This window comes from Phyllopteryx taeniolatus, chromosome 5 (genome assembly GCF_024500385.1).
Source record: "Phyllopteryx taeniolatus isolate TA_2022b chromosome 5, UOR_Ptae_1.2, whole genome shotgun sequence".
NCBI classification, from domain to species: Eukaryota; Metazoa; Chordata; class Actinopteri; order Syngnathiformes; family Syngnathidae; genus Phyllopteryx; species Phyllopteryx taeniolatus.
Genome location: NC_084506.1, coordinates 30,627,975 through 30,745,531, shown reverse-complemented (window position 1 = coordinate 30,745,531; position 117,557 = coordinate 30,627,975). Strand labels below are relative to the sequence as shown.

The 117,557-nt window shown below is 41.8% G+C and overlaps 2 protein-coding genes across 7 annotated transcripts; one reads left to right on the top strand and one right to left on the bottom strand.

The window, feature by feature from the left end:
• The first annotated feature begins 35,586 nt into the window (after nucleotides 1-35,586).
• LOC133478596 (tetraspanin-18B-like) lies at nucleotides 35,587-81,328 on the top strand. 6 transcript variants are annotated; one of them, XM_061774823.1, is made up of 11 exons: nucleotides 35,587-35,895; nucleotides 57,882-57,966; nucleotides 68,712-68,798; nucleotides 69,808-69,900; nucleotides 73,983-74,081; nucleotides 75,452-75,646; nucleotides 77,605-77,679; nucleotides 77,789-77,887; nucleotides 78,029-78,205; nucleotides 78,934-79,017; nucleotides 80,521-81,328. In XM_061774823.1, the coding sequence occupies exons 2-11, from the start codon at nucleotides 57,964-57,966 to the stop codon at nucleotides 80,572-80,574; spliced, it is 966 nt and encodes a 321-aa protein (XP_061630807.1). In that variant the 5' UTR covers nucleotides 35,587-35,895; nucleotides 57,882-57,963; the 3' UTR covers nucleotides 80,575-81,328. The 6 variants fall into 6 exon arrangements, with proteins under 6 accessions (XP_061630807.1, XP_061630810.1, XP_061630811.1 ...); XM_061774826.1 differs by lacking the exon at nucleotides 68,712-68,798 and having other exon boundaries at nucleotides 35,594-35,895; nucleotides 69,735-69,900; XM_061774821.1 differs by lacking the exons at nucleotides 35,587-35,895; nucleotides 57,882-57,966 and adding an exon at nucleotides 68,480-68,578.
• A 9,672-nt stretch (nucleotides 81,329-91,000) lies between these two features.
• Nucleotides 91,001-116,534, bottom strand: alx4b (ALX homeobox 4b). The gene is made up of 4 exons (XM_061774819.1): nucleotides 115,995-116,534; nucleotides 99,873-100,183; nucleotides 94,289-94,417; nucleotides 91,001-94,209 (listed from the first exon to the last, which is right to left on the bottom strand). The coding sequence occupies exons 1-4, from the start codon at nucleotides 116,326-116,328 to the stop codon at nucleotides 93,889-93,891; spliced, it is 1,095 nt and encodes a 364-aa protein (XP_061630803.1). The 5' UTR covers nucleotides 116,329-116,534; the 3' UTR covers nucleotides 91,001-93,888.
• Between the last annotated feature and the right edge of the window lie 1,023 nt (nucleotides 116,535-117,557).

The window sequence follows — 117,557 nt, the reverse complement described above, 5'->3', positions numbered from 1 at the left end:
TTGTGTTCTGTTGGTTTAATTTATTTGAAATCCTCCTTAAGGCAACTTGAAAGAGAGCGATGAAAAGCTGAGGAATAAAAAGGATGGTCGTCAAAAACAAATTAATTTTACCTTCATGTGAACTCGGGATCACACCAAGGACACAGTTTTTGTAATTCATCTCCAAAATAAGACAATGGGGATATTTTTGCCTTGAATTTCATGGGGAAAAAAAATAGATAAATAAAATCAGCACTTTGAAGTGACTAACTTCCATTTTCTGCAAGGCACGTCCACCATAGTGGTGGTTAGTTTTTAATCGATCCGATTCCTTATTGATTCTCATTGGGTGAGGGAATGAAATAAATCAATACAAATGAGATCATTGATGTCATGATCATTACATATCGTTTTATGATAATACAAAAGATGTTTCGCATTGCAAAGATTTCAGCACACTTTGCCAAAATGAAAGTTTTGCAAGTAGCCCACTGCCGCGGTATGATCTTTTTGCATGAAATTTAGCCACACTTTGGAGTGCATCTGCCTTGATGTCATGTTGAAGTTCAGAATGAAAATACACTTAATGTTGGTGAAGTCATCATTTGCTTCCTGAGAAGAATCGATAAGTGGAATTGTCAGGCAAACGGTTCCTAGGAATCAAGTGACTCAAAACCAGTTTTTGAAATCCCATCCCACAGGTATTGGCTGACAGAAGTAATGGCACCCTGTCACACTTTCCCCATTTCAATGAATTAAAATGCCATTATTATTATTATTCTAGTCCCCTAAAAAATGCCAACATTTTTTTGGTAATGTTTTAGAACAAAATAGCACTTTACATACAGTATTGTAGTACATAAAAACATAGTCACGTAAAATAAAATTGTAATGGTAAGAGTTTTGTTTTTACACTTCAATTTCATTGAACTTAATTTTCAGTTTTTGGAGTTTTATGCCAAACTGTCTTCTGTTTTTTTTTTTTTTTTGCCACACTTTTCTCCCTTTCTGCAGCAGCAGCTTTTCATGGATAGAAGTCCGCAGTTACAGTATTTCTCAAATAACACAAAACCCTCATGTCGGAATTAAATCCTCAGTGCCCTGAACCCACTTATTGAATTGGTAAGTTTTTGGTAGAACCCTAATGAACTAATAGCGGCGGAGTGGCTAAAGCGTACTTTATAGTTAAATTGCTGCTCGCAACACAAAGCAAAAAATAGACCATGCGATGTCTCTTAGTTTGAAAAACTTGTAATACTGTACGTTTGCATAAGAGTATATGTGGGCTGAGAATAGTAGTTATGGCTGATTAAATCTCACAAACACACAAACTTTGACACACTACGCGAACCAAAAATACCATTGGATTCTGTGTTCCATCATTTTATCGCGTGCAGTCAGCTGTCAACTTGAATTAAAAAGGACTATTTCACTTAACAATGTAAAAAATATATATTTGCAAAATATTGGCCAAGTGAATTATTTTATTTGGTTAATGATTTTGAAATCCTTAATATAGTTCATGTTGTGTTAAACATTCTGTTGTCATCAGAAAGTCATTGAATTCCTCCATACAGTAGCTCTTGGTGACCAAAAAAAAAAAAAAAAAAAGTTTTATTTTATGTTACAAGAGTACTATAATTGTCAAATTTAGAATTACACTTGAAAGATGAACAAACTCATTCAAATGAAATACTTTCTTTTCCAAAGTCACAGAGAGCCACAGCAGAAGGATGAAAGATGCAAGATGTACGGAGATGGCTCTGGAACTCTGGTTTCCGGACCCGTGCGCTGCAAAGTTTCCACTTGATTGTGCATACTGCTGGCTTCCTTCTTTATCCCTCCACCTGCACATTGACCTGGTCTCACTGGCTTCCCTGTTTCACATCTCTTCAGGGATAACATAAACAGGGTACATTTATAATACGGAACAACCAAGGCACATATTGTTAGCCCAATACCCATTTTTCAAGTCATTTTTAATGTTATCGGGGAAAAAAAGGTGGTAATAATAATAATTATTTTTTTTTTTTTTAAATCAATAAACCATCTTGAGTCCAGTTGGCTCGATTAAAACTTTACAGTGGTTGAAAATCAACGCTCTACACCACTAGTCTGCTCCGGGTTTGGATTACTCACCGCAAATGATCTTGTGTGAATACTCTTAAATTACAGTACCTGCAGTTGTGATCGCTTTCTGCCTCTTATGTTGGCCCTGTGATTGACAGGCGATCTGTCCTGCCTTTCACCCTGAGTCAGCCGGGACAAACTCCAGCTCGCCAGTGACCCTGAACAGTATAAACGGTATAGAACGTGGATGGCTGGTTTCTGTCTGGAGAGAGGAGGGTGGGATTGACATGGAAGGAAACTACAGACGGTGGTGGAATGGGCGTGTGGTGAGTGCATATAGCTGAGGACTCCTGGTCCGGTTAATATAAACCCAAAAATGCACTAATCCGTACTTTTAGTAGACCGCAATGTTGGACTTACGTGTCTGGAACACGTTTGAAGCCGGCGAGTCAGGCTTCCAGAGTGTTCGGCCGACCCGGTGCGCACCGTGAGCAGGTGTATTCGACGGAAGGGAGGGAAGGAGGCTGACGAGTTCTCAGGCAGGACGTCTCTCGGGTGATGTTCGGAGCGGGCGCGTTCCCTCAGACTGAGTTCAGGCCCGCAAGCAGCGTGGCTCGGAGCGCTTGCAGGAAGCTGCAGCCGGGGATCGCCCGATGTGTCCTTGCCACCTCGGCTGAGGTGGGCTTCCTGCCTGGCGGTTAGGGTTAGATTGAATGCAGTTGAGATTGTGATTGATTAATATCTAGATGTTTTATAAGTAAGAAGGTGTGAACGTGCTTTTCCGGACCTTTGGCCCAAGTCGGCTCACCCGCGACCTAAATGACGACAAGCACTATAGAAATGGAATGAATGGTGCTTCTTTCCAAAGTGCCATCATCTCCGGTTAGCTCGACTGTATGCAAAACCTCTGAAACATCCAATTACCCCATTTGGACTCCATCGTTGTTGTATAAATGTAGCCTGACGTTTGGCACAAACCTCCATCTATGATGCAAAGGAGAAGGAGGTGGTTCTCTTCCTCTTCTCTAGACATCCTGATCAAACCTGACTCACTAAAGGCAGCAGTTAGGAAAGAGAGAAGACTAATAAAAGACGAGTACAATCTCATTATTGATTGTATCCTATGAATAAATGCATGAAGACAAGCACTCTTCCTGGTGGGCTTTTAGCTACCATTTAACATTCCCCATTTATTCCAATAGGTATTTAATACAATTATGACGTAGCATGAACAGCATTACGTGCCACTAAAATAGATTTACGATATACATCTTGTTTAATATTTACTTGTTGAACTAATGGAGGACGAAGCATGCATGATCGAATAAGATCCAATACAAGAGTACTATCCAAAGAGATGCTCATGCTCACTTTTGATTGACAAGCTCAGTAGATTACCAGATGGTGTTGCGTTTAAATATCTGCTTCTTTTATGAACTGCTTCAAGATGCTATTTGAGCAGATGTGATATAAACTGCCATCATATTCTGGCTTCTGAATCTCTTTCACCGAGATTCAATTTCTTCAGTCTATGGGTGTGAACTGTACAGTTTAAAGCAGCGATTCCCAACCAGTGGGAGAACACGCAAAATTCACTTAATTGATCCTAAAATGATTTCATAATTACATATTACAAACGGGCGGCACGGTGGACGACTGGTTAGAGGTTCTGTCTCGCAGTTCTGCGGACCGGGGCTCAATCCCCGGCCCCGCCTGTGTGGAGTTTGCATGTTCTCCCAGATTCCACACAGTAAGTACATTTGAGACTAAATTGAGACAATATCATCATGAGTACAGTATACAGTGACCCGATTTTCGATTTCAATTTTTTGGTTGTTGTTGTGACTTGTGAGCACAAATTGCAGTCTCTCTCAATTGAACCGAACATACAGTACAAGGTTTTGGAATGAAGGAGGAAGCTGGAGTACCAGGAGAAAACCAATGCAAGCATGGCCAATTTATTATATTTTTCAGATTTGGATTTGTTCGACTTGTGGTCTTGTATTAACTGTCAAATGTTTTGTTTCTTTATTGTATGCCATTCTATAAAGATGTGAAGCACTTTGCGAGTCATCCAGGGTCCGTTTTTGAAATGCCAATCAGCCAAGGGAGCCTCTGGAGTCATCTACAGGTATGCGATAATCGCTATCCAAAGAAAATCTACTTTCTTGCGGGGAGGACTGACTTACTGCTTTACCTTACCTTATTTCATCATATCATCCCAAATTGCGTATTAGTATCTGTGCAAAGGCTGTATTTTTCCCACGCACTTCTTGTGTTGGATCTTATTAGATGGTGCAAGCGATGTGAGTGCTGTGGTCTTGGTGTTGGATGAAGGTGGTCGTGCAGCACCGGGGTCCTCATTAACCTATGGTAATGCACTTGTCACCCCCTTACCCAAAAGGCCTTTGTGCTACATTTCTTGCATGCGGCTCCATCTATCTTCCTCTCTCTCTCTTTTTTTTCACTCCATGTTTCGGAAAAAGAATGCCGAGTGTGCGCCAACGCTGACCGCAGCAGATGGACGTGAGTGAATGCAACTGCCTCCTCTTCCTCCTCCTCATCTTCTTCTAGCGACACTATCTAATAGGATCTGGTGTTCCCAAACCCAGTGGGAGCAGGGCTGACTCAAGTGTTCCAGCTCGAGTGGGGGGAGGGCTGCATTTGGACCGCAAATGCGACAGCCACTTCAAATTGGCAAGAGGTGCAGTCACAGCGTGGTTCATGTAGACGAGGTTGCTCTCGCCAGTTAAGCACCAGTGTACGGTTTGCGTTAACGGCCATTTTCACCTCCCCGAGAATGTCTGCAGCTTCTTCAGCAGATGTCTTCTTTGCCTCCACTCAGTTCTCCTGCTCTCCATCAGGCCTGTGAGTCATTTATTTATCTTTGCACGTTCAGTGCCAGGAACGTACCAGAGAGCTTGCGGGAACTTTAGGAAGTCTGACTGGAACCACGAGGCAGGCTTTGGAGGCATGGTAAATCAGTCTGGGGCTCTTACGTTTGAAGCAGAAGGACACGAGGTATGTGGTCATTTGTAGGGTGTTTAGTTTGGAGCTTTGCAAGTAGCTGCTGTTATTCACTCTGTCAGATGGTTGAGAGATGGGAGACGCCGAGACGCTCCCATCTGACGGAATTTACATTTTCCAGTGTTGGCAGCGCTCGATCATGATTAAAGAATGAGCATGTGTGGTGCCGGGGCCGACTCTTCAGTCACTTTCATCCCGTGCCGTGACATTCTTTCTGGGGACAATCAAATCTGACTGTCTTCATGTCTGTGGAAAATTACCACTGTTTGTTTCGGTTGGATACCAGCTGCTCCCACTCAGGAATCACATAAAAAAAAGAGCAACACCTACACATGAGTGGGACTAGGCCTTCCTGTTTAAAGAGTAGCTGCTTCCTGAGGGGGCCTTATCAGGACATGTGGGTGACTGCTGGAGCGTTGACATGTCTTTGTTCCTGCGTAGGAAAAACCTGCACCGTATTTTGACAACGCACATCCTGACTAAGAGTTACTCAACTTCAGATTAGTTTCAGTGTTAAAGTGATTGTGAAGTCAAGTTGACGTCAACTAGTTGCTAATGACGTCATTGACATTGAGTACTAGCAATGATTAAAATAAAAATGATATGTTCACCAACAATCAAGAGCCCATACATGCTAGAACACATGGGCTGGGTTAAAGCTTACCCGCTGTCGCATGACGCTAGGAAACAGATTAAGTTCCTTCAGCCCACTCATCTGTTGCTGCAAGATGCTCTGCCTCCTCAGCGCAAGAACATGACTGGCGACTAGTCGACATCATGCTCTCAACGTCATTGTGGACTGAGTATTAAAGTCTCGTCGGCTAGTCTGTACAAACCCTGATGCTGACATTTAGGCTATTTAGTTTGCTCAATTTATTCGTGCAATGTGTTTATGCGTCTACACACTGATAATCACATCAGGAGTCCTTCAGGGATCTGTCTTCTACTCACTGCTCTTTCCATGTACTTCAAATGACTGCACCACTGTTCATATTCACTATTGTTCAAAAGTTTGTGCGTCACTTAGAAATGTCCTTGTTTATTTGTTTTTGTTTTTAAAAAAGAAAACCACATTAACGTCAACACTATTTCTGATTAATTTAACATTATCTTCATTGGAAAAAAACATTGCTTTTCTTTTTTTTTTTAAATAACAAATTCTCCAAATGACCCCAAAATCTTGAACTGTTGTGTGTATGTGTACTGGGGTTCCTCAGTTTATGATGGTCCCAAATACGGTGTTTCAAGGTTAGAAGCTAGTTTGCGCTGTGGCATAAGAATTGGTCAACACGCTCCATTAGCGCTGTTAATAGCATAATTTTTTCATTGGATTGTTTTATATTTATGGCCTAAAATTTGTTTTCATACAAATATTGATGAAAAACGATGCATTCCGCTGTGTCTACTGTCACATTTCTAGCAATACTAGGGACCACCAGTTGGAAACAAATCTCTGTGTCTCAGTAGAACCACGAAAATGCCCCAGAATCCGTGCAATTCAATTTGTATCTATAAAGTAGGATAAAGATTCTCCCATTTGAACTGTCATCATACATGATATCATCCATATCATATATATCATAAGAGATCAGAATATCTCGAAATACCTCAGTTCAGCGACCTTCGAAGCATTAACTTTGTACGTCTAGATAGTAGATTCACAGTCATCCAGGTCGTGGAAATTTGCAGAAGTTGAATTTAGTGGGCGGCACGGTGAGCGACTGGTTAGAGCGTCTGCCTCACAGTTCTGAGGTCCGGGGTTCAATCCCCGACCCCGCCTGTGTGGAGTTTGCATGTTCTCGCTGTGCCTGTGTGGGTTTTCTCCAGGCACTCCGGTGTCCTCCCACATCCCAAAAACATGCATGGTAGGTTAATTGAAGACTCTAAATTGCCCGTAGGTGTGAATGTGAGAGCGAATGGTTGATTGTTTGTATGTGCCCTGCGATTGGCTGGCAACCAGTTCAGGGTGTACCCCGCCTCCTGCCCGATGATAGCTGGGATAGGCTCCAGCGCTCCCACGACAGTTGTGAGGATAAGCGGCTCAGATAATGGATGGATGAATTTACTGGACTTTTCCTTGGTTGTTGAAGACGTTTCACCTTTCACCTAATCCTTCAGATGTAAATTTTTGGTGCGGAGTTCTCCATATTGATATTTCTGGTGGGTGTGCCATCTGCCTCACAGTTCTGAGGACCGGGGTTCAAATCCCGGCCCCGCCTGTTTGCATGTTCTCCCCGTGCCTGCGTGGGTTTTCGCCGGGTACTCCAGTTTCCTCCCACATCCCAAAAACATGCAGGGTAGGTTAATTGAAGACTTTGAATTCCCCGAAGGTATGAATGTGAGTGCGAATGGTTGTTTGTTTATATGTGCCCTGCGATTGGCTGGCGACCAGTTGAGGGCGTACCCTGCCTCTCGCCCCGAGATAGCTGGGATAGGCTCCGGTACGCCCGCGACCCTAGACTGAACAGAAGATGAATGAATGAATGAATGAATGAATGGTGGGTGTGCCCCCTGGTGGTAGTCACATGAAGATTGGTGCTGCTGTTGTGTTGTTGCAACTAAGATTTCGAGCTGAAGAGGTTTTTTTTTTTTTTTTTTTTTGCTTTTGTGACTTCCATGCACAGAAAAGTTGAAATGTTGTCAAAGTGAAAGTGTTTTATGGGTTTTATATTTCATAGTTACGAGTTTACAAGTCAGTTGTGTGGATATCAACAGATGCCTGGGAAGCATTTGTGTGACACAAATACCTCAGCATTAATGACGCCTTCAAGTTAAGACTATGTAATTGATTTCTTATTAATATTAAGACCTTTTAATTAATTTGGACGCTGGTATCGCAGAAAAAAATACTCCAGCTGACCAGTTAATAATGATTACGATGGTGACAGTTTGAAACTGGAAGGGATTCCAATTGTTTCAACTTCAGTTGCTCAGGCATCGCTGTAACTTTGTGTGTAAATTGGAACAGACTGAAGTCTATCGCTCACCTATGGTAACACAGTAGTTAAGTCATGACAGTCCAAATTTGTATGAAAAACACTTCTAGGCCACAATTATAAAACAATCAAATGTACAACAGTAAGTATGGTGGTAGCACCACTGCATAAACTTGTTAATTGCGCGATGCAGTCAAATTGTTTCAAATAAAAATTGGATTATTAAACACACAGGCTCCCCTGTACTTGCAAATAAGGATTATGATTAGGCGCAGGGACTAGCATTGCTGCATCTTTTTTAACGCCTCGACGAGTCTGCTCTTGTAATGAGGGCAGAGTGGACATCTTTAACATGGGTTCCTGCTGCGTTTCATGTGTGGCCGTGCAGACAAACGGCAAAAAAAAGAGCAAGACGGAAAAGACTAAATCGGGCCCCTTCGGTTAAGAGGACGTCGAGCTCCTTTATGCAAGAGCATAATCAAAAAGAGCGAAAGGAGGTGAGAGCAGAGCGGATGGCCTTCTGTGCAATATTCTCATGTGCTGATTAGAGGAGCTATGTTAATAAGATTCATCGACAGCATAATACAGAGATCAGTGTGCCCCCCGCTGGGTCTGTCTGCTCTGGACGTCTTTGTCTGCCTCTTCCCCACATAAGTCGGCGGGTTTTACGCTGCAGGAATCTTTTTTTTGGGGCCGAGTGCACACATACCGATTTTTGACATCTGAACCGAGAGACTCCACACAGGACGGAAAAAAAAATCGACGAAACTGCCGGCATACACCGGAGGCGAGAACTGTGGCAAAAAGAGACAAAACGCATGCCAATCATGACAGAACATGACAGAATTTGAAAGGACTGTGAGATGCCGTGTAAATACATACACTTTCCGTGCGTCCCTGTACGGACTGCCACCAAGTTTTGTTACGGCCTATCACATTTTGTTGCGTTCGCCCTATTTAACGACAGCCAATTAGTTTCCTCATCTACACCGTTATAGCCGTTTTGCCCACAGTGGCCTGCAACGTGATTGCTGTGGCTCCCGGGAACATAATGTTAACGTAGCATACCTTTTGACATCGTTTGCACTCATCTAATTTTGGAAAAACTTGGGCACAAATGAACACATCATCAGTTCAAAGATCAGGACAAAACACAGTGAAACATTCATCTGTCCATTATAAACACAAAGAAGGAACATCTGAGGCTTTCAGCTCTGTTGACCCGAGAAGGAAAGTCTTAATCCAGCCTGGTTCAACCGTGTGTGTGTGTGTGTGTGTGTGTGTGTGTGTGTGAGGTACACGCCAGACTGGAAAGCAATTCAGTTGTAATTTGATCTATTGTACACCAGGAAGATGCAAAGAGTAAAAACAACAAGCAGACGAAAATAGTAAGCACATGTAAACAAATGGGTGAAATTGTATGTTGAGAGAGAGAGTGTTTTAGGAACAGAGATTCTAATATGACTTTTTTTTTTTTTTTTTTTTCACCAAACACACCCTGCAATCAGGGTTAAATTAAAAAAATAAACGAATAAACGTTACGCACACATTCTAATACAACAGGGCAATACAAAATACAAGTAAACAACTATTAACATCATTCAAGATTCGTTTGTTTGTGATTTTTGTCAGCAGGCGAACATCACTGGTGCTATTTTTTGTGGGTCCTCCGTAATTTGAAGAATGTTACAATAGTGCAAGCGGAAAAGAGAGAGCGAGGTTGGGGAGCAATAAGTTACGATATTGAGAGTGACACAGTTATTTTAGTCACGGAGCTATCAGTATATTTCGTGTGTTACCAAAGAGTCATCTTCTCCTGGAGTGTGAGTCCATGAAAAGTAAGTCTGTGTTGGGCCTGCCATTTATGGGCTGAGTTAGCTTGCTATGCTACTGTAAGTTTGGTGTACTACATTAGCTTAGCAACTTCTACGATTTATTTCCATAAGTAGGGCTCATAGTGTGTAATTAACGAGCTACATTTACTCCATTACACTTATTTAAAGGACCTCCCTAATGCTCTGAACATCGGCACTTTTTTCATGGTTCTGGACTTAAAAAACGATATCTACACACAAGATGATCATGAAAAAATACACTCAGTAGTCACGTCAGCCTGTCAAGACCGGACACGTCAAGTGCAGACTGCGAGGACACCACGAACTACTAACCATTCTGCTATGTAACTATCGCCTATATTGAAAGTCCGGATATTTGTTTGTTTTTTTCGACGATAACAAAAGAAAATACTTATAGTAAAACATTTCAGTAGGTTTGTTTTGTTCAACTCGATTGTTGGAATACCTCGTTGAAGAAAGAAGATAGCAAGAAGACTCGGCAGCTGAAGTGTTTTAACACAAGTGTGTGCATGTGTGTCGTGTGGTCATTGGCGACCGGGGGCTAATGCCCCCCTCAGGCCGCACACTTCCCCAGCGGCGTGGTATTGTGACAGAGAGCCGCGGAGGTCACCAGAGATCAAACTGAGGCGAGCTTCCTGTGGTGCTGCCTATGCACTCTGGTCACAACATCCATGTTTTACTGCTAAAACCAAACAAAGCGAGCACACGTGACACATAAGCAGCGCATGTCACTGCACCACTCTGCACTCATGTCATCGCTAATCCATGACGTTCATTGATTTAGATTCATCTGTCTCGAAGACTGCAGTGGTACCTTGATTTACAAGTTGGATTCGTTCCGTGACTCAAGAAAGCTTCTTCCCTTTCTTATTCTAATACGACTCTTTCTTGTAATTAGTTTCTTCCGGCAGTGTGGTTGCCTTGTGGCACCGGGCAGGCTCTCACAGGTCAGTCTTTGTACTACCACAGACATTTGGTTTGGAGGAGGAGCAATAGTCGCTACGCAGCACAATCGTGTGTATTGTGCTGTGTTGGTTATTTCGCATTTTAGAAATCAGTTAATAATTTCAAAATCGGTATGTGTGTACACGTTAAATGAAAAAAAGACAGAAAATGGCGAAAGCGTGGGAGCATTTCATAGTGAAATGCAAGGCGAGCAACCTTCGTCTCTGTTAATTACGAGTACTGTCGAATGTGTGGCTTGTTTATTACGGTGACAAGTATAGCAGTACATAGAGGGGTACTTTTTGCTGAGTGTTGTCACTGTGGGACATATTTGTCAATCTCATGATAGGTAACTTTGAGTCAAGTACGTGACAAATGTGGCCAGAGAGGAATAAGAGTAAAATAGGTCATGTACGCATACAGAGGAGGGTTTTGGGGAAGTCAGATGAAGGAAATATTTCTTTGCTTTCGAGGTTTCCTCATTTTCGATTGAACAAATTGAGCACTTCCAAACCTTGTAGCAGTTCAAAGAATATTTGTCTTATTCCTAGACAGCTGGTCTAAGCTCATAAATAATGTTAAAATGCTAGCTGCTTAAGTGAAGTTGCACAAAGGCTGTTCATGCTTTTTAAACGAATGCCTTATCTTTTATGCACAATAGGAATTTAAACGTAAAAGTCTGACAGTTTGTGGAGAATGGAGTAATTGTGGAATTTTCTAGAGCTGGTAGATTTTGGATGAATAAGCCCGATTATTTGTAGTTTCTATTTTCATAAATTCTGGCTCAAATATCCTTCGAGCCAGAATTGAACCAGCGACCTAAGGATTTTAGCTTTAGATCTCTACAGACCTCCGCTCTACCAACTGAGCTGTCAAAGGCTTAAGAAATACAAACTGTTGATTATATAAAAAAAAAGAACCCCATTGTACATTTTTAGGTTCTTTAACCTAGCAAAAATATAGTTGATCTAAATACTCAGTTGTTAGATGGAATTGTCAGTAGGATACTGGCGTACTAAAGTATTCATTAGCCGTAGTCCTACATTCAACTCCCCCATTACATTGTCATATTTGTATTGTTTAATAAAACCCTTGCTTTGGGTCGCTGTGCGCTTAAACTGCAAAAAAAAAAAAATTGCACCTCAAAATTGCCGAGTTTCCCCTCAAGTGCAGAAAGGAGTAGCAAAACTGCTCCTCAAAGAAAAAAAAAATAAACATTTGAGCCTTGAGTATTGTGCGGCAGTTAAGACATTGAGAGACACCTGTCGTCTGTCTTCTTCGTGCATGTGCACATGTTCAGATGTGGTTCAGCTCAGAAGGCAACACTGTAATCACACACGCACGCACACACAATGATGTGCCTCTTGGTTAAAGGTGAGCGCAACCAAGTGCTTAGAGCCCTGTGTTGTTTCTGCCTCATCTGGCTTAGATTAGAGCTCGCCCGTTGTCTGCGCTCCGATGTCACAGTCTGGCTATGGAGGAGATAGCGGCATTAAGAGATGAAGGAGGGTGTGAGAGGCGGGGGGGCTCAGAGGGTGGGGGGGGGGGGAATATGAAACAATAAGAGCAGCCATAACTGGGGGAAAAAGCTTTTAGGATTTGTGAAGAGATGCTTCTATGTCACTCCAGATGCGTGAAGCCTTTAGATAGGCCTGATGAAACAACGGAGGATGAAAAGCTCTACAGACATGGGAGCACAGGGTCCGCCTTCATGAAAGTCGGCTGCTTGACCCTGGATGACAGAGAGCGCATGTCTGGAACGAGGCAACCACTTTCACTCAAGGACTTTAATTAACATCCTTACCAGCTGCATCACTGTGTGGTACGGAGCCTGCACCGCATCCTGCCGCGAGACTCGCTGTCGCATAGTGAGGGTAGCTGAGAAGATCACTTCAACCTTTCTTCCCTCCCCGAAGGACATTTACAGTATGCGCCTCACCCGCAAAGCCCTCCCGCATAGCGGGGGATGTCACCCATCCATCTCACAGCCTCTTCAGTCTGCTGCCATCAGGGAGGAGACTGCGGAGTCTTCAGGCCGGGACCATGTCGTATCTAGGGAAATTACCACCAAATCACAGTATTATAAATGTATTACAGTACAATTATATATGAGATATAAATTGCATATGGGTGGCATGGTGGACAAATGGTTAGCACATCGGCCTCACAGTTCTGACGACCGGGGTTCAAATCCTAGCCTTGCCTGTATGGAGCTTGCATGTTCTCCCCGTGCTTGTGTGGGTTTCCTCCCACTTCCCGAAAACATGCGTGGTAGGTTGATTGACGACTCCAAATTGCCCATAGGTGTGAATGTGAGTGCAAACGGTTGTTTGTTTCTATGTGCCCTGCGATTGGCTGGCGACCGGTTCAGGGTGTACCCGTCTCTCGCCCGAAGATAGCTGGGAGACGCTCCAGCACGCCCGCGACCACTGTGAGGATAAGCGCTACAGAAAATGGATGGATGGATAAATTAGACAAATAAGAGATAAATAAGACACCAAATCAGCGTGATCTGGTGGGGAATTCACTGCTTTTCGCATTGGCATGTGACAGCAAACTTTGAAAAATCCCTTTGTAAGTGTTATTTTATCTTGGCATGCCTGTCCTCTTCTAAATTCCTCACGTGTGTGACTTAATCCAGGCTTTTAGATGGCAAGCAGAGTGATGGGATTTGGAGTGTTCGGAGTGTTGTTTTGGGGGCTTCTGTGCAGACAGGCTTTCTAGGTCAATCCTAATTGATAACTGGTGTTGATAACAGAATGTGGCATGTGTGTGTATGTATATGGATGCCCTGGATTTCAGTGTCTTGTTGTCCTGAGGCACGGGTAAGCGACACCGCCCGCCCACCATTTGCTTTCATCCAGGCTGCCAAAAGCCTGTTCCTCTGCCCCACCAGCCTTTCTCTGAGGTTTCTGCTATTTTCAGGGACATCAATGGGACCGCAGGCTCTGTATTCGTGTTTGTGTTGGGACGGGTGGGGTGGGGGTCTCGTCTCACAGTGGCGCAAGTGTGGGGGAGGTTGGAACTCTCACAGTTTAAATGAAGTATCAACTTTTAGCCGAGGTCAGCAGTGACAGAAGCGGTGACCGTAATGCACCGGTGATCTCTGTGCAAGGACTATTTTGTATCGCACGTGTCTTCTTTAGGGTAGTGACATTGGTACACCCTGGACTGGTAGCCGGCCAGTCGCAGCAGCAAGGACCAATAGTCAATAATAGAACCAAAAGAACCAAGAACCCCCAAGAAATAATCATTTAAAGAAAAATGTCCGTGTGCTCGTAAGGACTTGAGTGCAAAGGATTTTCGTCCAAAAATTGATGACTACTATTATGCCAACTTTCCAAATACTAATGATCCCCTAAAAATGGATACATTCTACGAACATAAAATGGCCGAATGGCAAATTACATATTTTCGTGAAATCTCGTATAAAGGGGCCGTTATATGGAAAATTGACTTTTGTATGCAAATAGTTCCTCCCCACCAAGAATGAAATAAACAACCAAGTTTTTTTTTTTTTTTTTTTTTTTTTTTGTTCTTGCCTATTTCTGAATGTGTCCTCTGCGCCACTGTCACATCAGAGTTAGTCTCATTTATGGTATATAGTAGCCGTTCCGCTTCACTGCCCATGACTTGAAGAGCATCCAGACGACACTATCTGTAATACCATTATGCAAAAGCCCACCCCCACACGGGTGGAACGCCAGCTATTATGTTCAAACCTAAAAGGCACACAAAAAGTGTTTTTTTCCCCCTCTTCCCTAAAGCAGGCCGGGATTTCACTCATTGTCAATCTTACATGATATAGTAAATGTTAATGTTAAGTGTTATTCAATTCAAAGCTTCAAATAAGGAGACAATCTGATCCTCTTCACCGCTCATTGAGCTGCTGCGGTGTTGAACACGCACGAGCTCTGTTATGTGCTTGATTTGCCTCACCCACGTATAACCACCTGTGCTCTCAGAGGCAATGTCATCATGTCAAAACTCTTGACAGTTTTCTTTCTGTGCCCCAGAAACTATTTTGTTGTTGTCTTTTTTTTTGACAGAGCGATCAGACTTGTGCGGCTGCTTGTTAAAGTTAAGCGACAGACAGAGAAAATGAAATCACGACAGACTGGGTCAGTGAGTGAGTGTGTGTGTGTGTGTGGGGGGGGGGGGGGTTCTGTCTGTCTGTGAAATGGGGGTAAAGTGCTGCCCGGGTCCCCTGTAAAATTCGGTCGCCATGGTGACGGAGACGATGCGGCAGTTGGAGTGCATCTCCTTGGAAAATAAGAGCAGGCAGAGGATTATGCATCCACCTCTTTACTATTAATGAACATCAATATTTATACGGTGTGGAAGATGGTTGTGCTGCTGCTGAAGGGGGAGAAGCGGTGACCCGCAGATACATGAGCTGATGAAGTGCTTTGTAACATTTGTCATTGTGTAGGGGAGGCCATTATTATCACGGCTGCATTTTTTGGCAGAATTCACTATAATACAAGATGACTATACTCCTTTCACTAGTTGGGTAGCTTAACGATTTGTTTAATACTAGATTACGGTGCCCAAATTTTGAGTCAAAGTGAATTTTAATCTTCTGACTGTAAATGAAGTAAAAGACTTTGTTAGACTGTGTTAAAGGCATGAATGGAAATTAAAGAGAATAATAATTCTAAACCTTATTCAAAACGCCAGACTCATGTATGGTATTCTGAAGTTGCCAGAGGTGGGTAGAGTAGCCAAATATTGTACTCAAGTAAGAGTATTGTTACTTTAGAATAATATAACTCAAGTAAAAGTAAAAAGTAGTCATCCAAATATTTACTTGAGTAAGAAAGTACTCAATGAAAAAACTACTCAAGCAAAGAGTAACTTGTGAGTAACTTCTGTTTTTTTTTTTTATTTATTATTATTTTTTTTTAATCAGAGCATGAACATCAAATAAAATAAAAATCTAATAATATATGGGAGTTAACACTCACCTGCCACCATTTCAATTTTAACACATGCATTGGGCCCTACAGAAACATGATTTGCTTTATTCACTGAAATGACTTCATGAAGAAGCTGTTAGCTGACCAGACTTAGTGATTGTGTGTGTATGTGCGACGCCATAAGATAAGGCTAATGTTGCCATATCCACTGCCAAAACAACAATAGAAACATCTGCAACTTACCGCAAGGTGTTTTCTCAAGTTGGAAATGGGCTGAAATATCCAAGTTTGGGCAGTCACAATTTAAGAGCTGCATGACAAAGCTGTTGTTTTTTGGAGTCGGTAAATAAATACACACTCGCACGGCTGTTTTTTTTTCCCCCCAAAAAATGTTAGATTGGCGCAATGGGCGACCTATGCGGAAGTCGAAGATGGAGTCTAAAAATAGAAGCACACACGCAAGAATGGATAAATAAAAGTAGCGAACGGCCTGTCGATCATTGTAACAGAGTCAAAGTATCGATCCTTCTTCACATAAATACTCAAGTAAAAGTAAAAAGTATAGTTCATTTCAACTACTCTGACAAGTACAGTTTATCGAAAACGTTACTTGAAAAAATTTCAACAGTGTAAATGTAGCGCGTTACTACCCACCTCTGGAAGTAGCACTGTAATACCCGTTCATAGAGGTCAATGCTTTTTTTGTTCTACAGCTGCCTGTTGCTATTGTACCTTTTCCTGAATTGACTTTCTTCAGGCCTCTGATTGGCTCCCAAATAATTTCCTACTGAAAATAGATTAACAAAGCGTTTGTCTCGATTATTTGGTTTGACAAGGAGAGTGTGTTGGAGCCTGTAAATGCAAACATTTTTTAAATGTAATTTTCATGTCAGCGCTTTAAACAGTGGTGATGTCCGCGCATGTTAAGTGTAATTGCAGGCATGCTTATTATGCATCTCCGGCTAAGTGTTCATTTACATATTGCATTAATACTCGCATTACATACCATAGTTCTCATTCACATATATCACACTAACCCTAACCTGACAAAAGGTCGTCAAAACACAATTTCTTCCAGGACTGTGATTACCCCCATCCCCCAACCCCTTCCCCCCGATGACTTTTTTGTGTTGCGATAGCGGCAAGGTGGATGACTGCTTAGCACATCTGTCTCGCAGTTCTGAGGACCAAGGTTCAAATCCTGGCCTCGCCTGTGTGGAGTTTGCATGTTCTCCCCGTGCCTGCGTGGGTTTTATCCGGTCACTCCGGTTTCCTCCCATATCCCAAAAACATGCATGGCGGGTTAAGTGAAGTCCCTAATTTACCCGTAGGTGTGATTGTGAGTGCGAATGGTTGTTTGTTTCTATGTTCAGGGTGTACCCCGCCTCTCGCCCAAACATAGGTGGGATGGACTCCAGCACGCCTCCGACCATAGTGAGGATCAGCGCTACAGAAAATGGACGGATGGAGGGACTTTTTGTGTTATCATCACCGCTTGCCAAAACCTAAACGATCACTGTAACAAATTGTAATTTTATAACTGTAGGTTACCCTCAAATAGCTTTATCATGCCAATTTTTGGACTTTATGTATTTGAACTATAACACAAGAGCCAGGAATTGGCAATTATTCTGTGACATCGGACAATTAAACAGAGGTGGGTAGCAAAGAGTTACATTTACTACGTTAAGTGTACTAAAGTAATTTTTGGGATATATTTTACTTGTCAGAGTAATTTTAATGTATCATACTTTTTACAATTACTGGAGTATTTGAAACTCGACTGTGATGTTTAGCCTCTGAATGTGAATGTTTAACCTCCTTTTGTCTGCATTTATCTTTGCCACTTCGTTCTTCCCTCCGCTCGCTACTCACTATCTTGAATGTGTTAACATAATTATTTCTACTAAAAGTGTAAGAAAGAGGCGCCTTCCTTCCCGAGGGCTTCCTACACGAGCAGATTAAATCATAAATGGAATTTGCAAGGAGCGAGAAGAAAAAAAAAAAATCATTCTTTCTATTTCATTTGCATACTTTGTCCATCTTCGGGCTTTTTTTTGGGGAGGGGCTGGTGTGACTCACCTCCTGTGGCTGCCTCACAATCTAACCATAATGGTTCATTTAAAGGGCTTTGCTAATCCGTTAGTACTGTGAATAGACCATTAGACTGATAAAAGTTCTCAGCAAGAGAGATGAATTCAATATGGCCTATATGCCTCATCCTCAGAAATGTAGTTTTCCCTTTCAAGATAAAGGATTTAAAAGGAAAAATTGCCACTCTAAAAGTGAATCATTAGGAGCTGCTTTGAGTATCTTGTGGATGTTCTTCGATTATTTATGATGTGACCTATTTATACTGGGCCTGACATAACCTTGTGAACATCTTGCAGCTGCCTTGTCCTCCCAATGGGCTTCTTCCAGCACAAGAAAAAGCCTGGAATCATACTGAGCGGAGGGGGGAAAAAATCCCATTACGGTAAGTTCAAACACCATCTGAGTCTGCCCCCCACTGCTCTATTCTTCTTGAAAACAAATCCTTGATTTGAAAATTAGAAACATTGGTATTATGTTCATTTTTAAATTTGACTCGTTCATGAGATGTTTTACATTAACTATATATATATTGCTACATTTCTTTGAATGCGGGGATGATTGATGGATCAATTGGTAGATGGAATGATCTATGGGTGAATAAATGGGTAAATGGATGGACGGGTATGTGTGGATGGATATGTGGGATAGCGTGATGGATGGAATGGTTAAATGGGTAGATGACGGGTGGATGGATAGATATATGGAATAATGGAATGGGTGGATAGATAAACAGGTGGATGTGGATGGGTGCATAATTGATCATGGATAGATGGGATAGACTGGTTGATGGAAGGACAGGTGGATTGAGGGAACACATTTCTGTATGGATAGATGGAAGGAAGGGATGGATGGATGGACGTGGATGGATTATGCAAGTATGGACTGACGAATGGTGGATGATAGATGGATCAGTTGGTGGATGGATAATAGATGGATAAATGAATGGATGGATATATGCGTGGATAATTTAGGCGCCATGGATGGATAGATAGATTTTATAGTACTTCAGTACTAGTACTGAGCTGAATCACGCATTTACAAAAAGACAAAGTTGGATTTATTACAATAGGGCTGATTTGATGAATAAACATTCCTGTGATGTGTTGGCCCCAAATGACCAAAACCATCTGTCCTTGGGTCATATACTTCTGCTGTGTCACGGATAGCATTTTGTGTCAAACAATGTTTTCTTATAACGCTGCTGATCATCTGACAAAAAAAAAAGTGGTGACTGGAAGAAGAAGAGCAATGCTGTTCCTGACACAGCAGTGAATGAATGAATGAATGAACAGTGACTAAAAGTGTCCTGGGGTGCCCAAGTTGATTTCTTTGATTTCTTTTTACTGTAATGCCACAGCTTTCTTACTCAGGTCAGTTCCAAATGTCCTGTGGCATCTCATTACTTGAATCAACTTTCTCAGCCAACTCCTGCAAGGATACCACCACTACCTTAGCAACAGAATGATATACATATATATATATACACACACGCACACACACACACACACGGTATATGTTTGTCTGTGTGTATGTGCATTTAATGGTGACAGGCACTGCAGGGTGCAGCTGCTGATGCTACACAGTTATCATTTTTCTCATTACTGTTAGTGTGTGGTGTGAGCTCTATTGGGTCGAAGAGAAACCACCAGGAACTCCCATGCGTGCGTGCACTCTGTGGCCAATAATGAAAGTATGCCTGGTGAGACCCGTCTCATATTCAGACAAGAAAATAGAGCAAATCATCTGAGGAGTTTTGTCTCGAGACACGAATACGAGCAAACATAATTCAAAGGGATTCAAAACTCATTTGACTTTCATGTGCTGCTACAACACGTTTGCACAAGCACAGAAGCGCTGCCAAACTCACGCTGACGACGAGCACACAAGGAAAGGAATACCTCGAAATCGGGAGCCGAGACAAAACACAGCGCAATGTTGGTGTCCGTCCGTTTTTCATGATCTCAAACTCCAGGAACACCTTGATATGTTTGTTGAAATTGACAGACATGAATGCTCCACAAGAGACAAGGAACCTATTCGCAGTCAAATGATAAATGTTAGAGATTGTCTGTAAAGTCAATCTATTTGATCAACAACACCCAGAAACCTCTCTGGGCCCGAGCTCATCTAAGATGGACTGATGCAAAGTGGAAATGTGTTCTGTGGTCCGACGAGTCCACATTTCAAATTGTTTTTGGAAATTGTGGACGTGGTGTCCTCCGGGCCAAAGAGGAAAAGAACCATCCGGAGTGTTATGGACGCAAAGTTCAAAAGCCAGCATCTGTGATGGTATGTTAGTGCCAATGGCATGGGTAACTTACACATCTGTGAAGGCACCATTAATCTTGAAAGGTACATACAAGTTTTGGAGAAACATATGCTGCCATCCAAGCAACGTCTTTTTCATGGACACCACTGCTTATTTCAGCAAGACAAAGGTGAGTTTTAAGCATTACATATTACTCTTATTTTGCCTCGGCGGGGCTCGGCCGTGCCACCGCCCCTCCGCCCTTCCTTTGTCTTTTGTCTACACGTGCGCGAACGCTTGCCTCAACTTAGCCGGCGGCGTTTTCGATCGAGGTAGCTAGCCATGCGGCGTCGATTGTTTTTTTTCCTAGCCGTGATCGGTCGGCGGAGCCTCAGCAAGTGACTAACTGTATCCCGTACTGGTCATACACGCAGCTGGGAACAAGAGCTGGGCTCGCCACAAGGTCAATTGGCAGGAAAGCTACGAGCGCACCCTGAGGGGACAACAATATTTCTTCTTCCGCCTCCTTTGTTTTTGTTTTATTCTTCTCCACGTTTTCCTACAACTAAACCTGCTTCCTTTTCCTCCTGAGAGGGCGCCAGCTCAATGGATAGCCTGGAAACGTTGCCACATTCATCATGGCCGCTACGAAGGCTGGTATCTGTTGGTTGGATCTAGTCATATATTTTATGTCTGTGACCTGGAAAATACATATTATCCAGTCTCTTCCATTCTGGAAGTAACAAACTTTGTCAACGCTGGTTTAAGTGACAACTGGAAACTATTTTTGGACAAATTGTTCGGTCCTGACGGTCTGTTTTTTCCGATATCCGTTATGTTGGGCTCCGTTATATTGAGGTTTCACTGTATGTTTTTGTCCGACACCATCACCTACAAACAGAGAACAAGCTAAAGACGGTTACCTTGGTCACATTATTTCTTAAGTGAGTGACTTTTAATCAATAGCTGATGACCCTTGCTTTAGTGTTGGAGGTCTTGATGGCTAGTCATTGACATTCTGTGATGGATTGGAATGGTCTTTCTTGAGAAGCAGAAGCATTCTTGTGTCATCATGTGGAGCAAAGGACAAGGAGCATGAGGAGGTCAAGGTGAACAATGCGATAGTGGAGTGTTCTGCCTGCAATCAGCCTGTGTTCGTTGCAACGCAAGAGGGCTGCAATTGCCATCGGTGGCGCTAAAAGAACGAAGATAATTTGTATCCTCATGACATTTAGTCTTTGTACACGGGGTGCGATTCTTTGGGTTTGCCTTGTTCATGGGCACCACAGCCCACTTTTGAAGACAAAGTGTGACAATGTGCTTTATGAAAGGGACAATTACTGTCCGGCATTTCCTCTGTCACTGAAACGATGTCATATATCACGCTCTTTTGAAATCAAGGGAGGCCACTGTCTGTTGACAGCAGTCAATCAAAAGGGACATTTGGAGATGATAAGAAGTGTTTATTTAATTCATTACTTTCAATTGATATTTTCTCATCAACCACCAGTTCTACACAATTGTATTGTTATTTAAACACAAAACAAACTGAGTTAAAGGACATATGGAAAATTGACATGTAATGGCTTGTATACAAATATTTGGAGCTCTGAAATACTCTCTCTGAAATTGAAAAAAAACAAGTAAAGGTTTTGCCATCTGCCTGTTTCTAAAAAATGTGTCTTTGAGCAAGCCATTAAGCATTTTTTGTCTGGAATATTGGGGATAATTTGCATTATAACCACCCTCAAACCTAACCAAATTTTTTTCCGTACATGACAAAATCAGCTAGCGGCGTCTGCGTCAGTGCACATCTGTTATGAGGTCATTAGGTTAGCACATGGAGACATATTTTTCCACTTACTAGACACACATGATACAGGTATGCTACGACGGGCATTGTAAGGTAAGTTAAACACGTGGCTTAGCTTTAGAAGAGTTTAGGAGGCAATTTTTGTACAGAGTATGCGACAGTCTCCTTCCAATCGCTTGTGCATTTTCGGGTTACGTTCCTCAAACACCAGCTGAAACAATTGCGCCTTTTACTTTATGCTGTATTGTGCACATCCCGCACGGGGGCGACGCCCGTGCTATTGTGTCAAGCCAAAAGGTAAGCAGAGCTCCAATGAGCAGCATATACTTGTTTGCTTGAGGTGTATATTAACTGCTGCCTCCATGAGCGAAAATGTTGTCATGGTCGTCATGATAACTGAAACTATTGAACCATGATTACATTTTCATTACTTTTCTAAATGATTAACAAATGCATCAACAGGGACCTTGGATGTTTCTTCTTTAAAAAAGTGGATTAGAAATATGCATCGTTCTTTTGGAATTGACCACATATTTGTTCTTTGCACAAAAAATAAACTGATAACAAAACAAAATGTAAAAAATGTGTTTGTTGCATATATATATATATATATATATATATATATATATATGCACACACACATATACATACATGAGTACAACATGCGTAAAACATAATACCATGTTGACCTAATGGGCTAATGTGCGCAATTTAGACAATATTGCTTCATATGACAACCCAGATAAGTGAATGTGTTGTGAGTCATTTTTGCTTCTTTTATTTTGACATCGTTGCTGTCCTGTTTCCTGTGTTGCCCTCTCCTTTTGTTCCAGGGCTGGGCGTGGCCAGGTGTGCTGAGCTCCTGACACAACTGTCCCCCATTCCTCATCACCCTCTGTATTGAACCTCCGCTCTGACGTCCACTCCTCGCTAGAACGTCCTCGTTACTTGCATGATCCTCGTTACTTGCATGGTCAGTTTTGCCTTCGATTTTCCGTTGCTTGAATTGCTTGCTTCAAGTTTTATTACCTCCCTTAGTTGAACTTTTGGTCTGGCTCCAAGTACTAAGTAGTAGTGATTTACAGTGCATTACATTACTTTGGACTTTGGAGAATTCCCCCCCCGGCTTTTTCCCAGTGACTTTTGTTTGGACTGATTGCTTTTCTTGTTCTTTTTCAGCCCCGCCGTGAAGAGAGCTCAGTCGCTGCCACGCCCAGTTTCTCAGTTATTTTGATACTTTAATTAAAGATTTATTTGCTACTTTGAAGTCCGTGTCAGCTTTCGGGTCTAATTGCTGCCTCAATTGTCACACAATGTTCCATTAAAAAAAAAAAAAAGTCTCATTCACTAACCATGCGCATGCACAGGTTTGTGCGTCAAACATGCATACGCACGTTTGACGCACAAATTTATGATTTATCAATCTGTTCGTACTGGTGTTCATATTCTGTACTCTACAAATTTAGTACATCCACAGGCCTCGTGTACACAAAAAATGCAGGATCGGCCATCGTAAATACGTCAAACATCTTTTAACCAAGATGCACAACTTATTGGCGATAACAAATCAAAGCAGAAATTTGCTAATGGGTTGACTGTCCGAAATAACAATTCAAATGACACTTCGCATCACTTTTAGCCTCGTCCCGTTCAAGCGCTGCCTTGTACAGTAGGACAGTGATTTCCAACCTTTATGGAGCCAAGGCACATATTTTACTATTGTAAAATCTCACGGCACATCAACAAACAAAAATGTCCAAAAAAGTGGATACAATAATTACTGTATGTTCTTCCTGCCATCTAATAGAAGAGCATTTGTTTGTTCTGTCTGTCACTATGCCTCACTGGCATAAATAGATGAACAAAGATACATTATTTATAAATGATTAGCGTGACTACAGTATTATGTTGTCAGTTTCTGTGTTTAGCAAGCTTTCCGATAAAACCAACTTTTTGACTGTCGGCTAAAGATCAAGAACGTTGTTCATGTTTTTGCTCAGCCATCTCGTGAAAAACAAGCATTGGCTGAGACTGAGAAGTTAAGCATAACTGTGTATATGCTTAATTTATGCGCAGAATCAGAGCATTTCTATGCATTTAGTGGTGAATAAGGTGTAACTTTGAGTATAATCTTTCCAAAATCTCAGACAAACAAATAGATTACACCAAAAAGTGACACTCCAAGGTCATAATTTTGGAAAATTATGTCATGTTTGAGACTACAGCAAAATGGCACATGCCCAGAGAGCGCCAATAGCAACCGTCAGCTGTAGGAGTGAGTTTTTTAATTAATTTTTTTTTTTTTAGCTTTTGCAGTTATTTTTCAAATGTAACTTAAATGTAATCATGGAAATTTCCAAATGTAAGTCTAAATGAAATGATGCATTCATCACAGTAATGTAATGGATTACAATTACATACATTCTTTAATTAAAATATGTAATCTACTATGTAATGTACTTAGTTACTCCCCAGCACTAGTAAGGGCGTGATTATCTTTGTAAATGCAGAATTGTTCAAGCAGTTCTTGTACCTCAATGGCCCAGAGGAGCTCGGTGTGACAGACAGATGGATTATTCTCTCCTGGTGAATCGGGTTTTAGGAGTTGGTTGAGGATGGAGGGGGAGGCACTTGTTCCATTGGCCTACTTTCCACCATGTGTTTGCCTGTCCATCAGTTCATCCTTGTGGGAACACTGGACGTACAGTACATGTGGGGAAATCAGCCACGCTTGGCCTGTCACCTCCAGACAGATGGGGGGGAGTTGCAGGGAAGAGTTCCATAGACAAAGACAGCGGAAAGACTAAATAGACTCGGTGAAGACAAAATCTTACTGGGGCTTGTTTCCCTTCACGTTGGTCAAAATGAGGTCCAGCAGGTGGTATTGTTGTGAGTAGCAGAAAAGGGACGGTATGAAACCTATGTGAGCTGATTCACCTCCACGCACATCTCTCGCACCCACGCTCCACCGCCTCCTCTCAAGCAGCTGTCGCTGGCCCAGCCGCCCACAGCAGGTAGACAGCCATCATTAACGATAAAGGAGACTGCCTGCAGGTGCTTTGAATGTGCACAGAGAGGGTAAGAATAGGAACAAAAATACATAAAAGCAGTATAAATACTTTGATGTAAAGGGAAAATGAGATGTGTGCAACTGTATATGACAGTAATATGAGGCATAATACCAACTCGAACCATTTTTTCTTGAAATGTTGTCATTTTGGGGGTGGGGTGATTCCACCTGACAATGAGGATATATAAAATCTGAGTAAATACTGCTACTTTATATGATAGTAGATTCCTTTGTCCACACCAGCGATGTAGCGAAATGGTCTCCAGTTCCACCGCTGACGACACACGGAGACATGGGCGCGAATCCATTTTGGAGAAGAAAAAGGCCAATTATTTATCAATTGTTCCAAAACAGATTGATATGATTGGAAATGGCTGGCAGTTTCATTTTATTGAACAAAAAAAATACATAAAGAGAACTTGTTAGTGAAATATAGGCCGTTTGGACGCTATAGGCCCTTTTATTGGTTAGGGTTATACCGAAAAATCAAACAAACGAAAGCGAACACGAGTCGGGCTACTGTCTTTCTACTTCAATCCTAGAACGATTGTGTGATCGATAATGGTCTAATGATAATGATAACGGGCCTCCCACGGAATGTTTCCACTGAAATATTGAGGTGAAAAGAAGAGTTTTTTTTTCATAAAAGGACCAGAGATGTGTCTCAAGACATATTGTACACTCGTTGCAGAAAAGTTAAATTCGGGTTAGACAATGAAGGTGAGGATTTATTTGCGGTGCCTCCTAGTTATGACCCATTTATTATAACGTTAAAATAAAAGTTGAACATAGGTGGTCCTTTAATTTGGGACAGCTGTTGAACCTACAAAACTACCAAAACACCAGGACATACAAATCCACATTCCAATGAAGATCCATCCCTTTTCTGAACCGGGGTCGCGGGTGTGCTGGCGCCTATCTCAGCTGACTTCCGGCGAGTGGAGGGGTAGACCCTGAACTGGTCGCCAGCCAATCGCAGGGCACATATAGACAAACAACCATTCACACTCACGTCACACTTTAGTCTTCAATTAACATACCATGCATGTTTTGGGAACGTGGGAGGAAACCAGAGTACCCGGAGAAAAACCACACAGGCATGTGGAGAACATCAAAAATAAGTTTACATTAACTTTATTGATCTCTCTTTTGATAGACTGTAACTGTTGCAAAAAAGCAACAACAAAAACAAAAAAAGCCAAACGCATATAAACAGTTCATTTTTGGGTGCTCGCTGCAATGAGGCAAACTGAACACATAATCGCAATGTTTTGGTCCAATAATGAATCGCACAAACGCAGGAGCGTTCCACTTTTGACCTTCTTGCACTGTATGCTGAAGAGGAAGTAAGAATCAAGCTATCATAACAAGAAGAACCTGGAGGCTTACAATTCTATATTTTAGTTTTTTTTCACAAATCCTCAGACAATATTGATGTGGCTCTGACAATTATGTCAGCAACATTTCCAGCACACATGCTCACAGCCTCAATCTGTCAACAGAACATCACAGCATATTGCTGGTTGGAAAGTAAATACTCACGTGTCATCTGCAGGACTGTTGAAGGAAGACTTGGTCTCTACTATTTTGTTGGGGAGCGGAGTTTGAATACAAATTTGTCTGTTCATACAATTCCCCAATCCAAATGAAGCTGGGGCGTTGTATCAAAAGATTGATTTGCAAATCATTTTATTGTGTTTTAATTTAGTCTTCCTTCAACAGTCCTGCAGATGACACGTGAGTATTTACTTTCCAACCAGCAATATGCTCTGATGTTCTGTTGACAGATTGAGGTTGTGAGCATGTGTGCTGCAAATGTTGCTGACATAATTGTCAGAGCCACATCAATATTGTCTGAGGATTTGTGAAAAAAAAAAAATATATAGAATTGTAAGCCTCCAGGTTCTTCTTGTTATGATAGCATGATTCTTACTTCCTCTTCAGCATACAGTGCAAGTTCAAAAGTGGAACGCTCCTGAGTTTGTGCGATTCATTATTGGACCAAAACATTGTGATTATGTGTTCAGTTTGCCTCATTGCAGCGAGCACCCAAAAATGAACTGTTTATATGCGTTTGGCGTTTTTTATTTTTGTTGTTGTTGTTGCTTTTTTACAACAGTTACAGTATATCAAAAGAGGGATCAATAAAATGAATGTTAACTTATTTTTTACACACCCAAAATATGTATATATTTTTAAATGAGCGCAAAGGATCTGCAGCAGCTAATAGAGGGGCACTATCTTACCTGGTCATATAGGAAGGTAAGAAAAAATGTTTCCAGGTTATATTGATGACAGAAAAAATACTAAAATTCAAAACCATTGCCCAGTTACCAAAGAGTCTGAGTAAAAATGCAGGGTATTCTAAAAAAGTTCCAAGGAATCGTCCAATCGACTAAATAACCGCTAGACAATTAAAAGCAACACTGTCTAGTTAACCAATTGCTTGAATCCTACAAAGGACAATTGAATGATTTCAAACTTTGTGAGAACAGTTTGGGGAGGCCTGCAAGGCATGCCTTGAACACATTATTAGACATTTCTACACCCTGCTGCAATATGATTGGCTGCTGCATCGCTGTAGGACATGCCCTACTGCTTCCGGATAGGGAAAAGAGTATGTTATTTCAGTGTGGCGACGTTGTTATGAATCCCACTAAATGTAACCCATCCTAACCCACACTAACCTCAACCCTAGCCATAACCCTAACCGTACAAAACTTTATTGTTTTGATTTTGTACAAATCTGATACATATTTGGAATAGTCATCTTGTTACGTCTGCTTAGGCTGCCCTTCACGTGACGCACGAGCCGGTCATATTGCCTAAAACACGAGTGGGATTCATAATAACGTGCTTTGTGGTGTGGAACAACTTGAAAAAGCTGACCTCAACCCCATCAAATGCCATATTTTCTCTCATTAGTGCTACCTGTAAGTCATTTGTTTCACTTATTTTGTTAATTATGTGTATGTAGTGAGTCAACAATTTTGATTTCTAGAATTTCATCAATCTCTTCAGGATCAATGAGTCTCGGCGAGCCAATTGCCTTTGTTTTCTTTTTAGCAACATTTGAAACAAATTCTTCCTGGTTGACATTGACTGCATATATTTCCATATTAAAATACGTACAGATGAAACAATCCATCTCGACGTCACCACAAGATGTTATATTAAAATGTTTTTTATGCTGTTGCCAGAGATTTTCCTTAAGGCTGCATCCCTTGTGTGTGTGTGTGTGTGTGTAATCGCACAAGGCTCACTTTGTGAGAGCTTGTGAAGCAGTGCATGGCCTGTTTAATGAGATGGTAAGATGGTATGCGTGTGAAATTCCGGCGCGGGCTGTGTAAATTTAATTAAATGGGTTTGGGTGTGTGATAAAGAATGTGCATGTGATCAACGCCATGCATACAAGGTCCCCTATCCACAGTATGTGTGTATGCGTATGTGTGTGCGTGTGTGTGTGTGTCCCCAACCAGCTTAGATGGTGCTGGAACAAGTGCTCTAGTTTGAGTACAAAATTACTCGAAAAATGGTTTCCAGTCATTTCTGTATGTAGTGTATTAAGTGTGCAGCCTGAATGCAGGCTGCACACATTGATTCAATGATTGAACAGCCATATAGTGTAGCTGGAAACTGTCACTGGAAACACTCCCATCGAAACATAGAAGATACAAGTGTGGACATGCGGAGAGTTTCCGATGACTGTCCTGTTTTGCTGATTTAGCCTCAGGTGCCTAAATGTCTGATATGCCATGAGTATCATCAGTGGTGCCAAGTGTTTAAAAAAAATAAATATATATAATTTCACTTAATTTGTCCCAAAAAATATAATTGTGTCATTATAAATATGTTTTACATCCATCTGTTGCCATACAACAGAGTAAGTCATGGCTTGCTGTGTTTAGTCAAACAGACTTAGATTCCGCAGTCAATTTGGGAATAAATTAAGACTCCAACATGATTTTAGTACTCCTAGTTTTTGTGACCTTTTTGTTTGGGGGTCTGCTGTGAGCGATTTCTAAACTCAAATATTTCTCTTGGCTCAGAAAGGTTGGGAAACACTGGATCGAGTACGGAAGGAAAACAGAGTTGACGATGAACATAGCATCGTTGGCTCCTCCTCTTTGAAAAGTCTCAACTTTTCAATGGCATTTTGATCTGAAAAAATGCCATTGATCTCGCACCATACTATTATTAATATACCTATTTCAGATACCCAGTTTATCACACATTTCACAACGGTGGTTATTTTTCAGTCAGATGTTGTCCCAGTAGCTCGTAACATATTACAGAAACTGTTTTACCGCCTGACTTTTCCACCGGAAATACTTAATGCATTGCCGTGCATCATGTCCATTGCGAGTAACGAAGTTATCATTTATTCATTCATTCATTCATTTTCTTTACCGCTTATTCTCACTGGGGTCGCTTGGCCCATTTCTACCACTACAGCGTGCAGTTATCGAGCAAACCATACCTACACCCTGAAAAATACATCTTCTCTGGATGCAACAAGTTACAAACAGCTCGGTGTCATCATTTCAATTCCAAAGTGTTATTCCGTAATATGCTGAAAGACAAAGCACGTTGTGTATAGAAGTATGTGCTCAAATGTCTGCCATGCAGTGAGCCACTTACTTAACATGTGCCACCGTGTTTGATAAACATTAACTTTCCCTCTGTGTCTGTTGTGAACCTAGACACAAACAAAGCGTCTCTTCTCTTTCCCACATTTCTTTCTCTTTTTTTTTTTTTTGGTCCTGTTCGGCTGTTAGAGCTCTATCCCTTTTACGCCGGAACAGTTTTACTGTCTCACAGTGGACTTTTTAAGCTCCCACTGTGGTTTCTTTGTATAAGGATGGATATTTATTGAGAATTACAATCGTTCAGTCGAACAGAACAACGTTTTTAAAGGGGAGTGACAGAAGAAACCCGCCTGTACAACTGAAATAGGGTGGGAGTGGAAGGGACACCTCTGAGGGTGGTACCGAGGCGCCCTGAAAACCGTGCCACCCGGAGGAGGCCGCGGGGACCCCCCCCAGGACGATCAGGTGTTTAGTTGGGTTGTTTGGGCAGATGTGGGTGTGCATGTGCCACCCATCGGTGTAATCGATTTTTAGCCCATGCTTTTTTACACTGCTGTGACACCAGGCTTCCATACAGATCTGAATGGTACCAAAAAGAAATGAATAAATCCAAATATGTTGTAGTGGGCCTGCAGTGGATATCATAGTTTTTTTTTCAGTTATTTTTGCAAGCCTATATGTTGGTTGTCTATAGTGTATACAAAAGTTTCAATATTTTTACAAGGTTGTTTTCGTGTAAGCTTAAAATGATTTTGTAAAAAAATTGTCATTCCCCCCCCGACCAGCTATCTAAGAAAGTGTGATTAAAATCTATAATAACTTGGACAAGCTGCACTCTGTGTACTGAAAGAAGAAAAAGGAGCCAGCCTGGGGAAACACCTCAGCCTCTCTTTGCTCTCAGTTTCTTATGAAAATAACAGAGGAACCAACAAGAAAATACCTCACAGCTGTTCTTTGTGCAGCCAAACTATTCATGTGATACTTGTCGTGTGAAGCCATCACCTGACGTTTTGAGTGCTGTCTTTCAACAAACTTTACCCTCATTTCACTCTAAGACGCTGTTTGTTATTTCATCTTTGCATTCATATTAGATCTAGAAAAATCCACAGCCGGGCCTTGCCTGTGCGCCAGTGTGCGAGGGATCTGGAGGAAGCACGATTGGAGACGGGTGGGAGGGATTTGATGATGGTATGCCACTGGGAATGTCAGGGTCGGGACCTTTCGAGGAGAGGCCAAAAGATCAGTCTGTGGAGCACTTATCTTGCTCTCCATCTGTAGTAGATTTTGTGACACGAGTAGCGCAGAGTGAGAGAAAACATTTCCCCCTCTCCCAAAAAAAATAAAATTCAATAATGAGCAGAAACAAAATCGCATCTTGTTTTGTGCCTTGTGAAAGCATGAATAATTAACAGGAGAAAAAACTGTTCTCAGAATCACAAAGTCTGACCCGAGCTAAAGTCATTTTTAGAAGCAAAATTTACTTTGACCATGGTCACTCTTGTGCTACTGCACTTGATGATTGACTGTGCAAACACAATGCTTCTTGTCTCACCTATTCCTCCCCCCAACGCATTCAACCTCAAAATAAAAACCTCAAATGTGTGTCTACTAAAGTCACACACACACGACGATGATCGGGCTGAATTTGAGCCCACTTCGCCCCTCTGCTCTAAATCAGCAAAGGTCCGATTGTCGGATGTCTCTGAAAGATTATACTGATTATCCTGTGGTGTGGGTATGTGTTAAGAGACAACCGATGCCGACAATTGTCACTGTTACATTTTTTTAATATTTAAGATGGGAAATCATTGCGTGTGTGTGGTCAACACATGCTTTGTCCGAGTCGTGGACTCGATGATTGCGATGGAAAACGAAACGATCAGTCAATTAGAAACTATCGTCGGACACAAATAAAGGAGCAACTGGTTGTGTTAAGTGTTTGTATATCGTGTCTCACAAGTCATTCATCGCAATGAAAATAAGAAGTGTTTGCGACCACGATGTAGTTACCAGAGTTTGGGAAAGTTCCCTTTTTATGCCAACTAGTTCAAAGTTCAGTTTGCCATTTCAAAAATGAACTAGTTCAATTCATAATTAAACATTTTGAACTATGTTCACCCTTCTAAAAATGAACTAGTTCATAGTTGTTGTTGTTTTTCCAATATGCTGTTGACTGTCTATTACCATCAAAATACTGGCATTTGTTGCCACCCATTCAGTCCATACCCGTAGCCGGCTGCAGCTTCGCGAACTCAACTGCTCTTTGGCTTTGTCATGGGCCACGGCAGAGTTGATCTGGAGTGCGTCTCATTGCTTTTTCCTCTCGTTTCGCTACTTGGGCGATGTACTTTCCAGCGAGTGCATTGCCCAGGCTGGCACAACATGCCACCTCGCGAAAGCTTCAGACTAAAGTAGCTGTTTATATTACCTCAGTGCTGACAGTTCTGCGCTATAATTGTGAGAGTGATGACAGCTTAGCTAACCGCACAGCTTTCACATAAGCTGCACACCAAGCCACGCGGCTGAATTAGAAGGAACTGGACAATCGCGGACAAATGAATCAGCCACCTATCAACACGCTGCAACAACAAATGCGAACCCCGACATTCTTATGAAGAAAACATTTTGCAGCATGACCGATGTTATTCTCTTGAAGGCAAACAATATGGCGCAAGGAAAAAGCAATCTGTCCTGGCCGTAATAGTTACATCTCTCCGTCGGTATGGACTATAGAGGAGATAGGAGAGACTGGTTAAAGAAACATGTAAGTTTCATGATGAGAAAGGGATATTTCGAAATCGCGTTGCCAGGGCCTATAGTTGTTCAAAAGGTTTAATCCGGATCGCAAGTTTCCGGATTTTGGAATCCCTTTTTTGGCTATCCAGGATCACATAATTCATCTTACTTTTATCCCAGGTAGGTAGGTCGCTTTCTTGAGAGCAGAGCATGTGTGTGTGTGTGTGTGTGAGCATTATTTGTTTAAACCAAACCAGAGATAAGACAAAATGGGGACTTTTATAGATTCTGTAATCAGAGTGTTGCACAACATCGTCAGGGATGTTGTGTAACATTCCAAGTTTCCACCATTCCGCCTTGCAGAGGAGAACAGCGTGATGTAGCTCCTGCCCAGGCAAGATAAAGTTCGCTGTTTTGTACATTTTAACGCAATTTAATTCCAACCTTTATGAAAGAGAAACCTCACACTTTTCGGTGACTAAACCACCAAATGTGATAAAGGTTATTTAACCATTGAGCCACAGCAAATGAGGAATGGATTGGATTTATAAAACAAACAAATATTGTAACCTAATTCTTCTCGGGGGGGGGGGGGGGGGGGGGGTAAGACAACTCATATTGATACAGTAGCACCTCGACATACACATTACCACAAACTACAACCAAAATAAAACATGAATCCACCGTGTTGAATGAATTCTTGATGTAGCTATTTTTGTAGCAAGATGGCGGACCGGGCGTAGCAAGTTTGAAGCCCCTTTTGTCTGTCCCAAAATAACTTGAATAACTTCCACTTAATCTTTCTTGGTCATAACAACGTTTCATTTGCCAATTGTATATGAGTTTGAATCCAGCTAAAAACCTGGCATGGTGACGTAAATGGCAAAAAGGAAGTTGCAGCGTGTCACAACAACAAGAAAATCTGGAGCCTCGCTACATATGCCTGAAAGATATGTATGCAAGTTATGTGACCGACCAAAAAATTAAAAAAAATTAAAAAAAAATATATATATATCAAATAAGGGTACCCATGTCAAAATGTAACTTGACTTCAGTAAATATGACCTTCTAATGCTGCAAAATTCAATAAATGACTATTAGCAGTTCTTTAAAACCTGTCAAATGTCTTGAATATCTGTTGCGTGTAACAATTTGGAACAGTGCATTTTAAGTTTTGTATTAAAAAAAAAAAATGCTGTTCTCATTGGGAGGTCTGTTCAAAAAGATTTGAATTATATTCTGACGATTAATGACTGGAAAATGATATCGGCTGTCATTTGTATCAACGATTTAGGAAAATCTGACAAAATATAATTTGCATAAACATTTAGAATGCCGTGTTCTTAAACCACTGTTATTTATTAGCCGTTCCCAGTCTGTGTTCTTTAGGAATGTGCTTTTCCAGTACTTTTGAGTTGAGAGATGACAGGAAAAGAAAATGTTTATTTTTATTTTGTAAGGGCGAGAAAATGAGAAATTCCGGCGAAAGCAACGGGGAGACATCTTTTTTGATCGCAGTTCCACTAAATCAGCCAGAATGGCTATTATGCTGTATTCTATAATTCACCAGGTAAAATAGTGGCATGCGCTTGTCCATATAATGATGCAAGTGAATGGCTCGTGGGTGCCCCTCGTCTTGATGACCAATATTTTATTCTTATCAATGTTCGTAGCTTTAATAACCGGAATCAGAATAGACAACTGATCCTAGAAGTCTCCACCCACTGCCTTGGACAATATCAAATTCACTTATCCCACCGCTAATGTAATTATGGGAGGTGACTTTCAAATGATTACTGATGAGGGGCTGGATTGATACTGTATCCTCCCAAAGGTCAACACAGCTCTCTTAATCATATCCTTTCAGGTTTGAGTGCGTCACACAATTTGTTGGATCCTTGCCGTGACATTGTGACTTTGAGTAGCATGAAAAGCACTATGTAAGTCCCATCTATGATTATTATTATTATTATTAAAGATCCAGACACTAAGAAATATTCCCGGTTCAAACCTAATAATGCTGCAAAATCCAGAATTGAATTTTGATTCATTTGAATGCGTTTAATGGTCAGTGTTTCTGAATGCTGTATGTCAGCGGTGCTTCTCACTGCTCACACTGTTATTTAGTAGTTTTAGCAGTTTGCTGAAGTCTCCATCCTTCTGACATCGCTGCCTTCATTGCTGAAGTCACGTCTGACGATTCACTTACATTGCAGATTTCGATGAGGGAATTTTGGAAGTTCGAGGCAAAGGAATATGCCTTATATTTCAGCAAAAGGCTTATTAGAGACAATAAATTATCTGAACTCAACCTCATTAAAGAGAGCAGCACCTTTTTTTTTTTTTATTAAGCATGTCCAGGTGAAGGGGATAGATAGAAACTGCAAACTTGATGACATCTTTCTCGGGAAAGCTGAAGGGGCCGACATGAGTCGTAGAGCAAAATGGTTTTATTTCTTCTTTAATAGATCTAGAGACGAATCAAAAATGTTTTTCATATTCCTTTCCTCTGAGATGAAACACTCATCTTGTATTCATACTGTTACAAAGGGTCTGCGCTTCACTGACAATAACCCAGACTTTTATAATGTATTGAATGCATAGAATAATAATAATAATATTATAATTCATATTTAAAAATAATGATGCCATTATATGGCAACCAAATGGTGTCTTAAAGGGCTAAAAATTTCGATCAAATTTTATAAGAGTACTGTCTTTTTCTTTTTTTTTTTTACATTCTGCAAGGCCATGCAGCTGAACAGGACAGGTTTTAATAAAAAAATAAAAAATTAAAATTAAAATAATAAAAAAATCAAATAAAAACAATTCTTTCCAAAATTAGGTCATGGGCTCAGCCCACCCAAAGTACTCGACCTCGACTCACCCCTGGTCTTTGCCCAAAAGTTTTCCAATGAAGAAATGTTTCTCTTACGTGAAACACATATACTGACTATCTGGCAAATACTTTTCTTGTACTCATTTTTTTTTCTACATGAATGTAAAATTTTAAAGGTGAAACCTGAATTCTTCTTTTTTTCACAATGAGTTTGTTTCTTTTTAAGTACTATAACTTTGATATATAAGACGCGAAAAGGACTACGCCAGTCACCCGAGCCGGAAGAAATTGCTTTTTTTGGGGGGGAGGTTCAAATTGATTAGGTTTTAACGTGATTACTTTCAACGTTATTACGTTAGTGTTTTTATGTATCTTGTGCAATTGTTTAAAAAAAAAAAAAAAAAAAAAAAGAGCAACTACTGGATGTGATGAGAGTGCAGAGGTGTACCCAATGAAGTGTCGAGTGGGTGGTGGTCTTCCACTCCCCCTGAGCCGAGGAAGGTGGCCCCAGGGGCGGGGACTCTGTCGGAGAGGCTCGGGCTTGCTGGATGGATCCTCTCAGCCTCTCCACTCGCCGAGACTTGGCTCAACCCTTTTGGCATAGCGACACTTTGCTTCTGCTGCGGCTCCCGTGTCCGCAACGGATCTCGCCGCCTGGATTTTGAATGGTCTCAGCAGTCCCCTTGGACCTTTTAACTCGCTTCGTGTTTTACTTGTATTTCGTCGACGTCCCATCCAGCGAAGAGACTCACGGCTCAACGTTCCTGCTCCGAGGTAAGAAATGTGGTTTGTGATTCTCCACTTTTGCACTTAAATGCCAAATTCTTCCTTGAAATGTGCTTCTTGTGGCACATTGGATGCGAATTGTCTCACAACGTGCGTTCACCTTGTTTACTTTTTCACCACGCGTCACATGATCTCTTATCTCCAAGCCCCGCGAACCTATTGTTTATTTTGGGGGAAATATTTTGGAGTAAATCATTGATTTATTTTTGTTTGTTTGTTTGTTTGTTTGTTTGTTTAGTCCCACGTTTTCCTGTTAGATAGAGTGTTGTTGACTCATTTCTGTCCGAATAAAGCACTCTCCGGATAAATGCAGCGAGCATCCACACAATATGACATCCAATTGAAGAGTTACATTAAATATTCAGCCTTTACCCAAAAAATAAAAAAAATACTGTTTGTTCAATTATGAATTCAACAATACGTTTATTATTGTGGTTGTAGTGCTCGAACTGTTCTGCGAGCGACAAAAATGTTCGAAACAGCTCTCTGAGCAATTCTTACCCCACTGTAAATACACCCAGAATAATAATGACGTCTCTAACATATTGTTCAATTGTGCCTCTTACTGAGCAGCATTACCGTCGTGACGTTAATGTATTGGTCTTGGTATAGTGTGATGTGGAATGATGGGTGTGGGTCCGTCAAGCTGGCATCCTTCCCACGGGCTCCGGCCTGTTGACATCTTCCTATGATTGTGATGCTCAAGCTTCGCTGGAGGGCATTGGCATCATAAGTGTCACTTACCATCCATCAAGGGAGGCAGGCATTATATTCCCCCTAAACCCCCCCCCCTGCCTCCCCCCCCCCCCCCCCAAAAAAAAAAAAAAAAAATCATGACATCTCTCTGCTCTCCACTGCAACGAGACGCTTTTTAAATTTTTTGTATTTTGTCTAAGTCATGTAAAACAAGAAATTCCTTCAGAAATTCCATGTGAAAAGTGACAGATGCCAAAGAAAGAAATGAATAGAAGATGGTTCCTAGTTAACTGGAATGTCACCAATGTATTCAGTGCAGCAGGTTACAGAGGTCGCTAAGGGGAAACAATGATTTTTGGGCAAAAAAAAAAAAAAATAATAATAATAATAATGCTGCTATATGGATTAATTCGCCCAGCCCTACAATGACATCATAATCAACATGTTTCTAAGCATTCACTTTACGTTGTCCCTTTTCCGTTGCACATTACACTACTCAACATGGCTCAACTGGATACTTTTTCCGCTGGCAAATGCAGGTACTACAGGGTACTATTTTAGTCCCTGGTCATCCAGGGACCCAAGCATGCCGAGCTGATGCCTTATGGATGTTGCAAACCACCATTGGTTGCTAATTTGTCAAGCAGATTCATCGTGTGGACAGTTCAGTATTCAGCACTCCACAATCTCCACTTTGCCAGCAGCAAAATGTCAAGAAGTTGTTCGTCAGCATGTCTTGTTCGCAATGATAAAATGCTGCTTTTGCAAAGCCACTTTTGTCCCTTTATGTACTTTTTGTTTGGAGGTGGGGCTAAATGTTTCTTGAAATTGTCGCAACAAAGCAGAGAGCTGAGACCTGGGGGAGTGATAAATGCATCGGAGGAACTTAAAGGCTACAAATCAGTTCACTCGTAGCCGTTATGGTTTATGTCACTGGGACCTATATTTACATTTCTGGAGGCTTTGGCTTAATGCTTGCAGCCGTACGCACCGACTCCTCTGCAATAATGTAATGGCAAATTCTGTCTTTACAAAGATACTGTTAAAATGATAAATTACTTTATCACAGGGGTATTCATTTAACTACGTTTATTATTGTGCTTGTAGTATGCAGTGCTTTGCATCATTCTGAAAGCCTTTTCTAAGATTGAGGTTACTTACAGTCATGTAGACTGAGAGAGCCAAGATTGTAAAAGCGTACCAGTAGAAGTGTTGGATATGCGTAAAAGATCTGCAATGATTGAAATGTTGCAGAATCGTAGTTAAGTTGCAGTAACAGCTGGAAATAAGGTCGCATTTCACCCGAGGAGAATAGCACCATGGGAACCATTAACACAAACCAGTGTCCAGGTGTGTGCGAGCGTGTGTGTGTGTTTTTGCGTCTTTGTGTGTGCATGAATCACCCAACCGATTGGACCAACTGGTTCCTGCCACAATTAACGCTCTCAGCTGCTTTACTGCTGTGACTTTCTATCTGTAGTGGAGCTCGTTTTTTTGTTGTTGTTTTTTTCTCAGTGACGTAGAGACAACTGTGGCGTCAATGTAGAGAAAGAAGCTCAGAGATTGCATACATGTTTTTTTTTTCACGAGAACATTTGCGTTGTCAGAAAGAGAATGGGAATGAGACGGCCATATTGATGCTTAGCTGCCACCGCAGATGAATCAACTCTGCCGGACGCTTTTCTCTCAAGAGTTTGATTCACATGAGTTGTGCCGTCCAAATGCAAAGAATTGTGTTTATAAAGCTACATTGTCGGAATCACTGCGTGCAAGGACAGAAATTAGGTACAGTAGAACCGTAAAAGAACATCCCCGGGGTCATACAATTTATAATTGGATCAAAATCTTTTGTATTTTTGTAAAGGCACATAGTTTAAATGTCATGCCGTCATGCAGCAAATCGAAGGTTAACCAGAAGAAGAATCTTTTTTTTTTTTTTTTTTTTATAAAGATACCTGTTGTTGGCTCCTATCAATTGGTCTTTGTTCCGCTTACAGATGGACACACAACACCTGGTGTGAGACTGTTGCAGTCTTTTTCATAGTCGCTATGATAATGTGTTGCTCTCACTCACACATTCTCCAGCACAAGTGTGGAAATCACTCCCATTGAAAACAAATGTATGGCGAGAGATAGTGCTCCTTCACTGCTCAGCTGCCATCGACAGAATGGTGTTAATGTGGTTTTTAGCCTGCCGAGAGTGTCGGTGCAGCACATCGTCTTTACAAAAAGGCCAGAAATTAATCAATCTGCAGCTCCACATGCTTGAATGCTTGTGATTACGCCCCCCCCCCCCCCCCGCCCCTTTTTTAACAAAAAATGTCATCTGATTTACTTGCTAATGAGCTTGCAGACTTGGCGAGTCATCTGGTCACTGCCACTGCTTTCACATACATCGCTCCCCTCATGAATGAAGTCATCTATTATTCTTTTCTCCTATTTGTCCCCATTCCGTGTCTGACCTCTGGCTCAGAGCACAGGTTTTGAGCAGTATGGCAGCCGGGCCGTCACGCTACGTTTGCCCTTGCCTGCCTCAGCCAGTCGCCCGCAGAGAGCGTGGACCTAAATGGAGTCTCTATTGGCTCAATGGGAAAATTGCTTTTCTCGATCGCTAGAGGACCTTTCATTTAATGTGTGCGAGATACAGGCCAAAGCCAGTAATGGCTTCCGCATCTTTGTTGTCCGCAGACATGAGTAAATGAAATTTGCTTTTCAGCTGGCAAAAATAATTTACTCTCAGAAAGGTGACATTTTTATTGCTGACTTGAAAACCATGAAGATGTACGGTTAAGTATTTAATGGCCATAAGCAGAGTTTCTTGACAGAGTGCTGCCGGCTTTTTTTTTTTATAACTAAAGTTCACAGCACATGAAACATTGTGCTGTTGAATAATAAAACAGCTGATGTGGTGCCAGCAAAAAATTGGGTTCCTTGTTGTTCACTTGTAGAGACGTTAAATTAGTGGTGGACCTACTCTAGGTTCACACAACAATTGAAATACATGCACAATGTGCTTGTTTTTTGGGCAAAGCACATATAGATATTATAATATATATTACTGTACTCTGTGCTTTTATAGAGTACAGTACTGTTGCGTGCGGCACTGGAACAACTTGATTGCATTTGCATTCTTTTCAATAGGGAACATTCATTCATTCATTTTATTTTTGTTGTGTGCCCAATAAACTGGCAAGTGATTTCAAGTGCAGGTGAGCCCTCAAAGAATCATTGAACTAGTTTGGGCATTTTTGTGACGCAAAGTAACATAATCCAAGGTTATTAACACATTGCTGCATGACTCTCCCCTCGCGTGTAAGGATGTACTAGGAGGTGATGGATGACCTCAGCGCAGGGCCGCTGGAAGACCTGAGTTGAAATGGAGCAGGAAGCTGAGCGGCCTCTCTGTTGCCGCTTCCTCTTTATCAGAAGGAAACAGGTTGCCTGTTTGTGCTTGAACTACAAATTCTTATCTTGCCTGCGCCCTATTTCCCTCAATAATGGCCACGCTTAACAGGTAATGAAGCAGAAGGTAGGTTTTTGACAAGCTGGCCCTCGCAGATAGCAACTTCTCCAGCAAAGTTTAGTGGAGGACGCATTCCACCCCACCTCTGGATGTGGAAACAACCTCTATCTTGCAAGCCCCGCAGACCCATGTTTCCACTAGACAGTTTTTCAAGTAGCCAAAAAAATTAAAACAAAGTGCTAAAGGCTGTATGAGATGTTGTCTTGGTCATCGCTTCGAGAGAGCACAGTTATCACATGGAGCTCATATGAGGCTTAGTCTGGCCTCTGCGTCTGGCACTGATATAGCACTAATGTGATGTCAGCCCTCTGACATACGTCAGAGGAAGAGGAGCAACAGTATGATCATTTCGGTCAGGCTGAAGAAGAAGAAGCACATACTGCTGCCTCATGTTTCTTTCTTCATCTTGCTTTTTGTTGTTGTTTTTCTGTGAAAAGGTCTGTGAAAAAATTTGAACAACAGGCTCTCATGGCACGTTCACACCAGAGAGCTGCGTTCTCTCTTAGTGTATAAGCCTGGCACGCCGGCAAAGAGGACGCTGGGTGCTAATCAAGTCACACCAGGGAGGAAGCACTCACTTGATAGATGTATGATTGTTTCAACAGTCTCTCCACAAATTCTTGTTCCTTCTTAGAACATTTCCACACGAGGAACAGATCTTTTGCTACCACTCTTCAAGACTTGCTGTTCAAGTGGTTGCTGGTGCTATGTGTTTATATTTGACAGTTATTAAATGAAATAATAAATACGCTATTTGTACCATGTTAATGCTGTATGTTGGTCCTGTTGTAAAACCAAGGACTTCGTGGAATTAATTATATGAATATCTGTTGTGCAACATTAGTTTGAGATATACAGGATTTAGGAGAATTTTGGCCATAATAACCAATGACTTGATCGTTCGGAATTCTGTCGATTTATGTGTCTTGAAGCAATTAAAGTGAAATGCTGGGCACTACTTTGCTGCAACTAGCAGAAGCATTACTGAATCAGCCTCAACTAGTTTGCTGTCTAAAGGGATGCAACATGATGCCATCTAAGGCAACGTGAGCTATTTCTACAGTTCATTAATTGATCAAGAATTTCCGTCGTAGTAAAGCAAGGAAATAGAACCCAAACAAACAAGAAAACACACCAGTAGCTAAAATGAATGTGAACAAACCACTGGTGGGCTCAAGGGAATGACCAACAGCCAGTTGTAAAAAAAAATAAACAGCTTTTGAGTGTTAAACTTAACAAGGACTACTTCGAAAACATGACTGCCAGGTGTTTTTCCATCAGTTTCTCTATGCAGTACTTTGCTTTATAGCGTCAGTGGAGAGAATATCATTATCATCCTTATGGGACGCATGCGGGAAACCATGCACACGCTGGAGCATGTGCAGCCTGTACATTGTTTGTGAATTGTATATTTGGATAAAGAAAGTGTCAGCTGAAAGCCAGAGAGAACAGTTGCAGATGAAACTTCTTTGTTTGCATATTATGATAATATAGACACACATTCCTGGGACCTCTCATCTGTTGCACCACCTTCTTTGTCTCTGGTTGTCAGAGATTTTTATTGATGGTAGTGAGGCCGAGCGTGTTTTTGCAGCCTCTCCTCGTGACTCATTGGCCCATGATGCCTTTCTCCTTTCCTGACTCGGGCATTTCTCTCATGAAATGAGAAACTCTTTCCCGGTTTCTGGTGTTTTTGTCATTTTCAGCGGCTTCCAACCCCTTTCGCCTTTTAGTTCCGCCCCTCCTGCCTGCTCTGCTGCTGCTTCTTTGCAAGTGACTATAATTGCAGAAGTGTAGCTCTATACGAATCCACTCGTTAGTCGCTTAGGGCGTTATTCAATATGTTATACTTTTTATCATTTTTATCTCCTCTGCCGGAAGGGGGATGTGAGCCCTTGTAAATGTCCTGTTTATTTGTGATCGCAAATCAAAGTCTCCACAATATAATGTGGGGTTATTGTCTACCTACATTCTTTTGTTTTAAACTGTTGTAGTATTTCAGATGATATTCCATGGGCAGAGATAAATTTGGTTTGAAACAAATTCTATGCATTCTATGTGTACAAAGTGAACATTAGCTCATTAATCATTGAGAGATGCTGATGATTTATGTTCACAGAGTTTGTTGGTATGTGTGACACAAACTTGTTTGCTATGGCTGCGTTTGCAGCCTGGCTGAATCACAGAGTAGATCTAAGAGAATTATTTTGAGCATGATATGGGTTTCCAACCCAGCCTGCTAATGATACGCTGCCTTTCCAGTCTGTGATAACCATACAGACCTCAAGTACACGACGTTGCCTGGATGTGTGTGCGTGTGCGTGCGTGCGTGTGTGTCTGTGTGTGTGTGTGTGTGTGTGTATGTTGATCTATATGGATGTATTAGGGGTGGGACTTGATTAAAATTATCATAAATAATTAAATTAGTTAGAGGTGTTGTAATGAATTCATCTTTTTAGTCTATCAGAATATTTGTCCTAAAAAGCAGCAATTTTAATGTAAATGGATTTTAGTGGGGACGAAACGGTGGGCAACTAGTAAGCACAGCTGCCTCACAGTTCTGAGGACCTGGATTCAAATCCGGCCTCGCCTGTGTGGAGTTTGCTTGCTCTCGTCGTGCCAGCGTGGGTTTTCTCCGGGTACTCCGGTTTCCTCCCACATCCCAAAAACATGCATGGTAGGTTAATCGAAGACTCTAAAATGCTCGTAAGGTGTGAATGTGAGTGTGAATATTGTTTTGTTTATATGTGCCCTGCGATTGGCTGGCGACCAGTCAAGGGTGTACCCTGCCTCTCGCCCAAAGATAGCTGGGATAGGCTCCATCACGCCCGTGACCCGCGTGAGGAGAAGCGGTACAGAAAATGGATGGATGGAGGTTTTTTTCATGGCCTAAACAGTTAAGAAAAAGCTTGAAAATGTTTCAAAGTTTCACATTCTATCCAAGGTCATAGTGACTTTTTTGACATACAGTACTCACCATAGGCGAGTCGCTTTCATGAGCCGCGAGGAATTAGTGTGCTTCCTATTTCCAAATCAGTTGCCAAAGGCGAACGGCTTGACAAAAAAAAATCTATATAATAATTAATATACACGGTGGTCGACTGGTTAGAGCATCAGCCTCACAGTTCTGAGGACCGGGGTTCAATTCCCGGCCCCGCCTTTTTGGAGTTTGCATGTTCTCCCCGTGCCTGCGTGGGTTTTCTCCGGGCACTCCGGTTTCCTCCCACATCCCAAAAACATGCATGAATTGGAGACTATAAATTGCCCGTAGGTGTGAATGTGAGTGCAAATGGTTGTTTGTCTGTATGTGCCCTGCGATTGGCTGGCAACGAGTTCAGGGTGTACCCCGCCTCCTGCCTGATGATAGCTGGGATAGGCTCCAGCACGCCCGCGAGCCTAGTGAGGAGAAGCGGCTCAGAAAATGGATGGATGGATGGAATGTTACTGTACCAAAAATAGCATGTTTCAAACTCCAGAGACCTGTGATCTGTATTCCTCAGAGTTAATACTCTGAGGACTCGCTCTAATGCGAGTCTATATGCAATAGACAATAGATGAATCCATCATGACATGACCGCCATGTCAATGCCCCACATCAACACGGGAGGCATGTCTTTTGGAATTGGATCTATTTTATTTTTATTTTTTTAAATATTTGTGACCCGGAAATCTGTCAGTCCCATTCTCTACCTGCATTGCGCCACATCGCCAGTAAACAACAGCAGCCAATTCTGGAACTAACAGACTTTGTCAACGGCAGTTTAAGTGACGAATAGAAAATATTTTTGGACACATTGTTCAGTCGCGACAGCCCGTTTTATCCGATGTTCCTTATGTCGGGGTCTGTTTTATCGAGATTCTGATGTATTTTGAAAGAAAATACGTAAATAACTTGCAACTTTAACTCTTGTGCTTTCAACCGGTAAACATAGCTAAGAGAAACTCTTTTTTGGACTTTAATGGACACAACTGGGCTCCTTTTCAACCCTGTGTGTTTACATGTCATAAAAATATGAACACATTTTCCTGCTCCTTTGTGCTGCCTTTGTAGCCCACACACCATGTCCATGGTGTTACTTCCTGCAGCTCCGGTGTGATTCCAGCAAGGTATTGGTGCCTCCCACAGGATGAGACTTACCTCAGATATAATGTGGGTTCATTGTCAGCTACCACAGCACCAGATGATAAGGGTTTGATTTTGGCAGAAATTCACAGCACCAATTTGGATCGGATCTAAATAATATCTGTGATAACTTAGTGCAGAGGTCGACTAATGAGCTCACTCCTGCAAGGAACACAAGTCTGGAAGCGAGCAGCTTGTTCTTTTCCTCCACCTTGTTAAAGTACAAGAAATGAGAAATAGGAACTAACGATGCAAAGATCAACATTAGTGTGTCTACACAGAAGCTCTTTTGTGGTTTGTTTTACTCCAGTGACAGCTTGGATCTACCCTAAGGTTGACCTTTTTATCCCCATAGGAAATGTTGAATTTATGGCAGTTATCTATCCTATTCCAGGACAAAACTACAGTATCTAAACATTCATTAATTGAACACGGAATTATTCTTAGCTGTCACATGAGTTGAAAAGGAAGTTTATCACTCTAAAATGTAAAAACAACAAACCGTTTGGGATGGGGTCCCTCCATACAGTAGGCCTAATCCACATTATAGAGCTATGTGCGGCCAAGACTGTTTTCCCCCTTCTGAACCTTTACACTCTGCATAAACAAGCAAAGCAGCTCAATGGCGGACTCGTTATGCAGTCACTGTAAATATCCTTTCTTTTGCTCGTTTTACTGCCCATGCACAACCACATCATTAGACCAAATACAGTGGAACCTCGGGTTAAGACCTTCATTAGTTCCGTGACCCCTTTTGTAAGCCGAAACATTCATAAACCAAGGTCAGAGGCAGCCACCGACCCCAGCGAAATGACAATGGGACAATTTTCCCTCCTTTGAAATTCAGCGTGCATCACACCGCTGTGGTCACAGCAGACCGTGCACCACGGTCACCCTTTTTTCCCTCCTCCTCCTCGCCTCGAAACGTCGCGGCCGGTAACTGTGTGGCTGACGACCCTAACGTCGTTGCACCGGACCTCCGGCGGCCACTCTAGCCGCTGGCGGACTGGCAAGTGGCCGTCGGGGCACTTCTCACTGCCTCGCTACGCGGGGGTCACATCACGGCAGATAAACTGTAACCCAGATAACACAAAACACGTTACACTTCAGGAAAAAAATTTTTTTCGAGTTGTAGGCATAGCTTGATGGCCAATTGCACGCAATACTGGTCATAATGGTGATTATAACTTAATAACTTATATATTAATAACTTATTATAAATAAGGAAGCTGTAATTTTGCCGAATAGCCACGACATGGCGGTGGGTGTTTATTTCGTGGGGGCGGGCCAACTCATGCTGGGTGCCCTGCTTGTATCATATGTCCACTGTTTTAACCCCGCCCCAAAAATCCAGACAACTGAGATGGTGCAAAAGAGTTCAATGCTATATATCTCAACAATTCAGCTTTTTCAGCACTTATCTTCAAACATAGTTAATGTATGTATTTAGAAATAAAACCCGAGAATAGCTTCAATGGACTTTTAATACTGCTGTATATATTTGAAGCGGCCTGGTGTCCTTTAATGATTTAGCACAGCTTTTTACGCTTCTTTAAACTTGCCGTTGCACCACGTGCAGCTCTCACAGTGCTCCAACACAGCCCGTTACCAGCAGATCAAACATACATGCTGTAGACGTTTAGTTGCAGTCTTCCTCAAAAGAGGAAACAATTAGCTGGCAAAACCCAAGCCCCCCACTGCTTCATGATTTTTTCATATTTCATTGTGAAAATTTTAACCCAGTGCTGCCTTAAAAGCTCGCCAGCCAAGACAACGTTCATGGGTCACTACACTAAAACAAGGCCTGTCCTCTGGGCAAGGAGTCCGTCATTGCCTGTGTGTGTGCGTGTGTGTGTGTGTGTGTGTGTGTGCGCGCGCGCATGTTTGCGTGTGTGTAAGGCAGTGTTGTGAAAACGCTTGATTTTCCTGAAAGACAGGAGCCAGAATATAGGTTAGTTACTGCAAAATGTCTTTCATATTTATCATAGCAAGCACAGGCACATGTGTTTTTTTTCCTTAAATCTTCACCTCATTGCACCTTCCTGTCTTTGAAGCTTAGGCAAATGAGAACGCGGTGCACTGGAAAGTGTGCCAATGTATCAACCTTTGATGCTCTAAAGTAAGCTCGATGTGCTCATGCATTTATCAGCGGAAAGCCAAGCATGTGTTGCGTTAAAAGCTGGAGGTGTCCCGGCTGCGTAATATTTATGGAAGGATGGATGCTCTCAGGTAATCCTGGATGTTTTGTCCCACATCAGGACGATGAAGCTGCTGTTACGTCATCTACGTTAGTTTTCAGCACCTTTGAACTGCTCCGGCCTCGCTCCAAGAGGCGAGGACAAAAATAGAAAATGATCGCCTTTCATGATAACACTGAGCTGGAGGCCGATTCCAAAGCAGGAGTAACCAAGGTCTAAGATAGTGAATTTCCATTTTTTTCTCTCATGTGGCTGTGTTTGGATCGACATCAAGGCAGTTGAAGCAAAATCACATCCTCATATCATAATCTAGCCGGGATCCCTTGTGGATCAAAATCAGATACGAAAATTGATATTTTTCAAAGTGACTGCTATGTAAGGTCAGATAGACCCTATCATTATGAGCTGGATATCATCAAAATAGCTCATTGATGATGTATACATTCGTCTACCTCTACCCAAACAACACCCTTGCTAAATCAAAGAGACAGCTCAAATGTTAAAAGATTATTAAATCATATAACATGGTGTGTGCATATGGGTCAATTTTCCACTTCAAAGGTGTACCATAGGAAAAGAGACGAGCGTCTGCTGTAGAGCTGCAACTCACGATTATTTTTAGGGATGCACGATAACTGTTTCTTTGCACTGATACCGATCACCGATAACTTGCCTCTTCTCCAAGCTGATATTGCTAACCGTTGTAACTTTTTAAAATGGTTTATATTAGGGGTCTTCAATGATTTACAGGCCAAGGAGCCCCACACTGATGGAAAGCTGGAGCCGGGACACCCTACTTATGTATATTGTATCTAATTGTGTTTTATATCAAACTGGTTGTACAACCCCAATTCCAATGAAGTTGGGATGTTGTGTTAAACTTAAATAAAAGCAGAATACAATGATTTGCAAATGATTTGCAAATGATTTGCAAATCATGTTCGACCTATATTTAATTGAATACACTACAAAGACAAGATATTTAATGTTCAAACTTTAAAAACTTTATTGTTTTTAGCAAATAATCATTAACTTAGAATTTAATGGATGCAACACGTTCCAAAAAAGCTGGGACAGGTGGCAAAAAAGACTGAGAAAGTTGAGGAATGCTCATCAAACACCTGTTTGGAACAGGCTAATTTGGAACAGGTGGGTTCCATGATTGGGTATAAAAAGAGCTTCCCTGAATTGCTCAGTTTTTCACAAGCAAAGATGGGGCGAGGTTCACCTCTTTGTGAACAAGTGCGGGAGAAAATAGTTGAACAGTTTAAGGGCAATGTTCCTCAACGTACAATTGCAAGGAATTTAGGGATTTCATCATCTACGGTCCATAATATCATCAAAAGGTTCAGAGAATCTGGAGAAATCACCGCATGTAAGCGGCAAGGCCTAAAACCAACATTGAATGCCCTGCATCAAAAACCGACAATGTGTAAAGGATATCACCACATGGGCACGACACTTCAGAAAACCAATGTCAATAAATACAGTTCGGCGCTACAGCCGTAAGTGCAACTTGAAACTCTTCTATCCAGAGCAAAAGCCATTCATCAACAACACCCAGAAACGCCGGCGGCTTCTCCGGGCCCGAGCTCATCTAAGATGGACTGATGCAAAGCGGAAAAGTGTTCTGTGGTCCGACGAGTCCACATTTCAAATTGTTTTTGGAAATTATGGACGTCGTGTCCTCCGGGCCAAAGAGGAAAAGAACCATCCGGACTGTTATGGGTAACTTACACATCTGTGAAGGCAATGCTGAAAGCTACATACAGGTTTTGGAGAAACATATGCTGCCATCCAAGCAACGTCTTTTTCATGGACGCCCCTGCTTATTTCAGCAAGACAATGCCAAACCACATTCTGCACGTGTTACAACAGCGTGGCTTCGTACTAAAAAAGTGCGGGTACTAGACTGGCCTGCCTGCAGTCCAGACCTGTCTCCCATTGAAAATGTGTGGCTCATTATGAAGTTTAACACAACGTCCCAACTTCATTGGAATTGGGGTTGTATAATAGAATGCATTTTTATTCATGTAAATTATAATTAAGATTAAAATAGTATTATACTAATATCATATCAGCATATCCTTGCAGATCACACGGCATAACGCGTGAGGGTCCCACCTCACTAAAACGATGCTAAAAGAAACAATGAAGAAATGTTGTGATCTATTACCAAAAGCACATTTGCTTATCTCTGTAGGCAATTTGGAATTGGACTGCCTTTTTTTTTTTTTTTTTTTTTTATTTAACAAGGAACAGATGTTCCCCTTCAAACCGTTTTTTCCCCAAGTAAGCTTCCCTTACATTCGCCACATCTAGAGCACGTCCCCCTCCCCCAGCAGTCTATAGTGCAAGCTTTCAGAAACCTCTTCAAATGATTCGCTGGCTGTCTGCATGTACATATTTGTTCTGTTGCCTTTGGCGTGAACCTTAGGTCTGTTGTTCCTCCAAGCAGTTTGACAGATTGCAGACAGATGGAGAGTTCTGCAAGTTAAAAAACAAAATTATTGAATCGTATCTCTTGTGTATGCTCCACAGAGCATTTTTATACGATTTTTTTTCCCATCTCCTCTTCTTGTTTGCTGATAATAACCCAATTCTCATGCTGGGGTAATCATCATACTGTACATTTTAGTTGTTGTGGAGAACTTTTGGTATAAATCATTTTAAAAAAGCATAAGTGGCAGGGCTGCTGGATTTGGATTTGTGACATTTCCCACATAATGGAAGTAACATTAGTTATTTTTGGGCACAGGACACCTGTGAATGCTTGAATAAGCGTAGGAGCAGTAATGCATTTCATTATACAGTAAATAACCCATCTGTGGTCAGTCCTGTGGTCCTGCTACAGTCATGAAATGTGCTGTTTAATTACAACTGCTGCGGTTGAGTGGTTTGCTCGCAATTTCATCACTCATTTCACTTAATAGTCAATACAGCATGAGCAGCATCTTCTCAAGCAAGACACTTGTCATCGCCTCCCCTAGAGGAAGCGACATTACTATTCTCAATGTGTTAACAGCATGTGTTCAGTTAAATAATCATTTTTATTTCGATTGCTGTTTAGCTGCTGTCAATCAAAGGTATTCATTTTCGGTAAGTTTGCCCTCACCGTGATACCTTGTGGGGTTTCTCTGACCACATCCATTGTGACACATTTGTCACTCATCCATCTTGTTTTGTGGCGTAAACTTTTATTGACTTGTGTTTCTTCAGGGACGTGATCCTGGATCGCTTCCAAGCAGCTCACTTTCCATCCTCTCCCCTATCTTTCCTCCGCTTCACATAAATCAATGTGATGTAATTGCATGAAGTCCCTTTCCCACAGCTCGGCCCCGGAGGCAGGGGAATCTCGAGGAGAGGGTGTCTCAGTTGGGCCAGTTAACCTTAAACCCCACTCATTCCCAAGACCAAACTCCCACTGAAGTTTTTATTTAGACCCCTAAATATCTGTCTTTGCAAAATTGTTTCATTTGGTGGTGTTTGATGTATTCTTTTCAAGCCAAGGGGCAGGATAAGTTCTCACTGATGCCGCGCCCTGTTTACATGTGACTAATACACTCAAAAGATCAGCAGATGAGATCTAATTTCTTTGAGTGCTTTTTGTGTTGAGCCCAGCATGATTTTCCTGACATCTCCACCACTGGAGGTTCTCCCTGCCCGCCTGATGCACTGCATTTTTGCAAGTTTGTACTATGGAAAATGTCCAACCACATTTCCCACATTTCTTTCCATCCTGGCTTTCTTCTGGGACTCTCATGCCCATGATACCTTGTCAGAGGATATCTTTGAGCTCTTTGTCCGGGCACACTTAATTTTAAGAAAAGATGAATGGAATTGAGGTTTTTTTTTTTTTGACTGAATAGACCATTCGCAGGGGTGTCAAACTTTTTTTCACGGGCCACATCTTAGCCATGGTTTCCCTTGGAAGGAGGTTATGACTGTGAACCAGAGGTGTGGACTCAAGTCCCATGACTTGGACTCGAGTCAAACTCAAGTCATGAATTTGATGAGGCCTTACAGTTCTGGGGACCGGGGTTCAAATCCCGGCCCCGCCTGTGTGGCGTTTGCATGTTCTCCCTGTGGGTTTTCTCCGGGCACTCCGGTTTCCTCCCACATCGGAGAACAAATGCGTGGTAGGTTGATCTAAGACTCTAAATTGCCCGTGGGTGTGAATGTGAGTGTGAATGGGTGGTTTTTTTATATGTGCCCTGCGATTGGCTGGCGACCAGTCAAGCGTGTACCCCGCCTCTCGGCCAGCGTCAGCTGGGATAGGCTCCAGCACACCCGCGACCCTAGTGAGGATAAACGGAATGGAAAGTGGATGAAAATGGAAGAAAATGCAGTTTCCTGCTATATGCGTGTGAATTTAAGAAAATACTGTTGATTATCTAAAAGAGGGAACCAATTGGTCGTTCATTATTAAGTGAAATGTTTAATTTTCTCTTGTGTATTCAGAATTGCTCTTCAACCAAGCGAGCATATTTTATCCTTGTACTTGATTATTCCAACATAATGTTTTGGCAAATCTTTCTCTGACAGAATAAGTAAGGAAGCAATCTTGTCTTTGTGGGGTTTTATTACAAAAAAGAAAAGTCTTTGCAAAGAGAAGAAAAGGTACAAATCTTAAAAGTTGTCACCCCTTACTGAAGTCGAAGCAAAACAAGCACCTCCATTATACAGAAGTGAGAGAGACAGAGAAGCATCCATGCATCCATTATCTGAACCGCTTATCCTCACGAGGGTCGCGGGAGCGCTGGAGCCTATCCCAGGTATCATCGGGCAGGAGGCGGGGTACACCCTGAACCGGTTGCCAGCCAATCGCAGGGCACATATAAACAAACAACCAGTCACACTCACATTCACACCTATGGGCAATTTAGAGTCCACAATTAACCTAGCATGCATGTTTTGAGGATGTGGGAGGAAACCGGAGTGCCCGGAGAAAACCCCCGCAGGCACGGGGAGAACATGCAAACTCCACACAGGCGGGGCCGGGGATTGAACCCCGGTCCTCAGAACTGTGAGGCAGACGCTCTAACCAGTCGTCGACAGAGCAGCATAGGAAAGCAAAACAATTATCTTTGTCCAGTCGAAAAACAGCTAGTAGTCACAACATGGCTGGGAACAACCAGGACGCACAAACGGTCGGAAAACAGCCAGCAGTCAGAACATGGAACAATAAAGCATGTGAAGGTTGCATAAAACTAATAGAAGTAATATTTGGGATATATCAAACTTTAAAAATCCCACTCAGTCAGTAGATTACTTGATTACGAATTTCAGCACCGCTGGATACAAATTCTTATTTATGACAGGTCTGTTTAATGTCACTTCAGAAATAAAGTGAGAAAAAGTAAGTCATAGCATAGCATTTTCATTGAATAACTGAAAACCTACTATGAATCGGCTTTGAGGGGGCAATAAACTAAGCCCCCCACCCCCCTTGACGATTGACTCTGAAGGTGCAAAAACTTTGATCAGTTCTCTAGTTTTCTTATAAAGGTTCAATGCACTTGTTTATCAAATTTGTTTCTGTACTGCTTATCTTCACTAGGGTCGCGGGTGTGCTGGAACTATATGGACCACTGGTTAGCACTTCTGCCTGATTAAAAATAATCTGATTTCAACAAGTATACACTGGGAAATTGTAAATAATGCATACAAACGGTTACAAGATGTTTTCTCTTAGTTTGACATAATGACATCAGTGGCTGACTCTTTCAATATTAAATGTGAAGTTGAACGGTCATATAAGAGCGGCATGTACAATATGTACAAGACAATATGACCACTCGCGAGAGCCATTACATGAGCTGTATTTTTACTGCAGCTCTTGTCAGTCTGTTTTATATGTAATTGTGTTTGGCGTCACAACTGTATATCTTGCTGAGTTTTGATTTCCTCCTTTAACTACATGATAAGAGCCGATATTAGGAAGAAATAATGACTGTACTTTGAGCCTCCTCATTTAAAAGTTCTACACGACTCCTGTGTTATTTTCTCTACACTGGCAGTGGAAAACATCCTGAGGGAAAATCGTCTGCTAACGTCATTATGCAGTGAACCTGGATGCGCGTTGCCTGAGCTTTGAGCTTTCCAGGGCTTTAGGATGTAATGCTGATGGAAATAACGTAGCTGTTGTGTGTCTGTTGTGTGGCTGCATGTTTCGAGCGGGGGAGTTAGTGAACAAACTCTTTGGGAGTTCTCCCCTCCCTCCCGGGTATGCAAGAATTATCTTCTACCTCGGGTTGCAAGGCTGCACTGCTGGTATCCTCGCAGTGTTATTGTAACCTTCACTGCAAAGCTTTGCTCTTAATTGTGTCCCACGGGCCCACAGCTTGCAGCATTCACAACCTTTCCTGTCCCTCTTGCTGATCCTACCCCCTCCTTCAGATCTTAACCCCATCTTCCTCGTGACCAATCCGACAGGTCTTTTCTCTTTCATTACTCAGCTTCAATGTATAGTTTGCATCCCCTCCTCAGGCCCCTGGCTCCTCACTAGGGTCGCGGACGTGCTGGAGCCTATCCCATCAATCTTCGGGCGAGAGGCGGGGTACACCCTGAACTGGTTGCCAGCCAATAGCAGGGCACGTAAACAACCATTCACACTCACAGTCACACCTACAGGCAATTTAGAGTCTCCAATTAACCTACCAGGCATGTTTTGGGGAATGTGGGAGGAAACCGGAGTACCCGGAGAAAACCCACTGCAGCCACAGGGAGAACATGCAAACTCCACACAGGCGAGGCCTGTCTGGTCGTAGTGGATTATCGACGGGAGTACTTTTTCAAGTCTTGCTGCAAGGGCTTTCGAGATAATCGTGATATCTACATTAATCAGTGATAAGGACTGATCATTCTCCAGGAGAGTGGGGTCTTTGCCTGGTTTTAGTCGTGTTCATATGGTTACTAATTTGACCTTTATCTTTTATCGCCGTGACTGTTCGGAAAAACACCATTGTCTATAAAACTGTATCAGGAGGTTGCTGGAGATCGTTGGGAAAAACTGACATTTCTCCTTTGTACTATTGGTTAGAATTACATTTAACACGTTGAATACTCTTTGTAGAGGTTTATTATCTTGTAAGTAACTATTGCTTTTATTCAAAAGGCTTGTCAACACCGGAGGTGAGGTTATGTGTTAGCCATTAATGGGAAAATTAACATCCTCTACATTCACATCCTCTACATTTTGCCTGCTTCCTTTGCACAGAGGAAGAGTCACAGATCCATCTCTTTGCTGTTCTCTGACCTCTGACATTATTGTCAAGGTTGACTGCCAGAGTGACAGAATTGTGTTTTATGAAGACAAAGCGAAAGCAATGGCAACATGATGCTCCTGCCAGTGACAATGCGGGCTGTGACTCACATAATCACACACACTTTTTGTACTCAAGTGTTGGTATGCTCCTCCTAATAATTTTATTACTCAATCACGGGTTTTCTGAGACTACTTATTTCCCTCAGAATCTTAATTCTTAATTTTATCAAGACATCTCAGGCAGTTGTATGCTTCCAACTTTGTGGGAACAGTTTGGGAAAAACAGTTTTCTGTTCTAGCATGACTGTGTCCCAGTGCACAAAGCAAGGTCCATAAAGTCATGTTTAGATGAGTTTGGTGTTGTCATGGCGAGGTTTACCACCACTTTTGTCCCTAAAATGTTTTTTTTTTTTTTTTTGGTTATAAAAGTGGGTTCCCCAAAGAGGAAGGAGTATAAGTCTATCTGAGACGTCATTGCCATTTAACAACGGTCCCACTTCGGAAACACACATTGGCTTTTCTTCATTCTTTTCTTCACATTTCTTCTTCTTCGGGTTTGTTAGATCACGTATGATCACGTGACATTTCTGCCTCTGAGGACTTCTTTGTCAATTGGTGGTGGATCAGAATCTTTACGTGTGTGGTGTTGTGTGATGAGATTGTCAGAGCACACCACACACAATACGACCAAAACTGCTTAGTGCCTGATTTTTTTTTTATCTTTATGTGTGGGATCTGTCACAGATAAAACCAAAAATCTTTTGAGATATGAGAAATCAATGTACCAGGCCATTCCAAACTTCCATTACCACTATCGTAATTTTTATGTGCAATATACAGATTGAATTCGGTGCTGACTGTTTTTCTCGTCCTGTGATTACAGTTATTACAATGTTTACACTATTTTCCTGTGGGTCTATGTGCCTTTAATTGCCGCCAAGGGACAAGTAAAGTATTTTGAATTTGAATATAAAGCTTGTCCCTCAGTCGAGATGTATCACTTCACCATACTTCCTTGACGCCAATTACTGTACAATATTACTTTACTAAGACAGCACTTTGGCGGCATCTTAGGCCAAAAAGCACAAAAACTGTATTTAGGTGATTTTTATTTTTTTTTAAGATGAATTCAAGAATATTGAACCGCAAATATGCAGGGGATTACGGTACTTCCAATACCAAATAGCTACACTCGGGCGCCATCGGGGGGTTGGCACGGCCCCCCTATACATTTGTTGGCCAGCTCAATGGAAATGGTTTCGGCCCCCCGGCTCCCCGTCGAAGATTGGTTTCAGCCACCCCACCAATAAAATTCTGTAGGCGCCCCTGGCTAGCTGTTTAGTATTTGCATTATATGATATTGGCCGTTGCACTGGGATGCAGGGAAAGTTAAAAAAAAAAAAAAAAGTGCTTAAATTTGGACTTGGAAAATTTGTATGAACCCTGAATGTAGAGGGTATGCGCATGTGGCATTGATCATAAAATCGCACTTTGCGTGTCAGATTATTTTGATGAGGACATGAACCGTATGAGATGACACCATACATATCCCTACAGATCCCGATTCATAACGCATTGCTGTTTTATACATAAACCAGATGTTGGTGATGCAATAGTAATGTCAGAGCTTGAAATAACACAAGAGTGAAATCAATTAGCGACTGCCTCGATGATTAAATTCGCAACAGTGCTTGTGATGTGAGGTGGCACCTGGGTGAGATATTTGTAGAAGAAGCCTTTTTGTGTGCTGCTTTGTCGGACCCTCCTCGGTTTGGCCTATATCGTCTTCCTGGAGAGGCTCGTCCTATTGTTGTGCTTTCCCAGCCGTCTGCGCGGATTTCCCTTCTCGCCCCCATAGCTGATTCAGTGAGGCGCCGCTATCCAATTGCTGCTCTACTTTCCCGTGAAAAAGGTTTCCATGGCAACCAACAAATAATGCAGACCTTCTCCAGTGTTGTTCTCCTCTGCAGTAGCTAATAGCCCTCTAAAAAGGCGCAAGGGAGCAACAAGCACTACAGCAGGCTTCACGGTGTCATTTGGCTGCCCTCCCGCTGGCTGCTAGTTTATCCACATCATGATCATTATTTACCTACTTTCTGCTTTTCTCATAATCCAGCACAAAGTGTGAAGAAATTAGTGTACTATATTGGTTGGCGATACTGTAAATGAACCAGCGACAACATTATGATCAACTGCACAATCTAATGTGATCCAATACAACAGCTGTATCAAAGAATAAATGCTTTTGGAAAGCTAATAATGCCCAATGACACTGTCCAAGCTGTTTTAATTTAAAAATGTTTATTATTCTGGTTGTAGTTTCCAGTGGTGTTAATGGCCCCAAAAGAACCTGAGAGGCCTAATATTAAGTTTTAGCTACATTAGCTACATCAGTACAGTTTTATGCCACACATAAACTACGACCACAATCATAAACAGGTTGTTAAATTCATTAAATGACACCACTATTTATGTGTGCAAGCGGTTTATTGGGTTCATAGTAATATTTTGTTTTGTTTGTTCAAGTTTTTGTTTTTTTTGTTTTTTTTAACAGTACTTCAGATCTCAACATGGGCCAAAGTGTTAATTTAGATGAAAGCTGGTGCAAAGTCCATCCATCCATCCATCCATTCTCAACGCCGCTTATCCCATTCAGGGTCACGGGTGCCGCAGCCTATCCCAGCTGACATCGGGCGAAAGGCGCACTACACCCTGAACTGGTCGCCAGTCAGTTGCAGGGCAAATATAGATACGGACAACCACTCGCACTCACATTCACACCGTCACTGAGTGGGAATTTAACCCACGCTGCCTGCACCAAAGTCAGGCAAGTGAACCACTACACCATCAGTGACCGTGCTGCGAAGTCAAGAGAAATAAAAAGTTTCATTCTTGCATACGAAATATTAATTATTAGAACCTGATAGTTTTGATGAGCAACTTTGATGGTATGTCTCCAGTATCATGAACAATTGGAGAATGCCTGGTGGGATACATTGCTGTCACGTACAGTACCACCATGCATTTATACTGTAGTTCCCTTTGCTCTTGTATCCGATCTCATTCGATTGTCCAAGTAGTCGTACTATTGCAGCCGATTGTTGTGTGTTAGCTATTTAAAATGGAGAATATTTTATGAAGGACTTATTATGTGTCCCCAATGCCACTTTGGGAACGTGGTACATGAGTGTGATTCCAGTGTCTCCCCACTTCTCCAATCTATTTCCATTCCCAGCTTTGATTGCTTTTTTCCCAAGATGTAATCAGATCTATGTACTCTGCTGCCACGATCAGTTAGGTTAAGCGCCCTGCTGAATCTGATATCTGCTGGCATTATGTTGTGTCGGCAGGATGCTGTGGCAGAAGCCGTGCTCCGGAATACTCCTGAGATATTCTCCATTCAGAGTCTCTGTGAGAATGAGTGTACGCGGCCTGTATATCAACATCTAATCTGACAACAGCGTCACACAGCTGTAGGAAGCGATTGCTGAATAGTTGTCCGTGCTTTGAAAGCGACGTCTGGCGCTGACTATATTTGCATGATGAGGCTGGAATACCAGAATGTAAATTGGCTATCATCACTCGTTCATTATTTTCGTCTGGGAGACACTTGATCAATTTGGAAACAGCGAAAAGTTTAAAGAGTTTATGTTCATTAATATTCTCAGTCGAAGAAGTGGTCTACAGTGACAGTTAAAGTGAGCAGCATGCGTTAAACAGTATGGCAGTCTACTGTACTTGTGGTGAATAATGCATGAGCTCAGATGTGCATCAAGGTCACACCAGAAGCTGCGTGTCTTGGGTCCTGTAATAACTGTAATTATCCAAGTAAGAAGACCTTCAGGCACGGAATGAAACTTCCACCTGCACAGGTCCAGATTATTGCAATTAAAAGGAATTTTCTTGTATTACATCCGTTAAATTTGCCTTCCTTCTGAGGGGTGAAATATTCTCAGAGATAAAACGGCATCCCACATTAGCTCATTGCTGGGAGTGAGTTCATCCATTATAAATGCAGCCTCGGTCATTTTGAAGTGCCCTAGGATTTTATTTTCTCAAATGAATTGCACAGTCTACAAATGTGCCACTATTCTTCCTTCTTGTCTGTTTTTGTTCATCTCATTATCTTGGTGCTGACCTCTGCTTCTTCCATTGTGCTTCCAACAGTCCATGAAAACAGGAGCGGCATCGATCCCTAAGAGAAGGTGTCAACGTCACCTGAACAAAGACAAAGCACCAGGAGAGAGTCATGGTAGGCTGCTATACGTATATCTCCAGAGCTTTTGTCGCACAACCCATATTCCTTGGTTGAAACACCTGATTCGACGCAAACACATGCTGACGGGTTTGCCAGAAGTCGAAATCCACCATTAACTCACTAGCCGCAACATCTATTTTAGCCCTACTGGATCAAAAACACTTTCACAGAGGTATTAGGCTCGATTTACAGTGATAGGTCCACATGCCCAATTCGGATTTTTTGGGCCAGATCCGATTTTTGGATTGCATTTTCAGGTGATCACTTTCCAATAGAATTGTGTTTACTGAACACCCGAACACAAGGGCAGCCGCCCAAAACACAGGTAAACGGCTACACTCCAGTACAGATACACAAGTAACAACTTCCAACAGCGACGATGTACTGATTCGTTTTCCACAACTTGTGATTCCACTCTTTATTATTTCCGTGCACGCCCAATGTACCATATTTAGACCATATTTAATGGTCTATGCCTTCAATATAGTTGTCATCAACCTGGGTCTGTTTTTTGTGTGTTTATCGGCGCATTTCGTATTTTCATGCCTCATAATTCTCACCCAGATATAATCGAGACCCGATTTGTTTCTGAGACTGCCAAATCCATGCGTCTTCTACTGTTTACGCTGCCTTGACCAATAACTGGATCTTACGGGGGAGTGGGATAAATAAAATACAGTAATTGTGTCTCTTGAGCAGTGTCGTGTCAATCCTGCCTTCATTACCTCTTCCAGGGAGGTTCTTTTTTTTGGTCACTGTTTATTTATGTGGTTGCAATTTTGTGCAAAAATAACATAATTCCACTTTATGGAGGTGTGAGACATTGGCCATTAAAAAACGATTTGAAATTTGGTGCAGATCACCTTAATGGTACAGATAGAGATGGAGGCTTTTCCGCCCTTTTGTGAAAATGGCAAGACATCTGCTGATCAAAATTAGGATACCAGTGGAGCTACTGTCTGTGCTACCTTAACAATGTTTATTATTGTTGCTGAGGTGCAAAATAGGAAATATTATTGGATCATGTTGTGTTCATTTTCTGTACAAGTTACAGTGAGAGAAACAGCACAAAGACCACATAGGCAAAACCCCACTGATAGCATCTAAACGAGGGGAGCTGTGCTGGCGTCATCAAAGCAAACCAACACTGCTCTTTGTTGGTTTCTGATTTGCATTGACATTTGGAACATTAGTATTCCAAGCATGTCTGATAGGCAGACATGTATCGATTGAAGGTGAAAGGGTATAGTTCAGAGTAGACCCAGGCACATTGGGTGTATTAAGTTCTTGCATATGATCGCTCATGAAGGTAACCAACCAGATATAAACGTTTGATCAAGTGACAAGATTATCAGTCATTGTTTGTTGTTCGAAAGACTGACCTCTACAGCACGTTAATTCACACTTTTCTTTTATTGTTCCGTCTGTTTTTTAATCACAATAAGAGTAAAAGAATTGGGGGGGGGAAATGGGGACAAAATATTTTAGGGAGATAAAAAAGGCAATTGCCAGTCGAAAACATCCATTATATAAACCCACAATCCTCTTACATAAAGATGTTACTTGGACTATTACTACCTGATAAAACAGTTTAGGATAATCTGGCAACATCTGATTATATGCCCAATTGTGCATTTGTGATCCGAGTTTATCCCAGCAGAGCTCCCAAATACTACGGAACGTCCAAATTTTCCATCCATCCGATTTCTACCGCTTATCCGAGGTCGGGTCGCGGGGGCAGTAGCTTTAGCAGGGACGCCCAGACTTCCCTCTCCCCAGCCACTTCATCCATCTCTTCCGGGGGGATCCCGAGGCGTTCCCAGGCCAGCCGAAGGACGTAGTCTCTCCAGCGTGTCCTGGGTCGTCCCCGGGGTCTCCTCCAGTGGGACGTGCCGGAACACCTCACCAGGGAGGCGTCCGGGAGGCATCCAAATCAGATGCCCCAGCCACCTCATCTGGCTCCTCTCAATGTGGAGGAGCAGCAGCTCTACTCTGAGATCCTCCCGTATGACCAACCTTCTCACCCTATCTCTAAGGGAGAGCCCAGACACCCTGCGGAGGAAACTCATTTCGGCCACTTGTATCCGGGATCTTGTTCTTTCGGTCACGACCCACAGCTCGTGACCATAGGTGAGGGTAGGAACGTAGATCGACCGGTAAATTGAGAACCTAGCATTTCGGCTTAGCTCCTTCTTTACCACAACGGATCGATACAAAGTCCGCATCACTGCAGACGCTGCACCGATCCGCCTGTCGAGCTCCCGTTCCGTTCTTCCCTCACTCGTGAACAAGACCCCGAGATACTTGAACTCCTCCACTTGGTGCAGGATCTCATCCCCGACCTGGAGAGGGCACACCACCCTTTTCCGACTGAGGACCATGGTTTCAGATTTGGAGGTGCTGAATCTCATCCCAGCCGCTTCACACTCAGCTGCGAACTGCTCCAGTGAGAGTTGGAGATCACGGCTTGAATAAGCCAACAGAACCACATCATCTGCAAAAAGCAGAGTTGCATTACTGAGGCCACCAAACCGGACCCCCTCTACGCCTCGGCTGCGCCTTGGAATTCTGTCCATAAAAGTTATGAACAGAATCGGTGACAAAGGGCAGCCTTGGCGGAGTCCAACCCTCACCGGAAACGAGTCCGACTTACTGCCGGATATACGGACCAACCTCTGACACCGGTCGTACAGGGACCGAACAGCCCGTGTCAGGGGGTTCGGAACCCCATACTCCCAAAGTACCCCCACAAGACCCCCCCGAGGGACACGGTCGAACGCCTTCTCCAAGTCCATAAAACACATGTAGACTGGTTGGGCGAACACCCATGCACCCTCGAGGACCCTACCGAGGGTGGCCCCTCATACTGTATATACTTATAAACTCTCAACTGAGGCACAGACAGGCACACATTCAAATCTTCTCTTCTGGCTTTGTTCTGATCTTTGAACACAAATTCTTCTCTACTTTCCTTTCTTTTCTTGAACTTAAGATGTATGCATGAAGCTTTAGATATTGTAGGATGTTTTAAAAGAGCATTTAGTCCTACACTGGGGAATGTGACCATATGGCCTTGCATCAAGGTGGACAATTGGCTGCCCAAGCTGTCGTAAAGTGGTTGACTCTACTCTCCTTTGTTTTCAAACAGGAACTAGTGCTAAGTGGAGCTTGCCAACACCGCATTGCAGACAAAGGCCACTCTCACAACATATCCGGGTTACCCTGGAGATGAACCTCTTTCATGGAGAGTTTCTCACATGTCCTAAAAATAACCCCGACGGAATTCACAAAATTGTATTAGAGTCCAAGACAGTGATCACATGATGTTGACCGCATTTGGCCTCATTTTGGTTTAAGTGACATTAGGATGCTTGTGTTTTGGGGTTTGCCAACCATCCGTGGGCACACCAAAGACAGCTTCTGTCACTGATTAATAATAATAATTAATCAACAGGGTCAAACATTGGCCACAGAAATGTTGCTCAGTTAAAAAATATTGTCAGGAATGATATACAGTGGCATCTCTAAAGTCAGACACAAACTGGTGTGTGATGTTGGTCAACTTCCAGTTGGTCCTAATTTTCAAAACTATTTTTTCCATAATAACCAATTGAAAATGTGTTCCAGCTTCAACTGTTACCATCAAAACATTTATTCGCTGTACTGGCAATATTTTAAGCTAAATGTTTGTATTCTTTGTCATCACAAGGATCTCATTTGATGTGCGTCCCGTGTCTGAGACGCACAAAAATTAGCAGGGACGCATACGGTCAATCTGCCTCTTAGGACGCTGACCTATGGTTTAGTATTCCGGGCTGGTGCTGGAAATCTGGCGTATGAATTATTTATTTATTTATTTTTTGACGAGGACTAGCGTGCGACTAATTTGGTCGTATATGTACCCTGATTTCTGAATGGTGAGACATAAAAAAACAGAGGGTGCGTACAGGTGCCCAGTCATTGGTGGAAGAAAAAGAAATTTCCACGGCTTGAAAGCAGACACATGAAACCCATCATGGTCGCTAAACCAATCAGCGGCGACCCTACGTCTGATTGGCCGAGTACGTGTATGTGTGCGCGCGCCGTGCGTGCTTTTGAAGTGCGGGCGCTCGCGTACTCAAAGCTAAGTATTCTGACGGCGAGCCGGTAGCTGCACAGTTACAGAAAGTTGAGTGACATAAATGGAATTTGTTCCAAAGCCTAACGCCACTGCGACAATCTGGGAACATTTTGGATTCAAGCCAGATGAACGCGGCCTTCCCGCAAACACCAACGAGCTGGTATGTCAAATTTCTATGACGTCGCAACAAAGACAACAACATTTAAAACCTCAACGTGAGAAAATCCGTTTTAAACACAACCAACCCACCCAATTTTTTCAGCTGGGATTGGAAACAAAAAACAAGGTGGGACATTTCCCGTTTCCCGTCATCTTGAAATTATGGAACCCTTTGCCCAAACAATGCAAATATAAACTTGACCGTGTATATGGTGCACGTATGCTCACATTACAGTATAACCAGTATAGCATTACTATTGTAAGCGATGCAGCCGCTGAACATGATGACAAAGCAGCGTTTAAAGAAAGGTTGCAGACTTTTCAAAAGTGGTACAAATCTTGAATCAAAACAGGTTGCTTTGATCTACTTGTTGTGTTGTTATTATTGTTGCTACTTGGTACTTTTTAAACAACTGCAAACTTGATTGGTAGTATGCAGTATATTGCCTGTTAAGGCATTAATGATTGTTTATACCGCTGTGCCAAATCTAAGCACATATAAAAAAAACAACCATTCACACTCACATTCACACCTACGGGCAATTTAGAGTCTTCGATTAACCTACCTTGCATGTTTTGGGGATGTGGGAGGAAACCGGAGTACCCGGAGAAAACCCACGCAGGCACGGGGAGAACATGCAAACCCCACACAGGCGAGGCCGGATGGGAACCCGGGTCCTCAGAACTGTGAGGCAGATGTGCTAGCTAGTCGTTCACCGTGCCGCCTTCAATGTTCATTATTCTTAGAATTACAATTCAAAGTGAATTGTTCTTAAAGAGGATGTACATGCATTATTATTATGCTCTAATATCATTATATCAGTGGCATAAAAAAACATCAACAATACTATTGTTCGTCATGATACCTTTTGGGAAAATATATCATCCTAACAAAAATTGGTATCGTGACAGGCCTAAGCACATGTAATATATTGAGAGAGAGCTGTAGCAATGGATGACACAAAAATATTATACAAACAGTATGAAAACTAGAGTAACAACTGTAATAAAAAAAACGGCAAAGCAAGAACCGTGATATAGCGGAGGATTGGTGTATCTGTATTCTGTGATGATAAATTGCAGGGACTCATTGTTACCGGGTTGGTACTCATTGTTTCCATGACATGTGCATCCCGGGACTCACGAAGTCTCAAGTGTAAAATGATTTATGCAACATACAACTTATAAATTGTTGAAAAAGGGATGAACCCCTTAAGATGCAACATCTCCTTTGGGAGGTGGTCCCACACAGAAGATACAACAGATAAGGCAATATTCCCAAGTGTTTAATGGATCTATACAATGTATGAGTAGTGATATAAATGAACTACCTTATTCTAATTGATTTGAGATGTACATCTCTATGGCATAACAGGATCGTCATGGGTGGCCATGCAGAACTTGCAGTAAAACTAAAATAAAGCCGAACCCAGAGTACAGAAAAACATTTCCTTTTTTTTAATGACACATCACATCATTCAGCATTTATTTTCAATTGAGTTATAACGAATTTATCTGGAAAGCCCTGACAGTAGTGCGTCCTCGCAAGAGACCGTGGGAAATGCCCAGAGTACAACCAGGCCGCATGGCACGAGTGTTCTTGTGTTCATTGTGTGCCTCGACCACATGCCGTCACTTGGTGGACAAGCAGCAGACTGAGAGCAGTAGCTCAGGGGATCGATGCATCATAGAGCATGTGCCTTGCTATTGACTCAGGTCCATACACGTTGTTTGTATCCTCCATCAGGAAAAAAAAATGGTGTCAACACAATGAAATTAACATTTCTGCTTTAAAAAAATGTAATGATCACACACTAGCCTCTTGTTTAGGAAGGTATCAGCTGCCTGATCTGAGGATTTCTGCCCTCTAGTTGTCATATAATTTCAACTCCGAAAGAATCATTCGGGTATTACAGGATCTAAAAGGTAAAAATTGGTTCTACCAGTTTCAACAAAATACAAGTTGAATTTAAAGTTATCCATATGTTATGTTTTATGACTGCCTTTTGATTGGCTGGCGACCAGTCCAGGCTATACCACGCCCGTTGTTCGAAATCAGATGAGATAGCGTGCAAATAAGCCAAACAATTTGTATCTCTTTTCCCTTTAGAATTGTGTGTTCTTCTCTTTACAGTCTGAGGTAGACCACCTAAAGATATTTCTGCAAAGAGCACTCCTCTCGTCCTCACTGGACTGTTTTTATTGCTTCTGTTGATGCTTATCTCATTTATTTTAACGCGTGCCTAAGTTAACTTGCAAGTGACCTAGAGATATGGTTTGTGAGAACTTTTATCCAGTTGATTAGAACTTTGACTGTCGTACCGCTGCTGCCGCTTCACCACCTGTCATGACGTACAGAGTTTATTCTCCCCGCTGCCTGCAGTGACTTCCTTAACTCATTCACTGCCAGCCTTCCGAGTGAACATGGATATTTGACTTCTAAAGCCGTCAATGGCAGTGAATGTGTTAATTTCACTATGTCGCATCCTGTCGCATCGATCACCCGTGAGATACAGCTCAGGTCCGCAGACCTGACACGAAAAGCAGGGTCAAGATGGGAAAACAGGAAGAAGAGCAGGACAACAAGTGAAAAACGTCTTCTACGTCTGCGAAGCGACCCCCTGTCCCCGCCGCACATTGAGCCATTGGATATGTCGATGCGCGTTTGATGCTGCACCAATAGTATGTTGTATTTTATCACATTTATTAAAACTTAAAAAGATAGATTAATAGTTTGAAGAAGCGGGTTGAATGGGGGTCACAAACGTACATACGTATACCGCCCGTGTACATTTTGGCCACAAGCTTCACTTTTTTTACCTTTTAACTTCACAAGGTGCTGGCGGCTGTCTCCTGAACATGTCGATGATTTTCACACAATTAGGAAACTAGGAGGTGGTGGCATTCTTTCTGTCTTCAGCACACATGCACACGGTCTTCTGCTACTTCCTCGTTGCGCACTGCATTTGGTAGGCGGGAGAAAGAGGTCATCTTACGTTATGGTTAAAATGTTTAAGTGACGTGATTGAGCCAGCCAATTGTCATTTATTGTACTATAAACAGTGATGCCGGTAATACGTTACTCCAAAATGCCACCATTTTGAGTAATGAGCAAAGTACTGCATACGGTACTATTGCTGCTTAGCATTCAGTACACTTCAAAAGCTTCCGTGACAGCACAGCCCAAAGGTCATTCTCTCCTAATTTATTCATTAAGTGACACGTTATGCCGCCGGGGAGCCTTGCTCACCGCCTCAGGGGACCGTCTTTAGGTTGTTTACTTGCTGCACCTGAAGAGATGGATAAATTATGAAGATGGGCTTTTAATTGAGACAAAGGGTGATGTGGCATGCACTGGCTTCCGAGGACATTATTAGCTTAGTGTTTGCCCACTCTGGAGAGCTTAAAGTGGCAAACAATACAATGTAAAAACACACACATTTGATTTGTCCAAAGAGTTCAATTGGAAGAAATGACTCAACATGGTCTCAGCATTAATGATGATTTGTTATCCAGCAATATACTCAAGGTGAAGTTGCCCGTTTTTTGGCGGAAGAAGGGGTTACACAGTGCCCTTGTTCTTTTCATCCATTTGTCTGCGTGGTGGAGATTGGAGCAAGTGAGCGAGTATGGACCAACTCCATTAATCATACTGATTGTCAATCTCAAGGAGAACCCAGGGCTGTGCACTTTCAACATGATTCTAGTTCTTCCTCATATTATAATCGCAGTCAGTTGAAGCCGCCATAATGGATGATAGAATACTGTAAATGGCAGACATACTATATGATTTTCAGAGGTGTCAAGTAATGAAGTATTTCGTTACTGTACTTAAGTAGATATTTCGGTATCTGTACTTGAGTATGTATTTTTCTGGCTCCACAGAGGGACTTTCTAACATGGACTTTGTGTAAAAGTGTCAATTTCATTTAAAAAAAAAAAAAAACACCTTGGTTTTGTCATTTGAGTGTCCAGAAAATGCCCCTCGGACAGCTACTTCTGTTTGACCAAGTTTTGTATCAGCTTGTTCCATATTTGGCTAAGACCGCCCCCTTTCCTCACATTGGTTGCCTCTGTGTAGAAGACCCACTTGTGAGAGCACATTTGTTTGTTATGTTGACAGCGCTGGCTCAGGAGCAGAGAGGTCTAGTTTTTTCAAATGTTCTGTATTAATGGGACAGGCTTTGACGTCGGCAAAAAAATACAAATAAACCTCTTGAAAATCAGTTGAGAAATTAGCAGGTTATGCTGTTTTCAGTATACACATTGCCTTTGATGGGAACATTGCCTCCACAACACCCAGTTTTTTTATCTTATGTACATTATAAGATTATTGTTACCAGTATATTACTAAAGTGCCTGCAATGCTTTGGGTGAACCATGGCAGTTTTTTTTTAGTTTTTTTTAAAGCCAGCTTGTTACAAGTCTGGCTCACTGACAGTAATTTCATTATATTACATTTTTTAAACACATTTATTTCAGTGGGCAAATGTGTTTAAAACAATTCTACCTTTTTTTAACTAATTGAATTATTACTTTTGAATTTAATAATTATGTTGAATCAAACTTTACTTCAAAGGTATAAATAAATGCTCGTCTTTATTTAAACCTACCTGTTTTATTTTTGTTTTCTCCATTGTTTCTCCCAGAGAAAGCAGGCCAATCATAGAGAGATACAAAAATCTCCATATCCATCCATCCATTTTCTGTGCCGCTTATCCTCACTAGGGTCGCGGGAGTGCGGGGTACACCCTGAACTGGTCGCCAGCCTAAAATATAAATACTAAAATGCTAAAAAGATAAACGCATACTGTAAATAATTGACCTAAAAGTATGATATACAAAATAATAATTATAGGTAAATCCAAGTCATAATACACAAGCAACAAACACACAAGAAAACACTCACACACACACACACACACACGCTTGATGCTCCCCGAAGCTTAGCCTCCCACCAACCAGCCAATATTTATACATACACAACATGTGTACACAACATCAAGCCACAAGATTAAGCATTGTTGGAATGTCAGTACTAAGGAAATATTTTGAATATTTTGGAATAGATTTATTCTTTGAAGCATTGTTAATATGTTTTGCAATTGCAATACCTTGACTTCAATGAGGTTAACAGTCATAGCTATGAATGCAATTTTATGTCAAATTTCTTAGAGGCTCAAATAATACAGTACACTAAAACCTAACGTATTATATCATGAATGTACGGGGCCAGTACAGGTTCTGACAGGGCCACCACCACAACTTGGCTCATGGTGGCAGGGACACCACTCAAAAAGGATTCCTGTCGGAACCCTGCGTCGAAAAAATCTTGTGCTGACGTCATTTTGAAAAAAATTAAATTTGGTGTAGAAGACTGTAGAATTACTTTTCCCCCTCATAAAACTACTCAGGAATTGTTAAGAGAATTGATAAGGAATTGATCGATAAACAGAATCGACAATGGCATTGATATTGATAAAATCTTATCAATTCCCACCCCTCGTGAATGTGAGCGGGAATGTTTGTCTCTATATTTGCCCTGTGATTAACTGGCAACCAGGGTGTAATCTGCCTTTCGCCCGAAATCAGCTATGATAGGTTCAAGCTCCCCGTGACCATGAACGGAATCAGCAGAAAAGAAAAGGGATATATCTTAACTTTGGGCCAATTAAAAGCTTCGTTATGATTGTAATGTCGCATAAATTGAACATGCTTTCATGTGCGGTAGCAACGATGCATTCATTCATTTTCCATTTTCATCGCTGGCGCCTATCCCAGCTCTCTTCGGGCGAGATGCGGGGTACACCCTGAACTGGTCGCCAGCCAATCGCAGGCGACGATGTATCAAGTTTAATGTGGTTAAGCAACACATCTCGAGGGACCGGTAAACCAAACGTTGTCGTGACGTTGACTACAGCGTCATAAGGTTTTGAGTACCTGTGATTTCTATTCTTCAATTAGCCTAACATGTGTGTTTTTGGAATGGGACGTCGAGAACATGTGAACTCCCCACAGGGAAGGTCTGAGCCGGGATTCCAACCCTGAACTTCTCGACTGTGAGGCAATGTGCTAATAACCACTTCGGTGATATGCTGCCACTCAGTCAATATATATTTCTTCCATATATATATATTTTATATATTTATTCCATATATTTTCTTTTGACAAGTCTTATTAAATTATTATCAGAACTATTATGCGCACAGAAAATTCACTCTCTTGTTCAAAATAAACCTCCATATGGGACATGCAAACGTTCACGTCACGTGCATGTGCTTCGGTCTCAAAAGGACGAGAAACAAACGAAAACTAAACAGCGTTCTGGTGACGTAATTGACATATTCCCACATTTGCCCCCCCCCCCCAAAAAAAACAAAAACAACAAAATAACAAACAAACAAAAAAAACCGTACACGCGTGTTGACTGTGTTGTCCTCCATTATTCAATCTATCAAAGAGCACGCGAGCTGTGATCGTCAAACGTTTGAATGGACGATGTTGTCACGCACATGGAACGTTTTTGGGTGCCTCCAAGACGACGACGGTAAGCACAGAAGCTCACGTTTCGACACACGTCGTTCATTTCCTCCGGCCTTTAACACTGGTAGCTAGCAGGCTACGGGATGTATGTGGAGATACTTTTTCCGTTCAACGTCGTTTTTAGTAACCAACGGGCGGTAGCCGTCTTTGTTAGCTGTCAGAACATTGTATTTGACAAATAAACACGACCAAACATTCGCAGATAGAGGTTGCATAATTTCGTAAGTATGAGCAAAGAACTTCGGAAATGGGACAACTATACAACGTAGTTGTTGACTTGAGTGCAGTTGAAGTTAAACGAGTTGGCTTTAAAGTTGATTTTGGCGTATCCAACCTGAGGGGATGTGTTGAAAACTGAACATATATATATATATATATATAAACCAAAAACTGCATTTTAAAATGAATGTAACAATAGTTGATACCACTGATTTCAAAAATTGTATTTCTCAATTTGTTGTGTATATGTAATAATATGATATGATGATACATTTTTTTTATGGTCTCCGTCATAACGGGAAACCATAACGGCGCAAAAATTAGCTTGACATCCCTCCAAAAGTCAACAGTGGAGTCTTGGCGGTGGGTGGGATTTGTTCGAGACATTGCTGATGCAGTCAGGCTTCCTTAACTCAGGGCAAAGGCCGCCACTTAGATCATCAGGTGTGAGGCAGCATTGCTTGCTCATGAACTCCCTGCGAGTGAAGCAGTCGCAGCCTTGTTTAGCCTTCGTTTCATGTTTTTATTGACTGGCTGCTGCTGCATATGCAAACAAATCCCCACAACCAGTAGCGGGGTTGTCCCAGTCGTACAACTCAACTCACCTTTATTTTTGCGACTGCAAACACCAACTAAGCGCTGTACTCAAAAGATAGAATAATACAGTAACAATGTAATCATAAATAACCAAACAATCTTCTCCAATCAATATACACCATAGCTCCCTTCACGTTAGGAAAGCTAGAGAGGAGTTTTAGCTTGATGAAGAAGAGGCTCTTTCCATTCAACAACAGAAGATGCGCACTCGCGTAGAGCCTGCCACTTATGGACAGCGGCAAGAGTCTCACGTCAAAGACCAACACCTGCCCCTACGGCACTACCAACAGGTAAGTCAAAGACACGTGCGACTTTATTACCACGGTAAAACAACAAACAACGCCTAAACGTTATGAGGGTCGACGCATAGCATCATATCGAACATGCCGCAAAGCATGCTGGGAAGTCATCAACTTCCCGGACGCTACAGTGTATGTTCTTGCTTTGCCGAGTGATTAATGAAAATTCCATGCAAACCAGCAACAGCGGTCCCATTATTGCTTGGCAATCAATGATTGCAAGTTGCGATTTTCTCCTCTTTTTTTTAATTTTTAATTTATGTTTTTATTTTTTTTGTTCAAATTGAAATTACATCAAAAATAAAAGTAAGTTAGTGTCAGACAAATGTCAGTGGTACTAGATGTGCTGAAAATATAACAGTAAAAGTGCTCTTTGTGCATTTAAATTAGCCCTCTGTTCTACCGTTTGATACTATTCCTGTATTGATAGTTGAATTAATAACATTTAACAACATGTTAATTTATATGCTAAGTCCATGCATGTTTCATATCCAAATACTATTGTTTGTATGAGGCATCAGGAGCACTCAAATATTTTGGAGCATCTTTGGCCATTCAGGGGGGACGAATTGGGGGTCTCAGAGAGTAGTTACTAAAAATTTCATTTTTTCGGATGGGCTAACCAGTCAGCCGTGCCACCTTTATTTATACATAAAACAAAACAAAAAAGATGAAGATTAATACAAATAAAACAAAACACAAAACCCAGTGGCCAAATAAATACAATTGAAAATATCTGGTAGTATAACCACTTATCATGGAATGGGGTAAAGTGCAACAAATTAAAATAGATACAACACAGTGCTTAAGGTAACATTCAAGTATCTATCATTTATCCAGTAAAAGTGCTGATAAATGAACCGTCTCAAGAGTTTGACTTTTAGGAACACAAGGTTGTCAGCTTGTTCTGAAGGCCTGACTGATGTCGCATCCTGACCATTAGGGTACACACAGTCCCCTCCAAAAGTATTGGAACGGCAAGGTCAATTCCTTTGTTTTTGTTATATACTGAAGACATTTGGGTTTCAGATCAAAAGATGAATATGAGACAAAAGTTCAGAATTCCAGCTTTCATTTCATGGTATTTACATTTACATGTGTTAAAGCAACTCAGGACATAGCACCTTTTGTTTGAAGCCACCCACCTTTCAAGTGAGCAAAAGTATTAGAACAGACATTATTAATAACATTTAATATTTGGTAGCATAACCCTTATGTACAGTAACTGCATCAAGCCTTGACTTCATCAGACTTTTGCATTCTTCATTTGAAATACTTTTCCAGGCCTTTACTGCAGCCTCTTTCAGTTCTTGTTTGTTTCTGGGGGTTTCTCCCTTCAGTCTCCTCTTCAAAGGGTAAAATGCATGCTCTATTGGGTTAAGGTCTGGTGATTGACTTGGCGAGTAAGACTTTCCACTTTTTCCCCCTGATGAAGTCCTTTGCTGTGTTGGCAGTGTGTCTTGGGTCGTTGTCTTCTTGCATGATGAAGCTTTGGATGCATTTTTCCGTAAGTTGCCTGACAAAATGGTTTTGTAGGCTGCAGAATTCATTCTGCTGCTACCATCATGAGTTACATCATCAATAAAGACTAGTGAGCCCATTCCAGAAGCAGCCATGCAAGCCCAAGCCATGACATTACCTCCACCATGCTTCACAGATGAGCGTTTGTGTTTTGGATCATAAACAGATCCTTTTTTTTGCCATACTTTGGCCTTTCCAGGTTAATCTTGGTCTCATCAGTCCATAAAACGTGTTCCAAAACTTTTGTGGCTCATATCTCTACTTCTTTCCAATCTGGCCTTCCGATTCTTTTTGCTGATCGGTGGTTGGCATCTTGTGGTATGGCCTGTATATTTCTTCTCTCAAAGTCTTCTTTGACCATTGGATTGTGACACCTTCACCACCCAAAGGTTACGCCCAAAGGCTCAGATCGATTTTCCCTCTTTTCTCAGCTTAAAAATGGTTTGCTATTCTCCTATAGACAGCTCTCTGGTCTTCATGTTTGCTTAACAGCAAATGCAGTTTTCACAGGTGTAACCCAAAGCCAAAAAAAGTACTATCTAATGTTTAAGCAATCCAAAAGACAACACCTGTGCAGCTAGAAACACTCATTCGTCACAGGTTCCAATACTTTTGCTCACTGGAAAATCATGTGGCTTCAAACATAAGGTGCACTGTCCTGAGTTGTTGAACACATCTAGATGTAAATACCATGAAATAAAAGCTGGAATTCTGAACTTTTGTCTCATATTCATCTTATGATCTGACATCCAAATGTCCTCAGTATACTGTACAACAAAAACAAAGGAATTGTCCTTGCCATTCCAGTACCTTTGGAGGGAACTGTAGATACTGCTAGATAAGAGATGTAGCTAGACAAAGAAGAATGTAGTCGTGTGGATGGATACTCTTTACAAGTAGGTTGATGCTGTGTTGGCTCTGTGTGCTGAGTTGTAAATGAACTGAATGAAGAGAGAAATTCTTCTCGGCCAAGTATGTCACTAAGCGGAGGAAAAGAAACTACCAGATTCCCTCAGTGGGGATGAGAGAAAGCTAACGATAGATGGACTACTGATGGAGATTAGCTTTCTGCTAAATCTCGTGCAAGCATCTCCATGTCTTTCGATATTAATGTATGTCCGTGAACTATGAGATACTGTTATATCATACAATAGTTTTATATCGATATATAGCGTTATATGGCACAGCTAATTGTGCAAGCATGGCAAAACATCACATCTGAGTAAAATTTTGTTTAGGTGGTAGTATTTTATTATCTTATTTTATTTTGTAGTCCTAGGTAGGACCTGCAGTGTGACCCACATTTCCATAGTCGGGATAATCTACTGCAGAATATTCTTATTTTCGAGGTTTTATGCAGAGAGCTGGGTTCTGATCGATAAAGACCTGTGTTCTCATGAAAGCACTTTGCCAGATGCTTGGCCAACATGCTTGGCAGCCTCATTTGGCCTCCATAAGGCCCTTCTGACTTACATTTTAATGCATAAGCCAAGATTGGCTCTATATCTGTCATATGGGTCGACCCTGAGATAGAGCGCAGAGCACCAGGTTGAAGCAGAACGAGAAATCGGACATTTTGTGTCGAGATTTAAGATGTTTTTCCATGAAGCCCCTTTATTTCTCCTTCGTCCCCCGCTCCAGTCACTCTTGAGACTGACAGTGGAGAGAGCAGGACGGATAAAAGAAGCCCCCTTCTTGACACCTTTTGTGTGTGTGTGTGTGTAATGTATGCAAATCTCGATTTAGCCCCCATGTGCCCTCATTACACTTTTCAGCAGTTTAGGACAGAGGGGTTAATTAAAACTCATCTCAGGCAAAGAGGCTGGTGGTTTCACTCAGAGAAACGCCAGGAGGGTGATCAATACCCGAGTATATCATTATGATCGAGAGGAGGTGTTTAACTGCAGCTTGAAATCAATTTGCTTGGAGAGTAAAAAGTAGTAAGTCTTCAAGCTGCTTTCGTTCACACCCTCTAAACCACAGGTGTCAAACTCAAGGCCCGGGGCCAGATCCGGCCCGTCACAATCATTTTTTGTGGCCCTCGAAAGCAAATCATGTATGGTACACAATAGCTGGACAAACTATTATCCTTCTGATTTTAAAATTTGTTAATGATCAATTTGTTGTTTATATGCAATAATAACATTGAGAAACACTTAAATATTTATAAACTTTCACAGTCGCGGCCCTCTGAGACTAACCGGAACTACAATTTGGCCCATGACAAAAAGAGTTTGACACCCCTGATTTAAAGGATATGTATGTTATGCCCATATATTTCCACTAAACAAATATGGGGGCCCCCAGACAAGATTTTTTCAAATGTTCCCTGATAGACAGACGAGGTACGCAACTTTGCATTTCGATTGTGTAGTCAACACATGCTGTTTACTGAAACCAAACGAACTGAAAGGTGTGTGTTGATTTGAATGTATTATTTCCTTGCCAGTCTCATTTCAGGGCCGACTTGGAGTGCACAAGACAACACGGAATACTGCACTTGGGAGATTTAGGCTGGATTCCTTAAAGTGGCATGTTTGTTTGTTTCACAGGGGCATGGAGAGGCTTCAGCACGAAGGACAACAGCCATGACGGGTGACTGTCTAACTTGTGTCAAGTACCTCATGATAATCTTCAACACCTTCCTCGGTGTAAGTCTTTCATCTCTCTTCATGTGGCCTTCAGTGAAGATGGTGTCAGTCTAGTGATTTAAGACCGCCGTGACTGACTGGCAGTAGCCAGATTTGCATTTGATTACATTGAGCCAATCTTGATTTTATTACACTCCACTTTGATTAAATGCCAGTGTGTTGCCATACATCCGAGGCACATTGTGCCATGTGGCGTTTGTGACTGGCACCTGAGTTTATCAGTTTTGATCAGAAAATCAAGGGTAACCCTGTTAAGTGTGAGCCAGGTGGAGTCAGAAGGTTATCGCCTTTCCTGATGTATTAAGCACAGCCAAAGTTCTTAGTACCTCCAATCAGATGGGCTTGTTTAAGACAATGTTGATAATGCAACCAGCATAGCAAAGAGTAGAGTTAACATCCCTCTAATGCCGATTACCATCCCTTTGTGTTTCGGCTATGGACATATCACATTCACCTGCCATAAGAGCAGTTTTCAAGGTCAGTGAACTTTCAAAATGTGTACCTCTTCTCTGCAACTCTGCCACACAGTTAAAACCTGACCCGGCTTGTCTTTCCACCATAAGGTGTGTAGGCCAAATGGCCATCGCCTACATAACTACCCAGTTGGCAAACATACACTATTTTGCCAAAAGTATTCGCTGACCTGCCTTGACTCACATATGATTTTAAGTGATATCCCATTCTACATCCATATGGATTAATATGATGTTGGCCTACCCTTTACAGCTGGAACAGCTTCAACTCTTGTGGGAAGACTTTCAACACAGTTTAGTAGTGAGTTTATCGGAATTTGTGCCCATTCTTCCAGGAGCATATTTGTGAGGTCACACACTGATGTTGGACGACAACACTCCACTCAAAATCAACCCCAAAGGTGTTCTATTGGGTTGAGGGCAGGCCAGACAAGTTTGTCCATAGCAAATTCTCTTATCCACGTCTTTATGGACTTGGCTTTGTGGATCGGTGCACACACATGTTAGAACAGGAAGGGGTCATCTTTTTTCTTTTTTTTTTTTTAATGAAGCTGGGAAATACACGCTTTTCGGCCAATGCTTGTCAGACATAGCAACAGCCTGCCGACGTGCCACCCTAAGGCCGACGTCAGTACTACGTGTGTTTGCTGACTGGGTAGAATTGCACTACAGCTCATGTGGTCTGTTATCACAATTGATCAATAAAACTAGACACTGATTAGTTTTTTGGGTACAGAAGATATACGGTACCAAGATGAAAGAACAGAGGATAATAGATATCTTCCGTTATTGTTCTTATCCAATTCCCACATCAAATTGCTCTAGTGTGCATATTATCCAATGTTTTCATGAGTTCCTAATCCAGCAATTTATGGCTCATACAACTTTTTTTGTCAGATGGCAGGTTGTTTCCTCCTTTGTGTGGCACTGTTGGTGTTGCTGGGAACAAAAGCACTGTATGAATTTCTCATGGTACACTCCGTGCTCTCAATAACTGTCTTCGCCGTCCTGGCCATTGGAGCCATGCTCTTCATTCTGGGCTTCCTGGGCTGCTTTGGAGCCATCCGTGAAAATAGGTGTCTGCTCTTCTTCGTAAGTACATAGCATTGATATTATGGACGTATTGTTATGTGCTCATTTCACGTTTCAGTTTTGAAGATGCCTAGATGTCTTTCTTCCAAAGCCAGATGAGCAAAATGCCCTCAAATGTGGGGCATTAGGTTTATTCATAGCAATGGCTGAAATGCAAAGCCTCCTCGCTTCAGGATTTTCTAATTGGCGTATTTCACTTTGGATAATGAGAACAGGGAACGATGCTTATATTCAGTCTGTGCAAGATAACCCTGCCCTCACTTTGGATAATGAGAACAGGGAACGATGCTTATATTCAGTCTGTGCAAGATAACCCTGCCCTTTGTCGTGACAGTGACGTGACCATAACCTCCAATCAGGTTCGCTGGGAAAATTTGAAAGCGTCCCACCTGCTCTTTACACCTGATCAGATTTGGCCATTGACAGTTGATGTTGAGTAAAGAAGATATGGTCAGAACTAGTGATTCATCAAATTTTCGGCCCCCGAAACTGGACCAAAAGTGCATTTTCGGTTTTTGGCCTAAAGACTTGTCACTGAAATAAAACGGCCAAAACAGGATGGGATGACGCAAGCAAAAAGAACACAGGGCCAAAACCAGAAAGAACTAGTACAGGAGAACAGGGCCTATACCGCTTATCCTCACTAGGGTCGCGGGCATGCCGCAGCCTATCCTAGCTGACTCCAGGTGAGAGGCAGGGTACACCCTGAACTGGTCGCCAGCCAATCGCAGGGCACATATAAACAAACAACCATTCACACTTAGATTCACACCTACTGGCAATTTAAAGTGTTCAATCAACCTACCGTGCATGTTTTTTGGATGTGGGAGAAAACCGGAGTACCCGGAGAAAACCCACGCAGGCACGGGGAGAACATGCAAACTTTGAACCCCGGTCCTCAGAACTATGAGGCAAATGTGCTAACCAGTCATTCACCGTGCCGCCGTTAAATATACATATTCCCTGAAATTTTTTCTATTCCCTTGAAATATTTAACCTCAGTAAACATGCTTTTCATACATTGTATCTGAGCCTTTAAACGTGATCCATTCAAAGTATTAAAGTAGTAGTAAAGTATATTCTACACTTTATGTACACTTGATGTTGTTACTTGGTCAAACATTGTTTGTAATACATACATAGTCATTCACAAGAGCCAAAAAGATGCAAAAATGCAATGCAGCACATACTGTATGTGGTTAAGATACAGCTGCCTGTGATTATGCACATGGCCAGCAGGTGGTTCCGTGTGCAATGAAGCGTCAAGAAATGATCCAATGGATGAAGCGTTATGATGCTTCACCTCACCATCACTACTTATGAGACAACAGTGTCTCTTAACAAACAGGAATTTGTGACTTGAACAAAACGGCAGCCCATCTATCCAAAAGCATTTTACAGAATATGCAGATCTCTTATTTTCTGAAGTCCTTTGGGGAAAAAAACGGGGACATCATTGTTTACCATACAATACACAGTGAAGGTTTTAAAAAAAAACAAAGAAATGTCACTGTCACTTCACTGTCGCCACACTGCTTTTGTTAATTTCCCTTAGTAAAAATTTTTTTTATTATTTTATTTACACATTAAGAATAATTTTACTGGAGTGTTAAGGGTGGAATGCATTGTGGGTTAATTACTCATACCGAAGCGCACGGTCAGAAATCGTCCTGAAGGTAAGGAGTGACTCACTGAGGGACTTAGCATACTTGCTTCGATAATATTTACAATGAAAAGAGAGCTTTCAACCTCGTCTGGAGTCCAGACTGCTGGTCCACAGCTTTGCAGTTGCAGGGACTTAATTGTTCCTGGGTTGGGACTCATTGCTTCCATGACATGTACATCCTGGGACTCACATAGGTTCAAGTGTAAGATGATCACATCGCGAGTCCGAAAGGTTATTTTTGTAACTTTTCGACCAGGGTCTTGACCCACTGTGTTCTCTCGTCGTGTTGCAGTTCTTCCTGCTCATCTTCCTCCTCTTCGTAGCAGAGCTGAGTGCTGGGGTTTGGGGCTACGTGCACCGTGATCAGGTAAGCTCCAGTATCTGGGGGATGTTTTCAGATTCTTTTTGTGTGTTGTGTGTAAAATGGTGATAGTGTGTGTCTGGTTAATCCTGTACATGTTCTATGCCTGTTTCAGTTGACCATGGAATCTTTCCAAAAGGATTTGCAGAAAAAATATAAAGGCCACGACCCCAGTGATAAGTTCACAACAATGTGGAATGAGTGGATGCGTCGAGTAAGTCCAGATCAAACATGGCATGGCTAAGTGCTTGCAGACCGTCCTACTCAACCAGTGACCAGGCCTCATTTCGTAGATTACAACCCATACCGACACAGTAATAAACGCTTGTGTTGTACTCTGCTCATCTCATTTCAGCATAAGTGCTGTGGCGTCGAAGGACCGAAAGATTTTGAGAAAAATGTGTTTATTAAAGACAAGAATCACAAAGTTCCAAAATCCTGCTGCCTGTTGAGCAAGGCCGGTTCTTCGGGTGGGGATGAGGCATTCAAGAAATGCTTAGAAGAAGCAGACGAAGCCTATGTCCAGCAACAGGTACTTTCTCATGTCTCAGTTTGAACCACATCAATGTGTGATGAGAGTGGCAGGCAGCTGATGGGTCCCAAATGGCCAGATCAGTGCTTTTCCAGACTTGTATTATTTCACAATAAGATCACTGTGAAAGATGTCACACCAGCTTTGTGCTTTAAGGTCTGCAAACGCCATTTGTTCGCAAATTTGTTTTGTTTTCTGCAAATAGAATTTACTTACAGCCCCGTTTCATATAGATAACAATTTTGGTTATGCTCAGTATACACACTGGGGCTACAGTTGGGAGAAAGTAAAATTTACAATTTATAATGGCAAATGAAATAAAGGCTAGAGTTTGTACGATTTTATTGTATTTATTTTTTTGTTACAAATTAAGTGTAAGGCGGCACAGTGGACGACTGGTTAGCACATCTGCCTCACAGTTCTGAGGACCTGGGTTCAAATCCGGCCGCGCCTGTGTAGAGTTTGCATGTTCTCCCCGTACCTGCGTGGGTTTTCTCCGGGTACTCTCGTTTCCTCCCACTTGCCAAAAACATGCATGGTAGGTTGATTTCACAATGAAAGCTGGTCTACCGAAACCTGAAGAAAAATGTGCAATATCATCAAAACAGGCCCTGGATTCTTCCTTTGTCCAGAGATCCTCTTCATTTAAGATACAATCTGTCATTGTCTAAACAATTGTGCAGGTTTATGGCTTATTAATTAATCCGTCGTTCATTGTGTGTCAACAGGGTTGTCATGAGGTAGCCTTCGCAGCCTATGAAGCTTACATCTATTTAGGTTTGGCATTGGCTGTTTTGGTGCTGACCTTTGAGGTATGGAGATATTGTCTTTTGCGTCTATGCTAATAATTCCAGAAGAGTTAAAAGTGGAAAAATGTCAACTTCATCAAAGCCTTTTGTGCGAAAAGCTTGCCACCTGGTGGTGGTCTTGGTACACTAACACATTTGATAAGGCTAACTTGTTTTAGTAGTTTTGCTGTAAGTTCCCTTGAAAAAGTAACTTAGCTACTTTACTGATTACTTGATCTTAAAAGTAGCTTAGTTAGCTTATTGATTACTTGATTTCAAAAGTAACTTAAGTTTGAAAAAAGTACCTTTTTTTAGTTACTTTCAGCATCTGCCAAGTAGCAGGAATATCACTTATGCACAGTACAAAAAAAAACATAAAACATAACCATACCCATTACTTGGTAATGCATGCCACACAAGTTACAGAATGATGTCATCAACATGGGCCAATAACTTCAATATTAGTGTAGTTGAAGCCACATTAAACCAGCAATGTAGTGCAGACTTAAAATGCCAACACAGTACAGTAAGTACCTAAATGTAAACAAGCACAGCATTCTCAGTACATTTCTCTAAAGCGGCTCTCATGGATGGATGGGATGGCGATCGTGGTCCATGAAGGCAACTGCGTGCGTGCGTGCGTGCGTGCATGTACGTAAACGTGAAAGTGAGTGGCGGTGTGATATCGGGGCCATGCAAACACACACACCATTGCGCCCACCATCGTAATTTGGATGCAAAGAGCGAGAAAAGGTGACAAGATTACGCAACTGCTTGACGAGCAAAGCTGTGGGTGAAGCACTTGCGTGACGTCAGCCGTGCAGCGCGTTAAGCAAGCTCACAGTCCGGACTACAGACGAAGTTGAAAGTTCTCACTTTTCATTGTAAAATGTTATTTAAGTATTGTAAGTCCTTCAGTGAGTCAGTCCTTGTTGTATGACGATTTATGACCGCGCATTTCGGTATGGATCATGAACCCAGGATGCATTGCGCGCTTAACACACCAGTAAAACTATTCTTAATGTGTAAAGTAACAACAATCAAATACACTTTTTAATAAAGAAATTAACAGAAATAGTGGGGCATGGTGAAATCTGGTATTTTTAAAAAACGTTTTTTTTTTTTGCACTTTTATGGTACTGTACCATCACTGCATTCTCGAATCACCAATAACTTCCCAATAGCTTTCTTCTGGTTGTTGAGATTTGAGCGACCTGCGTGAATGGTTCAATGCTGTTGAATAGGTTTTTTTTTTTGGTTTTTTTTTTAAATCACCAGCCACAAATTAGTACTTGGTGAGAGACAATGATGAATCAAAAGTAACTATTGCTGCTAAGAAGAAATAACTGTCATCTCATTATTTTCCTGGGAAAAGTAATGCGATACCTTGCTCGTTACTCAAAAGGGTGGCATTTTGGAGTAACGCGTTACAGGCATCACTGGTTGCCAAATCATATTTGTGACAGGTTTGTTTATGAAATTATCCACTTGTCCATGTTAAAATGCATCTGTTCTGTTCTTCTTCAGCTTTTCGCCATGTTCGTCGCTGTGTGCCTCTTCAGGGGACTCCTGAAACTGTAGTCTGTCTAGACTTTTTTTTTTTTTTTTTTTTCCAAGGAAAAACAGGGAATAAGTGAAAAAAGAAAGAAAATCAACACTTGTTTTGAACTCAATTTCTATTTGAATGTTTTGGTTGGGGTTTAAAAAAAAAAAAAAAAAAAAAAAGTCCATTCTTAACAGTTGTACTTCACAGCTGGACTTTTGAGGTACTGGGTAACAAAAGTAATACACGTAGTGACACACAACAGAGAAAGTGGGATATCTGAGACAAAGCTGATGTAAAAAGATTTTGTGTGTTCAGTGGACAATGTCATTTGTGGACCAGGTCTTGCACAGACTGGGTTCAAAGTAGACTGGACATGAGGACCAGATGAACCCTAAGCAGAAGGCACTGCACTGACTTTTGGATGAAGAATATTTATATTAAGTAAATCTGGCTTAACTGTTAAAATGTCTTATGTCCACTTTGGCTGTTACCCTTTTTCTTCATTACTGTATATAGTAAGATAATCCTTCCTCAAGCCCTTTTCACAGCCACATTTCTATTATGCTGTATTATATAAGATCTGTAGGTGAGTGTGTACATACTGGATGCAGTTTTCAAATGTGTATAAGCTATTTTGTGAGCATGTGAGATTTTAGTCCTTTACGGACCCTCCCGGACTTGAACGTCAGCGTGATTTATATTTCTGTTTATATTTACTTCTGTGATTTTAGGTGTTGAGATGTTTGTGTGTATTCGTTTGATCTTTAATAAATGGCATTCTAAATAGCCTATTGTGTCTCTTCATTGTTTATGATATTCTGTCAACGAATTAGTACTTGCCCTGCGATTGGTTGGCGAGCAGTCCTGGGTGTAACCCCTCTAAAAGTCAGCGGGAAAACAATTCATCTCCCCCGTGACCCCAATGAGGACGACAATACGATGGAAGTAAAACTGTTCATCCAATGCAAGAATGCCTTGAACAATGGAAGCGCATATTTGCAAAATTCTGCAGGAATGTCAAAAGGGTCCTCTGAAAAAGATTTCAAAAATACAACTCTTGTAATATTGCCCCTTACTCCTGAAAAGATGCCTTTATTCTCAAAAGTGTTGTTGTTTTTTTTAAATAAAGGCTATATTCTCAATTTTAAAACGGACTTTATTCCTCTCATTTGCCTTGTTAAAAGATACCATGGAAGGATGTCTGATCTATGATACAATTTTTTTGGAGTGACTTTCTTTCCTTACATATTAGGGGGGGAAATGTGTTTACAAAAAATGAAAAGGAGCAGTGGGAAGACCATCTTGTTTTGTGACCCTTTTTATGGAAATGAAAAATAATGTTTTAATACCACAATCAAATCTCCTGTTCACATTTGTTTTGTTTATTGAACACAGCAATGACATCCAAACAAAACAACAATACAACCAATAAATACAACACAGACATTCACATTGCACAAAACAATTGACAATCAGCATAACAAATACATCCCAAAAAAATAAAATTAAAATCTATAACGTCAACACAACAGCAACAACAATATTGCAATTTCCAAATGTCTTAAATCAAGGTCAAAACCCAGGATGTCTATATTACGGACCTAAACATTTAAGAGTTTAGAAACACATTTTTGAAAAAATAATATATATATATTTTTTTACATAATTTTTAACTTCATGTTTGTTTCAAACATGTACCCCTCCAATGTTCTTTATCGCCTATAAGTTTTTAAGCTTGTTATACCGAGTGAAAATCTATTCATAGCTTTCAAAATAAATTGTTTTCCTAATAATATTAAATGCACAGCATTACCGCAGTTTATAAAGTTTATAAATATGGTTTATACATTCTCTTCGAGTGTATGCTCTTATTTGCAGGGATTGTCCTCTTGAAAACCGAGACTCTGATATTGGTTTAAGTTATTGAGCTATACAATCCCATCAATTGACTTCCCCCCCGCAAATTTTTTTTTTTAAATGAAATAAAATACCGACTTAATGACCTTTACGCCAGCAAGTTGCTTTCAAACATAAAACAGACAAAACCCTGACAATGACAACATGACACAAATATGTCGCTCAGCACTTGGGGGCAGCATTTACCCTCTTGGTTCTACTTGACGTCCCTGTTCTCCTGGTCAAAGTTCTGCATAATATTCGAAGTGTCAAGTTGTTCTGCGGCTTCATAAGGTTTGTTGTTGATGTTGTTGTTGTTCTTGGAGGTCAATTTAGGCACCACTATAAAAAAAAAAAGACTTGTTGTTTAAAAGAAAAACAGGTCATCAGCCACCATATGATGTGTACCTACTGTTAACATTAGGTAAACCTTTTATGAGATATTTTGTTTCAACCTACTCAAGCACCTGCAATACATATATTCCAAAAATATATATTGCTGACTAAATCCTGTGCAATTAAATAAATTAAAGTTGTATTTAATTAGTAAATGTTTGTTTAGTATTAATCTGATTACAGTAACAGTAGGGTTGCAAGTAACAGGTGTCATGTTCCTGGCGTTTGACTCACATGTTGAGAGACAATTTAAGAGCATAATTACAACTAGTTAAGATAACGTATGTCTGTGAAAAAACAAAACTGTTTTAACAGTTACAACGAAGACTTAAGAATTAAAAATATCAGTTTTATTTTTATATGCAAGTTGGTCATAGAGAGGGCGGGAGAAGACGGGATTCCAGAGTTATGAGTGAAACTTTGAACGGCTGCTTAATGTTACTGCTGGTTAAATGAATGTGCTCGAATAAAAATGTTGGCATCCTAATACATTTACAGTATTAACCAGGCAGGCTCCATTTCACAAGTAAACGTGCACACGGTGCCCGACTGGTTGGCACATCTGCCTCACAGATTCAAATCCGGCCTCGCCTGTGTAGAGGTTTGCATGTTCTCCCCGTGCCTGCGTGGGTTTTCTCCGGGTACTCTCGTTTCCTCCCACTTGCCAAAAACATGCATGGTAGGTTGATTGAAGACGAAATTGCCCGTAGGTGCGAGCGGGAATGATTGTTTGCCTAGGTGTGCCCTGCGATTGGCTGGCGACCAGTTCAGGGTGTACCCCGCCTCTCGCCCTGAGTCAGCTGGGATAGGCTCCAGCAAGCCCGCGACCCGCGTGAGGAGAAGCGGTACGGGAAATGGAGGAATGAAGGAAGGAATGTAGTTACGAGACGAGATCATATTTAGATTCTTCTATTTCTTCTTTATTTCTTTTCTTCACGGTCTTGATGCTCTGTGGCACAACGCTGCCACTCACAGGTCAGTCTTGGTACTTTGACAGACACCCTGGTTTGGGGAGGAGACCCGTAATTGTCGGTGGACACATTGTTGGTCATCTGCCGTGTTGGTCATCTGAAATACATCACACAGACACACACACACACACACACACACAAGAGCAGTTGGCGATTTTTTTTCTTCATCTGTGGGATCTCTCACATTTAAAAAATGGCTTAAGATTTTAAAAGTGCCATCTTTGACCAAACCAACTTGTTTAGTATTTGTGATGTAATATTGTCTTTTTGGTGCCTCAGTAAACATGTGAAATATGAATTTAAATTGTCCACACACTCCTGCGCTCCAGACGTTTTTCTGCCGAGAGGCCTGAAGTCAGGTCATTCGAATTTATCGAGCTTATCTACGTCACCAGCAAAGATCTCCGCCTTCCCCTTTCCGCTCGCGAGCCAGCGCTCGTCAACATAACAAACACGTGTGCTCACGCAAGCAGTGAGGGTCGGCTCTTCTACACGGAGGCAATCCATGAGACGAAAGGGGACGGTTTTAGCCTAATATGGACAAAGCGGATACAAAACTGGGTCAAACAGAAGTAGCTGTCGGAGGGGCCTTTTCTGGACACTCCTATGACAAAACCAAGTTTTTTTGAAATGAAATTGACACTTTAATACGATGTCTTTGTTGGAGAGTCACTCTATGGAGGTCTATATAGCCAAAATATGGGCCTTCAAAATTCAGTATGCGTGTACCCAGCGCGAAACACATGCTCACTGAATGTGAGTTCATTTAATCCTACGGCTGAACGGAACACGAGTGAGCGTGTCACGTATGATGACGTTTTTATGTGATTTTTAAAGTGTATTTTCATTTGGGTTGGATTCCAAATTTGTAGTGTAGTTAGTCGTTGTACACGCAGCTGCATTTCATTAAGGGTTTCGACTCCAGGCCGGTGCCTCAATAGCAAAGTCCAGATTCAAAAACGGGTGTGTTGTGTCAGGATGGGCATCTGGAGAAGAACAAAAAAAAAAAACACACGAGCCGACTCATTGTGGTGAGCCCTGATGGGACCGACCAAAAGTCACAAGTTGTATTTCGTGTTTTTTCATGATAATGATTTGCCAGTGCTGTAAGATGAGCTGTTATTTCTCCGTAGGATCAACTCTACGAACTGTTGATTGGATGTGTTATATTGTTTTAAGCAGCGTAATTTCGACAATTCCTCCTTCTATTTAAAGGAACCTTTTACAAAAGCCCTTCAAATAATGTTTTTTTTTTTTTCCACAAAGGATTTATGTCGACTTATGGACCTCTTTGCTTCAGCAAAGTCCTGTGGCACCGCATCTCTTCTTTCCTCATAAAAATTCCAAGCAGAAGGAAAGACGAAGGAGAGAGCAGAGGAGGGGCAGTTTGTTTTAGCCCCCTGTTTGGAAAGGAAACTTTCATTGCTTGATGATTTACAACTAAATGGACTCCCACGAGAACTTGAACAAGTCCTGTTTCCTGAATGTATTTAACATAAAAATGACCTTTCTTCTTTGCGCTGTGTTTATCTTGTGTGAAAGGTGTTAGGTCCGGTGCCGGCCATCCAGGTGGAGCCCCCGCAGACCGCTCGATTCTCGTCTACTTTGGTGAGATTGTTCCAAGCTGACATGGAAATGTGAGATCTATTCAGCATTAGCCATTCAATTTTTGGGGAAATTGGTGAACAAAAATGCATTCATTGATTTTGATTTGCTTTTCATTCATTCATCTTCGAAATGGATTGGTAATTTGATTTGTTATAAATAATACAATAACAGCAAACAACTTTACATACACACGAATGAAATAACCGGTCAATTAGTTATGATTGAACGAATTATAAACAATAAGATTATAAAATGGAATGAATTGTTAAGCAAATAAACAATTTTACTTTTTGTATAGCCATTTAAAGGTTTTCATTTTATGCCTAGTGAGGAGAAGCGGCTCAGAAAATGGATGGATGGATGGATGGATGTTTTAAAAATCAAATGTGGCCCTTGATGAAAAGGTTTGCCCAGCCCTGGTCGGGAGATGCTTCGTAAATTCGACATCAATTGTGTGAGGGCGACCGTAGCCGTAGCCGTAGCCGTGCCTCCACGGGGTTGCTGTCATGACGCGCAACGTGGTGCCCGAGAGTCGGCATGAAACGGGAAGTGAGCTGGGACGGCCAGGAAATGAGTCTGTAGGGATGAGACATTTCTCAGGCCAAGCATTTTTGGATTCAGCTGACAACAAATAAATGATCCCATGTGTGAAGGCTGCGTAATGTTGCATGGTTACAAAGAAGTAATGTTTAGCGTGCAGTTGTCCCCCAAAGTGATTGGAAGAGGTTCTTCATTAGTTGTCTCTTGGTTTTCTTCTCATCCAATGTTTCCAACGGTTTCTAAGTCATAAAAGATTCCTCGCAGCCGGGGGGCTAATGCATCATTTTAGGGACACGTCTCAATTTTCTCCCACTGTGGCCCTCACAGCTGATTTTTCATTTGGCCTCTCAATCAGTGCGCAGATCGAGCAGTCTGCGAAAGGTCGACTGTTTGTATATTTTTGACCTTTGAGCTCTGCAGCGGGCGGGCTTCTTGAGGAAATGCGCCGAACACGGCAAGACATAAGTGAACAATAAATCATAGTGATTCTCCACCACCCCCGTATTCACAAGCTTGATAATTGAAAGCATGCTGCCCAGAAGAGAGACAACATGCGGCTCAGGAGTGAAGAGGGGAAAGGGGGACACGTCCCGACAATAACTTGATTGGTGTTAAGAGGGAATCAGCAGTCGGTCGGCCGATGATAGTTTATCAACTCTTAAATTTTAAAGGGCTGCACACGGGCGGGAATAAAACAAGAGAGAATACCAGCAGCAAGTCCAAGCGTATTTCAGCATTCCCATTGTTTATAGAACATCGTGAGTCAAAGAAATGGGTTTCGAATCATTCAGGTAACATACCCATGAGCATTTTAATATGCTTGTTTACAAGTAATATATAACACATCTAAGCTCCACACTGTTCAAAACGAAATTATGAAAACACCAATACACGTGGGCTCAATTACGTACCCTGTTTTGGCAGATAGAATGGAATGAAAGCCTGGATCAATCAGTGGTTAGATATTTTGGTGATGCACTATTCTCTAGTTCGTACCAATTCCGTATTGTTGTAAATACCACAGCCCATTGTTACTCACAGTCAATTGTTCATCTTGTCCATCCCTAAAGGTCCACAATGCTGTTGTTCGTTTACTGTCACTGCAGTTGTTATGACAAAGGGAAAAAGGAACAAGCAGTACGATGCAAAAATGGAGGAAACCATCCATCCATCAATCCATCCACTCGGGTTGCAGGAGCCTGTCTCAGCGGACGTTCTGGTGACAGGCAACAGACAATTCCAGGAATCAGATCGGAAAAACAAGCGTTCACACTTACTCTCTCTCACAAATAAGGACAATTTAGAGAAAACCCACACAAGCACAGGGAGAACATGCAAATCCACACCGGAAGGCTCGATCCCGGATTTCAGCGCCAAACCTCAGAACTGTGAGGCAGATCTGCTAACCACTCGCCACTGTGCCACCGTAGTCACACCGATTTCTACCGAATATCTCCCAAAAAAAAGTCATGGCACACCCACACACTTATGCAATTACAGATGTATTTGACCGATGAAGGTGAGGACGGGACGAGAAGCGAAGCAGGAATGGAGTTACCCCGTATCAAATGTAATTCCTCAATGGCAAATAAATGCCATATTTTAGTGAACCCTCTTGAATTGAAGCTGTAAGTTGATAACTCAATCACGTGGAGTATACAGGTCAAATCACAGAAATGCAAAAACACAAAAGATCACCAGCGTCCCTGGTACAGTAACCCCCCGAGGACCGCATGAGAAGCCTTTGCAGGTGGATGTTCTAAAAAAATAAAATAAAATGCTTCACCATTGAGCTGCATCTCCTTTTTTGTTATTGTTGCTTTTCATTTTTAAATCACACTTGCCTTGATGTGAATTTGGCAATGACAATATTTTAAAAATGCATAAATAAACTAGTACAGTGCTTCCGAGTTCAATTTGTTCCATGACCCTGCTTGTAACTACAAAAAAAAAAACTCAAATTAAAATTCATCCTTCCTTATTGAAATCAATGGAAATGCCATTAATCCGTTCCAGCCTCTCCAAAAAGCCTAACACAACTTTTTGGAATGTGTTTTTTAAAAAGGAAAATCGCACTCTATTCGATTCAATTTTATTGAAAAAAAAAAAAAAAAAAAAAACAAAGAACATAGATCGATAGCGGCGGCACGGTGACCGACTGGTTAGCACATCTGCCTCACAGTTCTGGGGACCGGGGTTCATATCCCGGCCCCGCCTGTGTGGAGTTTGCATGTTCTCCCCGTGCCTGCGTGGGTTTTCTCCTCCCACATCCCAAAAACATGTGTGGCAGGTTCATTGAAGACTCTAAATTGCCCATAGGTGTGAATGTGTCTTCAGACAAAAGTTAAATACGAGTATGTCATTTATTCATACAAATATGATATGATATGATATACAGTATGTTAACAGGAATGAAGCCGAAACTTGCTATGACTATTGTCATATTTGGTAGCTCTTGAAGACATCTTTGGTAAAACAAAGTTCCTGGTCTCCTGCTTTAGGATTCTGCCATTTATCCATCCTAGAAGGAAGTGCTTTGACCTGTTCTGCCAAATGTGGAAGTTGCTTGGCTCGTAGGCTTGGTCTTCCCTATAAGAGTCACCACTCCACTGAGTGACTCAGTAAGCCGCAATCATATTCGTCGTTTTTCAAAGAGGGTAAAGAATATATTTTTGTGAGCCGTTTGTATACATGTGTTGCTCCACCATTTGTGTTCAAATATGCATCGTTTCAAGGGTTATAAAACCACAATTATCGATGCCTTCCCATCAATCCCCATCAATGTTGTTTACCATTATGTCTTACCATTAAGCAAGCGGGGTCATTCTTAAATACATGTGTTTCTTTGTTATATGTTTAGTTTGACAGTAATCTTAACTGGGAGTGCCATTAAACTGCTCGAAGCCTCTTTAAAAAATAATAATAATAATAATAATAACTAAACTATAACTTCAAATCATGAAGGGGTTGTTCCACTACCTTGTTGAACGTGTGCTCTGGAGAACAAAAAAAGTTGTTGTGAAGCGAATCGAGTGAATCAAATCAAAGCGCATATTGATTTCCTGTTTAGCTGACAGAGATTAATGCGCTAAAAAAATAAATACAAATTGCAATGCTTCAAAAAAACAGCTCATTGCTATTGAAATAACTTTGTAGTTTACTGGTTCGTGTTTTTTTTTTTTTGAAACAGTAGTAAATATTCTGAGGATAACACCGAAGAGAGACGGAATGTACACTGCACTGTCAATCAGTCAGACAAAACAGCTGATTTAGACTACAGCTACTATCCAGACATCAAGCTTGAGCAAGTCCTCCTATTTTGTATTGATTATTTTTTTTGTACATGCAAATGTGCATTATGGGATGATGTTTATCTCTTCCAGAAAACGCCACTAAAATGTTTTGCTCATGCAGAACCATCCCGTCTCTCATTCACGCTGCGCTTCGCCTCGCCAAAGGTTGTTAAACAGATGTTACTTCTTTTAGAGCAGTGCTCGGATATATTCAGCTTGGCCAAAATATAAACTGTTTGCTGACATTCTCAGCTTGTAACGAAGGACATTTTTACCAAGAACCGTGATGTATGTTGTGTTTCCTTCCTCTTCAGCCGCCTGCTCCTCTCCAAAAGGCGATCTTACGGCCACAGCAGGAGGCTGATTCATCTTTTACGTCCCTTAAAACACCATCAGTGTATTAAAACTTCAACTGGATATTTTGGATTGATGGCTAAATGTTACTTGATGTTATAAGAGAGAAGTGGACTTTGGTTTCACAGTAACAATGTTGGTTCATGCGAATTAACGTCTATTTTTTACTGCTAGTGCTACGCTGTTTATAGGGAGTCTTTTCATTGGTCTGTACAGGAAGTGGAGAAATTAAATTTAACGTGTTAGGCTATGTTTTCAAACTAAGGAATTGTTTAAAGTAAGCGCACGCGTCAGCTCGAATGCTTGATTTTAGCACTGATTTACAACCCTGATGTTGCTAACGATGGCTTTTAATGAGCAGCTCGAGTTTCCATTTGTTTATGGAGCATGCTGACTGACGGGTCCATCGATGGAGAAATAAAGTGGTCAACGAGGAATAGGATCTGTCCCCCCTCTTTGCCATATCAGCAGAACCCTAATGTGGACTGAACTTTGAAGTGCCCTAATGGTCCGCGTGGTCCTTTAACCACGCAGACCTCTAATAAGGATGTCAGTGGAGCCTGGCTGCGGCAGTGTGACCCATTAGCTTTAATGAGAGCTGTCCAGGGCACAGCGGGCCGCTCTTCTTGCCCTCCACGGCTGTTTATTTATGTCACCTACCTGCAATTTAGACTATACTTGGGCTTTTCGGGTGCGTACTATTCCACGGTTTGTGATTTTACTTCATCTGGTACCAGCTAACTCAGTCTTGCTGGTTAGATGTCAAACTGGGGTCAGGGGTAATGCAAAATAATAATAATAATAATAATAAAATAAACTACGACTAAATTCCTTACTTATAAAGCATTTTAGGCGGTGAGGAGAGTGGTCGGTTCATAAGACAAATTTCAGTAATTAGGTAAAACAATTACAATCAGTTTTTCAGAATTTGTTTTCAGTGAACATTTTGTTTGGATTCCCATGAATATTATGGGGACAGGTTCCACTAAAAGAAAATCTATGTGTACTAAATTTGAGAAAGGTTATAAGTCGTAACGCCGCGTAAATATATTTTGGAAACCTTCAGGATAATGATGTTCCACAGCAGACTCTCTCTCTCTCTCTCTATATATATATATATATATTATATATATGTTTTTTAGGACTATAGTTTCTGGAGAACCTGTGCACTAAAACATATTTTACAAGTTGAGGCCATATTCAAAAATGGACCACCTGTTTCCATTCCACATAATTATTTTTAACCACAACAGGAGGTCTTCTTATTCTTATAATAACTGCAAACAATTTATAGCGTATATAACACAAAAAAAAAAAAAACCCGTACTATACTTATGTTGATTGGATATTGATTGGAGACAGACAGGAGGTGTATGTTGTATTTCAAAGAAGAAACTTCATCAGACTGTTTCAAATTTTATTACATCATCATCACTTCAATCCATCAAATGAAAAACAAGTTAGCTCTGTACAAACAAATGTCCAGCACCTTGAGCAGATGTCACGGTACTAAATATGGATGGCTTAAAGCAACATTTTCCGAACACGGAACGAGAGACCTCTGTCCCGGTGGACGTTTAAACATACAATTCTCGAAATTGTAAGTGCAATAACTTATTGCAATGGCACATTATATAAAGTCACTACCATAAGTAGAAATATTTGGTTATTATACAAAAAGCAGCTTGAAGCCATTAGAAAATTAGAAAGCGATTTAACAGTTAAAAGCCTGGCACAACATTTTCTTTGGAAATAATGCTGGACACAATGTATTATTTGGCAATATCACTGTAATACTTCAACGGTTTGGCTGTTGGAGGGCCAATATTTGACACATAGGTAAAACAAATGTACAAGCAACAGAACAATATAATACATATTGTTCACATTCACACAAAACAACTTTTCAGTAGTATCATCATGGAAAGAGCTGCAGTTTAATGCACGGGAAGTCGGACCACGGAGACAATCATGCAGTCAGCCCTACGTAGGAATTCAATGAAATCTGGCCTACAATTTTGTCTTTTCATTTCAAAACTGAATGTTCTGTTTAGCGCTCAGAATCTGTCAAGTATTTGATTGGGGTCTTTGCTCAGTTGTAAAAGCCTTCCGATAAATCACATGCTGTCCATATTTTAGGGATCAGACTAAAACATTCTGATACGTCCAATACAATCCCCGTATCAAGAAGTGCTCAATTGAGGTAAATATTATAACAATGGCATGACAGGATTTCATTCCAATCCATTATTTTTTTTTTTGTCGTTCTAAAAGAAAAACTAGAGTACACTATTGCTTTGACAAGTGTATTTATTTGAGTTTTTTTTTTTTTACGTGCCCGAGCAGCTGATTGGGACTACCCTGCCCTCCGTCATACAATGTAGGGGAGCGAGAGAGAATGACAGCGTAGTCACTGGGTGTCATAGCAAGATCAGCTAAAAAGACGAATGCAATCTGTCTTTAGTGTCAGCCTGCAGCCAAGCTCCGGTGAAAGAATTATTCCGAGGGGGTAACACACAGAGACACCCCTGCAATGTATACTCTCCACGTTGCCGCACTCGAGCACTAATGTCATGACATTACCTAAACATTACACAATTCTCCCCCTTGGCAATTAAGCCCACTGATTCAGTCTGCAGTTTCTGGCATGTGTCAGATTCTCTGAATCAGGAGTCATCTCTGCTGAGCCGATGTTCAACCATACATAGCCTGCTCATTACAACATTTGGACGGGCTTTTCAGTCTGTCCTTCCCATGCAGGCCGTGTTACACATTGGTGTTCACTGGGCAGAAAAGGCTCACTTTGATGCTAATTAAGTGTGTCTAGTTGGTGGAAGTTGGCATGACTAGTTGGTGTTGAAGGCTGCCGCTGTGCCTTGTCTGCCACTGGGGACACGGAGTTTCCTGTAACTTGAAGCCATGCCTGGCAGGGGAACCTGTGGAGTTTGCTCTGCGGGAGGAAATGACATGTTGCCTTGAAATTACTGCCGATCTGCTCCCCTCCCACACTGAACTGGCGCGGGCTATTTCTGTTCACGCTCAATTAGACTTGCCTATTGCATCCCACCTGTGTATTCACTTGGAAGAATGCATTTACTAACTACAAAATTATAATAAATACGGCATGAATTATTGTCATTCATGATTGGCGGATGATTGCATCACTTTGACTGAACGGACGCTGCGCGGTTAATGGGACACAATTTACATTCAGTTCATGGCAACGAAAAGGACAAAGATCGTCAGATCGACTGGAATAAGGCCTCTTTTGCACTAGTGGATCAAAATCTGATATAAATCGGTATATCTGCCAATGCTACTGCAGTGTAAAATGACAGATTGGATATACAGTACCCTGTCAACGTGAGCATGACAAAATCAAAATACACACACGCGCGATACCCACCGTCAATCAAAACAACAAGAGCGTTGACCATTAAATATGGTTTAAACATGGTACATAGGTACGAAGACCATTAAATAAGTGGGGAAGAAAATGATTGCAGAGTGCGGCCAGTTGAAAATTGCAACTTTCATTTAAATCGATGATGTCACGTTAGATCATTAGTAATTGATTTATTATTGTCCACTTCCTTGTTGTTGCCACCTTCAGCTTTTCAGTCAACGTTAAAACAGAGATATCAGATATAGCGCACTGGAAAATGTCAAACATGTAATGGATGGTCCGAATAAGTCGAGGCACTAACTCTGAATTGGTCACTTTGACCTGCAGTGTAAATCCAGACGTATCATCCAGCCTCCGGTCCAGTTGAATTCCTGGAGTTGCCCTGATTCTAACTATTGGGAAATGGAAATGAAAGGATTTTTCCTGTATGAGGGACAAGTCTAAAGTAGTTCCTTATAGACTGGCAGAGAGCTCAACATAAACTATACCTGCACACTCAAATGTGAAACAGATCTTTTTGAGACTGCGTTTTGAATGTCTTTTGTAAACGATACTGATGACCTTGCTCATTTTACGGAAAATGATTTCTATGTCAAAGTCACCACGTATTTCGCCAAGACCTGAGACGTCGAGGAATCAAAAAACGCCTGGGTGTGATTTTCGCCTCTATACTTTTGAACTTCAGTTTCTGCTGATGGTCACAGTCACAGTTGTTATCTCCACCGTGTTGGCCGCCGCAATGGTCTCTGCTATCTCTACAGTCTCTCCCTGTTCATTTGAACTGCGTTATCATTAGTGCTCTCCCCAAAACTCCCCCACAGTGCTTGATGATGGCTGCTCAAGAGAAGTGGCCCGATGGGGGCGGGGTCGGACTCGGTGGGAACATCATGTGGCCCAAGAAATGGCGGCACTGTGCTCCTTGGCCTTCATACGCAGCGCTGCTATGCTGGAAGACTTGCGGTCTGGATCGACATTGAGATCATAACCATTCATTCCCCCGACCATTCCAGGTCCCCCAAAAAGACTGCCCATCTGCGTCTGTCCCATGTGGCTGCTCCCTGGGCTGGGCACACCCAGGAAGTCAGGGACTCCTCCGTGACTATGAGGATGAGGGGGCATACAGGGGGGGACGGTATCACAAGGAACAACACAACCTGGCACCGGAGAGGCTCCGCTGCTGCTACCGATCCATGAGGGGTTTTGAATCTGAAAGCAAAGAGCGGACATGATGAGGCAATCAAATCCCACACTGCACGGCAACGGTGATGGGGGCACCGACGGTTACCTGCGCGTAGTTCTCAGGCCGAGTCAGAAGAGGCAGCTCGTAAGCTGTTGAAAAATGCGTTCGAACCTGTTGCATTTGGCCAAATCGCTCCCTCTTCCTCCACTTGGCTCTGCGGTTCTGGAACCACACCTGCACAGAAAGCCACCCGTCAGGGAACCAACTGGCTTTACAGACCGGTCACCAGCGGGCAGAGAACAGTGGAGCATAGCCACGGACATGAGCGCCCTCCACTCTAAATACATTTTTATCGCACATGAAATTCTCACGGCAGGTTTTAGAACTCGACGTGTCTTTAAAGTACCATCCACACGGAACTATTGATGTGAAAAAGGAGCGTTTCCCTTCGTACTGCACCCCCCCCCCCCCCCTTTGATACACAGGCGTCTGCATCCCTTCAGACTGCCTGCGTCGACAGATCCACAGCTGGGTCGATAGGCATTCATAAATCATTGTGAGAAAGGTGTCCTCTTCCTCACCTGTCGACACAGCAGGAGAAGAGGGAATCCCAGTGCAATTCATTTAAAAACTTTAACCTAAAAACAGATGGACAGAATTGACAATCAACAATACTTATGTAACTATCTTGCACTTACCATACTTCAAAGTTAGAAGTATTTAGATTTGTTTATTTTTTTTAAATGGTGTCTTCGGGGGGGGGGGTAATTGATTTGTATTACCGGTAAATAAAAATCTGACAACAACTACACTTTTTTTTGTTTTCTGCACTTTAGCGTCATCTATTTGTCTCGTATACATGGCTCGCATTTAGTAACAACTTGACAACATTTCGAAGATGAGTTTGTCTTGGAAAGACCACTGCAAATGGTCTAAAAATGACCCCAGATGAGGCCACTTCAAACCAAAATGGCAGACTTCCTGCATCATTAGCAGCCATTTTATTAGACCTGGGCAACGACAACATAAAACAGCATTGAGAACCTTTCTTGATGCACAAGCGGGTTAACAACATTTGGAAGTCCCCGTAAAATAGGCCTAGCGACGCCACTGGTTCAAGCAATGGTTGTTTTCTCACATGTAAGACAATACAGTACGTTATCATGGTGAGAATTTCCACATTTGTCGGATGTCTGGTGCGTCTCCTCCCAAGAGGAAGCATCTTCAAAAAAAAACAAAGGAACCATACTCCTTTAACAGAAGGGTTTGAGCTCTGATTGTTGGTTGATTCCAAGCTCAATCAGTTTGCGGTTTTCAGTCCCTGACATGCAATTTCCCCTCAGCCAGGCCCTTCATATCCCCCTCCTCATTTCGCATTCGCCATTCCTCTCTGTCGCCTTCATAATAGAACTGAGCAGCTACACGAACCTTTTTCAAAATATCTCTGTGAAATCAAATGCATTGAGTTTTCAGACCTGTTTCTGACCACAAGTGAGTTAATATATGGCCTCCTGTGGCACATAAAGATGATGCTTTTTTTTCCAAAGCTGACATTAAGAAATCACACTCGGACATTCCACAAGTCAGCTGGCAAGATTAGCCTTCCAAAGTCGTAAACTGATATTGAAGGTGATGGCTGCCCCCCAATGTCAAGGTGAGGGGTTGTTGCCCTTTGGATTAAATCACATGTTTGCAGGAGAGTTTGGTGTGTGTTACATCCCCCTGAGGTTTGGTGAGGAGAGTCTGTTGCTGTTTGATGTTTACCATGTCCTTTTCTTTTGGTTAGTTCTCAGTTGTTTCAACACATTACATGACGAGTTTCTAAATACGATCTTCAGTACACGGGGCCCTGGCTGCATTGCATCTCACTTGTCTCCAAATTTAGTGGTGCCTGGACTAACGAGTTGTTCCGTGACCACGCTTGTAATTCATCTTTCCGTCTTTTCCGTTGAAATGAATGGAAAGGCTATTTAACTGTTCCAGCGCCACAACAAGCACCAACATGTTGTTTACGGAGATAAATATCACTCTACAGCAGGGGCTGTGGGAAAACCTTTTGGCTCAGGGGCCACATTGGCTTTTAAAATTTGACAGGCAGGCCAAGCCAGGACCAGATGCTTAAATCTAAAAAATAAACAAACTAACAAACAAACAAAAAACCACCCAAAAAAAGGCATCGTCGTGTTGATACTTACAGTTACTTTTAATGGGAACAGTGTTGTTTTGTTGATCACCTTTTTGTTGCCAGTGCATCAAAGTCTGGTGTTAGCTTTGTTGTGGCAATTCTCAGAACACATCTGAGGTGTTCATCACTCAGCTGCGATCTGTACGATGGTTTGTTGGTGTTCATCACGCTAAAAGTCTGTTCACACGCATGTCGAGCCAAACACCACCAGCATCCTCCGTGCCATCTTCTGGATTTTGGGGGAAATTTGTCCGCGCTTAATGACACATAGAACTCATTCAGTTTGAGAGTTGAACTTCTCTTTTAAGACAGTATCACACTGAAGATCAATCAGTTCCGTCTGCAGCTCCCGTGGCGCTGTTTCAGGGTCTGTTGTGACAGACAAAGGTGTTTTGCTGAGCCTTCAAGCTTGATTTTAACCGCTGAGCCGTAGCCATCAGTTCCCGCGTTGATTGGCTGTTTGCGTAATCAGCATGCTCGGTAGAAAAGTGACGGCTGATGTTATAGTCCTCTAAAACCGCAATGGTTTCTTAACAAATTAGACATACAGCCTTTGACCGGACTTCAGTGACAAAGTATTTAGTAGTCCATTCTTTATTAAACATTCAGCCCTCATTGTCCACTTTTCTTTTCTTTGGCCCACTCATGGTTGAAGAAGGGTTCAGAGCAGTAGCAGAGTAAAAACAGAACAGCCAAAGTCAAGTCAATATATATCACTGTACCTACTGCGCGACCTGGTGGAACCACTGGGCATTCGAGGACAACCTGGTGGAACCACTCGGCATTACAGCACAAGGTCAAATGAATGCAGTCATGATTTTGATATGATTTGGGCGCTTCTGTACCGATCTTTGGCGGGCCGGATTGAAATGATCAACGGCTCGCGGGCCGTATTTTGCCCACCCCTGCGCTACAAGTATTGTACATACAGTAATAACACAATTAAATACAATGTAAAAAGTTACACAGTTTGCTTCATGAACCAGTTAGAGAGTTGCACACCATGATTTCATGCTTTAAAGCCCTTTGACATTGTGCTCCTTCTGGTGTGCACGCCTTGTCCACCAGGGACAAAATAATACACAAAGAGGAGTTTCACAACTAGGTGACTCAATAAGCTGCAGTAACATTTGTGATTTTTCAGAGAGGATAAAGAATATGTGCCTGTGGGTATTGGTATATTGTTTGACATGAGGTGCTGCAGCGTTTGTGTTCAAAGGGTTATAACCAATGCATCATTGATTCTACACGCGTTAGCCCATCTTTGGCATTTTGCATTGTGGGTTAGCATTGAGCTAGCAGAGTGTCATACGTTACACGGTTTGGTCTCTTTGCCTTATGTCTAAATTTCAACTCGGAATGGAACAGCTCAAAGCAAGCACTGGACGTCTTTTTTTTCACTACCTGCTGCTTGGTGCGAAGTTCGCTGCCACCATTTTGTGCTCGTAACTCAAATTCATGCTTGCGACACAAGGCAAAAAGAATCGGCCAAGTGAAAAAGCTGTGAGTCAGGTCACTTGTAAATTAAGGTACCGCTGTAGAGTTTGTCTAAGGTAGACACTCGGCTTTTTTTTTGTCTTATAAAATATCTACATTTTAATGAGTGTTATGGGTCATCAGATTTTTGTCCTAATCCCACCTCTGTGTCACCCGCCCCCCCCCCCCCCCACAAAGTGCCTCATTCTCCTCTCACCTCCCTTTTATGTCTGAGAGGGGAAGTGGGGATATTGGAAAGTGAGATGGGAGAATGTTCAAACTGGAGCTTGTTTTCATTTCATGTTTAATTTCCTGACGCCAAAGCCTGTGGCTTTCCGCGGCTAACCCCTTTGACCTCTCAGAGGCGTGCAGGCGAAGGCAGTCGACGAGACACACACAGGACACACAAATTTACATACCATGTCATTTACAAAATTCAGACTATATCACTGACAAGTAACAAATATGTTCTCTTAGCCTGAACACGTCAACATTTTTTGAATGGTTGAGCGCATAATTATGTATCCCTTGTCGTGTTGTCTGTGTACTTTGTGAGTCAGGTTTCACAGAGGGTTTTGCGCTGTGCAGCTTTGCCTTTGAACGGCAGAAAGAAAAGGGGACACAAGCCAAATAGTTTGGCAAAGAGCTCATTTGTGGCGTTATGCATTATGAAGTCAGATGTCGCTTGTGCTGCTCTCCCTGTCCATGCAATGCCGCACCTTAAAAGTGATTATTCTTAACAAGGAGCAGAGTTTCAGTTGTTCCCATATTAAACAATGTTAATCCCTTTTGTGTGGAATGCGCAAAATTAGCATTCTTGTTTGTTTCATTGTTGCAGACACATCTGCAAGGAAGGTGGCTCCGAGCTCAAAGTGCTTGGCGGTGTTACAGTAATAGCTGAAGACGCTGTCAGCAAAAGGCAGCTTACAGAACCATTAAAGAGCTTTATTTATGCTGCGGAGCCAGCAGGCAAAGAGAGGAGAGAGGGGAGGGCAGAGTGCACAAACTCCAAAAGCAGCTTTGAAGCTACAGCCGTCTCACCTCATCTCTGTCATCCAGGCAGGACCACTGCGATTGATAGAGTGCCTTAGCAGCGCCTCGCTCACACGGCCCTCTCCTCCACAAAAAGGCAGGTAGGGCGAAGCTCATGTCTGACTTTTGGGTCACGTTGTGCTGAATAATAGAATAGTGGCAAAAGCGGCAAACTGCACACAGCGACCTTCATCATTAAACTAAGGATGAACAGACATGGGCATATTCTGCAGAAAACATCTGTGTTGTTTCTGAGATGAAAAGGATTATTAAGTCGCTTGCCAAGCTTGCAATGCCCCTTGGTATTCCACAGTTGCATATCCCTGGACTTTGTCCTGATAGGCCTTCTGCTGCAATTGTGGGATTTAGACTTGATTGCGTGCATGTTTAGGGTCTGTTTTGTAGGACTGTGGGTCAAACCTCACAGTGACTCAAAAGATTGGGCTGTGTGCCTGTCAGTTGGGAAAGTTAATTATGTTCATCTGGGGAAGAGATGGATCTGTGTGAACCAACATTTTTTTTTTGTTTTTTTGTTTTTACTGTACCACCGCACGGACCAGACCCTCCCCGGCTACGTCTTAGACTGCACGTGAAAATTGAAACTGGCATCTCAAGTGCTTTTTATATCCTTCCCGATCCCAAATAGTCCAGTGACTTCTTCCCACCCCGTGTCCCTCACCTCCTGCCTTCACAGTTTTGTGGAAGTAGTTTAAGCGCAGTTACACCGGGGAGAAAACCTTGCCCTCTGACCTCTGTGCAGAGTCTGCAAAAAGTAAGCGCAAAGAGGATTCACTTCATCCTGCCCATCCCACTCTCATCTAAAGTTGGCTGGAAGAAAATAGAGATGGAAAAGGAGAACAATAGACTCTTCTGTTGTCACGTCACCAGTTTTAACTCTCCCTCATGATTAACATGTACACATGGACAACTGTGTGAATACAGTACTGCTCACCTCAACAAAAGAATTTTTTTTTTTTGCATGTCATCTGGTCTCACCTGGACACGAGCCTCCGTCAGGTCTGTTCTCAGTGCCAGCTGCTCACGGGCATACACATCTGGGTAGTGTGTCTTCTGGAAGACCTTCTCTAACTCCTCCAGCTGGTAGCTGGTAAACGTGGTGCGATTACGCCTCTTTTTGCCTTTGGTGCTCTCTGTCTCGCTTTTATCCAGCGGGCTGGGAAGATCTGAACCTGGACGCTCGCCTGACCCCTTCACTCCAGCTTCCTTTAGATTTAGGTAGCTGCTTTCCATCCCGGGGGGGTCGGCACTGGAGGGCAGCTCAGACTCTGTCAGGCTGTTGTCTTTTCCTACATTAAGAAATAGATGGAAAGTTGTGATCAGTTTTACCTTGTTGTGTGAAAAGCGAGAGCCATGCATTTAAAGTCCTTGCAAGGTCAAACTCGGCCCTGGAACCAATCAAAGTATTGGGCTTTTTTTCTGCGGAAGCACATTCAAGACGATCACAGATCGAAAGTCAGTAGTAGCGATGTCCCAATTCAGGGGGCTGCCTCCTTTGGAGCACTGGTGTCAAACCGGTGGCCCGGGGGCCAGAGCCGGCCCGCCACATCATTTGATGTGGCCCGCGAAAGCAAATCAAAAATGCTCATTGTGTTCATTTGCAAGCATTTTTTTGGTTACCAATGCCACTTTGAAAAGAAATGTAATAGTCAAAAAACATGTTTTTATAGGCTTCTGATTTCAAAACTGGTCATTCGTCAATGTGTTTATACTGTATGTAATTACAGATTATGAGGAAATCTTTCATTTATGTGGGTTCACAGTTGTAGCGGCCCTCTGAGGGAAGTCATAACTACGATGTGGCCCGTGACAAAAATGCGTTTGACACCGCTACTTTAGAGGCTGCATTTGAAGGCCAATGACGACATTACACCACTGTCCCAATTTTCCTTCCAATGCGGCTGTCGGAGGTGTAGCAATCGGCGAAGGACGATGCAGCTCCAGAAAAGAACAGGGGAGCATAAAATGTATCATATAAAACTGAAAATGTTAGGATATTCGACTCACATAATTAAATACATTGAGCACTTTTGAGTTATAAGGAGCAAGCCAAATATAGAACATTCAATTGTGGCTTGCAGCCACCAAAACTCTCCAACCAATTAGGCCTGAAGAGAAACAGTGACAGGCAAAGAGCAATACGCTTCTTAAAACGTGTGTTGGTTTTCGTGAATGCAGCCGGGGGGGAAAAAGAACCCAGTGCCTAACAAGTCAGCAAGTGCATCTGCACACCATCACTTTCTAACATCCACACACAGTTGCGGCTACTTTATGCTTACGTCACCTCTGTAATGTTTTATTTCGGGGTTCAAAGGCCTTGTCTGTGTACGCCGAATCTACACTTCACTTGTACATGTTTGAAAGGGTTGTCATGACACATTGGAGTGACCTGTGACACAACCTTCCAGGAGGCCGCACTCACATCTCTCAATCACGCCACCTGAAATCCGAGCCAATGAAAACCCTTTCTCATTTCGAACGGTTTGTGTGTTTGTGGGTGTGTGGTGCGCCTCGTTCGCCCACTGTTGCCCTACACACTTTGGCCCTCAGATGTAAACAATATTGTGTTTGTCACTTTCAATTTGGACAGCCTCCATTTTGCGACAGACCTGGCTCTGTTTGTGTCGGCACAGGCACGCTTTTTTTTTTTTTTGTTTCCCCTTTTGGAGATGAAGAAGTCAATCCCTTCTCCTTCATATAAACAAACATCAGTGTGGATAAATAAGCATGTATGACTCTGGTGGAGGGCCAGTCAGAACAGTTTTTCTGTCTGCCTTTGCTTGGCGTCTGCATGAGGGTTCCGTCTTGAAATAGTCTCCATCAAAACAGTGGAAACACTAAATCCTCAAATGCATCTGAATGAAGTCAGAAAAAAAACCTCAAGCCATTGTCACGTTTGACATTATGCGAGCCCTGAGCATATCGCCGGTGTCCTACGTGCAAAATTGATCAATTTCATATTTTTTCTCAAATTGATACTATTGGTCGGTCCCAAATGTTGTACTCAATGATGCAATGTTAACGGCTCAACAGACGTCGTTTTTTTTGCGGTTCCTGAAAAGTGATGGTTAGGCGATATGAGGAATCCCCCCTGATGCCAGCGATATCAAACAAGACTCAGCTACAGTAGAGATATAGAAATTTCCAGCTCATTTTTGAATCCCACTACCACTAAAATTTGAAAGATCCAAAAAAAGATCCACACCTCGACAAGTGTGACACCACAGTACTTGGTTGTAACGTGATATTTTAACAATTCAAATACAGCAACGCCCACCACCCTCCACCCCCTTGGCCTCAAAATGGTTTTTTTTCAGCCACTCCCCCCACCTCACCACGACTGAGCTTATACACTGTATTCCAGTGATATCGTGTAAATGCCCTGATGAAACCATTTCCTAACTTCAACCACTCAAAACCAACAAAACTATTATCATCACCAGAGCTCATTTTTACAGCATTTAATCATAAGCCACTGTTTATGTTGCTAGTAGAAATTAGCTGACTTTTTTTTTCTAGCAAAAAAAAAAAAGAAGAAGAAATGATTCGGTTAGTCAGAAAAAACCACTGTCCTCTGTTTGAATTGGAATGAGAGGAGTTGTTGTGTCATGTACTGTACATGTGAGAAAATTGAAGCCAATGTGCTTCTAAAATAGCTTACTAACTGGAATAGACATTTCTAGCCCTTTTTTTTGGGGGGGGGGGGGGGGGGGGTTCAGCTCAAACGCCCCTGAAAAGGAATCCCAGCACCCCGAAACCTCTGATCCGAGAATCAACCCAAGACCGCACAATGCTATCGGTGTTGTTAAACAGGAGAAATGAACCAGAAATGAATGCGCCTCTGGCCTGGTTGCTCAGTACAATATGGCCACAGTGACAAAAAGTGCACAGTTAGCTGCGGGACGCGTCCATCGGAATCATCGATCTTCAGTACGTGCTGCACATCTGTCACGAATCATCGTTCAGTACAAAGGTTGATTTGGGGTCTTATTATAAAGTGATTATTTTTGACACTTTAATGACTGTTAAATATATGTTTTATGACAGCGACAGTTTGACCATGAAACTGATTCTTTCACTTGTTATTATTTTCCGTGGCTTTAATTGATCCTGACGAGAGGTCGACCAGCGTCCCTGAACAGATAGATGATGATGATGATGATGATGATGACGATGATGATCTTGGTACCACAGGATACTGTAACATTTATCTCCCTTTAGAGCGCATTTCAAATAATGATGTGCATGCATTTTCCTCGCAGCATTGTGTTTAATGGCCTCCGCAGTCTGTCATCTGAGAAACAAAGTGGCTCGTGAGAAAGACTGTTGATAGCTTGCAGTGCTGGTGACTCAGCCATACTTTTAATGGTGAGTAAGCTGGCAGAATAGTTTTGAAGTGATGAAGCTGGGCGTCGGCTGTCTACAACATGCGTGTTTGTTTTCCTGAATTAATATTCTTTGGCTGGTGTTTCCCGGAATGCGATGTCAATAGTCGTCCCTCCAAACCGCGGCCGCCCTCCCCCCTGCTCTCGGGCTCACGCGCGCCCCGACGGAGGCTAATGAAACAACACAGCTTGCCCAGCTGGGGTTCATGACCTCATATTGCCGTAGCCCACCTGTCAGAGCCTTTTACCGTCTCCATGCACGCAGGCAGATGTTCCGACGTTACCCACCGCTGCTTTGCCCCTGTGCAACGTTTCCATTCACCCTCTGAGCAGGAGCAACATTCAGAAGTGAGATGGGTCAACTCAAAGGTTCCTGCTCATTGGAAATTGCGAGGGTGCGAGTGTCGTTGTGCCCCTGAGCAAGGCACATCAACATGTGACGCACAGATGGGTGTGCAGATGGCCAGCGTTAAGTTTGATGCTCATCCCTACACACAGATCACATACCCTCAACATGTACTTTCTCTTCATCTTGCGCTCGAGTCGAAACGATCCGTTTTGTGACATGCTAATTGTAACCAAACACAATCCTCACCAACATCTCGCACGATTCATGCCTGCCGAGACTTTTTTTCTTCCTCAAGAACACAACTGTCAAGCCTTGCTTTTTCCATAAAGCCAAGATTCCAGTGCCTTGGCAGCAGTTTCTTGGCATTCCGAGGAATCTTGGTTTTTTTTTGGGTTTTTCTCTCTTCTTCTACTGTTGTTCTCCCTTGAAGTGTGCATCAATACCATAAATGTGGAGAATAAATGCTGCCTGCACCTTCAGTTTTCCAAAGTTATTTTCTGACAATCTGCAGACCTCTTTGGTCAGCTGAGGTCACGCGTTTACTAGGGTCAGTGATTTTAATCGCTGCTGAAAACAGAGAGAAAAGATCAAAGTGTAATTTCACTGGTTGTAAAGCAACAAGGCACCCTCTCAGTTTTTTATGGAATGGGATGGGGAGGGTCAAGTGAAGCCAAATAAAAGAAACACTATAAATTAGTAACCTGGGGAAGGGTTAATGAGCTTGTAGTAACGAGGAAGGAGAATGCTTTTAAACAAAGATGTTCTCTCAAAGCTTGCTGCGCATTCTCTTGTCAAACGTCATGAGTAAAATCTCAAGTGATTATGTTTGCTACGATGAGTATTCAGCCCTTTTATAGGACTCTCTACTTAGAAATCTAAATGTCATGCAAAAATGGGTCATTATTTCTATATTTCATGAAAATATGTCATTATAATAGGTTGAAATTGACTTTTACAAGTGTAATTATCATAGTTTCCCTCGATGAATGGTTTGCACAAAATCATGCGCTGCCACTGCCTCAGAGGTCTTATTCACACTGCCAGTGCCCAATCCAATTTTTGTCATATCCGGCTAGATGTTACGGAGTCAGAACATCAGAAATCTCATCAAATTAGATTTTTCCAAGACTGATCCAAACCACATGCGGAGGTTGTTTGAAATACGATGCAAATCCAATGTTTGCAAGTGAGACACAGCAGCAAGTGATGTAAATGCTGCTGCGGTGTCCGGATTAAAGAAACACACACAGCAAAATGGAGACGGAGGGTCAGAGGCACAACTTTAGATAACATCATCTGATTAAGAACAGCAAATGTAACAAAAATGAACGACACTAAAGACGGAAACCACCACCAATCTTACCTTCGGTCACAATTGAATGGATGTGGCCAAACTGCTCAGTGCATAGTGAAGCCTGCTTTGTTTCATAACACATTCGTTTTTGCTATCATCAAATTATAGCTGTAACACACCGATAGAGTCATACCGTACATAAATTTAGCACTGTTGAGCAAAAAACGTTCATCTACGGCCAGACGTAGTTTTTTCCACTACTGAGTTGCTACCGTATGTACTGAAGCCTATACTGTACATCGTTAACAATCGTTAAACGTTGTCGTCAATTCTTTCCATTTTGAAATGCTAATCAAAAGTTAAAAAAAACACAAACGCCAGAGTTTTCGTATTCTCAGATCAAAAATGCAAAATCATAAAACGGCCCACAGGAATGAATTCGATTTTTCACATTTAATTGGTTGGGTTTATGTGACACGGGCGTTTAGCCACGATCAGTGCAAAGCGCGATCGTGATTCATCGCATGATCCATTAGCCCTTATGATATCAATATGACATACAAGCACGACGAAGCGTTATTGTAATCGGTTTCATGCATGTCCTCTGACGCCATGATTTTCGACTCATTCGTGTCCACATGTGGAGTCGGAGACTTGGAGCAAATGACTTCAGCAACACCGTTCTTTTCATTCTTCTTTCAACCATTGTGCAATGATATGCAAGAATGCATGCTGTGTTTATGTGGTATGTCAGAAAAGATATTTTTCAAATCCAAACGAAAAGTTTTTCCCTTGAAAGTAATCCCCCTGGAGTCCAAAATACTTCCCCAGCATTCTTTGCCATGCCTTCATGTACTCCTGGAGGGATTCGTCCTGGATCCTCTGGAGCTGGGTCATCACGGCCATCTTGATGATTTCTACATCCTCAGAGTGAGTTCCCTTGATGACTCCCTTGAGCTCCGGAAAGAGGGGGAAAAAAACCACATGGAGCCAAGGAGCTTTGGATGTTTCCTCTTGGCCAGGAACTGTCGGATGCTCAGGCAGTTGCGAGCAGGCGCACTGTCACGGTCAAGCGGGCACGAGTTGTCCTGCCGGAACGCTCCCCTTTTTCCCACGCACTGAACGAAGCAAATGCCGCAGGATGTCTTTGTAGACATTCTGACTGATCGTCTGGCCCACATTGGAGAAGGAAAAGTCTCGTGACACCAGTCCTGCAACTTTTCGGACACACCTCTTACTTCATTGTTGGGCGCATGGCCCCAGAAAGTCTGTACAGTAGGGTGCAAATGGACAGAGCAGAAGGAAAATATTTGAAACTGCCTAAAAATCGTCGGTGTCAGAGGTAATGCATGAAGCTGATTACAACAATGCTTCACACATCTTTGATATGATGTTTTTTAAATGTTTTTAAAAGAAGTATATTTATTCATTTAGTATTGTTATGATGATTTGGGCCCGTGGTCCTGGCTGCTAACGTATCTTTTTGGGGTGACATTAACACCATCAACACCGTATTAAAAGCAAACTCAAACCTGTTGCCCATTTTCGAGTTTGTATTTTTGATCCGAGCTTAAAATTAAATGATTAAAAATAATCTGTCATTTTTTTTCATGTTTTTGTGTTACATTAAGAAATAAGAACGAGTTAGTGACTTTTTCCGTTTCCTTTATTTTTCGATTGCCAATTGAATATGGAAAGAAATGAATGATACATGGATTGTTACCACTTCATGCCTTGCAGATCGGTACAGCAGACGTGGGACCAAGTCATTGCTTTGCAAGTCGCAAGTCAGTCTCAAGTCTTTGACCTCAAGCCCCCAGCGAAATCCCAAGCCAAGTCAGGCAAGTCCAGAGTCAAGTCGCGAGTCCTCGACTGAGCTTCAAGAATTTGTGAAAAGGGTTTAACAGATTCATTCGAAGCATTTGACAAAAGGATTTACTCCACATGTGTGCTTTGCTTTTCCTTTGGCATTGTTTGTTTTTGTTTTGTGACGCCACCAAAGCAGGTGGAAAAGTGTGTTGACGACCGTCGAGCCGGAAATGAATTTTATTGCAAAGGAGCGGTAGCGTCCAAAGTGGTACATGTATCTCCATCATGGCTGTTCAGTACATTATGGCAGAAGCGTCAACAAATCAATATCAATAAGAACAATGCAAAAAAATAACCGAATGTACGCTGCAAACTCGGCTGTACTTAATCTTCAGAAAAGAGACTCACCTTTAATTTCCATTATTTTCTATTGAAAAATGACTTTCTAGATCATGCCGGAAGGATTGTGTTTGACCTTGTATTTCAGAGTTAATACTGTATATCTGATATAGCTCTTCATGAGGCACTCAGACACGATTTTGAGTATTGTTTCCTCTGTTAAAGGAAGGCTCCCAGATGTTCCTGAGGAGATATCCGTGGCAGCAGCACACAAAGGAATGCTTATATTCCATGGGAAACCTAAAATCTTTCTGTTTAGTATCAGCGGCCGATGCACTGACGCCATCATTACCTCAGCGGTGTCCAAAGACTTTAGGCCGTGGCTGCCACTGTCTCGTATCAAAGCGCGCAGAAAGAGTTCAGGATTATTGTTGGAATGCGGTTAAGAAGAGAGGAAGTTACACACATTTTCACCCAAATGGCGATTTCAATATTTTAGTGCAGTAGATTTTCGGTAGTCTTCGAAAACTCTCACTGCAAGACATGTGTTTATAAAGGGTGTAATCACTAAGCCTCGCTTTTCTGCAGTATGAATTTCATTACACGAATTGCGCATGTCAAGTTTGAAGGTTAGAACTTTGCTGCTTTGCAAACTAATGTGAGAAGGTTTGTGCTGTAGCCAACAGCGAGTGATTATTTGCAGAACTTACCACACTGGTTTTTATTGAACATATTAGACAAGAAAAATGTCCTGAGGGATGAAAAATGGACAAATAGCAGTTATGAATCAAAACGGGATTTTTCTTTGTTCAGTCGGTGCAGCATTCATCTTTATGACAAATTTGGCTTAACATACGGTAGCTCCCTGTGGCTATTTTTATAATGTATTTATGTTTAATTTCTGGGTCACTTTTACCTTGTGGTTCATGATAAACCTGTGAATAAAGGAAATATATAAAACAGTACCAGTACTGAAAACAGGCTCAATGTTAAAATGCCAATGCATGCTGCATGTACTTTTATGGAATTTCAGCAAAGGACAGCAGAAAAGAGGCAGTTTGCTGTTTCGATGTTGTTCCTTAAACTAGACAGAAAGGCATGCTCTGAAGATGTTTACCCTGATTTTTTCATTTTTTAAAATTTTTATATTATTATATTATTGGTGGCCGACTGGTTAGATCGTCTGCCTCACAGTTCTGGGGACCGGGGTTCAATCCCGTGTCCATGTTCTCCCCGTGCCTGTGTGGGTTTTCGCCGGACACTCCGGTTTCCTCCCACATCCCAGCAAACTTGCATGCTAGGTTAATTGACAACTCTAAATTGCCCGTAGGTGTGAATGTGAGTGCGAATGGTTGTTTGTTTGTATGTGCCCTGCGATTGGCTGGCAACCGGTTCAGGGTGTACCCCGCCTCCCGCCCGATGATGGCTGGGATAGGCTCCGGCACGCCCGCGACCCACGTGAGGAGAAGCGGCTCAGAAAATGGATGGATGGATGGATGGATAGTTGAAAACCGTTTCAGGGCATGATCACAGGTCATCGTTCAGCCACTAACATGGCCAAAATGTGGTAGTCATCACAGCAAATATCCATACATATCCTCTGACATCATCTCCCTCCAATTTCCCCTCTCCATACACATAGAGTACCATATTTTGACAGGATGCTTTTAAAGCGCTGCCAGAACCTTCTTGCGGTCTTGTTTTGCTCTCATGCATTGAAAAACATGTTTTACATATCACAGGATGCTCCGATTTCACACTGAGGTCAGAGCGGCTATTGGAACTCTATTATGTGAACATGATATTACTGAGGAAAAGGCAAAAGAGAATTGGTGCAATCAGGATTAGTGTTCCCACAAAGTAGGTATACCGTGCGTATCTGTTATGCCGGATGCGTTCATCTACGGATTCCAAACGGCTCCATCAACTAAAAAAATATCTCCATATATTTAGAACGACGGTGAACTCCCGTTTATTGTGGGAGATGTGTTCTAGACCCTCCAGCAATAACTGAATTTCCTAACTATACAGTGGATAGAAAAAGTCTACACACCTGTGTTCAAATGCTATAGATAGATAGATAGATAGATAGATAGATAGATAGATAGATAGATAGATAGATAGATAGATAGATAGATAGATAGATAGATAGATAGATAGATAGATAGATAGATAGATAGATAGATAGCTTCTGCTATAAGCAAGAAAATGTCAGGAAGAGCCTACTAGAACCTCTCGTCTTTCTTGGGGTTAATCAGAGGCACTTTAAATGGTGGCAGGTGTGTGGTGACTCCGATTTAACATGCGTTTTACTGTAATTGGTTAATTCTGACCACAGCCATAACCCAAGTTATAAGAGGGTGTGCACACAATGTGCACACACATGATCTCTTTTCTTCAATTAAGATTAAGATTATAGGTCATATATAGGTCATATTATTATAGGTCATATAAATGGTGGGAAAAGGTTTCAAATGATTTATCTTGGTGTCATTTTTTGGTATCACAAAAACCTAGCATTTGAATAGGGGTGTGTAGACTTTTCATATCCACTGGACTGTATGTCACGGATTTTAAGCTATTGGGGGTGGGTCTGGAACGTGTCTCCCATGATACCCCTCCAACATGCTTTAAACACATTCAAAGGTATGAAGCACACAAAAACTGAACTTATCAAAACACTTTTTTGTCGTTTTCCGGAGTGCTTGTTCTTTTGCTCACTCACACAGTTCTCCAAATAAGAGCCAAAACACGCTTGTCTAAAATCTTCAACCACGCCATATCGTTTTGTCAAATGAAATTCTGCTTGCTTTAATAATAACATATTGTATATGCGATGCAAAACGCCATAGACTGGCTAACAGAAATTGGCATAAATGTTACGGTAATTACAAACCCAAACAACTGCTACTTCTTTAAGGCACACAAAGCAGTGTGTTCGGGAGTCGGGAGTCGGTTGCTGTTTTTTCAGTTTTTTCAGATCAAAACCGATCGTGGATGGGCGGTGATAACAAAAAAACAACAAAAAAAACGCCCTCTCCCTCCCCCTTTTGCACACGACTGTGGGGGAACATTGAATTCCTATTGGCCATACACATACAGTAAATGCAGAAGTGTCAAATCTCACTCTGCCTTTATTGTTCCAGTTAGCTTTTATTAAAACACTAAACACAAAGCTAAAGGTCCCTACAAAGTGAAAATGAATAGTCCTGTACATTTGACACACCATGGAGAAGAGTGTTGTGAACAACTCTGCCGAATTTGAATGGTTAAAGAAAAATGGGTAAGTGTATAAAATGAGGCTTCAAAATCATGGGGAAAAAAAATGGAATCGCTGTCTCACAATTGCACCAGATAACCAGTGATGCAAACCAAGGTGCTCTAGTTCAAGAGGGGGGACTCAAGCCCGACTCAGAATTGTGACAATGGGCACGGTTTTAGCCACGCCCAAAAAAAGTCAGGAAAACTGAAATGGTGAAAAAAAGAGTTTAACGCTATGGGTTCTATTTTTGTGACTAGTGCAAGTCCAGCACTGTGCTTGGCGTATCCATGCAAGGCGGCGGGCTGGACCGGATGTTTGCAATCTCTTGTGCCCCGATCCGATTGACCAAAATCGCATTAGATCCTTTTCGGCAAAACTTAAATGTGGTCCCAGTAGGCATACGTTTAGACGGACTTTCTGACACCAAAATCTCACTCCACTAAGCGCATCTCCAAGGGCAGACCCTCGCTGCACCGACACCACCTGCGCACCTGGCAAATCCTGCGCTTGCGTGGAAATCAAGATGCGGCACTGAAGCTGAAGTGCAACTGCGCTGTCGACAAAAACAGAGCCCTCAGTCACCAAATTGTCACATGCGCTAGACGGATGCCAAAGAACACTCCTCATTGCGTCCGTATACGTCAAGCTTGGCACAGAACGGTCTGCCAAATTGGCGAGCATGCCAGCGAGCCTTGCACCATTTGCGTTTCAGTGCACGTGGCGCACTCTGCAAAAAGAGAGCTCGATATCTTGACATTTGAGGACTAGATACAGTAGTGCTCAGTCTTTGCACATTTTCAACAATTATCTTCAAACATGTATTGTGCATGGAGAAATAAATCTCTGAATTCACTGTACAGAGTCTTTGAATAATGACCATGGACACAGTACTGTATTAGGTACACCTGCTTCAGCTAATAAGGTCTAATGCAAAGTGTTACGTGTACTCCGAGTGGTACGCAGACTCCATCTAGTGGTTTGTGAAAGAATCACCGAATGACATTTTTATTGAAGCATTAGTATAGTAGTTTGTTACTCTCCTGTACTTAAGCATTGTTGCAGTTACATGTTTCAGTTGCGAACAAAATATGAACTATACTTCAGTATATTATACTTTAATACTAATTCAAGTTTATTAAGTCAAAGTTTCAAGTTTACTTCACACTTTAACACTAATTTAGTAATAAAAACTTTCATGTTGTTCATTATTGTGGTACTTGAAGAGCGAAGTAGTTTTCGAGGTGGTACTTGGTATAAAAAAGTTTGAGAAGCACCGGTGTGATGTATGTGCTGGACCAAGTTTTGAATCTCTCCGCAAATCTAAGATCATGCTTAGTTTTGATTGACACTGTGAGAGAAGCAATGATTTAATAATGTGTTTATTATTGCAGTAGTTTGCAGTGGTGTAGAACTTGCTCTGCTTCATACTGCGGTGGCTCTAATATACTCACTACCGTTAACTCAAGTGTCAGAAACACCACTCGATATGACACAGTGCAATTCTACTTCAAAGGTCAACCACAATAATAAACATACCGGTAAATGAATACTTCTCTTTACTGCTTTTGGTTTTGGATTTTAATATTTGGCCTGTAAGTGTACAGTATAGGGATGTAAGAAATGCTCTCCAGTTTTTCTCAGATCTTTAGCCCTGTCCATTTGTGTCGCTTTGCTTATTTTTACAAGGTATTGCGGAGACAGGGTTATGTAAGCCAGTCCCACTTTTTCATTGCGGGGACTCTCGGTTGCTCGGGAGATCTGATGTTTGGCGAGTATGAATAATAACCATATAGCAGCCAATGATGCACATCTGCCTCAGATTAATGCAGACCCCTCCTGCGGTGCTGACTTGCATTCCTCTCCACTGCATCAGCTGAATGGGGTTTTAGTTGTATTCACAGCGGTATGAGCAGGTAGATGCCCCGCCCCCGTGGGACGCTCATTGATTCACATGCACGCCCCCCAGAGTCACAACAATATGCGGCGCCGACCATTGTCATTTTGAAGGTTAGTTCCTGCACAAGGGGTGTCGAACTTATTTTTGTTGGGGGCCACATTGTAGCTATGGTTTCCCTCAGGGGGCAATTATGACTGTGAAAACCATACTCACCTCATCCTATTATGACGTACACACGATAAATTGACGGACAACTAGTTTTGAAATCCAAAGTCAGAGGAAATAGTCTGTTCAACTATGGTTTCATTTATTTTTAAAAAGGAGTTCAGTATTGGAAAAAATGGTTGCCGTTTTGTACAGCGATTAAAAGTAAAGACTTCAACTTTGGTGTAGATTTTAGAAAGAAAAATGAATTGGACGCACGTGATTTGCTTTAGCGAACGGTGTCACAGGCTCTCTACGGCCCCCAAGCCTTGACTTTGACACCTGTGCTCTACACAGTTAAATGACAACGACACTTACTTTGATTCTAGCGTTTTACACCGCCACAATTTGAAATAAAACAATCGAGGGGAGATGAGCTGTGGCCTTTTAGCTTTAATTCACAGGTTTGAAAAGTATTTGAACAAAGGGAAATAACTGCAATAGTACAGTATGTACATGAAACGCTCATGATATAAATGTACGTTGTTCTATTCTGATCGTGTTTGGTGACACATGGAAGTCACCTAAATTCTGAGTTTCCTCTCTGGAGATATTTTGCCAGGCATCACAGCATGCAGCCACCTTCACTTGCAGCTTCACTTTTGTCTTTGGTAAGTGAAATATGGATGCTCTCTTGGATTGAGATCAGGCTTCCGACTTGACGATTGAAGAATACTGAATTGATTTGCCATCAATCAAATTTTTTATTTTTTTTTTAAATCGACAAATCAATTGAAGAATACTGAATTGATTTGCCATCAATCAAATTTTTTATTTTTTTTTTAAATCGACAAATCATATCTTTATTATTGTGTTTGCCAAACTGATAAAAGAAAAGCGGTAACAAAACTATTGCTGTCCAAATACTTCTGGATCTCACTGTGGAGTATACTAAATGGCAAGATTAAAGTGCATTGCAACTTTTAGTATAATTGTTGTGCTTCTTGTAAAATAAATATCCATCACCAAAAAAAAAAAAGTTATAATATTTAGAGCTCATATCAAAAATTTGGCCTTCACCATAACCGTTTCCATCCCATTTTTAGGTATGCTCAAGCAACCCTAAATTGAATCCCAGCACAAGTCTGAGCGACTATTTAGCTTCGTGTATTTATTTTACTCTATGTCTTTTTAAACCAGCTAGAAAAGGACATAACCACACAGTGCTTGGTTGAAACATATTTTGTGTTTCTACAATTCCAATTACAATCTAAAACAACATCCGCCCAATCCGGCCCACCGCTGAGCCCGCTACCTGCACAAGGACAATACGCCGCCTCCCGTTGATATGCAGTCGCACCTTAAGTGCCTGGCCTAAATGAGTGAAAGATTTATTTTCCTATTTTTATTTTTATTTATTTTTTTTAAATCCAGGTAAGGCAATGGAGAACAGACTCTCATTTGCAATGCTGACCTGGCTGCAGACAGCAGAGTAAAACAAAGCAAAATAAAAGCCAATGCAAGTCCTGTAAATACGATAGAAACAAATAAATACATACACAATACCACAAACGATATGTGATATAGTCATATATTTACAAGATGCATTACATTACATCATAGCATATGCACCCAAAAGGTTTTTACCCGACTAAAACCAAGTGCAGCGATGATGTAGTATTCCTCACTCATTTTTTTTTAAACGATGATATTGGGATGAATGAGTTGAGTTTTATGATTTGTTCTTAACTTGTAGCACTCGATACCAAGACACTGCTATCATTAACAGAGGTATTCATCTATCAATAAATGTATTATCGTGACTGTAGTTTGTAGTGGTGTATACAGTAGTATCTTTGTAAAAGCAGATTTTTTTTTTTTTTTTTTTTGTACAATTCCATACTCTGTGTTGTGAAGTAGGAAAATATATTGAGTCAATGTCCAAATGTTGTGTAACACCGTTCGTTCAGTCTGTGACTATCATGAAGCGTTATTTATATTCTATATAATTCCAGGACGGCCGCCAAAACCGAATAGTTCACAACAGCTTGGTTGCCATGTAAACAATTTGCAGTCACTGCCAATGTTGGCCCACACAACTCCGTCTGTATATCAGATGATTTTTTGGGGGGTTTTGTTTTGTCATGGCGAAGGAGATCAAATGTCACCATTGAGCAATATATATCTTGTGTTGGACCACACATAAGAGCACAAGCCTGTTGACGCCTGAGGCTTTGACTAGACCCCAAAAGTGTCCTCCCCAGAGCCACAGTGCCTTCATCTGGCTGCAACATTTTCAGTAATCACACTGCAGAGCCTCTTCTCTTCTCTTCTCTTCTCTTCTCTTCTCTTTTCTCTTCGGATGCATGCTGCATTTAATGATTGCGTTCAAACGGTTCTGTCTATGCACTTGCCAGATCAGCTCACAAAAGTTCCAAACAAGCCTGGAGACGCACTCCCGACTCAAAACTAGATGACTTTGCACTTTACCATTTTGCTAAGTGTGGCACTGGCAGACTTCACTTTTATTGACTGTCTATAGCCAACTGTGCTGCATATTTACCCCTTTTCTGCAAATTGCATGAAAGAAGCCAGCAAGTATGCTGTTAAGACAGTTTCTGCTTTGATCAAACGCCTGAATTATGAGCCATGATAACAGGTTTCCTGTAACGTATGCATGGTCACAAACACAAAAATGTGCTCGCCTATCTATATATCCTGTGTCGCCGCACGTACATCAAAATTACTTTTCAAACAAAAAAATCATTCTGGAGAGTTCAAGGATAATAACAATGTACTTTAAACGAACTGTAAAGATCATCCATTTATTCACGCAAAATTATTCACTCCATGTTCTTCATTTAAAAAAAAAATAACAATAATACATATACTGGATATAAATATATATGTATAACTTTCTCTCTCTTTTTATACTGTATATGCATAGAAACTATATATATTATACATAGATATATGCACCTTAGTTTAGAATTAAATTGTGGAATCAGGAAGTGTATATTTTATATTTTGTCATATTGTGTATTTCGCATCGTTAAGAGTGCGCTGTAACAAAGTTAACAAAAGACGTCTCTAGGTGTAGTGTTTTAAAAGTGTTGACTTTCATATTGAACACGGTTAAATGTTTTTCGACGTGAAACGCTTGAGCTGAAATCTAAAAAAAAAAAAAAATAATACAAATGTGCAAATGTTGTTTTTGTGACGGCTGATGCGATGACTTTGATGGCACCGTTGGAAATGTTGCAAATTGACTGCGTGAGGAAATGACACCTTTTTTTGTTGTTGTTGTTGTTGTTGTGTGGCCGTGCAACCGTTGACCCTCGTGTGGGCTTTCAACGTCAAGGTCACTGGTAACCAAAAAAATAAAAGAAAATTGAAGATTGCAAGCGAACATATGTAGCACCTGAAGTAAATTGGACTATCTATTCCATTAATTCATATTAGTCTGATCCTTCATTTCTATAACCATTTCTATTATTACCTGCGTGATTGTTGTTGTTGTTTTTTTTTTGTTTGTTTGTTTTTTTAAATATCTAAAATCGCAATTGCGCATAGCGGGCGCACTTGAGTGTTTTTGCGCGTCTACGTGGTGCACGCACTCACCGTAGCAGGGCAGGATGCCGTCCGGGTGCAGCTTGCTGCCCTCGGGGGGAGTCTTGCAGGTGGGTCTGTGCATGAAGAGCTGGTACTTGTGGAAGGGGCCCTCTCCCTCCGCGCCGTCCAGCGACTGGCACTCCGTCTGGAAAGGACTCCGGGACTTCTCGCCCACGTACGCGTGGCCTTTACTCGCCGCGAACGTCGGGCTGTATTTGGCTTCGCTGGTGCCGAAAGTCCTGAACGGGTTCGCCTGGTGTTCCCTACCTTGCGAGGCAGACGGACTATAATACGAATCCATCGAGGTCATGTCGCAGTATGACAAGCACGTATCTGCGTTCATAACTTAAAAAATAAAAACAAATAAAAATAATGATGATTGTGGAAAAAAAAAAAAAAAAGTTATATATACACTTTTTTTTTTAATGTATTTTTTTTGGGGAAGTAAGAGGCAGAATCCAAGCTGCTCCTCTCGCCCTGCCCCTTCTAAACGACTCTCCCCGAACTTCCAGGCTGCACTCCACTCTGACGCGCTCTCGCTCGCACACGCTCAAAGTGGCGCATCTGGGACTGCTTTAGAGGGGAGGGAGGGTGGGGATAGGGGGTGGTGGGGGTGGGGGGGGGGGGGGTGAACAAATGCGAAAAGCCCCTCTCTGTGAAGGAGAGAGAGATGCCTCAGTAGTAGCCCACAGTGGAAAAGTGTCACGCAGAACTGCACTGACCTTCAAGCTGCACGCATGCACTCCGATAGGCCCACTCCGCTCTACGAGCGCGCCATTATGCGCAGATGGGAGGTCAAAAGCGAGCAAAGGGGTGGAGGGTGGCTGGGGGCTGCATTTTCTACTTCTTGTTCTCTTCTTTTCAAAAAACAAAAAAAAAGATTTATGGTAAACACGTGGGGAAACGCGACACATGACATGAATGCAATTAGGAGATGAATGGACCCGTTTTGATTGCGTGCACTAAATCCGACTTCTTATGAGTGAGTGCGCGCCTTACTTGCTGTTTATTGCTGTTATTGGGATTTACGTCGTGTTCATTTTGAAGGCCAAATAATACTTTTTTTTTTTAATTTGGCCCGATCGTTTATAGCGCCAATTATGATTCTTTTGAATGATTTATTGTGATTATTTATGAAACCAAACACTGGCCCGGTGCGAGCATATGTAAGCACTCACAATCGACAATAGTCGCCGCGCACAGACTCCCAGTCGGTTTATTTGGGGACGAACTGCAGTTGAAATATTCAATGACTTGTAAAGCGTCACACTAATATTGCTCGTCGAAATGTTTGCAGGCTATGAAAGCAGGGAATTAAAGCGGATGTAGAAGACAAGTTCGGTCTGTGGCCCAATTGAAGGTAATCACTTCATATCTGTCGACCACAATTCAAAGAAATGAGGAAAAAATATACACCGTGTTTTCTCTCGAATGCTCTTTTGTACGCAATTCAGTAAACAGCTTAGTTGCAATTTTTAGTTTTAGGATTTTTTTTTTATTTTTTATTTTGACTTTTATGATGACTCAGAATGAAATTCAATTCTAACACGTGACATGTTTTCGTTCAAAATG

What these genes read in the sequence shown, in the direction of transcription:
- LOC133478596 (XM_061774821.1), top strand. Translation starts at nt 68,495, where the DNA reads ATGGGACATGCAAACGTTCACGTCACGTGCATGTGCTTCGGTCTCAAA. An exon ending in TCTTCAACACCTTCCTCGGT is followed by an intron (nt 74,082 to 75,451) that starts GTAAGTCTTTCA and finishes TTTTTTTGTCAG; the next exon opens with ATGGCAGGTTGTTTCCTCCT. An exon ending in ATAGGTGTCTGCTCTTCTTC is followed by an intron (nt 75,647 to 77,604) that starts GTAAGTACATAG and finishes GTCGTGTTGCAG; the next exon opens with TTCTTCCTGCTCATCTTCCT.
- alx4b (XM_061774819.1), bottom strand. Translation starts at nt 116,328, where the DNA reads ATGAACGCAGATACGTGCTTGTCATACTGCGACATGACCTCGATGGAT. An exon ending in CGGCATCCTGCCCTGCTACG is followed by an intron (nt 100,184 to 115,994) that starts GTGAGTGCGTGC and finishes TTCTTAATGTAG; the next exon opens with GAAAAGACAACAGCCTGACA. An exon ending in GGCCTGAGAACTACGCGCAG is followed by an intron (nt 94,210 to 94,288) that starts GTAACCGTCGGT and finishes CTTTGCTTTCAG; the next exon opens with ATTCAAAACCCCTCATGGAT.